We start from the raw sequence: 144,179 nt of genomic DNA, 5'->3' as shown, positions 1-144,179 counted from the left end.
GTCACCCTGCTTATTTAACTTATATGCAGAGTACATCATGAGAAACGCTGGGGTGGATGAAGCACAAGCAGGAATCAAGATTGCTGGGAGAAAAATCAATAACCTCAGATATGCAGATGACACCAACCCTATGGCAGAAAGTCAAGGGAAACTAAAAAGCCTCTTGATGAAAGTCAAAGAGGAGAGTGAAAAAGTTAGCTTGAAGCTCAACATTCAGAAAACTAAGATCATGCCATCCGGTCCCATCACTTGATGGCAAGTAGATGGGGAAACAGTGTCAGACTTTATTTTGGGGGGCTCCAAAATCACTGCAGATGGTGACTGCAGCCATGAAATTAAAAGCTGCTTACCCTTGGAAGGAAAGTTATGACCAACCTAGACAGCATATTAAAAAGCAGAGACATTACTTTGCCAACAAAGGTCCGTCTAGTCAAGGCTATGGTTTTTCCAGTAGTCATGTATGGATGTGAGAGTTGGACTGTGAAGAAGGCTGAGCGCCGAAGAATTGATGCTTTTGAACTGTGGTGTTGGAGAAGACTCTTGAGAGTCCTTTGGACTGCAAGGAGACCCAACCAGTCCATCCTAAAGGAGATCAGTCCTGGGTGTTCATTGGAAGGACTGGTGTTGAAACTGAGACTCCAATATTTTGGCCACCTGATGCGAAGAGCTGACTCATTTGAAAAGACCCTGATGTTGGGAAAGACTGAAGGCAAGAGGAGAAGGGGACGACAGAGGATGAGATGGTTGGATGGCATCACCAACTCAATGGACATGAGTTTGGGTAGACTCCGGGAGTTGGTGATGAACAGGGAGGCCTGGCACGCTGTGGTTCATGGGGTCGCAAAGAGTTGGACGCGACTGAACTGAACTGAACAGCACAGTGGTTTCCCCTACTTTCTTCAAGTCTGAATTTTGCAATAAGGAGCTCATGATCTGAGGCCAAAGAAGGGAAATACCAAACAATATTCAAACTGCCACAAAATTGCACTCATTTCACATGATAGTAAAGTAATGCTCAAAATCCTTTAAGCTAGGCTTCAACAGTATGTGGACAGAGAACTTCCAGATGTATAAGTAGATTCAGAAAAGACAGAGGAACCAGAGATCAAATAGCCAATATCTGTTGGATCATAGAAAAAGCAAGAGAATGCCAGAAAAACATCTACTTCTGCTTCACTGACTATAGCCTTTGACTGTGTGGATCACAACAAACTATAGAAAATTCTTAAAGGGATGAGAATACCATACCACCTTACCTATCTCCTGAGAAAACTTTATGCGGGTCAAGAAGCAATAGATAGAACTGGACATGGAACAACAAACTGGTTCAAAATTGGGAAAGGAGTACATCAAGGCTGTATACTGTCACCCTGCTTATTTAACTTATATGAAGAGTACAACATGTGAAATGCTGAGCTGGATGAAGAATAAGCTAGAAATCAAGATTGCTGGGAGAAATATCAACAACCTCAAATATGCAGATGACATCACCCTAATGGCAGAAAGATAAGAACTAAAGAGCCTCTTGATGAGGGTGAAAGAGGAGAGTGAAAACGCTGGCTTAAAATTCAGCATTCAAAAAACAAAGATCATGGCATCTAGTCCCATCACTTCATGACAATTAGAGGGGGAAACAATGGAAACAGTGAGAGACTTTATTTTTGGGGGGCTCCAAAATCACTGCAGATGGTGACTGCAGCCATGAAATTGAAAGACACTTGCTCCTTGGAAGGAAAGTTATGACCAACCTATATAGCATATTAAAAAGCAGAGACATGACTTTGCCAGCAAAGGTCCGTCTAGTCAAAGCTATGGTTTTTCCAGTAGTCACGTATGGATGTGAGAGATGGACCATAAAGACAGCTCAGCACCGAAGAATTGATGCTTTTGAACTGTAGTGCTGGAGAAGACTCTTGAGAGTCCTTTGGACAGCAAGGAGATCAAAACTAGTCAGTCTTAAAGGAAATCAGTCCTGAATATTCATTGGAAGGACTGATGCTGAAGCTCCAATACTTTGGCCACCTGATGCGAAGAGCCAACTTACTAGAAAAGACCCTGATGCTGGGAAATATTGAAGGCAGGAGAAGAGGGCAACAGAGGATGAGATGGTTGGATGGCCTCACCAATTCAATGGACATGAACTTGGGCAAATTCCGAGAGGTAGTGAGAGACAGGGAAGCCTGGCTTGCTGCAGTCCATGGGGTCACAAAGAGTTGGGACATGACTCTCCCTTCTCCCAAGACTCTACAGAACACAGAGGACCCTGGACAGCCTGAAAAATCCAGGTGAATGAGTGAGGCTCTCCAAGACCTGAAGCTCTTGTTCAGGAAGGATAAAAAGGGACTTCCCTGGTGGTTCAGTGGTTAAGAATTTGCCTTGCAAGGCTGGGGACACACGTTCACTCCCTGCGTGGGGAACTAAGATCCCACATGCAGCAGAGTAGCTAAAACTCAAGAGCCCATGAGCTGCAATGAAAGATTCCACATGACAGAAGGAAGATGCCACGTGCTACAATAAAGACCCTCTGAGGCCAAATATGCAAGTTAAATAATTATTTTTTTTTAAAAAAGAAAGGACAAAGAGACTTATTAGACCCAAGGCTAAGTACACATAGGCACTATCTTCCTGTCTTCCTGTACTCCAGTCCACTTACAAAACAACTGGTTCTGGTAGATTTAGATAATTATTGTCCTCCATGCTCTCACTTCCACTTTTGAAGTTTATTACGAGTGTTGCTGTAGCCCTGTACCTACACCCCAGACAGAACTCCTCTGCCCAGGAGGGGTGGCTTAATGTGACTCACCAGAAGCCTCAGGACCCCACACTTATCATGATGTGAGCTCACTACAACACTTGTTTTAATGTTCCTGCTTCCTAGTCATCATTCATGATTGGAGCTCTGATTGGTGCAACTACGAGGGTATTCATTACTTTAACTTTTTTATACTTCATCCCTTGCCCCAGAATGGACAGAAAACTCCCTGGTTCCCATTGCTCAAACTCTTGCTTCCTTCCCTCAGTTGACAGAATGCTGGATGTGCTTACCCAGAGATGAGCCCATCATTGACGACAGCAACCCCACTGTCCACCTAGTAAAGAGTTTTAACCAAGTTCCTAGGAAACTTGGAGTTGCAAAGACTGAAGGCTGAAGCCAGCCAGCCAGGGTTTTGCTCCCTTCCTGCTGCAGCAGGGTCCCAATAAGGCCTTGCCTGAATTTTCTGTCTAGCCTCTAGTCAATTTTAATTGATCAAGAAAGGCCAAGAACCCTGGTCAGAATCAGATTCATGGCACCCAATGTGGGCACTTGTCCTCTTCTTGGGAGAGGATCTGGAACTCTCCGAGACCGCCGATCACAGCTTCACCGTGGGCGACAAGTGGCCCCAACCTCTTGTTCAGTGTCACCACGTCCCCTAAATCTGCCTTCCGGGTCCTTGGCAGCCTCAGGACGCTCATTCACACAATGCCCACCCCTCCCACTTGTGCACTTCCCTCTCCTGAAATCGCTCTTCTCTTCTCTCTGTCTTCTCTATCCAAGACAGTGGACCCAGGCAGGTACAGCATCACCCCTCTCACCTTGTGAGACCTGCTCTCTGGCTGGCTCTCTGTTGCCCTTGATGGGTGACAGACAGAGAGAGGCGGGAGAGGCTCGCCTCACCTCGCACAGACCTTGGTCCAGCAGGCTCTCCTTGACCAGAGAGGTATAAGAGTGATTGATGTTCAAACTTCGTATCATGTAGAGGCTGGAAGTCCTTTGGTCTCAGTATTCTCAACTCTGTTTCCCTGCTGCCTCTTTCTTTTTCAGTCTTTTCCATCTCTCCTACCTTTACCTCTCCCCTGATCCTTATACCTGCACTCCAGTACCATTCATTCTGAAAACTTCTTCTTTGTGTCTAAGTTTGTGTCATTGGTATCCTTCTTTTACGTAGCTTTGCTTGTCCAACTGCTCATGCAAGTCTCTGCCAACACCATGGGCCTGGTGGGGCACCTACTTCTTGAAAGAGAGAGCAGCCCACATCGCCCGATACTCCAGCTTTGGGTTACTTGGTGGGATTTTAGGGAACAACAAGTAAGGACAGGAACTTGCCACTCTCCCTCCTCTGCATTTGCAGTTTAACTAACAGTCCTGACCAGAGGGTCTGCATCTCTCCTCTGCACTGTGACTATTCTGCCCAGGCTCTCAGGACCTGCCTGACTCTCTGTCTTCCCCCAGACTGAAGGGGGAGAAGGGCCATTTTATATTCAAGAGGAAAACTATGAGATCTCTGGTTCGGTCTTTTGGTAAAAAATTAACCTGTAAAAGAGCTCTATTTAACTGGCTTAAAGGAAACTGAGCACTTTATATACATTCTCAGAAATGTAAAGGAGGCTCTCCAGAATACCTTTTCCATGTGACCTGGACAATGTTTAGTATTTAATTAATGTCTGATATTAGAGTTAGCTTAAGCTTCCGGGTTTAATTAATACAGACCTGGTTTTAGAGTGATCAACATTAAGTATAACACTTTAATCCTATCTATGGTTACTGCAAGTCAGTAAGTGCATATTGTTTGTTATAAAATTTGTGAACAGGAAAACTAAGCTGATATAATTCAATCTTTAAGAAAATGTTAAGAGCTTAGAACTTTTTGGTAAATTCTATGGCAATAACTATGTTTTGGAAAAGTTCATCTAAAACACTCTCTCCGATTTTGGTAAATGGAAACTAAATTAAGTTTAATGATAGGAAATCACTGAATACCCAGGCCATTTCAATTAAGGCAAAATATTGGTACCACTAACTGTTGAACAGGTCTAAGTTTACCTATTTTGTCTTCTTGTGAAGAAAGAAACTCAAGATATTTGGTGCCATGCTCCCAACCTATAGAACGTGAATAGAGAAGACAGTTCATGGTTGCCTAAGAAAAGCAGGATGTGTGTTTTTAGAAAAGAAGATGTGAGGAATGGAACTGTCTCTTGTTAAAAGGAAAAAGAGTGATTTGCTGGTTATTTCTTAATGGAAAGAATAAGGCACAACGTATGGCTATAGAAAGCTGCATGAGGTTCGCAGAGGAGGGACATCGAGAAAAGAATTTTATAGGTGGTCAGTGTTTTCTAAGGTTGGATTGAATTGAATTAGATAAATGGATTTTATTAAGAGTAGGCTGATGCACGACTGGGTTTGGTTTCTCTCTCTCCTAAGAGAACAATGCTTTCCTGGAATACTCCTTTTGATATCAGATTGTGTGAGTTCTCATACTTTTAAATGTCTGTATTTACTTTGGAAATTTATTTTTCACTTTAGTGGAAGGAATAATTGTTTCACGGGGACCTATTATTCTATCAGAATGGGTATTTTAAAACTTCTTGACATTTTTGCCAGACTTCCCAAATATAACTAAAGTTCTTTTGACTGCCAGCTAATTTTGGGGTGCTTCAAATGGTCACTGGAGCATCCCCAAAAGATTCTAAACTAATTGGATTCACTTGATATATTGAATTATTTGGGAAACACTGTCCAAACTTGCTGTGCCTGTGTCATACAGAATCACCAGGCTCTAATTTTATCATAGCCCAAGAGATAGGGGAAGGGGTTTGGGGTTCTTCTGCTGTCTAGCCTCTCACCTTCCTCAACACCCAAAAAATCCCCTGTGGGAAAACTCACATCCCCAGACCCTCATTTTCTGACCTCCGTGGCATTTTGCACTGAGCCCAACTCCACTTCCTCTAGTTGATCCTTTTCACACTCTAGGACTCCCTTCACTCCTTCACTGGGCAGTCCCTGCACACCTACCTACTGGACTGGCCACTTCCAAGCAGTCCACATTCTATGCTTTATTCGTACTCAATCTCGAGGAATACACCCCAACACAGGGAAAACGGTTATAGGACATGAGCTTTATAGACAACAGATCTCCCTCAAGGAGAGTCCTGGCAACACACTGGCGCTGGTTCAAACATCCCCTACTTGGTACCCTCCGTGCAAGGGACTGGGTTGACCAGAGATATGAGGTTAGGAATCTATGGGAGAGTAAAGAACCCTCAAAATTCCACTAGGTAAGAAGAGAATTCAGAGCACATACTGACTCCCTTCCGTAAAAAGTCCTCAGTGAATGTCTCCTTGGACGCCGGACTTCATTTCTAGGAGCGCTCTTGGTTGCAGGTTACTCAACATGGGAGGATCCTCTTCTAAGCAGAAGAAACACCTCTGGAATATGTATCCTTAGAATCTGGATATTTAAAAAAAACAGACGAGCTGAACAGGAAAAACAAATTCTACTGTAACACTACTCGGCTTTTATATAAGTTGGGGGGATAGAGAAAAATGGCCTGAAAATGAGTCTCTAAATCGCAAAACCATCTTGCAACTGGAGCTTCACTGTTGCAAGATGGGAATGTTCAAGCCTTCATGGTTCTTTACCCAAACCCTGGTCTACTGGGCTCCTGTAATCAAAAGCCTGGGAAAAGCACTCCCAACATTTTAGATGATCCCCTTTTTAACTTTCTCCAGTTTTCAGGGTGAAAGCAAGTCTCCCCTGCTTCTCCAGAGCCAAGTTTCCTAGTTCCCTCTGACCAATCCCAAACTCACCTCCCTATGTCCCATATTCCCTTCGTCATCCCAGGAGAGAGACGAGAGCCCCAGGGTAACTGGTAGTCAGACTTCCTACCACTCAGGATCAGAGAAAATATGCCCTCAAAGGCAAGTGGCAAGTGGTGAAGGACAGTCACAGTACCCGTGCCCTTCCCTTTAACTGAGTTAGCCCAGTGCAAACAATGGGCCGGTTTATCAAAGACACTAGTAAGTTTGCTGCAGATTTTCAGGCCCTAACTCTGGCCTTTGATTTAACTTGGAAGGATGTTCAAACCGTCCTATCTATAATACTTGCTCTGGCCCTGAGAACAAAACAGAGAATTTGGGCAGCAGCCCAGGGCAACAGTGACCAGCTTGACCAAACTGAATATTTTGTTATGGGTGAAGATGCAACTCCAAGTCAGGGGCCCTGTTGGTATTATCATTCCCGAGAGGGATCAGAAGCCATGCAACACGTGATCCACTGTGTTATTAGAAGGGATGAGAAAATCTAACAAAAAGCCAGTTAACTATGAAAAGGTTAACGGAGTGACCCAAGAAGAAAGTGAAAACCCAGCCCCATTTTAGGTACATCTTGTGGAGGCTTGTAGAAAATTTACTAACGTTGAACCCTCCACTCCAGAGTGTCAATCTCTGCTGCGACAACATGTCATCAGCCAGTCTGTCCCCAATACGAGTCAGAAACTCCAAAAGTTACAATTAGGCCCACAAACCCTGATGTCCCAACTCCTAGAGGTGGCCTTTGGGGTATTTAATAACCGAGATCCAGCTGAGGAGGAAGAGAGATCCTGACATGAAAACAGGAGGCCAGGGCTCAAGCTGTGACCACGGCTGTCAGCAACGCCTTGCATCCTCAGGACAACCCCAGTGGGCCAAGGAGGCTTAACCATCGCCTGGAGGTAAAACCAGCAAGGGGGAATGCTTCAGATATAAGTCAACCGGCCCAAAAGTGCGAAAAAGAACCCTCACGTCCATGCCTAGCCTGCAAACGAACAGGTCATTGGAGATGGGGTTGCCCCCAGTCCTGAAGACAGGTGGGTTCCTGCTCCCAAGGTGGCCATGCTGGACAACTGAGGTGGCCCAGGGATTCTGGAGGCTCCCTGCATGATATCTAACTCCACCGAAGAGCCCAAGTGGTCTTTGACATGGCAGGTAAGAATATCAATTTTCAAACTGATAGAGGAGACAATCTGTCCGATCTCTCACACTGGGCCTCTTTCCTGCAAAAGCTGTACTGGGACTGGTGTCGACAGAAAGCCTCACATTGGTTTCTTCACTGGGCCTCTCACTTGCCAATCTGAACAGCATTTGACCTTACATGCCTTTTATTGTGCCTGAGGGTCCTACCCAACCACTGGGGAGAGACCGTCTGGTCTCCATGGGGCCATATTAAAGTTTGGACACCCTGAGCTGTGCCTTTTGTTGACTCTAAGACAAATCAGCTGGAAGACCAAGGGCCCTTTCCTAGCCATATTCTTCACTCAGCAAACCTGAAGTTTGGGACAATGGAACCCCTGGGAAGACTATAAATGCCCAACATGTAAAAATTAGCCGTAAGCCAGAAGTCACTTACCCTAACAAGGGACAGTATCCCATAAAGCTGGAAGCAAAAACAGGTTAAAACATGGCCTCTTAATGTCCTGCCAGTCTCCATGTAATACTACTATTCTGCCAGTTGCTAAGCCAAATGGGGATACTGAATTGTACATGGCCTTAGAGCAATAAATGACGCAGTGGTCTCTATACATTCCCCTCTTGGCCAATCCTTATAATATTGGATGGGAGATGCCAAACGGTTTACTGTGCTTGACCTCAAGGATGCTTTCTTTTGCATCTCAGTTCATCCCTTTTTTGAGTGGACTAGCCCCCACTGGGCCAAAGGTAATACTATACCTGGACAGCGCTGTCTCAGGGGTTTCAGGATAGCCCACATTTGGTCACCCAGGACCTCGGAAAGGAACTAAGAGAAATACACCTAAAGTGAGGTGCCATTCTACAATATGTAGATGACATATTAATATGCACCCTACCATGGGGGACTCAGATAAAACTACCATTTAAGTCTTTAATTTCCATGGGGCCTGGGGTTACATGATCTCCAAAGCACAGATATCAGAGCAACAAGGTAAGTATCTGAGACATACTTCCTGAAAGTACACAGTAATCTCTAAATAAAAAGTATGTTATATTAGGTGTAAGCACCCCAGAGATATTAAAAAAAAAAAAAAAAAACTTTGTATTTTCTTAGGCATGACAGGATTTTGCAGAATTTGTTTTCCAGGATTCAGACTAATGTTTAAGCTTCTATCTGAAGCCACCAAAGGCCCAGAACCAGTGCTTTGTACTGCAGAACAAGAAAAGGCTTTTAATAATATCCACCAGTCTCTCACCAGAGTTCCTACTCTGCGTGTCCCCAATTGAAAAAAAAAAAAAAAATTTACCTTGTACATAACTGAGAAACAGGAGACAGCTGTCAGGGTTCCTATTCAAAAGCTAGGAGAAGTTCCTCAGCTTACTAGTTATTTTTCCAGATAACTAGATTTCCAGGCCTGATGTGGTTCTGGCTGTTTCTGGACTGTAGCTGCCACCGCTTCCTTAGCGGAAGAAGCTAACAAGCTAAGCTTTGGACAGCCACTGGATGTCCAGACCCCTCATCAAGTACGAGGGATTCTGGGGATTAAAGGCCACTCTGGCTAACTGGAGCCCACCTTACTATGTACCAGATTTTGCTCTACCTCCCCAGAGGTAACCTCAACACCCTCAACCTGGCTACACCAATGCTCCTGAAATTTCAGAACAAACATGTTCCTGCCCTGAAACCACTGACCAAGTTTATACCTATAGGCCTGATCCAACAGACCAGGCCATAGAAAACCCTAAGGAGAATGGCTTACTGATGGTAGTAGTTTTTAAAGATGGAATCAGGAGGGCACAGGGATACTACTGTGAGCCCTCATAGTATCATAGAAGCAAAACCTTTGCCACCCAATGACTGAGCTAATAGAAATGGAGCCCCAACTTTAGGGGATGGCATCACTGACTCGATGGACATGAATTTGAGCAAGCTCTGGGAGTTGGTGATGGGCAGGGAAGCCTGGCATGCTGTAGCCCATGGGGTCACGAAGAGTCAGACACGACTGAGCAACTGAACTAAACTTTAGAGGAAGAAGTTATATATACACATCAGATCAGATCAGATCAGTCGCTCAGTCGTGTCCGACTCTTTGCGACCCCATGAATCGCAGCACGCCAGGCCTCCCTGTCCATCACCAACTCCCGGCGTTCACTGAGACTCACGTCCATCGAGTCAGTGATGCCATCCAGCCATCTCATCCTCTGTTGCCCGCTTCTCCTCTTGCCCCCAATCCCTCCCAGCATCAGAGTCTTTTCCAATGAGTCAACTCTTCGCATGAGGTGGCCAAAGTACTGGAGTTTCAGCTTTAGCATCATTCTCAAAATATGCCTTTCTTGCTTTACATGCCTACGCAGGTATCTGGAAAGAAAAAGGACTTGCCTGGTGGTCCAGTGGATGAGAATCTGCTTGCAATGCAGGGGACATGGGTTTGATCCCTGCTCCGAGAAGATCCCACATGCCCTGGCCACAACTACTGAGTCTGTGCTCTAGAGCCTGTGCTCTGCAACAAGAGAAGCCACCACGATAAGAAGCTGGAACACTGCAACTAGAAAGCAGCCCGCACTTGCTATAACTAGAGAAAGCCTGCAGGCAGCAACAAAGACCCAGCACCACCAAAAAAATAAAATAAATTTTTTTAAGTAAAAAACGTTCTCCTATAAAATATGGGGCTGAGATATTACACCTCATAGAAGTGGCTCAAAAACCAAAGCCAGTAGCAGTCATTCACTGCTGTGGGCACCAAAAGGAAATTCTCAAATTACCCCAGGGAACAACAGGGCAGATGGAGAGGCAAAAACAAACAAACAAACAAACAAAAAAAAACAGCCCTGATGCCCAGGTAGAAACCAACACTAAGAAAATTCAACAAGTCACTTGACTTCAGCAGACAGTTAACCACCAATCCTTACTATACAGTACAGGCGGGGAAATTAAAAACTGGTTTTCTAGTTGATTCTCTTGGATCCCACAAGGTATACAAACCTCTCTGGCAGGAGGTTTCTATTTTCTCATAACCCTCAATTTTTCTCAATGATACTAATTTATGCTGTATTTCATCTTGTACTCTGTTGTCTTCCCTATTATTGTAAATCTCTGACCCAGAATTTTTGGTCCAAGAAAGAGATCTGGGAATCAACAGATCCAGACCTTCTATTCAAAAAACAGAGAAACATGTTAAACTTTAATCCTGAGATTAACAAAAATAGACACACAAGCAGAATGCCTTCTTATAGCCAAGACATCACCTCCCCTGTCTGGTCCATAGGTAAGGAAGCCCCCCTCTCACCTCACCCCCCAAAGTTAACCTGGTTCCTTCCCTTTTTAGGCCTTTTCATGGCTTGTTGTTCCTTTTGGCCCTGGTTTGTTTAACATTCCGGTTAAGTTTGCGTCTTCTAGGCTCCAATAGTTTGAAGTAAGGTTCATGATGGCTCAAGGAATTCAGCCCACCCGAGTGGAGACTGGCCCAGGTCCCTACAGGTCCTTGGGACAGTCAGCTAGGGACTTACTTCTACACCTTGAGGATAGGCTAGGGTCTTCGGCCCCTGTCCAGCAGGAAGAAGTTTCAGAAGAGACCTTTGGACCATTAACCCTTAAGAATAAGGGAATAGGGACTTCCCTGGTGGTCCAATGGCTAAGACCCCACACTCCCAATGCATGGGGCCCAAGTTCAATCCCTAGTCAGGGAACTAGATGCCATATGCCACAACGAAAATCCTGTGTTCTACAACTATCAATAAGGCTTAGTGCAGCCAAATAAATAAATGTTAAAAAGAAGAAGAAGAAGGGTGTAGAGTCTCTCAGGGAGGAATGAGACAAGCTGCGACCTGGGACCCTTCCCTGCATTGCTGCAATGCTTGTACCTGGACATACCTCTCCTGTCCTTAAGCAACAAAATACAAAGAATCTGGATGGGACTAAAAATAATCACGTGTATGTACGGTTGGGGCAAATTCTGGACAAAAGTTACAAAAAAACCAGAAGAGCCCAACTGCTACTTCTGAAGTGAAAGTGCAAGTTGCTCAGTTGTGTCCGACTCTTTGCAACCCCATGGGCTGTAGTCCATGGAATTCTCCCGGCCAGAATACTGGAGTGGGGTGCCTTTCCCTTCTCCAGAGGATCTTCCCAACCCAGGGATCAAACCCAGGTCTCCTGCATTGCAGGTGGATTCTTTACCAGCTGAGCCATAAGGGAAGCCCACTTCTGAAGAGCCAGAAGCAAAAACTGGGTGTTGGGAGCAAAAGCAGGGTACTATGCATGCCCCCTGCATGCAGCACCACCACAGGGATGGGCAAACCACCTAAGCCACCCTTCTGGATCCACCCCTGGGCACATCTCTACCTCCACCCCACTCTAAGGAACGAGGTTGCTCCCACCTCAGGAAGCAAGCAAGCAGGGGAACATATTACTTGTTCTTACTATCCCATGCTGCAGCAGGGACCCCATAAAGCCTTTCCTGGAAAAAAAAAAAAAAAAAACAACCAAGAAAACAAAGACCCAAGATTCAGTTCTGGGATGTACATAGTCAAACTGTTCATTTTCCCACAGAAAAATACTCTTGTCTCTTGCCTACTTCTCCTTAGCAGCAGCAGGAGACTATGAAGTCAAAAGTGGGTTGGGGGCAGGCAGTGAAAAACTGGTATTAAGACATCCCAGCATTTTATGATGACCTCCACTCAAGCCAGAAGTCCAGTTGCCCATTTTTGTTCAACCCCTAACCCATTACCTAATGGAAGAAGGATTCATACTGAAGGAGAAATGGGCAGAACAGACATGGATGGAAGGCACTGGGTGTATGGTTGAAAAATATTTCCATAATGACAGGATTGGATGGCTAAGCTTTAAAACCTTAGGCCAGTTAGTCTATTGTGCTGACAAGGATATGACAGGTAGATAAACAACTCTGGGATACTAACTGCCTATGCAATCATTCCATACACACAGTGTATGCTGGGAACTTTGATTTCCCCTTTCTCAATCCACTCCTGAAATGAATCCAAGCACTGGGCCAGTTCATTAAAACTGTTCACTGGATTGACTTTAAACCTACCTAGAAATATCCCAGATGGAGATGCCTTCTGGTATGTATTGTTACCATGATGAAGAGTAGCTGCCCACCAACATGAGTGTGCCTTGCACACTCACCATAGCCAGCTGCTGCTGCTGCTGCTAAGTCGTTTCAGTCGTGTCCGACTCTGTGCGACCCCATAGACAGCAGCCCACCAGGCTTCCCCGTCCCTGGGACTCTCCAGGCAAGAACACTGGAGTGGGTTGCCATTTCCTTCTCCAATGCATGAAAGTGAAAAGTGAAAAGTGAAAGTGAAGTCGTTCAGTTGTGTCTGATTCTAGTGACCCCATGGACTGCAGCCTACCAGGCTCCTCCATCCATGGGATTTTCTAGGCAAAAGTACTGGAGTGGGGTGCCATTGCCTTCTCCGCACCATAGCCAGTGAGATTTCTAAATCCCTTCCTAACTTACAGAAGTCTCTAGATTCCCTGGCCAAGGTGGTACTTGACAACTGACTGGCCCTGGATTATCTACTGGCAGAACAAGGAGGAATTTGTGCAGTTGCCAATAGTTCTTGTTGCACCTACGTTAACACCTCTCCCCAGGTAGAAAGCAACACTGAAAATATTCAACAACAAATCACCTTCTCCAGCAGACAATTAACCATCAATCCTTGTTATTCAATATGGGCGAGGAAACTGAAAACTGGTTCTCTAGTTTGTTCTCTTGATCCAAGAGAAGAAGGTTTCCATTTTCCCATAACCCTCTTATCTTTTCAATCATCTTGATTTATGTTATATTTCACCTAGTTCTTTGTTGTCTTCCATACTGTTGTAAATCTATAACTAAGACCTCTACGCTCAAGAAGGAAGCCTGAGACCAACAGGTTTAGGACCCTCCATTTTATAAATAAAGAAATATGCTCAATTTTAACCCTCAGTCATGTCCTAATCTTTGCCACCCAATGGACTACAGCCCACCAGGCTCCTCTCTCCATGGGGATTCTCCAGGCAAGAATACTGGAGTAGGTTGCCACGTCCTCCTCCAGGGGATCTTCCCAATCCAAGGATTGAACCCAGGTCTCCCACATTGCAGGCAGATTCTTTACTGACTGAGCCACCAGAGAAGCCCAAGAAATAGAGAAATATGCTAAATTTTAATCCTGAAATTAACAAAAATATGCTGACCATGTATACCAGATTCTTACCCCTGCTTGAGTCTCTGATTATAATAGTCTTTTACTAGTCTTTAGCTCATGTTCCTCTAATCTACTTATTTAGTTTGTTTCCTTTAGGGCACAACAGGATAATGGTGCAGCAGGGATTCCAGCCACTCCTTGAAACAGACTCTGGAATAACAGCAGAAGTCACCCTGGGGCCCCTCAACAAGATAGGGTGAGAGTTCCATGGCTCCAACTAGGTAGGGTCTGCAAGCTCCATACTAACCTAAAGAAACTACAGAAGACAGACTTTTGCCCTTCATCATCCCAATAAAGATATCTTGACGTCCACATTGCTCAACAGGGATTTGAGACAGGAAATAGAGGGGCCCCAGGCTGAGCAGCTGAAATCTGTCCCCTGTGAACAGATACTCCAGGATAAAGATAATGGAAGGAGCAAGGAGGAACTGAGTCCTGCTTGGAGAGAAGATAAAGAGACCACATATTTCTCATTCTTGAGGTCAAAGAGACCTCCCAAACTACACAAAGACTTCTGTGAAAAAAGACTTCTCAGAGGTCAAAGAACACAGGGAGCACCAGATCATAATATGTTCTTCCCAGAAACCCTTGCACTGGAATCCATCTTGGCTAAAAGATGTGTATGCACAAGGAGACCCTGAAGTAGACCAAATATGGACTCAGAGCCAGGCAAGCGAGATGATTGGCCAAAGAACTGCCCCGTATAAGTGATGTCAACTACGCTGAGGGCATAACCCCTTCTCTGAGCCTGCCTATATATGTCCATCCACACATACTCTTTTTCCCTCTTAACAAACACTTTGCTTCACTACCTCGGTCTCTTTGTCAAAATTCCTTTCTCCAAAGGAGATGACTTGTAACTAGCCTTTGGCCCTCCTGATCTAGTGGCAAGGATTTGGTACTCTCATTTCCCTGGCCTGGCTTCAATCTCTGGTTGGGGAACTGAGATCCGGCTTGAAGCCACTGCAGGTCAAAACCACCTGAGATCATCGCCACTTTTGTTCAACATAGTTTTGGAAGTCCTAGCCACTAGGACTTTGGAAGTCCTAGTCAATCAGACAAGAAAAAAGAAATAAAAGGAATCTGAGTAGGAAAAGAAGTAAAACTGTCACTGTTTGCAGATCACATATTACACATAGAACATCTTAAAGATGCTACCAGGAAACTAGAGCTCGATGAATTCAGTTAAGCTGCAGGATACAAAATTAATGCACAAATCTCTTGCAATCCTATACACTAACAATGAAAGATCAGAAAGAGCAATTAAGGAAACAATCCTACTGACCATCACATCAAAAAGAATAAAATACTTATGAATAAACCTACTTAAGGAGGCAAAGGACCAGTACTCAGAAAACAAACAGATGGAAAGATACACCATGTTCTTGGATTATAAGAATCAATATTGTCAAGATGTCTATACTACCCAAGGCAATCTATAAATTCAGTGCAATCCCTATCAAATTAACAATGGCATTTTTCACAGAACCAAAAGAAAAATCTTTAAATTTGTATGGAGATACAAAAGACCCTGAATAGCCAAAGCAATCCAAAGAAACATGGAGCTGGAGGAAGCGTACTTCCTATTTCAGACTATACTAACAAAGCTACAGTAATCAAAATAGTATAGTACCTGGAGCCAGATATCCTGGAGTGTGAAGTTAAGTGGGCCTTAGGAAGCATTACTATGAATAAAGTTAGTGGAGGTGATGGAATTCCAGCTGAGCTATTTCAAATCCTAAAAGATGATACTGTTAAAGTACTGCACTCAATGTGCAGGAAATTTGGAAAACTCAGCAGTGGCCACAGGACTGGAAAAGATCAGTTTTTCATTTCAACCCCAAAGAAAGGCAATGCCAAAGAAGGTTCAAACTATGGCACAATTGTACTCATTTCACATGCCAGCAAAGTATTGCTCAAAATCCTTCAAGCTAAGCTTCAACAGTACATGGATCAAGAACTTCCAGATGTACAGTAGGCTGGATTTAGAAAGGGCAGAGGAAACAGAGATCAAATTGCCAACATCTACTGGATCATAGAAAAAGCGAGGGAATTCCAGAAAAGCATCTACTTCTGCTTTATTGACTATGCTAAAGCCTTTAACTGTGTGGATCACAACAAACTGTGGAAAATTCTTATAGAGATGGGAATACCAGACCTCCTTACCTGTCTCCTGAGAAACCTGTATGCAGGTCAAGAAACAACAGTTAGGACCAGACATGGAACAACAGACTGGTTCACAATTAGGAAAGGAGTATGTCAAGGCTGTATATTATTACCTTGCTTATTTAACTTCTATGCAGAGTACATCATGCAAAAGGCCAGGCTGGATGAATCATAAGCTGGAATCAAGATTGCCGGGAGAAATATCAATAACCTCAGATATGTAGATGATACCACTTTAAGGCAGAAAGTGAAGAGGAACTAAAAAACCTCTTAATGAAAGTGAAAGAGAAGAGTGAAAAAGCTGGCTTAAATCTCAACATTCAGAAAACTAAGATCATGAGATCCAGTCCCATCACTTCATGGCAAATAGATGGAGAAAAAAAACAGTGACAGACTTTCTTTTCTTGGGCTCCAAAATCACTGATGATGGTGACTGTACCCATAAAATGAAGATGCTTGCTCCTTACAAGAAAAGCTGTGACATATCTAGACAGCATATTAAAAAAGGAGAAACATCACTTTACCAACAAAGGTTCGATTAGTCAAAGCTGTGGTTTTTCCAGTAGTCAAATATGGATGTGCGAGATGGACCATAAAGAAGGCTGAGTGCTGAAAAATTGATGCTTTTGAACTGTGGTGCTGGACAAGACTCTTGAGAGTCCTTTGGACAGCAAGGAGATCAAACCAGTCAATCGTAAAGGAAATCAACCCTGAATATTCATCGGAAGGACTGATATTGAAGCTGAAACTCCAATACTTTGGCTACCTGATGCGAAGAGCTGACTCATTGAAAAAGATCCTGATGCTGGGAAAGATGGAGGGCAGGAAGAGAAGGGGACGACAGAAAATGAAATGGTTGGATGGCATCACCAACTCAATGGACATGAGTTTGAACAAATTCTGGGAGATAGTGAAGGACAGGAAAGCCTAGCGTGCTGCAGTCCATGGGGTCAAAGAGTTGGACATGAATGAGTGATTGAACAACAACAATGAACAGCAAAAACTGGCACAAAAACAGAAGTACAGATCAATGGAATAGGATACAAAACCTAGACATAAACCCCACATGCATACATGCTGCCAAGTCATGTCTGACTCTTCGTGATCCTATGGATGGTAGCCCACCAGGCTTCTCTGTCCATGGAATTTCCCAGGCAAGAATACTGGAGCGGGTTGCCATTTCCTTCTCCAGGAGATCTTCCTGACCCAGGGATCGAACTCACGTTTCCTGCATTGGCAGGCGGAATATTTACCACTGAGCCACCTGGGAAGCTGAATAAACCCCACAACCATGGTCAATTAACCTAGGACAAAGGAGCCAAGAACAGACAATGGAAAAAAAAAAAAAAAAAGACAGTCTCTTCAATAAATGATGCTGGAAACTCTGAACAGCTACATGTAAAAGAATGAAGTTAGAAAATTCTCTAACATTCTACACAAAAATCAACTCAAAATGGGTTAAAGACCTAAATGAAAAGCCAGATACTATAACCCTTGGAGGGAAATGTAGGCAGAACACTTTCTGACTTAAATCACAGGAAGATCTTTTTGGATTCATCCCCTACAGTAATAAAAATAGACAAAAATAAACAAATGGGACCTAATTAAAAGTTTTTGCACAGCAAAGGAAACCATAAATAAAATGAAAAAGACAAACCAAAGAATGGGAGAAAATATTTACAAATGAAGCAATGGACAGGGATTAACTTTCAAAATAAACTGTTCATGAGGCTTAATACCATCAAAAACAAACTATCCCATCAAAAAATGAGCAAAAGACCTAAATAGACATTTCTCCAAAGAAGACATACAGGGCCAAGAGGCACATGAAAAGATGTTCAACATCAAGAACTATTAGAGAAATGCAAAGCAAAACTACAATGAGATATCACCTCACACCAGTCAAAATTGCCATCAGCAAAATATCCACAAACAGTAAATGCTGGAGAGGATGTGGAGAACAGGGAACACTCCTTCACTCTCAGTAGGAATGTAAATTGGTACAGCTACTATGAAGAACAGTAAGGAGGTTCCTTAAAAAACTACTAATAGAGCTACCATATGACCCTGCGATCCCACTCCTGGGCATATATCCAGAGAAAAACATAGTCCAAAAGGATACATGCACCCCAGTGTTCATCGTAGCACTATTTACAATAGCTAAGACATGGAAGCAACGTAAATGTCCATCAACAGAGGAATGAATACAGAAAACATTGTATATGTACACAACAGAACATTATTCAACCATTAAAAAGAATGAAATAATGCCCCTTACAGCCCCTTACAGCAAGCAACAGGAATGGACCTAGAAATTGTTATCTGAGTGAAGACAGAGAAAGAGCAATATTGTATGACATCCCTTATATACAGAATCTAAAAAGAAATGATACAAATGAACTTATTTACAAAACAAAACCAAAATCACAGACTTAGGGAAAAAAAACAGTTTATGGTTATAGGGTGAAGGGGGAAAGGAACAGTTAGGGAGTTTGAGATCAGCATGTAGACACTGCTATATTTAAAATGGATAACCAACAAGGACCTCCTGTAGAGCACAGGGAACTCTGCTCAATGTTATGTGGCAGCCTGGATGGGAGGGGCTTTGGGGGAGAATGGATACATGTATATGTATGCCTGAGTCCCTCTACACTACACCTGAAACTATCACAACATTGTTAATTGGCTATGTTCTAATATAAAATAAAAAGCTTACCAAAAAAAAAAAAAAAAGAAAGAAACCTCTCTAATGCTATACATAAAAATAAACTCAAAATGGATTAAAGAACTAAATATAAGACCAGATACTATAAAACTTTCATAGGAAAACATAAGCAGAACACTTTGACATAAATCACAGCAATATCTTTTTGAATTCTCTTGCTAGACTAATGAAAATAAAGACAAAATAAATGAGAGCTAAACATAAAAGCTTTTGCACAACAAAGAAAACCATAACACAATGAAAAGTCAAGCCACAGATCGGGAAAAAATATTTTTAAACAAAGCCACTGATGAGGAATTAATCTCCAAAATATAAAAACAGGTTTTACAGGCTCAATATATATTAAAAAAAAAAAAAAAGAAAGAAACAAGCCTATCAAAAATGAACAGAAGATCAAAACAGACTCTTCTCCAAAGTGCACATAAAGGGAGTGTTTCCAGCTATTCCTACTCCCAGGCAGTCAGCACTTGGTGGTCAGGTTTTGCACACTGCTGGGTCGAAGGGGTGAGGGTGCCGCTAGGATGAAGCTCATGAGATTTCTGATGAAACTGAGTCGTGAAAGTGTAACCGCTGAATCAAAGAATGGAACACAGGTCCATGGAACAATCATGGGTGTAGATGTCAGCATGAATACACGCCTTAAAGCAGTGAAAATGACCCTGAAGAACAGATAACCTGTACAACTGGAAACACTGAGTATTTGAGGAAATAACATTCAATATTTTATTCTGCCAATTTACCTCCAGAATCACTACTCGTAGATGTGGCACCAAAGATGAATTCTAAGAAAATGGAAGTTGTTGCAGGAAGACTGAGGCAGAGGAAGAGGGGGTCCTAGGTGATAATGTCTCTCAAGACTACTGTTCCAAAGTAGTAGGGGTAGAAGACTGAATATATGACAGAGGAAGAATGTGAGACCAGGCAGAATGTGGGGCCCTAAGCGATAATGTTTCTGGAGGTTACTGTTTCAGAATGGTGGATGTTCAAGTTGCATTACAGGCTTTGTTTGATTGCAGCAGTTTTTATTAAACACAAGTGCATCACAGAGCTCTCTATTGACTATATCATATTGTTTTAATAGTTCATATATATATTCATGGTATCAATACAATAAGAGCTAAGCATTACTTCTAGGCAATCCCACAGTAATTCCAATCATAGATTAGGCATTTAAAAATTTTTTTTGAACTAAAATACTTCTTATATATATATATATATATATTTTAATTTATTTATTTTCAGTTCAGTCGTTCAGTCGTGTCTGACTCTTTGCAACCCCATGAACCACAGCACACCAGGCCTCCCTGTCCATCACCAACTCCCACAGTTCACCCAAACCCATGTCCATTGAGTTGGTGATGCCATCAAACCATCTCATCCTCTGCTGTCCCCTTCTCCTCCTGCCCTCAATCTTTCCCAGAATCAGGGTCTTTTCAAATGAGTAATTGGAGGCTAATTACTTTACAATATTGTAGTGGGTTTTTGCCATACATTGACATGAATCTGCCACGGGTATACATGTGTTCCCCATCCTGAACCCCCCTCCCACCTCCTTCCCCATCCCATCCCTCTGGGTCATCCCAGTGCACCAGCCCTGAGCACCGTGTCTCATGCATCGAACCTGGACTGGCAATCTCTTTCACATATGATAATATACATCTTTCAATGCTATTCTCTCAAATCATCCCACCCTCACCTTCTCCCACAGAGTCCAAAAGACTGTTCTACACATCTGTGTCTCTTTTGCTGTCTCGCATATAGGGTTATTGTTACCATCTTTCTAAATTCCATATATATGCGTTAGTATACTGTATTGGTGTTTTTCTTTCTGACTTACTTCACTCTGTATAATAGGCTCCAGTTTCATCCACCTCATTAGAACTGATTCAAATGTATTCTTTTTAATGGCTGAGTAATATTCCATCGTGTATATGTACCACAGCTTTCTTATCCATTCGTCTGCTGATGGACATCTAGGTTGCTTCCATGTCCTGGCTATTATAAACAGTGCTGCAATGAATTTCTTTTATGAATGTATATAGAATATACACCTTTTTATTTCACATGCACTGATGCATTTTATTGTTTTAACTTGACTCCATTCTACAAGTGTAGTAAGTGGAACCTTACTACAAGTGAAATAAGTTCTTTTTGGTATTTTAGATATTGAAGTCCTATGGAATGAGGTCTAAAATGGATTCTCCTTTCCTGAATTTTGTTCCATGAAAACTTACTTTCTAAGTAAAAGGTGATGTTCATCATCTAATTAAGGAATCATTGATTTTTGTTGTCATTGTTAGCTTTGGGGATTTTTTTGGTTTTGGTTTACTTTTTTTTTTTTTTGACCACTTCATGGAACATGAGATCCTAGTTCCCTGACCAGGGATCAAACCCATGCCCCCTGTATTTGAAATGCAGAGTCTTAACCACTGGACTGCCAGTGAAGTACCTATTTTACTTTGATAGGTTCTCAATATAGTTTTACATTCTCCTTAGTTGAAACTATAAACAATGTTCACTGGACTATCTGTTGTGACCAGTGGTGAAACCTGTAAATACGGAATGTACTACCATTGGCTCCTTTATCAAATACTTTAACAAGTAGTCCTTTAAGAACGAAAGGAAAAAGACCTTCTTATTTGCCAGCAAAACTGGATTCTTTCCAATCATTAGTAAGGATTTAATTGTTTTAATTGGTTAGATTTAGAGAAAATTGTTGTTTATATAGTCACTAAGTCGTGTCTCTTTTGCGACCCCATGGACGGTGGCCCACCAGGCTCCTCTGTCCATGGGATCTCCCAGCCAAGAATGCTGGAGTGGGTTGCCGTTTCCTTCTCCAGAGGATCTTTCCAACCCAGGGAACAAATCTTCATCTCCTGCACTGGCACGTGGGTTCTCTGCCACTAAGCCACATGGGGAGCCCTAGAGAAAATACCGCTCAGTATACAGTTTCTTACAAAAGTTTACTACTGTTTGTTTATAAACTAAGGAAGGAAACCTATCGGAGGATTGGAATGAACTAGATTCTGTATTTTCATTTAATCATATATGTGGGTTTGTTTGTTAATGAGAAGGAAAAGTTCTGCCAAGATTGTTATCAAAAAAGGAAGTATAGGCCTTGTAGGGAATTATGTAAATTGAGATAGCAACAGTTTTTATGTGTGGTGTGCATATATGTATCTCATTCTTTTCCATCCTCTTGGTGCTCCTAGTAACTGAATGCAAACAGAAGGTAAGGGAACCCAATGATGCATCAAGATGGAAAGATCTGATGGGGACAAACAGAAAAGAACAAGTAGTGAATAAACGTGAGAAGACTCCTGCGCTCTTGGAGCTTATAGGCTAAAAGGCAAACAGTGTTAGATACACACTGATGTATAACTGCAAATTATAAATACTTTGATAAGGACTACTTTGTATTAACTTGTCTGTTAAAAAACCAGTGGTAGCTCATTTTAAGTCAAATGCCAATAACAAAGGATTCTTAACTTGGGGGGAAAAAAACAGAAGACACACAGATGGCCAAAAAGCACATGAAAAGATTCTCAATATTGCCAATTATTAGAGAAATGCAAATCAAAACTACAATGAGTTATCACCTCAGACCAGTCAGAATTGACGTCAGAGTCTATCAACAATAAATGCTGGAGAGGGTGTGAAGAGAACCTTCCTACAATGGTGGTAGGAATGTAAATCAGTACAGCCATTATGGAGAATAGTACTGAGGTTCCTTAAAAGCTAAAAATACAATTATCATATCATTCAGCAATCCCATTCCTGGCCATATATCTGGAGAAAACCATAATTCGAAAAAATACATGCATGCCTATGTTCACAGCAGCACTATTTTCAATGGCCAAGCCATGGAAGTAACCTAAATGCCCATCAACAGAGGAATGGATAAAGGTGGCATGGTACATACATACAATCGAGTATTACCCATAAAACCATTTGCAGCAATATGAATGGACCTAGAAATAGCATATTAAATGAAGTAAATCAGATGAATATCCTATGATATCACTTCCATGTGGAATCTAAAAAAATGATACAGATGAACTTATTAACAAAACAGGAACTGACTCACAGACTTCAAAAACAAATGTATGGTTACCAAAGGCGAAAGGTGCAGGGAAGAGATAAACTAGGAGCTTGGGATTAACACATACACTGTTACACTACATATATTAAGAAAGATAACCAACAAGGACCTATTGTAGTATAGCACAGGGAACTCTACTCAATAGTCTGTAATACCTTATACGGGAAAAGAATCTAAAAAAGAATGTATATATATCTAACTGAATTACTTTGCTGTACACCTGAAACTAATACAACACTGTAAATCAACTATAGTTCAATCTAAAATTAAATTTAAAATAAAAAATGGACTAAATATCAAAATGTAAGGCCAGATACTATAAAACTCTTAGAGGAAAACGTAGGCAGAGAACACTGTGACATAACTGCAGCAATATCTTTTTGAATCCACCTTCTAAAGTAACGAAAATAAAAACAAACAAATGGAATCTAATTAAACTTAAAAGCTTTTGAACAGTAAAGGAAACCAAAACAAAATGAAAAGACAAGCCACAGAATGGGAGAAAACATTTGCAAATAGAGCAACTGACAAAGGATTAATCTCCAAAGTATACAAACAACTCATGCAGCTCAATATAAAACAAACAAACAAAAAAAAACCCAATCAGAAAATGGGCAGATCTCAATAGATGTTTCTCCAAAGAAGATATACAGATGGTTGAAAAGCACATGAAAAGATATTCAACATCAGTAATTATTAATATTAGAGAAATGCAAATCAAAACCACAACGGGGTATCATCTCACACCAGTTAGAATGACCATCATCAAAAAGTCCACAAACAATAAATGCTGGAGAGGGTGTGAAGAGAAGGGAATCCTCTTACACTGTTGGTGGGTATGTAAATTGGTACAGCTGCTATGGAGAACAGTATGGCAATTTCTTGAAAACTAAAAATAGAGCTAGCATACGATCTAGCAATCCCATTCCTGGGCATATATCTAGAGAAAACCATAATTCAAAAAGATACATACACCCCAGTGTTCATTGCAGCACTATTTACAATAACCAGGATGTGGAAGCAACCTAAATATCCATCAACAGAGGAGTGGATAAATAAGATGTGGTATGTATATACAATGGTTTATTAGTCAGCCATAAAAAGAATGAAATAACACCATTTGCAGCAACATAAATAGACCTAGAGATTGTCATCCTGAGTAAAGTTAGATGGAAAAAGACAAATATCATATGATATCACTTATATGTGGAATCTTAAAAAAAAAAAAAAAAAAAGGCTACAAATGAACTTATCTACAAAAACAGAATGAGTGTTACAGATGTAGAAAATGAGCTTATGGTTACCATGAGGGTAAAGGGTGGAGGGAGAAATTGGAAGATTGGGATTGACGTATACACACCAAATGTAAATATAGATAACTATGTAAATACTATATGTAAAATAGATAACTAATAAGGACCTATCATACAGCACAGGGGACTCTAATCAGTATTCTGTAATGGCCTATATGTAAAAAGAATCAAAAGAGAGTGGATATATGTGTACGTATAACAGATTCACTTGGCTGTACACTTGAAACCCTGTAAATAAACTATACTCCAATAAATTTTTTTTTAATTGAACAAACAAAACAGAAGCAAACTCACAGATACAGAGAACAAACTGGTGGGTGCCAGAGGGAAGTGGGTAGCTGGGATGAGGGAAATCGCTGAGACAGGTTAAGAGGTACAAACTTCCAGTACAAAATAAATGAGTCACAGTATGGGGACTACAGTCAATAAGTATAATATCTGTATGGTGATGTATCATAACTAGACTTATTAGAGTGATCGTTTTATAACGTATAAAAATATCACTATGTTATGCACCTGAAACTAATACACTATTGTTAAGCCAATTATTCTTCAATGAAAAATTTTTAAATGCTACAGCTGAACCTACAAAACAGAAACAGAATCACAGACTTGGAAAATAAACTTATGGTTACCAAAGGGGAAAGGTTGGCGGGGGGGTGTATAAATTGGGAGTTTGGGATTGATATATACATATTACTATATTTAAAATGGATGACCAACAAGGACCTACTGTATAGCAGAGGCAACTCAACTCAATATTCTGTTATAACCTAAATGGGAAAAGAATTTGAAAAAGAATACATGTATGTATAACCAAATCACTTTGCTGTACATCTGAAACTATCACAACATTATAAGTGAACTGTACTCCAAAATGAAATAAAGCTTTAAAATAAAACATTTAAAAAGTATTTGCTTTTAAGTAAAACAATGACTTTTTAAAAAATTTGAAAATGATTACACATAAAAGTGGTCTGTGTATGTGATATGTCCTATAGTTGATGATGCACTTGAACTCTTCCCTCTTTGAGAAGATGGACTCAGATCTTGTGGGCTCAGTCGGTCACCTTATAGACATTTCTGAAGGTGTCCGGCCAACTCATGGGGACTTTCACTTCTGGAGGAACTGTCTTTGATCCCCAGAGATAAGTGTTTTTAACTATAAGACACTGTCCCAAGGCCCGGGTGTCCCATTCTTCTTTGAGTTCCATTAGAAACCAGTGTATCCTTAAAATAAGTTACTAAGCCTACTTACCTTAGCTTCATTTGGATTCTATGACTTATAATCAAATGAGCCTTAATTCGTCCAGCAAGGTGAAATAATAAATTATTTTAACAGCAATAGAATTTCCCTTAGGGATGGAATTTTTTATGAACAACATTATTGTGAAATTACTCACAAAGGTAACCATTAGCAACAACCAAAACATTCATCAACAGGGACCAGTTGAATAAACTGTGATATATCCACACAAAAGTATACTATGCAATAAAAACAAGCAAATCGATTCCTACATATGAATATGACATATACAAGATGCATTAAGTGGAGAAAACAAAGTAGAGTATGTCTATTATACTTCCTCTTATGTGAGTGTATTTATATACTTTATTTATAAAGGTATATAAAATAAAACAAAAATTTTAAATTAAAATATGGTTACCCATTGTGATACAGAAACAGAAAAGAGGGGCTAGGAATGGAAGCAAGATTTTTCTGAATATATCTCATAAAAGTTTTTATTCTTGGTAATGTAATTGCTTTATTATGTTCATAAGATTAACTTAATCACTAAGAATTTTTTTAAAAAGCTAAAATAAATGAATATAACCATATATCACTCTGGTGACATAACTAAAAGAGAAAACAACTCATTTCAAATGACTTTCCAATACAATATTTTGATTTTAAATTCTCATGTGGATTACATTTTAAGGGGAAAAAAGAGCAAAAAACATATGATTCAATAGTCAATACTAGTAGAAATATTTGTACTACCACTTTGAGATTATTTCACATATACTGTAGGATATAGCAAATGGTTATATAGAATTTGATGGGAAACATGGGTAAAAGTTGCAGTTTTACAAGATGAAAAATTTTCTAGAGATGGATGATGGTGATGGTAGCATTTGTGAATGTATTTGATACCAATGAACTATACAGTTAAAAATGTACCACAACAAAAAAAAAATGGGGAAAAAGGTTAAAAAAATTGTCGAGAAACAATTTTCAGTAAAAAAGATTCAGGTATAAAATAAATAAAATATATTGAATACATTTCTTATAATTTTACAATTTAACTGGTAATATCTAGTTAAAAAGTTACATTTTCCTCGTAAATCTTTCCTAGCTTTTTCTCCTGAAAAGTCTTGGGAGCATGACAAAGGATAGAACTTTTATTGCCTAAGTAAAATACCTTGACAAGTAGCTTAGAATTTATGGTGAAATTCCTAAGGCAGAAGTTGCTGGTAGAGAACTGAATGGATCCATAAAGAACGAGCAGGAATTTGAAGGCGGAGAGCAGTTCATGTGTGTTGCTGCACCTAAGAACAGGTGGGGACATGAAGTGCAGATACCCACAAGCTCAGCCATTCAACAAAAGTGGAGGGTGCTCCAGAGGGGACCCCAAAATGCTGTATACCAGGCTCCTCTGGCCAAATCTGATGGGAATTGGAGGGATGCCGAGCTCCCACTGCACACAGTAGAGTTAAACCAGTTTTCCTTTGATTGCCAAGGTTAGGCTACTTCCGACATTGGAATTACATTATCAAGACAACCCAGAACTCCAAACATTTTAGAACACCCTCTAAGAGGGTGAAACTATGACAGCTGTCAACGAGGCATGTAGCAATAAGGGCCAGGTGTGGGTGAGTGCATGATGCATAACACAGCACAGCTGTGAGACCGCTTACCGCACTGCTCGTCTGCCCCATCCGGGCACTCCCGCTCTCTGCTGCAGAGCCAGGCCACAGGAATGTACCTCCTACCACATGCAGCTTGCCTCGTCATGTGACACCTCATTTCCTCTGCATTGGGTAATCAAGAAGCAAAGCCATTAGAGTTCCTGGTTTCCTTGGGTCCAGGAGACCTTTTTGTGATAAGCTGTAGTCAACACCCTCCTCGAAAGACTTTTCTCCAACTACTACCTAGGGGAAAGCTAGGGGGTTCAGTACCCTAAAAACCCATGAAGATTCGCCACTGATACTGGAGTTTTTGCCTTGGGGACCGTTCTTTCTGATGCTGTGGAGTTGCTACTGGAGGTCTGTCATTTACCTCCCCGTTGTCCTGTTAGAATGGCTCAGACTTGCACTTGTGCTTAGAAAGATATGACTACTCTTCCTCCAGGTCTGATTTAGTCTTAAAGACTCAGAGTAGGAAGAGTTGCAAGTTTAGAGGTCTGAGCTCAAAGCACTTGACTTCAGTTTACTTTTAGACGTGTAGATACAGCTTCAAGTGAAGTTAGGGTTTGGGGTCCTATGTGCCATCTTTATAAGAAAGCCTCTAGCAGCCTGGTTACACATAAGTTTTCAGTTCTTTGCAGGACATTGATTTACATTATCAGTTTTATTTGAATCATGAACTTGTGTTTATCAAGCCTGAATGATTAATGATCAAAAATAAGCCTGTTAAGGGTGTGGTACTCAGAGGGAAACACCAGGAAGGCTTGACTGTATTTAGTTTACTATTTCATTGCAAACTTCCAAAAAGAAAAAATCAATCCTTGGTTTTGAGAAAACAAACTGCCTGACTCATTCAGTAGAAGTCTCTACAAGATGCAGTGACGACCCAGCAGTCTTAACCTAGGGACAATGTGTACATGTGGGATGGAAAGTCCTGTGATGGGAGTTGACAATGGAAGCCCACCTTGTAGACTACACCTTCTTCAGTAACAACCAGACCTTACCTGCATAGTGCTTTTAGCAAGTTACTCAATAATTCATTTTAAAAGGCTGGCTTATAAATTGCATTATAAATGAAAGACTTGGGAGGTACTGGTTATTAATGAACAACTTTGCCAATGACACACATACCATCCAAGTGATCCCATTTAACTTGATTAAAACCCTTCAATTGAAAGCAGGCCAAGTCAACAATCCCAGGCTCAGCTGTCAGACTACTAGGTTGCAGTTTTGGTTAGACCACATACTAACATATCACCTCAGAGACTTATCGCCTCAGTTCTTATCTATAAAGTGAGGCTAGTGAATAAGTGGTTCAGGCCAGAATACTGGAGTGGGTAGCCTTTCCCTTCTCCAGGGGATCTTCCCAACCTAGGGATCGAACCCAGGTCTCCCTCATTGCAGCCAGATTCTTTACCAGCTGAGCCACCAGGGAAGCCCAAGAATACTGGAGTGGGTAGCCTATCCCTTCTCCAGCAGATCTTCCCAACCCAGAAGTCAAACCAGGATCTCCTGCATTGCAGGCAGGTTCTATAACAGCTGAGCTACCAGGGAAGCCCCAGTGAACAAGTGTTTCTAAAAGGAAAATTCAAGGATTTAATGAGTCCAGAGTCACTTAGCATAAACTCAAATAAATGCTCCTGGACTCTTTTGCCATCTTCTATCAGATCCTTCCAGAAGGAGCCCAGTGAGGCCTTCAGAGACTCGCACAGTTAGGCGAGTCCCATCTGGAACACTGTTCTGCCCTGGGGATTCTCAGTCTGGAGATCCAATGTGCACACGTATTCTACATACCATCTGTAGATGAGTCTCAAACATTAGTTTTCAGATTCAGGTACATGCTTGCTGTGACTAAATTAAAATTTTACTAACATATCTGGTGACTCAGACAGTAAAGAATCTGCCTGCAATGTGGGAGACACAGTAGACATGGGTTTGATCCCTGGGTTGGGAAGATCCCCTGGAGAAGGAAATGGCAACCCACTCCAGTACTCTTGCCTGGAAAATCCCACGAACAGAGGAGCCTGGTGGGCTCCAGTCCATGGAGTCACAAAAAGTCAGAAACGACTGAGCAGCTAACACTTTCATTTTGCATATTGCCTGGAAAATCCCATGGACGGAGGAGCCTGGTGGGCTGCAGTCCATGGGGTCACTAAGAGTCGGACACAACTGAACGACTTCACTTTCACGCATTGGAGAAGGAACTGGCAACCCACTCCAGTGTTCTTGCCTGGAGAACCCCAGGGACGGGGGAGCCTGGTGGGCTGCCGTCTATGGGGTTGCACAGAGTCGGACACGACTGAAGTGACTTAGCAGCAGCAGCTTTCTCATAGTCTGTGAATATACAAAGCATATTGTGTACAATATACAAAGCAGATCACCTGCTGTTCTACAGCAGACGTCATTAAGATGTCTTCCCATCAGAAGGCTTTGGGAAACACTGCTTAGTGAAAAAGACAAGTAACTTTAAATCCCAGGTAAGAGCTTCCTGCCAAGCAGAGATGCTCCAGCAGGTTAGGCAAAAACCCTGAGGGTTAGAATCCCTACTGGAGGACAAACAACTCAGAGATGAAGGGCCATCTCCTCCAAACGAGTTCAGAGTAGCTTGACCAAGAAAGTGTCCAAGTTAAAAAAGAAAAAAAGGATTTAAAGCCTGCCTCCATCCATGAGGGCCAACAGGAGCACCTGTCAGGAAAGACGCACTCTGGCAGGCAGGTGGTCTGACAAACGTTGGGCAGCGCCTGCACCGGCTGTCACCAGCCACCAGCCACCGACCCTACGGGAGCTGAGGGTGTCTCAGTCACCCTGGGACCTGGCACAGCTCTCTCTGCCTTGGGGTCCGCCTGCACCTGAGTGGTATTGACAGGTGCTGCTGCAACTTGCTTGCTAACCGCCCTTGGGAACAAACTCCAGGGCTGTTCTGCAGGGAAGCACCCTTTTCCAAGGTGCCAAGCCTCAGGAGAGGCCTGGTTAAACCTGGGCGGCGGGCCCATCAGTGACAAAGGCTAGAAAGCCAATCCCACTCGCGGGACCGTGGGGAATCTAGGAAGAAGCGTGTCGAGGGGGCCTTCCATTCCCATAGAGGGCCAAAAAGCAAAAGACACACAGTTTGTCCGCTGAGCCCACCCACCAGGCAGGTTTACTAAGGAGTTAAGGGCTGAGAAGTCCGGGGCCCTCCAGATGGTCCAGCCTCGCCCTTCCGGATAAAAGGTCACCGCAGAACGGGGGACACGCCGCGCACACCTAGCGAGGGCGCCCCAAGCTCTCCTCCGCCCCCGCCCCGCAGTCGGCTGATTGGGATGCAAGCCTGCCAAGGGCCTCCACTCACCGGTCTCAGAGCCCCCTGAGGACGCCCAGCGCGGCCAGCAGGGACCCCTGGAGCAGAAGAAGCGCCAGGCGTCGCATGGCCGCGAAGAGACAGCGAAGAAACCCAGGCGCGAGACGCGTGGATGCAGCCGGCAGAGCGCACTGGGCGCCCGGGCGGCTTTAACTCCTGTTCCCGCCCCGCACGGGGAACGCCGGCGCAGGTGGGCGCGGTGGGCTGCGTGCTCTGGGAGTGGGCGCCAAATGATCCCGGGAAGGAGCTGTGCTGCAGACCGGGCCTTCTGGGGGTCTGCGCCTCTTCTGGGGGTGCTCGGTGGCGACGAGAGCTTGGGACCCCCGGGGCCCTTCCTGCAATGGAGAGCAGACGCTCAGCTGAGTCAAGGCCCTTATCACACTTAAGGTCGAGTTAGGGATGGTCGGCCATACTTAAGGTTTCTCAAAGGTTTAAACAATAACAACAAAAATAATTGGTTTACAATGTTGTGCCAATGTCTGCTGAAAAGCAAAATGACTCAGTTACACACACACATATACAATCTTGTAAAAATACTCTTTTCCATTATGGTTTATCCCAGGAGATTGGATTTAGTTCCCTGTGCTATACAGTAGGACCTTGTTTAACCATACTAAATGTAATAGTTTGCTTCTATCTCTCTGCGTGTGTGCTCAGTCACGTCCCACTCTTTGCAACTCCATGGGCTGTAACCTGCCAGGATCCTCTGTCCATGGGATTTTCCAGGCAAGAATACTGGAGGGGATTATCATTTTCTCCTCCAGAGGATCTTCCCAACCCAGAGATGGAACCCAGGTCCCTTGTGTCTTCTGCAATGGCAGGCAGATTTTTTACTACTGCACCACCTGGGAAGCCCACCCCAAACTCCTGGTCAACCTCTTCCCCTCCGCCCCTCCCTCTTGGGAACCATGATGTCTGTTCACCAAGTCTGAGTCTCTTTCTGATTTATACACAGGTTCATTTGTGCCATATTTTAGATTCCACATATAAGTGATATCATATAGTACTTCTCTCTTTCTAACTTACTTCATTTAGTATGATAATCTCTAGTTGCATCCACGGTCCTGCAAATGGCATTATTTTGTTCTTTTCATGGCTGAGTAGTATTTCATTGTAAATATGTACCACATCTTCTTTATTCATTCATCTGTTGGTAGACATTTAGGTTGTTTCCGTGTCTTGGCTATTGTGAACAGTGCTGCCGTATTTCTTTTTGAATTATAGTTTTGTCTGGATATATATTGTTTTTAGCTTTTTGAGGAAAGTCCATACTGTTTTCCATAGTGGCTGTACCAACTTATATTCCCACCATTTTAATAATATTAACTCTTTCAGTCTAACAGCATGGGCTATATTTCAATTTCTTTGAATAATCTTCAATTTCCTTTATTAAAGTTTTGATAGTTCTCAGCCTATAAGTCCTTCACCTCCTTGGTCAGGTTTATTCCTAAGTATTTTATTGGTGGTGTGTGTGATTTTAAAAGGTGGTTTTTGTTTTTTTTTACATTCCCTTTCTGATATTTCATTGGTTTAAAGAAATGCTACCAATTTTATAGGCTAACCTTGTATACTGCTACCTTGCTGAATTCATTTTAAGTTCTAGTAGTTTTTGTGTGGAGTTTTTAGGATTCTATATATAGTATTATGTCATCTGCATATAATGAAAATTTTACTTCTTCCTTTCTTTGGACAGAGGTTCATGACATTGTTCAGGAGGCAGTGATCAAAACCATCCCCAAGAAAAAGAAATGCAAAAAGGCAAAATGGTTGTCTGAGGAGATCTTACAAATAACTGAGAAAAGAAGAGATGCTAAAGGCAAAGGAGAAAAGGAAAGATATAAGCATCTGAATGCAGAGTTCCAAAGAATAGCAAGAAGAGATAAGAAAGCTTTCCTCAGTGATCAGTGCAAAGAAATAGAGGAAAATAATAGAATGGGAAAGACGAGAGAGCTCTTCAAGAAAATTAGAGATACTGAGGGAACATTTCATGCAAAGATGGGCACAATAAAGGACAGAAATGGTATGGACCTAACAAAAGCAGAAGATATTAAGAACAGATGGCAAGAATACACAGAAGAACTGTACAAAAAAGATCTTCATAACCCATATAACCACAATGGTGTGATCACTGACCTAGAGCCAGACATCCTGGAATGTGAAGTCAAGTGGGCCTTAGGAAGCATCACTATGAACAAAGCTAGTGGAGGTGATGAAATTCCAGTTGAGCTATTTCAAATCCTAAAAGATGATGCTGTGAAAGTGCTGCACTCAATATGCCAGCAAATTTGGAAAACTCAGCAGTGGCCACAGGACTGGGAAAGGTCAGTTTTCATTCCAATCCCAAAGAAGGGCAATGCCAAAGAATGTTCACATTACTACACAATTGCACTCATCTCACACACTAGCAAAGTAATGCTCAAAATTCTCCAAGCCAGGCTTCAACAGTGCATGAACCATGAACTTCCAGATGTTCAAGCTAGATTTAGAAAAGGCAGAGGAACCAGAGATAAATTGCAAATATCCACTGGATCATAGAAAAGCAAGAGAATTAAAAAAAATATCTACCTTTGCTTTATTCATTACGCCAAAGCCTTTGACTGTATAGATAACAACAAACTGTGGAAAATTCTGAAAGAGATGGGAATACCAGAACACCTGACCTGCCTCCTGAGAAATCTGTATGCAGGTCAAGAAGCAACAGTTAGAACTTGACATGGAACAACAGACTGGTTCCAAATTAGGAAAGGAGTACGTCAAGCCTATATATCATCACCCTGCTTATTTAACTTATATGCAGAGTACATCATGCGAAATGCTGGACTGGATGAAGCACAAGCTGGACTCAAGATTGCTGGAGGAAATATCAATAACCTCAGATATGCAGATGACACCACCCTTATGGCAGAAAGTGATGAAGAACTAAAGAGACTGTTGATGAAAGTGAAAGAGGACAGCAAAAAAGCTGGCTTAAAATTCAACATTTAGAAAACTAAGATCATGGCATCTGATCCCATCACTCCATGGCAAATAGATGGAGAAACAATGGAAACAGTGACAGACTTTATTTTTGGGGGCTCCAAAATCACTGCATATGGTGACTGCAGCCAAGAAATTAAAAGAAACTTACTCCTTGGAATAAAAGCTATGACCAACCTAGACAGTATACTAAAAAGCAGAGACATTACTTTGCCAATGGTCTGTTTAGTCAAAGCTATGGTTTTTCCAGTAGTCATGTATGGATGTGAGAGTTGGACTATAAAGAAAGCTGAGTGCTGAAGAATTGATGCTTTTGAACTGTGGTGTTGGAGGAGACTCTTGAGAGTCCCTTGGACTGCAAGGAGATCCAACCAGTCCATCCTAAAGGAGATCGGTCCTGAATATTCACTGGAAGGACTGATGCTGAAGCTGAAACTCCAATACTTTGGCCACCTGATGTGAAGAACTGACTCATTGGAAAAGACCCTGATGCTGGGGAAGATTGAAGGCAGTAGAAGAAAGGGATGACACAGGATTAGATGGTTGGATGGCATCGCTGACTCAATGGACATGAGTGTGGGCAAGCTCTGGGAGTTGGTGATGGACAGGGAAACCTGGCCTGCTGCAGTCCATGGGGTCACAGAGTCGGACACGACTGAGTGACTGAACTGAACTGAACCTCCACTTCGGATGCCTCTTCCCAGGTGGCACAGTGGCCTCCTGCCAATGCAGGAGACATAAGAGATGCAGGTTTGATCCCTGAGTTGGGAAGATCCTTCGGAGGAGGAAATGGCAACTCATTCCTGTAATCTTGTCTGGAAAATCCCATGGACAGAGGAGCCTGGCAGGTTACAGTCCAGGGGACTGCAAAAAGGCAGACACAACTGAGCACACACACACATATATTATGTTTAGGTTTTTAGTGTATACAACTTTCACCCTTGTGCTTCCATCTCACTTCCGCACCTCCACCCCCAGCAAGCACTTAGGTACTAAGCAAGCACTAAGTTGGTCTCAGTCCAACTCAGGCCTCCTGCCCAAAGGCTGCAGTAATGACAGGCATGTTTCTGTGGCGGAATCTCAAAAGCAGCAGGCAACAATTTAATTAGCTCCAAGTCAATAAACCTCCACGAACCCCAGCAAGGCAGTAAAGCATAAGCCTCACTAGTAATTATCAGCAAAAGATTATTCATGTAGAACTATGATGCTTAACATTTGGCAGTATCTAACATAGAATATTTATAATTTTCTGACAATGACTAACAATGAAGAATGGCATCAGAATGCATTAGAATTAATTCTGCTACAATCTTGAATTTAGAAAGAAAAAAAAAAACTCCCACAAAAGGATATAACACAGGAAAACCCAAATTGGTATACAGTCAAAGGATAGACAATTTGCAACATAATTTCATGGATGCTTTTTAAAATTTTTCTCAAAGTGACTACATGAATATTTAATGTAAGAATACATTAATGTTAGTGTGAATGAACACCCTGTGTTACTCATGTATGTATTAAATATAACTACTCATCATATCATTCCCTCACTTGAATAATTTCTTATATTAAGCAGCCCTTACAATCTGCCTCCAGATCTCATTTTTGATGCTAAACACTTTTGGGGTCAAGACATGATTTGGGGCTTCAATTTGAGAATTTGTGAGCATTGCAATCAAAGCAATCTGATGAGATAAGCCAGATGAGCACGTGGACAGTCACCCAGCTTCATCTCCCTCAAGGTACACAAACCAACACCCCCTCCTTTAATCATAGTACAGTTCAAATCTGGCAAGTGTACCCCAGTTCTTTAGGGCTGACCCCCTGTCTCCCTATAGAAAGTAGAACTCAGAAATTCTCCCTACAAAGTCATAACAATAACTTCAAAATTTCAAGTGCGGTAGGCTAGTGAAATGATCCGTATCCTGCATTCTCACAGGATTGAATGTTCTCACTGCCAGATCTTAGAGTTTTCACAGCCTAGTCCTGCTGACCGTGCTAGTTGGTATGGATTAGATTTGCTGTGAGTGATGGAAAACTCAAACAGCATTTTCCTAAATAAGACAGAAGACTCCAAGTAGGTGGTAAAGGGCTGTGTGATTGTCCACAATGACTGTTGCTCTGCGGGATCTGACAGATTCAGGGCTCTGGAGAAGAGGGTGCTAGATGCTGGGGAGGGTCTACTGGAGAACATGGGAAGATTCAGGGAGAATCACATCAAGTGCTTTTTACTGGGCTTGAAGTCTACAAATAATTAATCAATATTAACTTGGTGAGAGGGCAGTGGGGGGAAGCTTCTGCAGTTCTAGAGAAACGAAAATAACCAGGGCATTCAACTCAACTCAGGGGCATTTGCTATAAAAATCCACTGTGCTCCTTCCCCAGGACTTCCCCACGCTCTGAGCACAGGCCTGGCCAGTGACAGGGACTCGGGGGTGGGAGGCAGGAGAAGCCATGACACCTAACAAGACCTCTCTAGAAAACCCTGCAGTGCTGAGGGTCAACATAAGTCATAAATAGATAGCTGCCCATCCCTGAAAGAGGACATTTCAATGGAAAATGCCTGGGTCTCCTTCAGAATCTTCCAGACCCAAGGAAAAACCAGATCTCCACTTGGGCCTTTAAAGCTGTCAAAGGCCAACATGGCATGGCTTCCTGTCCTCAGCTTCCATGAACTGCAAACATCCTGACCACTCTCCTGCGACCCCCAGTGCACCTCCAACAACTGACCTTGAGCATTTGATCCCAATAAGGGCTCCAGTAGCTTATCCACTGTGACAACAGGAACCTCCTACCACCTTAGAAATGCAAGCTTCAGGCTTCTCCAGAGCCTTCTTCCAGGCAAATCTAGGGAGACCCTGTAGGAGAAAGCCTCTTGGGGGTGGGGAGTTGGTGTTAGTTTGAACAATTTATTTATTGTCATTTCTTGGCCGAGCCACAGAGCATGTGGGATCCTAGTTTCCTAACCAGGGGTCAAACTGGTGCCCCCAGTAGTGGAAGCACAGAGTCTTAACCTCTGGACCACCAGGGAAGTCCCAGTTCTGAACAATTTAAGTGCTTCTCGGTGCAGTCAGCCTGACCTCAAAATGCTGCCTCTTTGGGCACAACCTGATACTCTCATTCAGCTCTTCTCTTTTGTTTTTCTAACCCATTTGGCGCCTTACCTTAGTTTCTACTGGTTACTTGCCCCTGGGGTTGCTGACCTAGTTTAGAATGTTGGTTTTGGCTCTTACTTGCATTCCTTCGGGGACTTGACTTTCCGTGTTTACCTGTCTGTGATTGCATCACAACTTGCCGAGACAGAGAAGCCTCATTCCTCTGCCTCATCCCTACTGAAGGACGCAGTTGAGGTATTTGCCAGCCTCGCCCTAAAGACAATTAGAGAGGAGGGTTCTGGAAGCTTGGACGTTTCATCTCCACTCCTCACCCTCCAGGGAAGAGAGGGGGCCCAGAAAAACTGGGTTAATAATCAATTACGTTTTCATGACGAAGCCTCCATAAAAATCCCTGAACTATCGTGTAGGAGGGGCTTCTCTGGTGGCTCAGATGGTAAAGAATCTACATGCAATGCAGGAGACCTGGGTTTGATCCCTGGGTGGGGAAGATCCCCTGGAGAAGGAAATGGCAACCCACTCCAGTGTTCTTGCCTGGAGAATCCCATGGACAGAGGAGACTGGTGGGTTACAGTCCATGGGGGCACGAAGAGTCAGACACAACTGAGTGACTCATACACACACACACACACACACACACACACAAGCACACCGTGTAGGAGAGCGTCATACAACCTTGTGCTTCACACACCCCAAATCCACGGGGACAGGAGCTCTTGCACTTGGGGCCCTTCTGAATCCCACCCTGTGTATCTCTTCATCTGACTGTTCATTTGTATCCTTTATCAGTTCTTTTGTTAGATAATAAACAAGTAATTGTGAGTGTTTCCATGAGTTCTGTGAGATGTTATAGCAGATTACTGAACCTGAGGAGGGGATCGTTGGAACCCCCAATTTGTAGCCAAGTTGACTAGGAGCATGAGTGACCTGGGGACTCACTACTTAAGACGAGTGTTTGAAGTAGGGTCTGTCTTGGGAGACAGGTCCCTTAACCTGTGGCTCTGACTCCAGGCAGATGGTGTCAGACCGGAATTGAATTGTAGGTCACCCAGCTGGAATCAGAGAATTGGTTGATGTGGGGGGAAAAAAAGCCACATGTCTGGTGTCAGAAGTGCTGTGAGTAGAGAGTAGAACAATAGAGTTTTTTTCTTTCATTTAGTGAATTGAAGTCATCAGGGACTTTGCCAGGTGATGTCTGGTTATATATACAAACCACATGTGGATCCCTGAGTCAGAGATGCATATGAAATTTTGTGTGGTTCTGGGGACTCTAAGGATATGGAAATATCTGTAATTAATCATTATCTGCACTTCTCACCAAAACTTTACTGAGAAAACCTACCCAGCCCCTAGAGCCCCACAGGTGTCTTTGAAATGCTCTGCCAGGTCTAGGTCATTAGTTGTAATAACTCTAGATGTTTTTATAAAGCTGATTAATAAAAGGCTTAAATAATCATATGTAACTTCCTAAAAATAGATAAGATCTGTATAACTCTTACGACATAAATGGATGTGCTGGTGCTATGGAAGCCAGCAAAGGAAAAGACCAGCTTTAGGGTTTCATCTGGTGTCCAAATGCAAGGACACTGGAACATAACTAGACTTGGAAAATTTCCATGAGCCAATGGACCATTTTCCAGTAACAGCTCAGGACTAGTGATAGTGAGTTGTGTATGAGGCCAGAGGTTTATATCAATATTAAGTTGGTATTAGTATAAATTTACAAGTTTGTTTCCATGAGATGAGCTTCAAGTGTGAGAATAAACATGTGTTGATGTAGGATGTTTATCTTTCTTCCTAGAGTGATATTACTTTTGTTATCTCAAAAAAAAATAAAAAATAAAAAAACCCAACAGATAATTTCTGGAACATTTATCTATTTATTTAGTAAAGCCAGGAAATGGATCTATTGACATTCAAAATAAGATAGTTAAAAAAAAAAAACAAAAACAATAGAAAAAATGATTCCCCAAACTGGATACCTTTCAACGTTTGTAGATTTTTGTTTAATTTGAACCTCTGACAATAGTTAGTCAAACAGCACCATACTTTTTATTTTCTGCTTAAGAAGCATAGACAGAAAGGAGCCAAAAGACCGAGAAATTGAAAACTACTATAAAACTGCCTTCATTTTTCCTAATTAAAGAGTAGGCTTGTCTGATTCAGAAAAGAGTCTGAATCAGGGAGCACTTCATAAGAAGTGTAATTTATGACAACCCTTGGCAGGGACAGGAGAATCAAATTAAAAGACTTAGAGAATATTTTTTAATTTAGTAAAATAAAGACTAATCATTTGTAACACATTGGCTTCTTCATTTTTTGATGCATTTTCTTTAGGACTTAATAGACTAAACACATACATCCCTTCTTTGATTATCGCTGACAGTGTGATCTGTCTGGAATGACACAGAATTTCAGAATAATAGAGTCTAAATTAATGAACCATCTTGACTTGGCCTTTACAATGTCAATTAGAGGTAGATCAATTGCTAGTTTGGGGGGTAACAAGTTTTTTAACATTCCCTGACAAGTTACAAAGTGAAAGTGAAAGTCGCTCAGTTGTGTCCGATTCTTTGCGACACCATGGACTATACAGTCCATGGAATTCTCCAGGCCAGAATACTGGAAAGGGTAACCTTTCCCGTCTCCAGGGGATTTTCCCAAGCCAGGGATCGAACCCAGGTCTCCCTCATTGCAGGCAAATTCTTTACCAGCTGAACCACCAGGGAAACTCAGAAAAATTATAGCTATGTGACAAAATGATTGTGCATTTCTCCTAACAGCCACCAGAGGTCTACTTACCATTGCAAATCCTCCAGGCCTTGCTACAGAAATGTCAAGCACAGACAAGCAAGGGTGGGCAGCCTCGCTGGTAAGCAATACAGAATCTCCAGCCCTCCTCCAGACCTGTTGAATCAAAGTCTGCACTGTAGGTGATTTGTACATTTGACAATCTCTATCCTAGGTTACAGGAGGAAAACATTTTATGTTCAATATATGATCAGAGATTTGAAAGCTCAGAGGATCTCACCATCCAGTGCCATGCTCAATCTCCTATCTTCCAAATGGCTGGTTTTTCGTAAAAACATTACAGCTCGAAACTTTTTTCTTTCTTAAAAACAGTTACCCTAAAGGGTTTCTCTGATGACAGGTTCTAATCCTATAAATTATCGTAGTCACAAATACATTTTATCTAATCTCTGATTATACATTTGGGGAACTGAAAGAGTTCTTAAGTATGATTTAACACGAGTCTAAATTTCCTAATTTTACAGAAAGAAACCCCCGGGCCAAGGACTTTCAGAACATGGTGATCTCAATGAGATTTCCTTACCCCCCACTCCCAAATCCAAGAACTTGCCAAGAGCCAGGACCTGTGGTGGGAGTAAATCAGGGCTTGGGCTCTCTGTGGGGACCGCTTCCTGCCCCGCTTCTTTGCAAAAGAAGTGGTACTGAGCTTGGTGAACTTGGAGAAAGAAACAGAGCTTGTCAATTAAGATGTGCAGAACTAGGACTTCCCTGGTGGTCCAGTGGCTAAGACTCCATGCGTGCTCCCAGTGCAGGGAGCTGGGTTCTAGGATCAGGGAACTAGATCCCAAGTGCTGCAACTAAGACCTGGTGAGTGCAAGTCACTCAGTTGTGTCCAGCTCTTTTCGACCCCATGGACTTTACTTATAGTCCATGGAATTCTCCAGGCCAGAATACTGGAGTGGGTAGCCTTTCCCTTCTCTAGGGGATCTTCCCAACCCAGGGATCAAACCCAGGTCTCCCTCATTGCAGGCAGATTCTTTACCAGCCGAGTCACCAGGGAAGCCCAAGAATACTGGAATGGGTAGCCTATCCCTTCTCCAGCGGATCTTCCCAACCCAGGAATCAAACCGGGGTCTCCTGCATTGCAGGCGGATCCTTTACCAACTGAGCTATCAGGTGCAGCCAAATAAATAAATTTTTTTTTTTTAAGTTGTGCGGAACCCTAAGATCTGCTCTGTCCTATTTGAGTGTGCCAGGATTCCCTAAAGGGACATAAAGGTTTGGACAAGCTTTCCCTGCCATAGGTGCTGGGAGAGCTCAGGATGATGAGAGATCAAGGATGCTTCCTCTCCATGCCTTAGAAGGGGAGCCTCTACAACAGGATCACAGGAAGGGGATCTGGAAGGATCTTGGCTCTGAAGGTGTCCAGAGGCCAAAGAGGACACACAGAAAGAACACTCAGATCTTATGCCCAGTTGAAAAGAACTGCTGCAGCAGACGAATGGATTCCTAAAACACAAAATTGAAAAGAGTACTTAAGAACAAAATTATAGGACAACAGATAAAAAAGATTTCCCAGAGCTTTAAAAATCCTTACCAATTTAAGGGATGAATAGAAAAAGTGATGGTAGCTGATCAGGACTGTATTCATGGCCTGGAAGGTTAAGGCCCATCAGCACCACAAACCACAGAGCAAAACACACAAAGAGATGGAAATCACGAGGGAAATGGAGAGAGATTTGGAAAATAGATGCTGGACATCTATCATTTGAATAATACATATTATAAAAGAAAAAGAAAGAACATAAGAAGTAGAAGAAATCATTTTAAATAACTTAGAAAATTTTCCTAAGCCAAAGAAAGACTTGAGTTTTTAGGGTTAAAAGCCTCAGAATTCTTGACTGGATTGAGGAGACACACACACACTTAGGCATAATCTGGTAAAACAAGTTTCCAGGATTTTCCTTTTTTGACTGTTTTTGGACTTCTTATCTACAACACTGCAAATCTAAATTTGTACCTTTAGATTTTGGAAGAAACTCCCAAGAATTCTATATCAGGCATTGCAGTTGCTTACCTGTTAAGGTGAAAGAAAGATATTGAGGACATGCACTAATTCAGAGAATAAATCACTGAGTTTTCCATCTTAGGTATGTAATTGAGGAAAAAGACCTTTCCAAAGACTAAATGTTATTGATATATATGCCTGCTGCTGCTGCTGCTGCTGCTAAGTTGCTTCAGTTGTGTCCGACTCTGGGCGACCCCATAGACGGCAGCCCACCAGGCTCCCCTGTCCCTGGGATTCTCTAGGCAAGAACACTGGAGTGAGTTGCCATTTCCTTCTCCAATGCATGAAAGTGAAAAGTGAAAGTGAAGTCACTCAGTCGCGACCCCATGGACCGCAGCCTACCAGGCTCCTCCATCCACGGGATTTTCCAGGCAAGAGTACTGGAGTGGGGTGCCATCGCCTACTCTGGATATACATGCCTAGCAATCATCTATCCATCTATTCATTGTTGTCGTTTAGTTGCTGAGTTGTGTCCAACTCTTTGCGATCCCATGGACTATAGCCTACCAGACTCCTCTATGCATGGGATTTCCCAGGCAATTATTCTGGAGTGGGTAGCCATTTCTTTATCCAGGAGATCTTCCTGACCCAGGGACTGAACCCACGTCTCCTGCATTGCAGGCACATTCTCTTACCGCTGAGCCACTGAAGAAGCCCAAATAGACAGGTACTGAACTCAATAAATACCAATAGGAAAGTCCCTGTCTACTTTTACTCATATGCTTATGTTGATAGACATCTAGCATTTTTAGGTAAGTTATACTTAGAGGTTTATCTGAATACCTTGTCTGCCATAGTTCCAGAAATGGAGCTGGTCTGGTCTCTGTGTTTTGTGTGTGAATGTGTGTCAGCTTGCTCAAGGAAATCTAACCCTTCACAGAGCCTTACCTTATTGCAAGAATGTTTTCAGTGTCTCAGCTGGGCCGCCTCAGTCTCACAGCCTCCCTTCTACCCTACCCCGATGCCCTGAAAGCATTCCAAAACAGATTTTTGCTTTGACTGGATTTTTGTCATATCTGGTAGCAAGAATTCAGAGGCCGTTTTCCAGTGGAAATGTAAGATGAGAATCACATGCTTCAGCGGATTCCTGGGCTACCGAATAATTTAGTAATTATGATAACTAATAAGTGCCTGCCAAATACAGAAATAAAGGCATGGAAAGAAGTCCCTAGGTCTTGTGGAACACTGCAATACTGATCATTGATGACTAATTGTGATCGGTATTATTAGATAAAGGCTTTTTTTTTAAACCTTTTTTAAATTTGTTACAATATAGCTTATGTTTTATGTTTTGGTTATTTGGCCGAGAGGCATGTGGGAATCTTAATCAGGGATCGAACCCACGCCCCCTTCTTTGAAAGACAAGTCTTAACTACTGGACCACCAGGGAAGTCCTCAGTATTAGATAACTTTATACTCTAGGTAAGGTTATTCGATGGAAACTTGAAATAGTGGAAAGTAGCTCCTGTCAGAGAAGGCAATGGCACCCCACTCCAGTACTCTTGCCTGGAAAATCCCATGGGCGGAGGAGCCTGGTAGGCTACAGTCCACGGGGTCACGAAGAGTTGGACATGACTGAGCGACTTCACTTTCACTTTTCACTTTCATGCATTGGAGAAGGAAATGGCAACCCACTCCAGTGTTCTTGCCTGGAGAATCCCAGGGATGGGGGAGCCTGGTGGGCTGCTGTCCATGGGGTCGCACAGAGTCGGACACGACTGACGTGATTTAGCCGCAGCAGCAGCTCCTTTCCAGATTAAGGAAATGTTTATCAATCCCCACAAACTCAAAGTCAATGCCAATTCCAGTATAATATCAATAGTTTCATCAGTAAAGTAGCTGTTTGAACTATACTGAAGACTTCACTCTCCTTTTCTTTTTTAATTTCCTTGCTATTTGTCCTCAGTGCTCTCATGTTCACAGTCACTTTCTGTCTGAGGCCACCTCGGAATCTTCTTTTTATCCAAATTGTGTCTGTGACTTAAAAAAAGATCATTCTACGTGTACAGCTCTGTTTTAATTTCAAGGCAACGTTCATTACATTTCCCCCACTTCCTTGAATCATGTGTTGTTATAATGCACTTGTCTTCAGATGACTTTTTCTCCCAGAAGACACACACTGATCTTCAATATCTCTCTGCTGATTCATCCGTGTTGTGTCATCTCTCACATACCTTCTATAATTAATATTCAATCTGAGGAAATTAAGGAAAGTATTTCCAGGGATTCAGTTCAGTTCAGTCGCTCAGTCATGCCCAACTCTTTGCGACTTCATGAACTGAAGCATGCCAGGCTTTCCTGTCCATCACCAACTCCCAGAGTCCACCCAAACTCATGTGCATCAAGCCGGTGATGCCATCCAGCCATCTCATCCTCTGTCGTCCACTTCTCCTCCTTCCCCCAATCCCTCCCAGCATCAGGGTCTTTTCCAATGAGTCAAATCTTCACATGAGGTGGCCAAAGTATTGGAGTTTCAGCTTCAGCATCAGTCCTTCCAATGAACACCCAGGACTCATCTCCTTTAGGATGGACTGGTTGGATCTCCTTGCAGTCCTAGGGACTCTCAAGAGTCTTCTCCAACACCACAGTTCAAAAGCATCAATTCTTCGGCACTCAGCTTTCTTCACAGTCCAACTCTCACATCCATACATGACCACTGGAAAAACCATAGCCTTGACTAGATGGACCTTTGTTGGCAAAGTGATGTCTCTGCTTTTTAATATGCTATCCAGGTTAGTCATAACTTTCCTTTCAAGGAGTAAACATCTTTTAATTTCATGGCTGTAATCACCATCTGCAGTGATTTTGGAGCCCCCCAAAATAAAGTCTGACACTGTTTCCACTGTTTCCCATCTATTTCCCATGAAGTGATGGGACCAGATGCCATGATCTTCGTTTTCTGAATATTGAGCTTTAAGCCAGCTTTTTCACTCTCCTCTTTCACTTTCATCAAGAGGCTTTTTAGTACCTCTTCACTTTCTGCCATAAGGATGGTGTCATCTGCATATCTGAGGTTATTGATATTTCTCCCAGCAATCTTGATTCCAGCTTGTGTTTCTTCCAGCCCATCGCTTGTCATGATGTACTCTGCATATAAGATTAAACTGCCTCAAATCAGATGACGATATTATTGTGGGTAGGTTTGGTTTTCCTAGCTGACATACTGGATGTGTGGCAGGGTTATTCACTGAAACATTTCAATGTGTTTCTTCTTTCGATTTGCCACAGGTATTCCTAGAAGGTGAATGCCGACGTTGCCCTCAGGCCACGTTGGGGAGAGCGGAAAGCAGGAGCTGGTTGGTGCTCACTGAAGTCAGTGTGTTCTGTGTCCCAGAGAGAGAAGAGAGAGACGCTTTCTGTTATTATTGTTTGCTCCTTCCTCCCTCCTTCCCTCTCTCCTTCTTTCCTTCCTCCCTTCTTTGCTTCCTCCCCTCTGTCCTTCCTTCTCTATTTTCCTATAGGTTGATCATCCCAAATGTCCTGGAGATCTGCACCTCTGCACCTCTGGGGGAATCTGTCTCGTGTAACTAGATGCCCCAGGCTTTGTGGCAAAAGAGGAAGGAGGTCTTCCCAGTCTGGGTGTGCGGAGCAGCTCCCTTCTAGGGACCACGGGCTCAGAGGACTATGTGACGGGACACCAGGAGGTGCTGAGAGGTCCATGTGCATCTTCTTCCTTCCAAGTACCACCCAGGCCTCCTGGGCTCTTAGTGTGTTGGCGAGGGGAGGGAGACGCTTGTATGGATAGAAGGGGAACTTTCTGCTGGTCCTCTCTGAATGGGAATCCCAAGCTTGGGGCTTCCCTGGCAGTTCAGTGGTAAAGAATCTGTCTGCAATGCAGAAGACTTGGTAGGAGCCACGGGTTTGATCCCTGGGTCAGAAAGATCCCCTGGAGAAGGAAATGGCAACCCACTCCAGCATTCTTGCCTGGAGAATCCCATGGACAGAGGACCCTGGCAGGCTACAGTCCATGGGGTCGCAAAGACTTGGACATGACTAGGGACTAAATAGCAACAAGAAAATAATAACATTTCTTGGATGTATACACAGATTAAGGTTTGCAAATGCACATTCTCCACAAATATCTATCACAGGATAGCAGTATGGTCCTGGCCCCACTGCCATGATGAAGTTTTGATTCTTGAGACTTAGATACCTAAAGATCATGTCGATTCTACCCACCTGTGAGAAAATGTATATGAAAATATGTACAAAGTGAAAGTTCTGGAAGTGATTATAATTATGAAATATGTGTCAGGTGTTGCTTAAAGGACTTAGAATGAGATTCTCTATGAAGCAGTATTTGAAAAATTGTTTTCAAGGTTTACAAAACTGGATTTTAACACAAAATATAATAGTACATCTTTAAAATAATTTCAGGGCTGCCTATAACAATGCACTCTGAATCTCAAATTTGGCAATTTTCCTGTACTTACATTTCTTTATTTGTTTGAGTTTGGTTGAACCTATGAGATGTTGCCATTTTGTAGAACAAAATGTGTGTAGAACAAAACTGTTGACTGGCAATGGTTTCATGTAGTTTATTTACCCAGATAAATGAAGGGGCTCATGGTTTCTGGTCATATATGTGAACAGCATGAAAGTCCTCACTCCTGTCTTAACAATTAAAAAAAAAAAAAAGGCTGGACAAAGTGAAGGGTCACAACTGTTCTTAGATCCATCAGAGAACTGAGGTCACAGGCCAGCTGTTGCCACTAAAACTGGAAAGACAGACAGGTGGAGATAGTAGGTCACAGCCTCCTGGAACACAAGCGAGGGAGCAGATGGCTGCAGCCAACATGAGGCAGAATGCTTGAAGGGGTAATTGACAAGTTGCTGGAGGTTCAGTGTGGGTGCCTTCTAACCCAGTGAGGCTTAGAAACTCCCAATGTCTTAATCGTAGGGAAAACCTCCCCACTTTCATGAATTTTACCTCCGGGAGCTCTGCCAGGTTCTCCTGTGAAGACTGGAGAAAAACCCCCTTGTGTTTGTGGCAGGTGGAGGGACAAATAAGCATTCTGAAAGATACCAGGACATTCTGTTCTCTTTAACAAGGACTGCCCTCAAGGGAAACTATTTTACCAAAGCCTCAATAACCAGGGCGAAGAGAAGTACCCATCTCCAGCCTCTTCTAGTCCTCAATGTGGGGGACAGGAAACACCCAAGGCAGGCTCAGTAAAAGACTGAGACCTAATTATACGACTATATAAGTGCCTCCCCTCCCCCACACCTTGTGACCACGAGATAGGGCTCCTGGGTAATAACAGGGGAATGCAGATTAAGAACTGCAAGCCTCAAGTCCTTATTTAAGGAGCCTTTGGGGAATCCAAAGACAGTAGGGAAGACAAAAACAACAGCACTGGAGGAAATTTTAGCCTTGGACACCGCAGCCATAGGAAACAGAATACAGAGCCTAACTCCTAGCTGTGCGTGGGTGTGCTCAGTCCCTTCATTCGTGTCTGACTCTGCAACCCTAGGGACTGTAGGCCACCAGGCTCCTCTGATCACAGGATTCTCCAGGCAAGAATACTTGAGTGGGTTGCCACACCCTCTTCCAGGGGATCTTCCCGACTCAGGGATCGAACTCTACTCTTCTGTGTCTCCAGCACTGCAGGCTCATTCTTTACCGCTAAGACACCCATGAAGCCCAGCTCCTAGCCATATAAACGTAAACTCTCATGCCTAGCTTCTCATCCTCAGCTCCTTCTAAGGGTTAAAGAGAGGCATAGATAGTCAGGAAGCACTCAGGGACTCTCAGAGGTGAGGGTAAGGGACAGACTGAATAATTTCCACGGGCATTTATATACAAGTTACCCCCAGGCTACAGCAGGCATCCTGTGCAACATGGCTAAAGAGTCACAAATAAGCATGAACTGATCATGAAGGATTTACAGATTACCAATGCTGAAAGGATTTGTCTAGGGCTGGCCCACGCCTTATTTCACAGATAAGAAAAAGGAGTGCCAAAAACACAATGAGGACTGCCCTGTACAATATAAATAATGCAAGAGCCACATCTGGAGCCTGGCTTTCCTCACTGCAGGAATACGTGTAAAATCAGAAAATATACTGAATAGGCAGGACTCTTGGGATGTTATCTTAGAGCTGTGTTTATTTTTTGTCTCCCACTGTTTCAGGATATTTGCTCCACAGTGGAAGTTCTTCCCTTACCTCTGAAAGAAAAATACATTTACTTTTTAATCAGCAGGTTCTTGATGTAGTAATTTGCAGGGTCCAGACCTACATAATAAGCAAAGCTTCAATCCACCTTAGAGTAAACATCTCATACCGTCTTTCCTTCCCCTCGCTCGTACACCCAGGCTGGGCCTGCTGAGGTCAGACCCCTTCAAATAGGAAAGGAGGGCGGAGTCATTTCCTCTCTTTTCTGCTCCTCCTGCAGTGGTGTCTGACCTTGCAATGCTGTGGTTTATAATACAAAATATATATTGGGTCTTCATCCCTGGTTCTCGCACAGAGCTCCTAAAACCCTTGAAATTTCCTAAATGATGAGAGTGACAAGGTGTGTTTTTGTAATGTCGATCACGTGACTTTTGGATGCAACTAAGGATGAGGGCTGGTTGCCAGGGAACCAGCCATGTGATCAGAGGATGGGCATTCACATTCCTCCCATCATACCCTACCCCAAGAAAGGAAGCGGGACTAGAGATTGAATCAATTGTCAAAAGCCAATGCTTTAATCAACCATGCCTATCTAATGAAACTTCCATAGAACCCCAAAAGAGAGAGCTTCAGGGCTGGTGAACACATAGAAATTTGGGGAGAATGGTGAACCTGGAGAGGGCATGGAGGATGCAAGTCATTTCCTCATGCCTGGTCCTGCACATCTCTCCCACCTCGCTGTTCCTGAGTTGTTTTCTTTTATGTGTGTGTGTGTTAGTTACTCGGTATTGTTTGACTCCCCGTGACCCCATGGACCTCACCCCACCAGGTTCCCCCGTCCACAGAATTCTCCAGGCAAGAATACTGGAGTGGGTTGCCATTTCCTCCTCCAGGGATATTCTTTTATAAGAAATAGGTAATCTGGTAAGTAAAATATTCCTCTGAGTTCTATAAGCTATTCTAATGAATTAACTGAACCCAAGGAGGGGGTTGTTGGAACTTTAGATCTGCAGCCGGTGGATCAGAAGCACAGGGAACAAACTGGACTTGCTGCTGGAGCCTGGGAGAGGGGGGCGGGCAGTTTTGTAGGACTGAACCCCCAGTTTATGGGATCTGCGACTGTTTCCGGGTGGATAGAGTCAGGGCTGACCTGACGGGTAGGACACCCAGCTGGCCATGGAGAATTGTCTGTGGGTCCGGAATGTGCCCCATCCCCTATTCCCTCCCACCCCACCTTGGAACTGATGATCAGAATCATGTAGACTTGGTTAAGTTGGTGCAGGGACAGCAAGGAGTAAAAGGCAGTGTAGAGTTTTTACTTGAACCGTAACATTTTAAGGTGGTGTCACGCTCTCTGAGTTCCCTCTTTCCCTCCTGAGGCACTTCTGAGAGTTTCTGAGACTCTTTCCCAGGGTTCAGCAAACATGTTCTGTAAAAGGCCAGGTAGCATTAATAAGCGTATGAGGCTTTGCAGGCCCTAGGGTCTCTGTCGCAACTGACCTGCATTATAACTCATCAAAGAGCGGTGCGCCATGCTCCATAGACCTGAACTGCAGGCTGCAGGCCTGGCCTCACTTTGCCAGTCCCTCATCTCCCCAGCCTTGGGCTGCCCTTGACCATGGCAAAAGGACTTCATTTTGTGGCTGTTCATGCCCCTCTCAGGCCTTTGGAAAGAGCAGAGCCCCTCAACATCTCCTCTTCTGAAGCCCAGGGCTTTCCTAGAGGCCGTCTGAACTGGTCCTAAGGAAAGCTTTCATTCCTTCTTTTGCTCTAGGTGCACCAGGTCAGGCCCGCGAACACACTCACAAATCAATCCACACTCCGCACCCCAACTGAGCAGCCAGCCCTCATCCTGGCAATCTCTGTGCACACCGCCATCCATACAGCTGGCCAGGCAGTTCTGGACCTTAGATTCCTCAGCCATGAGTCAAATCCAAGCCCACTCTGTCCAGCTAGATGTGGGGGACAGGTGTTCTGAGTGGTCCTTCAAACGCCCTCTTCCCTTCCACCGCTTGAGGTAAAAGGCGTGGGTAGAGCTTGTAACACGCTGATAGCCATCTCCAAACAAATCATCTCTACAAACGCCATCCATCTCCAACAAAGCGACCTCCCTGACCTTTAGTAGATGAATCATCTGACATGCTTTCCCATTTCCACAGGAGAGTCAGTCTCACAACGCACCGGGAACAAGGCATCTTACCATTTTCACATCTCAGACTAACCAAGACAGGAGATGTCCATTTCACCTCGTGGGAATAAAGCGCCATCCCAGGACCACGCTCAGTGGTGTCAGCCCCTGTGCTTCTCTTCCTTCTCTCTGAGCTCCCCTGTGTGCCTCAAAATGGGGTCATCTGGCTCTCTCACATAAACTTAAATTTTTATTGTGATGAGACTCTACAAGGTGTGATGAATACACGCCACAAATGAACGAGTGAGGGCTCACAATCTCCCTTTCTCTTCTACAGCACGTGTGAAATGTCGAGGAGGCACTGCTGGGAAGAAAGAGGACAGATTCGAGGGGAGGAGGAGGAGGAAGAGTGAGGAAGAGTCATGAGAAAGTCAGGTGGAGGGGGTGAGAGTGCAGAGCGGGGGACAGGGAGCCTGCGGTAGCGGAGACCCTGGGGCGAAGGATGGGGAGGAAGGATTTTAGGATGCATGGCTGTGTGTGTGATGCACTCATTTAAAACACTGAACCCTTCTCCCAGGAAAAGCCACAAGAAATCTCTCTATGACTGTTTCATTTTCTGGCCCTTAACTGTTATTTCCAGAGGGGCTCCCACCAGGCAACGTGGGAAACTCTGCACGGTCACTACTCTGTCTCCCCTTTCTACCTCCTTCTTTCGGTCAAAACAAAGCTTCCATCACATTCCTTTGTACACACAGATACTTGGTGAGGGACATGCAGATTTTCATAGAAGTATTCAAAACCCAGCCCCATCCTGTAAGGACTTGCTAATAAGTAGAATTGTTTGATAACAGAACAATGTGCCTGGTTAGGTCATGATTTGCCCATAATACTGGCAATATTCAAAGAGTAACTGCATCTGGATCATTTCCAGGTTATTATAGGCGTCCCTTCACTGCATGAGAATTTAGAGGTCAAGCTTGCTTGCTGGCTTGCTTGCTTTGCTTCAGCCTTGTCCAGTGCTTTGTGACCCTATGGACTGTAGCCTGCCAGGCTCCTATGTCCATGGGATTTCCAGGCAAGAATACTGGAGTGGGTTGCCATTTCCTTCTCCAGGGGATCTTCCTGACTCAGGGATCGAACCCACATCTCTTGTGTCTCCTGCATTGGCAGGCAAGTTCTTAACCACTAGGGCCACCTGGGAGGCCCAGATGTCAAGGCCATCAGGGTATCTGCAATTCTGGGTTTGCTATTCTAAGATTGTTGCTTACTGCCCATCTACACACTTAGAGATGTGAAAAGAATTCTTTGGGGGGGGAACTAATCACAGTACATTGATTAGACCATGTTATTTATAAACTAGACAAAGAGAGTGCATGAAAGATGTCAAAGCAGGAAATTGCCCTGTGGTCCAGTGGTTAGGACTTTGCACTTTCACTGCTGAGGGCCCAAATTCAATCCCTGGTAGGGGAACTAAGATCCCACAAGTCACAGGCAATAAAGATATCTTAAAAAAAGATATCTAAGCAGAGCTACTCTTTTGGCTTACATGATTATTCTCCTCTCTTAAATAATATTTTGGTTTGAGACAAGACATTCATTTTGGACTCTTTATACTCTTGGCTTATATACTTAGACCTGAATGTCAAACCTTTTGATATCCACATTTAATAACAGAGCAGAGGCTGTCCCAGGGCCGTGGGGGTGATGAATGGACCCTGTCCTGGTGCTGTGGCGTGGGGGACAAGGTGCCCTGTGTGCCATCACTCAATGCCCTACTTCCCCTTCAAGGAGATGAGGCTGGCAGGTTTTTTATCACTTCCTGGCTTCCCGTCACATAGTATTCATCAGGGCAGGATAATTGACAGGATGTATACCAAGTTATGAGTAATACTTTTTCCCTAACAGCACCTAATCTTTTATTTGGTTGCTGTTACCCTATCATTAGCATTTCTTACCAGGACAAGAGGTCTGCCTAGTGAAAGAGCTGACATATTTGTGAGAAAATAAAGTTGCAACCAGGGTAACTAATATCATTTGCAGAAAATTTAGGACTTAGAAGAAGCAAAAAACAAAAAAACAAGACAGTCTAAATAGTTTTTAAAAGCTTAGTTACACTCTCACATTTAAAAATACAATGTTACATAAGCTATGCATATGCAAACCATATGTGATTTCCAAATCCATTCCCTCCTCTGTAAATGAAGCAGGGTGTACAACCTCTGTGCTCTCTCTCCACCTAACAATTTGATATGAACCCACGCATTATGAACACAGAAACAATTAATTCTAGAAAATGTAACCATCAATCACTGGCATTTAAATGTGTTTATGTATACATATATTTGCATTTTACCCTGCAAAAGCAATAAGTCAAATATTAAAAAGCACATTTGAAGCAAATATTAAAAACACATGGAAATAAATTGGGAAAGTGACTTTGCCTCTGCTGGTTCACAGTGACATGAAAACCCTTCCAGTTGAGCCAGGTCTAGTCAACTAGCCTTCTGTTGCTAATGGTGCTCTGTCTTCCTGAACATTCCCGATCACACTCTCCCATTTCCCTCTTTGTTTCTAAGCCTTCTTCTTCAGTTTGTAACTTCATGGGGACACAGTCTGGAATCGTGCAGCTCTTTATACAGTTTTATTATCTCTTGGGAGAAAAGCAACTTTAAAAAGAGAGATGAAACCATACCCTGTAACTTACAAGGCACATTAGGCAGAAACAAAACAATTAACTGAAACCCTCAAACCTGCCTCCAAGAGTACCAGGGAAAGCACAGGAGTGCAAGCAACTTGCTAAACACCCTTTCAACTGAGCATGATGCAGGCACATTGAGGGACCAGAATAACCTATAGTGAACTTTGGATGTCACAGGCTGAAAATCCATAGCATGGAACACATGGAACACCCTCACCCCCACCCCCAAATTGCAAAGACAGTCACACCTGCACAGACAACTCTTTTTTCCACCATGCCCACCCTCCTTGCTCCCTATGACCACAATACCCCACGCAAAATCTGATCAGGGAGATAGATCTGAGCATTGCCCCCATATCCTAGCTTGGCTGCCCTGCAAAACAGCCTTTTCTCTCTCTGAGAATGGTCTTACTGTTGCCTTGGTGCCTGGTCTTCATGCAACCAGCAATGAGCCCACTTGGTCCACTATAGCGAGACAGAGGTATTCCCCCTCATTCTGTTTATCTTTATTACCAGGGACCTCTTTCTCCTCTATTTCTCTAACCTTGTTGTCTCTTTAAAACTGTTAAAACAATTTTATTAAGTCTAAATACATGAAAAAATGCATCTTTTGGTTTACTACTTATGCAAAAATATTTAATCATTAGTCAACGGGTAGGATTGAGACTGATAAATATTATCCTGTATTTTTTCCTCCTCTGTTGTGCAAGTCCCTGCTACCATTTGGGTACAACACAGGGTACAGCATAGAGCACTAGAATGGGTCTTAGAAGACCAAATTTGGGATTCCTGTTGAGCTCCTATTAACTCATTCACTTGTGCTATGCAAATTTAAGATAGATGCAAATAAACCTATGTATGCACACGTACATGGCTATACACACACAAACTTTTATGTGATCATGTAATCATTACAAATTTCATCCTCTCTTTTTGCTTTATTCAGCATAAATTGATAAAGACTTGTCTTGCCAAAACTTTTACACAAGGCAAGTTGATTTTTTGAGGGTATAGTAACACTGTTTTTCATTTGGCTTTCAAATAATCAATATTAGGAATCAGGGGTGTAGGATATGTGTAATGATGTGCTGTCTGCAGGGGATGTCAGACATATGCTAACCCTCTGCTGTGTAAAGAGATCATCTCTAAATCCCCCTGAGTGACTGTTTAGCTCAAGTTTAGAGTCTCTTAAGCTTATATTTGATGCTAAACCAAATAGGCCCTTAGGGAAGAATTAAGAACAAGCCAGACAGTGTAAAACTCTTATTTTGTTAAAGTTGGATAGTATTTGTTGCATTAGGTATAACCAGGCTGATTACTCTGAATAATCTCTGCACACATAGCCCCTGAAACAAAGTGAAGCAGGTACCCAGGTGGACTACTGAGATTAAATGCTTTTGTCTTATTATTTGCCATTCAGAGGGCTGCCCTTTCAGAAACCAGAATATCATTCAAATTAATAGATAAGGTCATGCCTCTAAGACCACAGTGAATCAAAATCGGGGGTCAGGGGGAGAGGTGAGGAGCAAATCTTGACCCAAATGCCATGAACTTTCTTTTTGTATTTTCGAGTTTTGGATTTTATCCACAGAAACACTACTATTATTCAAACAATAGGAAATAGAAAAGAGGCATCAGTATTTACAAAACTTTAAGGAAACCAACAACAGCAAGCATTCCTAAGAAACATTGTTTAAACACTAACTCTTTTTTAGGTTGGTATCATGATGACCTAAAATATGTTTCTTCATTTTAGGGAAGCTATTATTTGCGAATATTTTTTTTCTGTTAAAACACAGATTTTGCCTAAATTCTAAGTTGCATGTGCATGCTCAATTGCGTTGGATTCTTTGTGGCCCCAGGGACTGTATTCTGCCAGGCCCTTCTGTCCATGGAGATTCTCCAGACAAGAATACTGGAGTGGTTTGCTGTGCCCTCCTCCAGGGGATCTTGCTGACCCAGGGATCGAAACTGCAACTCTTGTGTCTTCTGCATTGGCAGGCAGATTCTTTACCAACTGCACCACCTGGGAAGCCCTAAGTTAAATTCTAAGTTAACAATGCAAATACTTCTCCATAAGGCTAATTGATTTTTTTTTTTAATTAGAGGTTACAAATTCAGTAATCACTTGTACTTATTGCTTTTGTCACTTTTTTTTTTTCAGGGACTCCTTGGAGTTTGTTCTTATAATACTTGGGCTTCCCAGGCAGCACAATGGTAAAGAATTCACCTGCCAATGCAGGAGCCGCAGAGACACAGTTTCAATCCCTGGGTTGGGAAGATCCTCTGGAGGAGGGCATAGCAACCCACTCCAGTACTCTTGCCTGGAGAATCCCCATGGACAGAGGACCCTGGTGGGCTACAGTCCATGGGGTTGCAAAGAGTGAGACATGACTAAGTGACAAGCACTTCACTTCTGTTTGGACATAGCTCTGCTGGATGCTTCAGTAATTGCCAGGTCTCACCACTGGTTTCAGCTACCACAGTGAGTTTTGTTTGGTAGAGTGCCTGATGAACTATGGATGGAGGTTCATGACATTGTACAGGAGACAGGGATCAAGACCATCCCCATGGAAAAGAAATGCAAAAAAGCAAAATAGCTGTCTGAGGAGGCCTAACAAATAGCTGTGAAAAGAAGAGAAGTGAAAAGCAAAGGAGAAAAGGAAAGATATAAGCATCTGAATGCAGAGTTCCAAAGAATGGCAAGGAGAAATAAGAAAGTCTTCCTCAGGATCAATGCAAGGAAATAGAGGAAAACAACAGAATGGGAAAGACTAGAGATCTCTTCAAGAAAATTAGAGATACCAAGGGGACATTTCATGCAAAGATTGGCTCGATAAAGGACAGAAATTGTATGGACCTAACAGAGGCAGAAGATATTAAGAAGAGGTGGCAAGAATACACAGAAGAACTGTACAAAAACGACCTTCATGACCCAGATAATCACGATGGTGTGATCACTCATCTAGAGCCAGACATCCTGGAATGTGAAGTCAAGTGGGCCTTAGAAAGAATCACTACGAACAAAGCTAGTGGAGATGATGGAATTCCAGTTGAGCTATTTCAAATCCTGAAAGATGATGCTGTGAAAGTGCTTTACTCAATATGCCAGCAAATTTGGAAAACTCAGCAGTGCCCACAGGACTGGAAAAGGTCAGTTTTTATTCAATCTCAAAGAAAGGCAATGCCAAAGAATGCTCAAACTACTGCACAATTGCACTCATCTCACACACTAGTAAAGTAATGCTCAAAATTCTCCAAGCCAGGCTTCAGCAATACATGAACCATGAACTGCCAGATGTTCAAGCTGGTTTTAGAAAAGGCAGAGGAACCAAAGATCAAATTGCCAACATCCACTGGATCATGGAAAAAGCAAGAGAGTTCCAGAAAAACATCTATTTCTGCTTTATTGACTATGCCAAAGCCTTTGACTGTGTGGATCACAATAAACTGTGGAAAATTCTGAAAGAGATGGGAATACCAGACCACCTGACCTGCCTCTTGAGAAACCTATATGCAGGTCAGGAAGCAACAGTTAGAAGTGGACATGGAACAACAGACTGGTTCCAAATAGGAAAAGGAGTACATCAAGGCTGCATATTGTCACCCTGCTTATTTAACTTCTATGAAGAGTACATCCTGAGAAACACTGGGCTGGAAGAAGCACAAGCTGGAATCAAGATTGCCAGGAGAAATATCAGTAACCTCAGATATGCAGATGACACCACCCTTATGGCACAAAGTGAAGAGGAACTAAAAAGCCTCTTGATGAAAGTGAAAAAGGAGAGTGAAAATGTTGGCTTAAAGCTCAACATTCAGAAAACAAAGATCATGGTATCTAGTCCCATCACTTCATGGGAAATAGATGGGGAAACAGTGGAAACAGTGCCAGACTTTATTTTTGGGGGCTCCAAAATTACTGCAGATGGTGACTGCAGCCATGAAATTAAAAGATGCATACTCCTTGGAAGGAAAGTTATGACCAACCTAGATAGCATATTGAAGAGCAGAGACATTACTTTGCCAACAAATGTCCATCTAATCAAGGCTATGGTTTTTCCAGTGGTCATGTATGGATGTGAGATTTGAACTGTGAAGAAAGCTGAGTGCTGAAGAATTGATACTTTTGAGCTGTGGTGTTGGAGAAGACTCTTGCGAGTCCCTTGGACTGCAAGGAGGTCCAACCAGCCCATCCTAAAGGAGATCAGTCCTGGGTGTTCATTGGAAGGACTGATGCTAAAGCTGAAACTCCAATACATTGGCCACCTCATGTGAAGAGTTGACTCATTGGAAAAGACCCTGATGTTGGGAGGGATTGCGGGCAGGAGGAGAAGGGGACGACAGAGGATGAGATGGCTGGATGGCATCACCGACTTGATGCACATGAGTCTGGGTGAACTCCAGGAGTTGGTGATGGACAGGGAGGCCTGGCGTGCTGCAATTCATGGGGTCGCAAAGCGTCAGACATGACTGAGGGACTGAACTGAGGGTCCTGGTTGGGACCTGCTGCCTCCCCTGGGTGCCATGCTGTGTGCACTGGGCACCTGGCCACACTCCTGCTGAGCACGCCAAGCTGCAGCTGCTGTTGTCCTGGCCGTGCCCTTGTTCCTGCCAAGCCATGGTTTCCCACTGTCCACTTCTACCTCCTCCACCCAAGACACTCTGTGTCCACGAGTTCTGCAACCATGGGTCAAAATATTACCAAAAATTTTTTTCAAAAATTTCCAAAAAGCAAAACTTGAATTTGCCCCACACCTCATAGCAACTATATATTTACATAGCATTTCCATTGTATTGGGTATTATAAGTAATGGAAAGATGATTTAAATATATGGGAGGAGGTATATAGATCATATGCAAATACCACATCATTTTATATAAAGGACTTGTGCACCCATGGATTTTGGTATCCAAGGGGTGTTCTGGAACCAGTCTGCTGTGGGCACCAAGGATACTGATCAGTGACTGCACTTCAGGCTTAAACTGGCACCTGCTCTGTAGAATGCAGCCTTCCCTAGTGAGAGCAGGAAGAGCATGAGGGGAGAATTTTCCCAAACCTCTTAAACTTACTCATTGTGAACTTCTGTTATAATATATGCAGACTGTTCATTTTTATCCATTGCATGTATCCATTCTTTACTTCTTCACTTCCTTTACTTCTCTGTGCTTCAGTCTCCCCATGTGTGAAATGGGGATAATAATAGTATTCAATGCATAGGGTTTCTCTGAGGTTTAAATGAGTTAATAACTGTTTCATGCTTAAGAAAGGGCTTACATAGAGTGACTGCTATTTAAGTGTTGGCTGTGATTATCTTCTTAGCTTATTGTAATTCATTTGGTCATATCCTGTATTTCATTAGCTAACTGAATGGTTTTCACAGGTGACCTAAGTTTGTTTTTCCCTTTCTCTTTTTTATTTTTGTCTCCCTACTTCCTATGTGAGGATTTTCCTTTGAAACATCCTTCCTGCTTTTGTTTAGCGCTTTTGCTAGGATTCCTTATGTGGCCGATTTCCCATTCACTTAGAGGCTAATGTCATTCAGCTTTTCCTTCCCTTCCTAGGCAAAAATGAAAGAGTAGGCGATGCTTAAGAGTCAAATCAAGGATAAGCCGGATTTGTGACAAGTGAGGCAGGATCCAGAAGACAGGACGTAAGAATAAATTATCCCAGAGGTGGAGAGGAGGTGGCGGGGTGATGAGAGGACCGGTATCCTGTGCTCCCCACAGCCTCCTTCCAATTCAGGAACTGTATGAGCCTTTCATGACTTGATGGCGAGTCAGGAAGTGAAGTCCCAGCCCTATTGCTACTCACCGGGTCCCCCGTCATTTCAGCCAGCTCAGAGCACCCTCAGCTGCTATCACTCTCCAAACGTGACATGCTTCTCAAATCCAGGCCTTTGTGCATCCCTTCCTTCTTCCCCAAATGAGAACCACGTCCCTCTTTGGAAAAACCATCCTCTAGCTCCCAAACACAGCTCACAGTGTGGTTCTAACTAGCCTCTGAGAAGCCTCCCCTCCACCTCGTCTCCCTCACTGGGGCCCTGTCTGTCTATCCCCACTTTTCCTTCCTGTCACCACCAGCACAGAACTTACTAGGGTCTTCTTCATGAACTGGGCTTATTTCTCCAATTCAAATACGAGCCCTTGGAAGCCCTGGGACTTTGTATCCACAAGCCTGCTCAAGGGCCTGGCACCTGGCAACCAAATAGTGATTGGTAACCAAACCAATGGTGATTCCATGACAGACTGAATGACAGCACAGAGGAGAGAAAAGTTGATAAGAGGTGAGATTGTCCACATGTAAAGAGTGAGGGGCTGTCGGAAGTAAAGCTCCTTGTAAGCCTAGGACAGTAAAATGCTGCCACATTGTAAGAAGTTAGGGAGCACAGCGGGAACAAGAAATTGTTAGGAAGGATTCAACGTCCACCTCCTGTGAATGAGCCACTTGACGGGGCTGCACCCCAAACCCCCGTCTATCTAGCTGGTTCAACTAGGGCTGCTACACCTCACCGTCATGACTGGACAGGTCTGAGGTCAGGTTCACGGCTCCCCGTTCACCCTTCCTGACTATGCAACTGGCCGTTCCCAGGAGGGTGAGGGGTGCTGAGAATGGGGCAGGCTGCAAGCATATCAAGTGCTGTGGGCAGGAAGAGCCAGTTAACCTTGCTTCATTCTGAGGGCTTCTTTCTCCGTCTCTGGACTCTGTCCTTCACGTGCTGCCTACTCTCAGCAGTGGCTTCAGAGCCTTCAGACCCGGGGGCCCAAAGCTCAATGCTCCTTCCTGTGGAGTGCTCCTACAGAAGCTCAGTGCTCCTACCTGTGGAATGCTCCTACCTATGGAGTGCTCCTACCAAAGCTCAGTGCTCCTACCTGTGGAGTGATCCTACCGAAGTGGAGTGCTCCTACCGAAGCTCAGTGCTCCTACCTGTGGAGTACTCCTACCTGCCCCAGCTCCAGGCCTCAAGTCCATGCGGCCCGTCAGTCTCAGTAGGGCCTGTGGAAGCTACTTGATTTACAGTCACAGACTGTGCTCCACAGTTAGACTTCCTCTGCAGCCCTCTCCCAGTTGTCAGATCCCGTCTTTGGAAGTGCTGAGCCCTTGGGTACCTTTTCCAAGTCAGTGAATTACTTGCCCTGAGTTCCACATTCACTCTGTTGAGAAAATGGGACCCTGTAACTGCTTAAGGCGGGGAGACTTCTAGAAAGTGGTGCAAGGGCAGACCTCCCACTTTTTGGCCCAGGGAGGAAACGTGGATGATGGCCTACTATGTGCTGGGACAAGGCACAGCCCCGCCCTGTCCTCAACAGAAAGATCTCTTCCTTCCTCGCGGAGGTGGCTGGAGGAGGCGAGTGGCTTTCTTCCACTCATTCCGAAGGGCCCCAGAAGGGCAAACCCATCCAAGGAGCAAGCCAATGTTCCATTTGTTCCAGAAGAGAATGCATGGGACTCGGTGGATGAAACCTGCGCTCAGGGCCGCGCCCCCGCCCCGACCCCCCCGGGCACCGGGTGCAGGTGGAGGGCTTGCTCTGTTTCCTCCTTCCCTTGGCCCTGGGCAGCAGACTGGCTCACGTCTTCAGTCTCAGGGTCAGGATCCCTCTGACTCACCTCCTGCTCTGCCCTGGAGGGTGTTACCAGAGCATTCCACCAGCCTGACCTCAGCAGCCACCCGGGACCCGCCCGCTGCCCGGGCACCAGGCACGGCTTCCCGAGCCTCCCACCTGCCTCCCCGCCCGCCCCCCTTGCTCTGAGTAGGCACCTTTCCTGGGAGCTGGCCCGTCGCACCTTCCTGGAGGCCTCGCCCCTTCCACACGGAGGAGGGGAGGAGGCGAGACTTTGTGCAGAGCCGTGGAGCGATCATTTGTGGAGCAAGAGGACTCCTTCTGGGTCCCAGGGCAGCCGCTGGCGCAGAGGCTGCCATGGGACCCTTCTCTTCGGCCAGGCTGGGAAAGACACTGGAAAGCCAAGGGCACCGTGGGGAAGAGGGTGGGGGTGGGGCAGTGGGGTGTGGGTGCTGTGAATGTTTCTTCTCCATCTTCAGGGGTCCTTGTGGAAAATTCCAGTTCAGGTGTGAAAAAGAAAAAAAGAAAAAAAAAAAAGAGCCCTCAGCGGGGGAGCCACAGAAAAGAGTAGATTGGCCCCAAAGACATAATGAGAGCTCCTGGTTCAGATGAAACTCTCAAAGAAAGCCGAAGATTTAGGCCTCTGCTGAGTCCACTGTAACCAGGTGATGTGGTGACTTTGAGGCCCTTCAGCTTTCCTCTTTAAAAAAAAATTTTGTTTAAATTATTTTTTTAACTCTTGGCTTTGCCGTGCACCTGTGGGATCTTAGTTTCCCTACCAGGGATTCAACCTACACCCCCTTTGTTGGAAGTTTGGAGTCTTAACCACTGGACTGCCAGGGAGGTCCCTCCTTTTTTAAAATGGAGTTAATGGTATCTCCTGCCATCACTCATAAGACCATAAAGGAACATAAGCATTTAGATGGTGGTGGCATTATAATAAAAAAAAAAATCACTAGAGCTCAGTTATCCCAAAGTAGGGCATGGTGTACCTGGAAAAGACCAGGCGTGGGGCCCAAGTGGAGAAATTCCTATCTGGGTTTTAACTACTGGGTTAGAGTTTCAGGTCTGAGCTCTGCTTGGTAGACAGACTCAGAAAGGAATTAAATGGTGTCCCCTGCGGGCTGACCACCTCAACAGTGGGCGTAGATCAGCTGGGAGATTCTTTCAGATGGGGGACCTCTCAGGGCAGTATTTTAACAAGTGGCAATGTCTCCCCACTCACGGAAGGTGAAAATCAAGAGAAAGCCAAAGAGGCTAAGCGAGAAAGGTAACGTGAGGAGAGGAACTAAGAAAGACCTGATGTCGAGTGCAGAGGGACTCAGCGTGAGGAGAAAATGAATGTTAAGTGTCCAATGAGTCTCTCCCTTCAGCCATCTTGAGAAAGCCTTAAACTCTTAGAAAAATACCTCAGCTAAACACAAAGACTGTAGATAAATATTCCAAGGAATGACGGTGAGAAAGAGAACAGGATACAGGCTCTGATTTCGTGACAAGCTGCCAGTAGTGGCTGTAGAGGATCTTACTCATTCATACATTTTAATAACTCTAATCATGAGTTAAAAGAATGATTGTATCCGGTCATTAACGGCTTATCATGAACCGTCTCATAGCTCCCAAGACAAGGCCCTCAGAGCACCTACAAGGCACAGATAAAGCCGACTCAAATGTTACCCCAGGACCATGAACTGCAGGGAGGGCTCCAGCCCAAAACAGCCAGATTCTGATTTCCCATCAGTGTCCCTCTGATGAGAGTGGTTCAGGAAGCCAGGAAGGCTTGTCCTTTGCATAGTCCTCAGCTGAGTTTGGCTGGTATTTAAAGACAGTAGTCATGTCCAGTCCCTTTTCCGGTTGAGTGAGCCAGTTGTCCAAGAGACATACCCCAACATACTATTGGACTGTCTAAAGGAAGAATCATGGTTAAAATTTGACAGGAAAAATAAATTGGTGAATTCCCAGGCTAAATGTCCAGGTACCGTGCTGGGCCTGCACTAATAATACAGTTCCTAACATCTATGAAAGGACAGAAACCTTGACTGCTTACCAAACAGACGAGGCTATCATTTGTTTATTTAAGGGGAAATAGCCTCCGGAGAACCAGAAAACTGGAAAAGACATCACAGATCATCTTCTAAGGTAACCTGTGGACTAAATTTTTCCCCGAAAGATTTTAAATGGATTGATTACTAAAAAATACATATATTTGTAAGTGATTACTAATAGTGAGGTGGGGCTTGAGAAACAGAGAAAGAAAAATTGTAGTTAAAAAAAATTTTTTTTGGTATGCACCATTTTTAGTCTTTATTGAATTTGTCACAGTATTTTTTTTCTGTTCTATGTTTTGGGGGATCTTAGTTCCCCCGCCAGGGATCCAACCTGTACCCCCTGCATTGGAAGGTGAAATCTTCAAAACTGGACCACCAGGGAAGTCCCCCGAAAGCTGTAGTTTTAACCAGGCTTTAAGAAACTGCAAATATAAAGAGAGAAAGTAGATTTGGAGTTACCCAGCCCTGGGTGGAACAAGGGCTTCAGAAGTGATGGCTAACATGGGAATATCTTTGAAAGTGAAAGTGGCTCAGTCATGTTTGACTCGTTGCAACCCCATGGACTACACACTCCATGGAATTCTCCAGGCCAGAACCCTGGAGTGGGTAGCCTTTCCCTTCTCCAGGGGATCTTTCCAACCCAGGGACAGAACCCAGGTCTCCCACATTGCAGGCAGATTCTTTACCAGCTGAGCTAACAGGGAAGCCCTATAGGAGTATCTTTATGGAATAATAAAAACGTTGTAAAATTGATTTGGTGATGGCTGCAAAATTATGAATTTACTAAAAGTTACCCAGGTGGCGCTAGTGGTAAAGAACCCGCCTGCAGAGCAGCAGACTTAAGAGACGGGTTCGATGCCTGGGTCGGGAAGATCCCCTGGAGGAGGGAATGGCAACCCACTCCAGTATTATTGCCTGGGAAATCCCATGGACAGAGGAGCCTGGCAGGCTACAGTCCATGGGGGCTGCAAACAGTCGGACATGACTGAAGCAACTTAGCACGCACGCACATTGAACTGAACACTATACGTGGGTGAATAGCACGGTATGTGAATTATATTTTAATAAAGTTTTTTTAAAAAAGTAAAACATTCGTATGATAATTATTTTGCTTCAAGACTGGGGATCTAAAGGGCTAAAAGGAGCGCAGCAGCACTTCCCAAACTTTAACGCACAGATGATGTAGGAATCTTGTTAAAATGCAGTATCTGATTCAGTAGGTTCTGGGTGGAGCATGAGATTCTGCATTTGTAGCAAATTCCCAGGAATGCAGATGCTGCTGCCCTGTGAGTCACGTTTTGAAGGATATAAGAAATGTAGTGATGTAGGAGACTCGGGCTCCTTCCCTGAATCAGGAAGATCCTCTGGAGGAGGGAATGGCAACATACTCCAGTATTCTTGCCTGGGCAATCCCATGGGCAGAGAAGCCTGGTGGGCTACAGTCCATGGGTCGAAAAGAGTGGGACATGACTGAGCATATACACATGCACAAAAGATGTAGAGGACAAAGTCATTCTCCTTGAAGAATCTGAACAAGAAGAGGCAAGACAAGGTGCCTAGAAAACTACTGATTTTAAAAAGATGTGTTTGAAAGAGGTATGCGAACTTTAAATGCTATATTTTTTATATACACAATTATCCAAGTTCCAGCCCTTTGAATGCTCTAAGAAAATGACCATAACTTTTTTCAAGCCCTGACTCAGTACTAACTTATTTTGCCATCATTGCCTGATCATCCCTGTCCTAAGCCCATAATCCTTTCTTGGCTTCTATCAGTCTCAGGGATAAAAGTCATAGGACATGGTAGCGTCTTTGAACTCTGTTTCCCACTGCGTCCTCCCCCCAGCCCCAAATGGCTACCCTGTTCCTTATAAGAATGCTGGATAGGTGAGTGGGCATCTCACCTGGATTTAAAAGTGACTTTGGGGAACTTTCTGAGATTATCATAGATTTCAGTAGCTGAATAGTGCCATACATTTTTATCAATCAAAAAAGCAATGACTTGAGGACATTACTTAGGCTCAGGGCATCCAATGGGGATCCCATTACAGCTCAGTGATTGACAGAGAGAAAAAGTGACTTCCCACCCAGGACTGTGGCAGGTAGGTCTCGTGCTTCATTGACTTTTTTTGAGGGGGTCACTTTGCACAGCATGCCAGATCTTAGTTCCCCAGCCAGGGATCGGAGCCATGTCCCCTGCAGTGGAAGCAAAGAGTCCTAACCACTGAACTGCCAGGGAAGTTCCTCATTGACTTTTTTTTTTTTTTTTGCATTTAACTCTTGATTTTAATTTGAATGTGCCTGTAATCTGTCCACAGAACTCCTGAAACAGACCATTTGGTATCCTATGATATGTGATCCCTTTTCTTTTTTTTTTCTTCTTTTTTTTTAAATTTTATTTTTAAACTTTACAATATTGTATTAGTTTTGCCAAATATCAAAATGAATCCGCCACAGGTATACCTGTGTTCCCCATCCTGAACCCTCTTCCCTCCTCCCTCCGCATACCCTCCCTCTGGGTTGTCCCAGTGCACCAGCCCCAAGCATCCAGTATCGTGCATTGAACCTGGACTGGCGACTCATTTCATACATGATATTTTACATGTTTCAATGCCATTCTCCCAAATCTCCCCACCCTCTCCCTCTCCCACAGAGTCCATAAGACTGATCTATACATCAGTGTCTCTTTTGCTGTCTCGTACACAGGTTTATTGTTACCATCTTTCTAAATTCCATATATATACATTAGTATACTGTATTTGGTGTTTTTCTTTCTGGCTTACTTCACTCTGTATAATGGGCTCCAGTTTCATCCACCTCATTAGAACTGATTCAAATGTATTCTTTTTAATGGCTGAGTAATACTCCATTGTGTATATGTACCACTGCTTTCTTATCCATTCATCTGCTGATGGGCATCTAGGTTGCTTCCATGTCTTGGCTATTATAAACAGTGCTGCGATGAACATTGGGGTACATGTGTCTCTTTCCCTTCTGGTTTCCTCAGTGTGTATGCTCAGCAGTGGGATTGCTGGATCATAAGGCAGTTCTATTTCCAGTTTTTTAAGGAATCTCCACACTGTTCTCCATAGTGGCTGTACTAGTTTGCATTCCCACCAACAGTGTAAGAGGGTTCCCTTTTCTCCACACCCTCTCCAGCATTTATTGCTTGTAGACTTTTGGATTGCAGCCATTCTGACTGGCGTGAAATGGTACCTCATAGTGGTTTTGATTTGCATTTCTCTGATAATGAGTGATGTTGAGCATCTTTTCATGTGTTTGTTAGCCATCTGTATGTCTTCCTTGGAGAAATGTCTATTTAGTTCTTTGGCCCATTTTTGGATTGGGTCATTTATTTTTCTGGAGTTGAGCTGTAGGATTTGCTTGTATATTTTTGAGATTAGTTGTTTGTCAGTTGCTTCATTTGCTATTATTTTCTCCCATTCTGAAGGCTGCCTTTTCACCTTGCTAATAGTTTCCTTTGATGTGCAGAAGCTTTTAAGGTTAATTAGGTCCCATTTGTTTATTTTTGCTTTTATTTCCAATATTCTGGGGGGTGGGTCATAGAGGATCCTGCTGTGATGTATGTCAGAGAGTGTTTTGCCTATGTTCTCCTCTAGCAGTTGTTAATGCAGAAGAATTTTCTGAGGAGATCTATGGATGCAAGGGTGAGTTAAATAGGAGATGGATGTGTTTCTACCTCTTGTGCATTCTTATATATATACATATATATGTGTATATATATAATTTTATTTATTTATTTTTGGCTGTGCTGGGTCTCCTTTGCTTCATAGGCTTTTCTCTAGTTGCCACAAGTGGGGGCTACTCTTTGTTGCAGGATGTGGGCTTCTCTTATTGCAGAGCACAGGCTCTGGGGCATGCAGGCTTCGGTAGTTACAGCTTGTGGACTCAGTGGGTATGGTTCCAAGGCTCCAGAGCACAGGCTCAATAGTTGTGGCACATGGGCTTAGTTGCTCTGTGGCATCTGGGATCTTCCCAGATCAGGGCTCGAACCCAGGTCTCCTGCATTGGCAGGTGGATTCTTTACCACTAAGCCAAAAGGGAAGCCCCTATGTGTTCTTTGAAAAAAGAAAAAAAATCTAATTTTAGCATCCTGCAAAATCCTAGATTTTGCCAAGAGCTGGACATTATCAACTCAGAGGTTTTATGATCTTTAAAATGGCACACCCGGGAGCCTCTGCCCACTTTGGAGATCTTCAGTTCTTCTTAGGTCCTTTGTATTGTCTTAACTTCCTCTGACCTTTCTGGATGAGGGGAGCTGGGGAAAGGCATGGCACCCACAATCCGCTTAGCTACAGCCAGAAAGAGTGTCTTGCAGTCAGCCCCTGACTCCGGATGCAGAGAAGATAGTCATTCTCAGCCAAAGCAAACACTTCCCCATCTGGGAGACCCACCGAGTGACAAGCAGCGTCTGATGTAGACATCACTCCCCCATACCTCCTCCCTGAGAGATATTTGTCTGGAGGCTTTGGGGGGAGAGGAAAGAAGCCTGGCTGCCAAGATGTCATGCTATCACATTTTCGCTTCCTGCAATGTGATCCTCATGGGTTTGGGTAGAAGCGATTACCCTGGCACTTTCAAAGGAAAGTTGCTTCTGAAACCAGATTCTTCCTGCCAGAGCCCTGACATGCCCTTATTAAGACCGATGAAATAATCTGCTGAGAATTGAACTCACAGACCTTTCTGACCAGAAATGAACAGAAACCCAGGCAGAGATCGGAACTGGACTGAGCTTAGCTGTCAGGGATGCCAGGCAAGGTTTGTGAACCGGCTAGGTTCATGAGGTTTATGGAGTCTTTTTCCCAGAAAGACTGAGAAATTGTTTTGGAAAACTGAATTCCTGTTCTAAGAACATCACACTGAGAAGCAACTCAAAAGGAAGGCAGCCTTGGGCCGTTGCCAAGAAATAGAGTATGTCTTAAAGCTGGTCCAACTTTGGGGAAACCTGAACAGAACACTACATCAAGGAAATTTTTGCTCAAGTGTATTCCTTAAAAAAAAAAATCACTGATAAACTTTTTTTTAAACTGGAGTATGGCTGTTCTCTGGGGATCCCCAAGTGACTGTAGTGGTAAAGAACCTCTCTGCAATGGAGAGATGCAAAGGAGGTGTGGGTTCAATCCCTGGATCAGGAAGATCCCCTGGGGAAGGAAATGGCAACCCACTCCAGTATTCTTGCCTGGAGAATCTCACAGACAGAAGAGCCTGGCAAGCTACAGTCCATACGGTTGCAAAGAGTCGAACACAACCGAAGTGACCTAGCACACATGCATGCATACATAATTGATTTACAGCTGTGTTCCTGCTGTATAGCAAAGTGAATCAGCTATATGTATACAGACATCCCCTCTTCCTTGCTTTTCCTTACCATTTAGGTCACTACAGAGCATTGCGTAGAGTTCCCTGGGTAATACAGTAGGTTCTCATTAGTCAGCCCTGGCTATACAGTAGGTTCTCATTAGCTATTTGTTTTATACATAGTAGTGTATATATGCCAATCCAATCGCCCAGTCCATCCTACCTCTTTCCCCTCTTGGAATCCATAAATTTGTTCAACCACTCTGGAAAACAGTATGGAAGTTCCTTTAAGAACTAAAAGTAGAACTACCACAAACAAATGATTTGTAAACTTATGTACACTTACGAATTCAGGTGGTTCTTATTAAATTTCATCCTACATTTTCCCTAAGCATTGAAGAACAGTGCACTCCACACCCAAGTCCCATGAAATTCTTTATTGCAAGGAACTCGGTGAATGCACTGCCTGGAGTCCTGCTACGATGCCATGTGTCCAGCCTTGCAGCCCTGACTCAGCTAGGCTGAGTCCCATTTCAGAGGTTCGGTGCCAGGCATATTGGGACAGCTACGTTAGACACTTTCCGTGCCATCAAGCTGGCATCTCAGTGACATTCAGACTCAGCCTTGAACTCTCTTAATGCAGGGTGAACAATAAGCAGCTTGAGCAGTGTGATGCTCGTGCTTCCTTTCTGCCCATGGAGCCTTGGTTCAGGGCACGAGATAGAATTTGGTGTTTGGAGCCTTCTCGCTGAGAAACCACACTGCTCTCTCTGACCAGTTGTCCTGCCTGGGGCTGGGTGCCAGGCTGACAAGCCCGAGGGAGGAAGACACCTCAGGAGAGGGACTGTGAAGTCACAGTCATTTCAATGTGAGTATCTGCCTGGGACATTCCCCATGTCACCCCCTCTCCCCATCCCCCTCCCCAGCCTCAGTGCAGGGGAGGGGTTGGAGGGTGGCAACCTCAAGGCTGAGCAGAAGGTCGAGGAGACAGAATGCTCTTCCTCTGGGGGTGCTGTCATTCTGGGAGTGCATCTAAGGTAATTCAATGGAGAACGGTGCTCACAAAACTCATGTGCATCTGTTACAGCCCACCGCATTCCTACACATTTTAGAGAGAGATAGTGTTGGCGTGACGTGCCTGAGAAACTGTAAAATGTTGCTCTGAATTCAACTTTGGATATTAGTTGTGGAGCTCACTATAGGCACTGTTGAAGTGGAAAAACAGAAAGACCTTTAGGTGTAAAAGGCAGAGGATTTGGGGGTCCCTGTGTGAATTGGGGTGTGCTATTTTTCAGGAACGTGGGTGAGAGAATGCTGGGTTTGACCACAGAAGACGTGGCTCCAGCCTGGGTGCTGTCATTCCCCAGCCATAAGTACTCTCCAGCAGGTCACTTAGTCTCTCTAAACTCTCTGTGCTTTGACCTTGGAGATCCTGAACCACTGGTGAGCGCTGGCATGCAACAAGGCTTGTGAAGGTGCTTTGCCAGCTGTACGGCCTTGGATGATGAGTGGGGCATCTTTTCTCATAAGCAGCAGTCCCAATCATCCACTGTAAACCATGCATTGTCCTCAATACCATCAACACATTGGTTAAGCATCGACTGTGTACAATACAAAGGACTGGGGTCATTTGAGACACGGTTGATGTACTCAGGGGGCTCAGGGTCTACTTAGTGCCAATGAATACACTCCATCATCATTCTTATTACAGTGAGGGAAAAATAGGACCCGCCTCTCCAAGAGGGAGCCAGGAATGAGTCAAGAATACTGGGTCAACGGTGACCTCCAGATGGAGTGAGGGCAGAGGTGAGACGGAAGCTAGCTTTCATGGGTGGGATAAGGCTTGAGCTGAATGTTGAAGGACAACCAGGGTGCTGATGGGTCCCCAGGAAATTTGTGACCACACAATGATGCTTGGTGGAGATGGAAGTTATGCAGTCTAGATCCCAGTCCTGCTTTACATTTCACCTATCAATTCACCTTTCCAGACCTTCACTTCAGTTCAGTTCAGTTGCTCAGTTGTGTCCTACTCTTTGCGACCCCACAGACTCCAGCACACCACGCTTCCCTGTCCATCACCAACTCCCAGAGCTGACTCAAACTCATGTTCATTGAGTCGGTGACGCCAAAATGATCCAATCATTTCATCCTCTGTTGTCCCCTTCTCCCTGCGCCTTGAGTCATTCCCAGCATCAGGGTCTTTTCAAATGAATCAGTTCTTCACATCAGGTGGGCAAAGTATGAAGTTTCAGTTTCGGCATCAGTCCTTCCAATGAATATTCAGGACTGATTTCCTTTAGGATGGACTAGTTGGATCTCATTGCAGTCCAAGAGACTCTCAAGAGTTTTCTCCAACACTACAATTCAAAAACATCAGTTCTTTGGTGCTCAGCTTTCTTTATAGTCCAACTCTCACATCCATACGTGACTACTGGGAAAACCAAAGCTTTGACTAGACAGACCTTTGTTGGCAAATTAATGTCTCTGCTTTTTAATATACTGTCTAGGTTGATCATAGCTTTTCTTCCAAGGAGCAAGCATCTTTTAATTTCATGGCTGCAGTCACCATCTGCAGTGAATTCCCCAAAAATAAAGTCTCTCACTGTTTCCATTGTTTCCCCATCTATTTGTCATGAAGTGATGGGACAAGATGGAATGCAGAGTTCCAAAGAATAGCAAGGAGAGATAAAAAAGCCTTCCTCAGTGATCAATGCAAAGAAATAAAGGAAAACAATAGAATGGGAAAGACTAGAGATCTCTTGCAGACCTTGATCCCCTCTTAATATGTAGATTTCCTGTCTTGATTCCTACATATATCAGATGAGTGTTGTACCAAAGCAAAATGATATTTCAAACACAAAGACTTGAAGCCCTTTGGAAGAGTGAAATGAGGTAAACAAAGAGACTATTATTATGTCACTCATACTTTTCCAATATTTTCATTAGACAGCAAACTAGAGACTTCTGTTTATACAACCCAGGGAGTCCTCGAGTGAAAGGTTGCCTGGATGAAGGCATTCCTTTCTCAGTGCTCAGACCACAGAGGTGTGTGACTGAAAGCTGGACAAAGAACCTGGATTACTTGCCCAGTTTCTGTTCACTAAGCCTCATGGTGTCCACTTACAGACACACTGATAGCAAACAGAGCCTCGGGGTAGCGTTCCCAGGGCTTGTGGTCTGCTCTTCACAGCATCACTTAAGCGTCGCTTTTCTTCAGCCTTGCTTTCCCTTCATGGTGGTGTTGGAGGTACTACAGAAGAGAAATTTCAGACCTTCCAGGGTTTGTCCCCTAGAAGGTGATAATCCCTACTCTCCAGCAAACTGCTCCCAGAGAGGAACTCCTAGAGAAAGCCCTTTTGTGCGAGCGCTTGTGAGCTGGATTTGCTCAGCAATGCTTATCCTACCCAAGGGGTAGCAGCCTCCACGTCACAATGCCCTTGGTTTTCTTTATTCCAATGCTTTCTCTGATGGTCTGTTGCCTTTTCAGAGTTGAAAAGAGGGGGTGCTGCCCAGCGATCAGGGATTAGGCAGAGCCCAGCAGCTGGCTTGGGGCCTTCTGCAGGATGAGGGCTGCAAACAAACAGGTGATTCATAGCTGAGGGGAGGCTGCCAGCTCCAGCTGCCAGGGTATGATTGGCACTGGTCGAGAAGGTGCTCTCTACTCTGTGCCCTTGTGTGTTTTCTGCGCTGGAAACACAGCTCCCCACCCCCAGCTTCTCTCTCCGATTTCTTGTCTCCACGTGGAGCTGTTCGACTGGATGGAACAGCCAGCAAAACCCTTCATTCTGTCCATATTCAATCAGGTACTTGAAACGACTCATGCTGAACTCAGTCAAGACCAATAGTATCAGGCTCCTTTTGTTGAAGGGTTAACTCTAAGTTCTACAAACAATTTCCACAAGTGGAGTTCTTGTTGTTTACATGGCACTGTCTACTGTCAGGGAAAAGCCACGGAAAGGCCAAGCCACAGAGCAGCACCATCTTTTCCCTCCTTGAACACTCTTTCTGGAAGATAATCCCGGGAGTGTTCTCCTCTGAGACCTGGCTATAGTCAGGTAAGGGCTCAAGGCAGAGCTTATCAAAGAAGCGTTGGGTTCTAAGTGCAAGAACCAGCAAGTACCACTCCACAGAGGAGTGAGGGTGAAGGATAAAATTCACCATTAAACTTAGGGGTCTGCTGACTGCAGGTGGTTTGGGGCAAACCTCAGGATTTCTATCTGGGACTAAAAACAGTTCATATCTCGCCATGGAAATGAAATCGGTTGAACTGAGGAGCTATAGTCCTAAGAGATCATTAAAACTTTGGGGGATGAACACTCTTCTAGCTGTGCAAATGATGCTTTTAAATACCTGGGTAGAAGGTGATGAAACCCTGTGAATTCTCTGAGTCGAGTGAGAGATCAAGTTGCCTCCCCACTTTAAGAAAGCTTCTGGGGGGCTTCCCGGTGGCTCAAGGGTAAAGAATCTGCCTGCCAAGCAGGAGATGCAAGTTCAGTCCCTGGGTTGGAAGATCCCCTGGAGAGGGAAATGGCAAACCACTCTAGTATTCTTGCCTGGGAAATCCCATGGACAGAGGAGCCTGGTGAGCTACCATCCATAAGGTCACAAAAGAGTCAGACAGGACTTAGCGACTGAACGACGATAATGAAGCCGAAGACTGGGAATCCTTGAAAGACCCTAAGATGTTTCTATCAGTCTGGGAACACAAGTGTTACCTACAGTGTGAAGACATAAACATCTGTTGAATATGTGTCTGTAAATATCATGATTAGTAAAACTTCAAACATTTTCATAAAACAAAGCAAGCTTCTGTAAACACACTGCTAAGAGAAAAGCAAAGTAGTCTTTTATCGCCAGTCTAATAACTTATGTGTGAGACAAAAGAAATATATTTGCCTCTGCGCATCTGTGTTCATGGCGCACAGGAAGGATAAAGAAGAAATCATCGAGTTTGGGGACTGCAACAGATGGGTGGGAGCAGGTTAGAAAGGATGGAGAGACTGTGACAGGGGCTGGAGTGGGGGAGTGATACTTCTCTGAGTATCTCTTTTTGAATAGTTTGGGCTTTTGGTGCCATGTCATGGTTTACATTTCCCAGATAAATAAAACCAGTAAGACTGAGGGGTAGGGGAGAAGGCAAGCTCAGCTACTGCTTTGTACTTAGTTGCCCAGTTGTGTCAGATTCTTTGCGACCCCATGGACTGTAGCCCTCCAGGCTCCTCTGTCCATGGGGATTCTCCAGGCAAGAATACTGGAGTGGGTTGCCATGCCCTCCTCCAGGGGATCTTCCCGACCCAGGGATTGAACCCAGGTCTCTGCTTTGCAGGTGGATTCTTGACCATCTGAGCCACCAGGGAAGGCCCCTAGGAAAGCTGAAAAATCATACTAGTGATGGGATAGTCAATAAAGAAAGGTCATACATAAAGGGCACAATTCTTAGTCTTTCAGATTTTTTTTTAAAGGAATTTGCTATAAACTCAGAAGTTGAAATCTACACAACCTGAAGTTCTACAGCTTCTGCATAGCTGGAGCTCTTTGAGGACATAGTAGTGACTGTATGACCCCAGTAAAGGTCTGACAAGTGATGCCCTAGACTGAATGTTTGTGTACCTCCCACTGCCCCTCCCCCAAATCCATACATTGAAACTCAATCCCCAATGTGATGGTAATACTAGGTGGGGTGTTTGGGAGGTGCTAAGGTCATGAGGTTGGGGTCCTCATGAATGGGACTAGTGGTCTGTTTTTTATAAAAGAGACCCCAGAGAGCTCCCTTGCCCTTTCTGCCATGTGAGGATACAATGAAAATATGGCCATCTGTGAACTAGGGAGTGTGCTCTCATCAGAAGTGAATCTGCCAAGCACCATGATCTTGGACTCACCAGCTTCTGTAACTGTGAGAAACAAATTTCTGTTGTCATAACCCACTCAGTTTATGGTATTTTGCCAGCAGCCCTGTTGGACTATGACACAAGAATATCTTTTGGGGGGTTGTGGGAAGTCCTCGGGGCTGGATCCACGCAAGTGGGAAAACAGATGGTTTGTTTCTGAATCTTGCCTTCTCATTTCCTGCCTTCTCTTCCACCCTTAGAAGAGTTCAGTTCCCATGCTCAGCTCCCTTAACCTGTCTCTGTGCCTGATTATCCCTGATAAGGTACTAAGGCGGGAGCCTGAAGGATGACCTTTAGGTCCTAATACTGTACATAAACATTTTGGTCATCTAATCACATCCGGTGTTCAGGACAGCATTTTTGTAGGAAATAGCTGTAATCATTTCTGGTAAAGGGTCTGGAAAGATTTGAATCCCGCCTTCAGGATATGTGAAAAGTGTACATGTTCAAATCCCACTGGGATACTTCAATACAAAGCTGCCTGGCTGGCATGCAGAAAGACCCCAAGTGAACTTGACTTCGCTTCCCTGACTCCAGAAAAGAAGACTGAGTACCCAAGATCAAGTAAGTTTCCAAAGTGACCATGACCCCAGATCCTCCTCAATCAATGATACTGTGTTTGGGTTAATCTGGATGCTTTACCTGAAGATGACCTCCTTTCCAGGGCATAGGTCCTCCAAAGGCATCTCTGACCTGGAGTAGGTCTCCTGGAGTGTCGTTAACTGTGTTAATTAGCATTGGAAAAAAGGAAGAAAGAGTAATTTGTCAAGACTTTCATCCCATAGAACTGGCCCCAGATGTTTTATTCTTGCCTTTTATTTTTAGCAAATGACAGCAATTGCTTTAAATTTTGGTTTCTAATAAATCAATTCCATTTACCTCACCCTCTATTAAACATGCCAAGCAGATTTTACATTATAAATCTACTACTTTAATGGGACTTAATAAGCTTACTCTTAGATCTTCAAAGACTTATAGACACTCATCAGAGTGGGAAAGGGCTGCTGCCTTGACTGGCGGTATATTAAAAGAACACATTTCAGAGAAGTCATTAAAGGAATATGTGTCTTCCCTCTTCAAAATCTTCGTCATTGTTCTGTGTACACGTGTGCCTCACAAGAGGGCTTTCTCCAGCCCCAAGCCTTTGGAAACCAGGATGCCTCACACGGAGTGTTAACTACAGCTCCCCAGAGCCCCATCTTTTTAGAGCTGAGCCATGTGCTACCATAAATAAATCCTCTCTGAAGTACTTATCTTGCTTCCAGCAAGGATACAATAATTTAGACACCTGCCTTCTAACACCTGCATAAAAGAATTTAGGAGAAGAAAATGATTCTACATCTGGGCATGGGAAAGGGAAAAGCCCGTTAACAACCCAAAGTATAATGTGGAAAGGCTATGTGGGCAACTTGATTCAGAGTTGGAGGGAAAAGAACCTAGAGGTTTAAATACTAGTAGTTGGGTCTAAAGCCGAGAAGAAAGGAGAGGAGATGAACTCACAGATAACAGGACTATTAGATAGCCAGATGTTCCAAGACTGTCATCATACAAAGGTTGCTGCCTCTTTCTGAACCTTGGTCCCCTGTGGAAGAAACTTTGTTTCTGGATTTAAATTTATTTGGTGCTTGATGTTTCTGTGAAGTAAAGTCATGCATCCCAGGTATATGTTGGGGCAAAAAAAAAAAAACCTATATTTGGAATTCTGTGTGCCTGAAGCTGTTTGCCAAACCTAATATTTGTAGCCGCGTGACTTGCTGTTCATGGAAAAGGCTGATTCGTGGAGTTGAGTGAGTGGCAAGGGCCCTGCAGAATCATCTCAATTAAACTAGACCTGAATGTTCATCTGTGAATTTCAGCAATGGTGGATATAAGGAATTGCCCTATCTAAAAAAATGTCTTTTTCATTTGTGTGTGTGTGCTGTTGGGAACATTATTTAATGCCTTTAAATAAGGAAATCCTTGACAAAATCCCTTCAAAATCAAGCATCAGGAAAAGGCTTGTTCCTGACGATGAACTGTCTCCTGAAATTACCCAAAGAATTACCCAAAAATGGAGAACACCCGGCTGTTCTCTACTTTTCTTAGGTTGGTGGACCTAAGCTCAGAAGTAAGTCTTATGTTTGATCACTACCATTCTTCTTAATTAGAATTTACTGCTACAGTTCCTTCTCTTTCCACCTTTACTTTGGGGTTCATTTTAGTTCTGAAAATCTTTTCTACCATCTCAGTGTTGTTGTTTTTTTTCCCCTGAAGTGGGTGGCATATAAAAAAGGTGCAATTAATTCAGAGGTTTAAAATGTGCCTCTTGTGACGGTTATTTCCAAATAGCGCTGCATTCCCCCTGGCAGAATATTTGCTTCCTCCCTCTCCATTGTTTATTTATTTGATGTGAGAAAGAACAAGAAAGCAAAGACAGCAAACTGAGGGTGGAGGGTTTGCCTGGAAAATTCCCAGGAAGAAACGACTGACAAAATAATACCCTCTGAAACAGATGGGTCCTACGGAGAATTATGATTTCCATGTTCAAAACTCTTTCTCTGTACAAAGCTGGTTTTAGCCGGTTTTTCCCTCAATGCTCAAGCAACCGCTGAAGCGACATATGTGCCTCGAAGGCCCAGGGTTCACCTTAGATGCTTGGAAGTGTGGCTGTGTTTACTTGGAGTCCCAGGCTGCAATGGCTGCAAAAAGAGTGAAATTAATACGCAGAAGGAGCACTTGCCGGTAGCTCAGTGGTGAAGAATCCTCCGGCCAATGCAAGAGGCAGGGGTTCGATCCCTGGTCCGGGAGGGTCCCTCATGCCACAGAGGAACTAAGCCCGTGCGTCACAACTACTGAGCCTGTGCTCTAGAGCCCAGAAGCTGCAACCACTGAGCCCATGCACCCTAGAGCCCAAGCTCTGCAACAAGGGAAGTCACAATGAGAAGCCCACACACTGCAACTTGAGAGTAGCCCCTATTCATCACAACTAGAGAAATGCCCTCGTGGCAATGAAGACCCAGCACAGCCAATAATAAATCAATAAAATTATTTTAAAAATATGTAGAAGGGGACCTGGGAGATTTTGCCATCCTGGTTGCTGGCCACTTTCCTAGATTCCTAGGACATCCATTAAGATCTTGGAATTTATTTTAAACTTGTCCATTGTTATTAACAAGGTTTGAGAAATTCGTTCACAACTTCAAAGATTACCCTTTAGGTAGCAATACAAGGCTCTTGGGCTATTTCCCTTCAAATGGGTGTTTATTGATTTTTTTCTGTGTCTAGTTTTGAGGAAGAAAGATCTGGTGCTTCTGAATTTTCTCTGAAGCACTTTTTAAAGGCATGGTAACAAATGCTGACTCTAGCAGGTGCCAATAAATGTGTCAACTGAATGAGTTTAAAAAAAATGGAAACCCAAAGGAGCTTTGAACAGCAGGTGGGTGAGTGGTCTGAAAGTGGAAACACTTTTGAGTTCTTGCACTGCCCTTATCTAGGACAGCATTAACAGCGGGCTGTTCCCCACCCAGCACTCCACCCTTTCTTCCCAATCCTGCCAGGGAAGTCAGTCTTGCTGGCTGTATTACCCAGGCCCCCTTGCTCTCTGGCGTCTCACTGGTCTTGGCCTGGGGATGACAGGTGGGGAACAGATTGAGTGAACCCTCCCCACTCCAGCCCTTGCTTTTTGTCTCACCATCCGTTGTTTTTCTCTTAATCCTGCCCGCAACCCTGTAAGTGGTCCCCTGCTAAGTTCTCGTCATTTGAACCATCTGGGGTGGCTTCTGCTTTCAGCCAGGCTTCTGATACAAATGATAACCAGCTTTAGCAAACTGGAAATGGATTTTGAGCAGTGGGATTAAATTCTGAAACTCTGGGATCACACCAGCTGTGTCTGGCTTCTTTCTAAGAGGCTGTTAGGTTGAGAGAGAGGAAGGGAAGATGAACTGGTCCCCACATGCCTGGGCTCTTGTGGCCTGATGCTCTTTCTGACGAGAAGTAGAAGAACAGGGACAGTTCAAGTGGTCTTGAAGCCACCGTTTCAAGGGCTTAAAACGATTTTACCCACCAAAGGTATTAACGCGCTTGGAGATGAAAGAGCTTTGCTCAGGACTCAACCAGCAATTTTAATTAAAAATGGAGGGTTCTTTTTGTTTTTGTTTTTTTTAAATAGCCACTTGACAAGAAGGTAAAGAGACCGCCTAATGGGGTAGTGAGACCAGAGTCCAGGCTTCATTTGGCGGGCGGCACTGTCCTCAGGACCTTGCAAGAAGCTAGAAATGTACATAATTGCAGAGCAAATTGCAAGACTACAGGAGAAAAGGAGGCTAGACCACGGTGGGCAATGACATCCACAATCTTTCATATTTATATCTTATATATATATATATATATTACATCCAAGTACGACAGTCATTTGTACCATTTCCCAAGAGACACGGATGTTTCCCAGGCAAGGCAGGGCACGGGGAAGGGGGTAGGATGGGGGGTCCGGCCCAGAGGAGGGGGCTGGGAGCTGCCTCACAGAAGCTGTAGGAGCTTCAGTGATTGTAAGAGGGCTGCAGGCTCAGCCGACGCCAGATACTGGCAGCAGAGCCAGTCCTCCAGCTCCACCCCGCGCCGGCGGTCCACCGCCTTCTCGGCGAACTTCATCATCATCAGGGCTCGCTTCATGTCGATCCAGTTGTGGAGCGTGGCGCACAGCGCCTCCTCCGAGGTGCCGGGCGGCTCCACCAGCTCGCGCCGGGGCCCCCACAGCAGGCACTGCAGCACGCGCTTGGCCTCGCCGATGCGGATGCGCTTGATGGGGTCGGCCTCCAGCAGCAGGTGGGCGAGCCGCTGCAGGCCCGGCGAGTAGAGGGACAGCGCGGGCAGCGGGGGCAAGTCCTCCTGCCGGTAGTCCTGCTCCCGGAGCTGCGCCCGCACCTCGAACGGGTTGGGCTGGTGGAGCAGCTCGTAGATGAGGATGCCCGTTTGGAATTCGTCGAACTTGCGGTACTGGGAGGCAGACACGATCTCGGGGGCCAGGCGTGCCTGGCTCTTCTTCTGCTGCAGGTTGGTGGTACCACCTGGCTTCTGCTTGGCCTTCAAGAAGTTGCTGATGATAAGCCGGGGCAAGTGTTTCTCACTGGACCCTCCTTGAAAGGCGGGGGCGGCTGGAGGGGTGGGGGTGACGCTGGTAGGGACGGTGGCTGAGGGGCCAGAGGAGGGGGTAGCCGCAGGGGCGGGGGATGTGGTGGTGGGAGGGACGGAGGCAGCGGCGGAGGGCTCGGGGGAGGCCTGGGGGGCGCAGCGCACCAGCAGCAGGTTCTCCAGGCACAGGTCCCGGTGGATGACCCCATGCTCCTTCAGGTGCTCCAGCCCGTTGCAGAGCTGCAGGAGCAGGAAGCACACCCGCCGCTCGTAAACCTCCGGCTCAGACTGGTGGCTGGCGGCCAAGTCCCGCACAAAGTCCGAGGCGGTTTGGTGGGGCACCTCCCGAGTGATGACCACCACGCAGTCCTGCTCCTGGGCGGGGGCATGTGAGGGCAGGGCAGACAGAGGGTCCTTGTGTGCGTCGGGAGAGGTGAGCATGCTGGAGGGCACGGAGGCGACAAAGTGGCCACAGTCCTGCTGGATATTGAAGTGCACGGGCACTGAAGGGCTGCAGTAGGAGGCTGCTTTGGGCTCGGGGGTCTTGCAGATCTGTGGGGGAAAGCGGAAGTGAGGTCAAAAGCCAGAGCCATCGTTCTGTTCAGTGAATAGTGCTGGGACATTTAGACATCCGCACGCAAATGGTGAACTTACACCCCTACTGCCCACTGGCACACACCATTTAACTCAAAATGGGTCACAGAGACCTAGGTCACAATGGAGAGGCTTAGGTGTGACAGCCAAAACATATATACTTTTGAAGAACACACAGGGCAGACTCTTTGAGGCCTTAGGCTAAGCCAAGATTTCTCAGTGACTACACCAGAACCATGGTCCAGAAGAGAAAAAGGCAGACAAACTTGACCTTATCAAATCTTAAACTTGTGGAGTTCAAAAAGTATTAAGAAAATTGGGAAGACAAGTATCAGAATGGGAGGAAATATTTGCAAAACACATATCCATCCAGAATGTACCCAGAATTATTGCAAAGCTGTCGTGAGATAAATTATCCAATCAAAAAGTCAGCAAAAGATATTCACAGGCATTTCACCCAAGAACTATGTAAATGGCCATAAGCACATGAAAAGATATTCAACATCATGAGTCATAAGGGAAAGGCAAGTCAAAAACACAATGAGAACCCAGGTGATGCCCACCAGAATGGCTGTAATAAAATGATAATACCAAGCGTCTATGAGGATGTGCAGAAATGGGAAGTCTCAGATACAGCTGCTGCTAAGTCGCTTCAGTTGTGTCCGACTCTGTGCGACCCCATAGATGGCAGCCCACCAGGCTCTGCCATCCCTGGGATTCTCCAGGCAAGAATACTGGAGTGGGTTGTCATTTCCTTCTCCACAGATACAGCTAGTGGGATGTAAAATGGTACCACCCCTTTGGATACAGATGCTCAATTTCTTAAAAAGTTAAACCTAAAATGATCATCCAATCCAGCCAGAATGAGTTCCCTTGATAGGAAGACATCTCTTTGCCCACAACGTGGACTGGACAAATTCTCAGGAAGCCAGAAAAGAGCTTCCTCAGGCAATCAGCCTCACTCCCCAGCCACTGCACCTGACTTGGCAGCTACCTGACAGCAGATATGTTTGATCGCTCAGATGTTCCCTTCTTGGGGAATCTCAGGGGCAGAGATGCAGGCCCTACACCTCTAGGACTTGGTCAAATTCTCTTAGGCTGCCCTGGTTTCTAGATCCAGGTTAATATGCCACGCCTACCAACTGGCACAATCCATGGGGCTGATTTTAGTGGAGCTGCTAAGTGTAAGCCACTCTTCCAAGGGTGAGTCATAGCAACTGAAAGAAAACAGAAAGCTCTCCAGGGAATAGGGAAGCCCAAGGGCCCAAAGGCACCCTCTGAAGATGGAAATAAACAAGCAGAGGATCTCAAGTTCTCTGGGGAATTCCTACTCTGTGTCTTTCCCGCCTCTTCTACATCTTTTTGTACTAATGACAGCGTCAGCTACCTAAGGATCCTGAGCAACAAGAATCTTCATCTGGTGGCCGCACAACTGGGAGTCTTGAGTCACACACAATGGCCTCCCATCAGGCCTGATCCCCTCTAATTAATTATACTGAAAGAGACTGCAGATGGTCTGTGGGCACTCCCCTGCAAAGGGGATGGTGCAGCCCCAGCCGTGCTGTGTAGAAGGGTAAGGATCAGTATGTAATCCTGAGAAGAAAGGCATCTGGCCTTTCTACAAAATATCACCCAGCAACAATCTCAAAATAACCCTTCCGGCTGCTGCATGGCTATACTCGAATGATCACGGCGGTGTTTATGGAGTGCCACAATGCTTACAGGTGACGTTTTTAGAAGTTCTGTTGCAAGCACCTTTTCAAAGAGATTTATTTATATTGCAGCTCTACAAACCTCAGCATGAAACCTGGCATAAAGGAGCTCAGCTACTAAGAAAACTTTTTAAAAGATAATTGGAGGGTTGGGGGGTTGAGGGGAGGGAGCACATTAATTTAGTGATCTCTCTTATTAGAAAAGTAGAATAGAAATAAAAGGGAAGCTCATTCTATCCCAGACAGTGTTTCCTCTTCCATTAACAAAAGTGGTTTCAGGATACATGTCGAAAAGGCACTGCTGTAGGTTCTTTCTTATCTGAGCCCAGCCAGCTATATTTGGTTTTTAAATGGCAGTTTTCTGGAACATTGTCGGCTGGGGTGGTCCTCAAAAAACAGTCTAGTGTATAAATACCAACAACCACTGTGTATGGACCTGTTTGTAGTGCCATCTATGGATACAAGTGAGAGCTTCTCAACTACAACATACCCAGATAACACTCACATGGTGCCTATAAAGCACATTTCCTGTAGTGTCTCTTTAAATCTCATTGAACAACTCGATGAGATAGATGTTACTACAGAGCAGGAAGCTGAGACTTCAAAATGTTATTTGCCCAAGATTATACAGCTGAGAAGTGTTCTGGAGGTGAAGAGTATGAGCTTTAGGGTGAAAAGGACCTTAGTTTAAATACAAACTCTGCAAACATTGGCAAGTTGCCCTTGATTCTTGTTCTTTTCAGTTGGTCGTTATGTTCTATTAAGTAGTCACAGACACTGAACGCATGAATGCTGAACCACTGCTCCTGGGGAAACACAACGTGAAGCTCTTACAAATCTCTGGTCACAAGATGTTCATCAGCTGGCCAATGTATAACCCTGCTGTATGTGTATGGAGAAGGCAATGGCACCCTACTCCAGTACTCTCGCCTGGAAAATCCCATGGACGGAGGAGCCTGGTAGGCTGCAGTCCATGGGGTCACTAAGAGTTGGACACGACTGAGTGACTTCAATTTCACTTTTCACTTTCATGTATTGGAGAAGGAAATGGCAACCCACTCCAGTGTTCTTGCCTGGAGAATCCCAGGGACTGGGGAGCCTGGTGGGCTGTCATCTCTGGGGTCGCACAGAGTCGGACATGACTGAAGCGACTTAGCAGCAGCAGCAGCTGTATGTGTGTTTCTGTTTAAAGACGCCTTATTCATAGATACTGTTGAGTACCTCAACTATGCTAACAGTGACTCATGGCTGAAGCAGTGTAGCTCATGCCTGAAAAGAAGCTGATCTAACACCCTCTCAAAACTGCATCACAGTCTTCCTGACCTTAGGATCATGAGATAGGACTTCATTGCTTGGCATGGCTGTTTTAAAAGGTGAAATCACCCTTTAAAAAAAAAAGTGTGACGATGAAGCATTTGTTTACAGTATGAGAGCTGAGAAAGAAGGTGGAGCGTCCCCGTGTAGCACCTCAGCTAGGGATTTGCGTGTTGACTACCTCGGATCTCCCCAACTCCGCACATGGCCAGAACAGATGCACAATGCACAATGACCACTAAAGCACCCCAAGTATTTATTATTTGGGGTTACAAAAAAATTTCAGCACCAAATTCACAAATATGAAATCCCCAAATATTGAGAATTGACTGTATTTATCTCAAAGTCTGTTTCTTCTCTGTATCTCAAGGGCAGTGTCCCTCCTCACAGGGCCACTGGGAACATTAAAAGATACAACACAGACGTAGCTTTCAACACAAAGCCTAGCCCAGGTGAGCACCCACCGGGAAAGGTTGCTATGGTGACTGCTCTTGTGGTCTGGCGGTAACCTGGTGGTGGAGCCAGGCAACCAGAGGTGGCTGGCAGGTAATTATACAAACCCAGAGGGCGCAGCTGCCGGGCCTGGGATGCGTTTCCAAGGATCCTTTTCTCCAGGGTATCAAAGGCTTGAGCCCACCAAAAACTCTCCTCCGGAGTCCGGGCAGTTTGCACAGAGATGTAAATGAAGGAGCAGAGTAAATGACAACTGGCCTGGATGGGATTCAAAATCAGTGAGCTGGTCCTCTGGCAAGACCTCACTGCCTCAAACAAAAGACAGGGTGCATGTTAACCAGTGGGGGAGCCCTGGGCAGGGCCCCTCAAGATCATTCTACAGTGTCAAATTAGGTGTGAAGGTAGAGGAGGTGGGTGAAAGGCTTCTCTTCCACCCCCACCTCCCCTCACCATCCCGCAAGATCATTTTCAGGGGTCTGCGCTCAGGTTTTGGCTCAAGACCTTCACACAGACTGGTTCAGCTCCAATTTCAAAGGTTTCATTGAGCCAAGTCTCGCTTTAAACTTTGGTGCCTTGGCCTGCTTCGTGGTTGAAAATCTGGGCTAAGTCACGTCTGTGAAATAAAAAAGGCCCAGCCAACTTAACACGGGTCCCTAATTACTGGAGTTCTGGCTGACTGAGGCATGAAACAGCTTCAACAGCACACGTAACAAAGGCTTTTTTTCCTACCCTGTATTCGAGGAGCAGGGCTACGTGAGCTGGCTTCATTCTCTCACTGCCACAGGAGGCAAAGCCCACAAACAGAGGAACCAACGTGAGCCTGAGCAGGTGCGAACCTGCAACCGAAGCTCCTGCATCCCAGACACGGATGAGCTCGGCTGCAGACAGGCAGCTCGGGAAGGGGCCTGCTCCCCCTCCTGGGGACCCAGAGGATTCAGATGACTATTCCATCCAGAACCAGCACTAATGAAGTGGAACGGTGGCGCATGCAGGAGGATGCTCTGCACCCCGCCTCCACCCCATCATCAGGCCAGGCACATCTGCAAATTGATGCTGCTGTTCCCTAGACTCTGAATACTTGAAATTCTTCAAATTTCCTTTTCATAAAATATTGAGCTCCAATATAAAAAAAAGTTAAAAAAATTTAAAAAGAAATTTCCTTTTCACACGCTACGGAGATACTCCCTGATCTGCCAAGGCTCCAGCAGAATCACAGAGAACACTGGGACTCTCTTCCTTAACAGGCTCAAGGTCTATCTGCTGGTTTCCTTATTATTTTTTGATATGGACCATTTTTAAAGGTTTTACTGATTTGGTTTCAATATTGTTTCTGTTTTGGGTTTTTTGGTTGGGAGGCACGTGGGACCTCAGCTTCCTGACCAGGGATCAAACCAGCATCCCCTGCATTGGAAGATGAAGCCTTAACCACTGGACTGCCAGGGAAGTCCCTCCTTATGGTTTAGATTTCAGATGAAATGAACAACACTGCCTTCTAATGTTCTCTGGGAATGCGAATTTTCTGCACTGTTCTTCAGAATTGGCTAACTCTACATTATTACAGGAGGTCTTAGAATCCAAGCTGCATATCACAATCATGAATCTAAAAAACCAAACCCCTTGATCCAGAAGTTCTGATCCAGTAGCAGACCTGGCACCAAGTGGCCCCCTTGGGCCACATCACTTTCTACCCCATGGGCAAGAAGGATTAAAAGCCTGTCCCACCAGGCTTGTTCCTCCTCAAAATGGAGAGGTCAGCTGTCTCTTGACAGTGAAGGAGCCCCCAGGTCCAGCCCCAGGAGGCAGGGGACAGTAACTGATGCACTTGAACACAAGAAAATGTTCAGGGTGGAAGCAGAGCGGTGATTCAAAGATCATTTTCTCAGGTCCACTGGGTCAGCAGAAGCAAAGAACTTCCTAAAAGCACCTCCACCCCCTTGACTTTCAAGGAGTTCAAATTTACATCCCTTCATTGGATGGGTACAGATCCCGGGCTCTGGGCTGCCTGTGATGACCAGGCTGACCACATTCAGCTCACTCTTTCCTCCACTGAACACGTGCATACAACTCACACTGTCCTGGGCCAGGAAGAGTGAACTCACTGAGCATTTCCAGGAAATGACCCTCCTCTGGGAGGTGGCCGAGGGGACAAGACTTCTCAAGCCACAGGGCTGCCAGTCAGGACCGCCAGCTGCATGGCGGGGGAGTGGGAGGCGGGGGGTGAGACCTACCTTCACAGCGTAGGTGCTGCCGGGGTCCTCGGAGCAGGTGGCACAATAGTAAATGGCATCCCCCGAGTCACAGCAGGGCTTGTTACAGGTCAGCTTGAACAGGGACCAGTTATTCTCGCTGAAGTGCAGCTCCTTCTTCTGGCCACCCATGAAGAGGTCCTCGCATCTGGCCACAAGGCGGACCAGGGACTGGGCGTAGAGCCCCCCCAGCTTGGCGTAGGTGCCCTCTTTGCTGCTGATGCTGTTCAGGAGGCTGTGGAGCTGCAGCTGAGTGCTGCCCGCTGAGGCCTGGCTGGACACGCTCAGCTGGGAGGATGAGGCGGAGGAGACCCCTTTGCCCTGCAGGCCTTTGCTGCCCCCCAGCCCCAGCGCAGGGCTGCGGTGGCCACTGCCTTTGGAAGTTTTCTCCAGTGGCTCGGAAGCAGAGAAGACGTGCTGGTGGCGGCCGCCAGGGCCTGAGGCGTAGCTGAAGTGGGAGTCCTCATGAGCACAGACGTTAGTCTCCGAGTGGCTGAGGTTCAGCTTGGGACTTGCTGTTCTGGGCTTGGGAGAGCCCTGGGTCCAGAAGAAGCCATCGGGGGAAGAGGCCGCCCGACTCACGAGCTTCTTCTGGGGAAGAGGCGGGGGCTGCAGGGGGTCACCGGGAGACACATCCTCGGTGGAGCCTGAAGGGAAGGGGACGGGGGCAAAGAGCTTCTTCCTGCTGTTGGTGGGCGAGTGAGCTGGCTCAGATGACGGACCTGAGAGAGAGAAACAGAAATTCTCAGGCTAGAAATCCATGCTGCTCAGTTCCAGGGTCCTGTTGGCTTTTTTTTCCCATCAAAGTAATTTATTTTATATTGTTTTTATCTATTTCTTGAAGAGACAACATATGCATATGAACAAATTAAAGTGCAAAAAAGGTATACAATGCCAATGAGTCTTCCTCCTATCCGGTCCCTCAGCATCCAGTCCCTCTAATCAAAAGGACACCACTGCTGGCAATTTCTCACGCATCCTTCTGCAGATCCGCCAAACAACCAAAACACACACACACGCAACATACACACGTTTACACAAAGGAGAGCAAACGGTGCCCACTGATCCCAATATTCCTTTTCTTCATTTGCCACTATGGATTGGAGATAGTCCACATCAGATGATGTTCAGGTGTATTTCATTCTTTTTAACAGGTGCCCCATAGCTTAAAGCTCAACATTCAGAAAATGAAGATCATGGCATCCGGTCCCATCACTTCATGGGAAATAGATGGGGAAACAGTGGAAACAGTGTCAGACTTTATTTTTCTGGGCTCCAAAATCACTACAGATGATGACTGCAGCCATGAAATTAAAAGACGCTTACTCCTTGGAAGGAAAGTTATGACCAACCTAGATAGCATATGCAAAAGCAGAGACATTACTTTGCCAACAAAGGTCCGTCTAGTCAAGGCTATGGCTTTTCCTGTGGTCATGTATGGATGTGAGACTTGGACTGTGAAGAAGGCTGAGCGCTGAAGAATTGATGCTTTTGAACTGTGGTGTTGGAGAAGACTCTTGAGAGTCCCTTGGACTGCAAGGGGATCCAACCAGTCCATTCTGAAAGAGATCAGCCCTGGGATTTCTTTGGAAGGAATGATGCTAAAGCTGAAACTCCAGTACTTTGGCCACCTCATGTGAAGAGTTGACTCATTGGAAAAGACTCTGATGCTGGGAGAGATTGGGGGCAGGAGGAGAAGGGGACAACAGAGGATGAAATGGCTGGATGGCATCACTGACTTGATGGACATGAGTCTCAGTGAACTCCGGGAGTTGGTGATGGACAGGGAGGCCTGGTGTGCTGCGATTCATGGGGTCGCAAAGAGTCAGACACAACTGAGCGATTGATCTGATCAAACTATATCATTTTATGCAAGTATCATAATTTATTTAACCAGCTCCTGCTGGATGGCTACTTAGGTTGCTTCTAATATGTGGCAAACAATGTTGCAACAGAAACAACAAACGTGAACATGTGTGGCTTGGCTGGATTTTTTCAAAAAGTCAGTTTATAGAGGGTAGTGTTTAGCTGCAATATAATGCCTCCTTTTTAGTGTGTAATTCTATGAGTTTTGACAAACTGATGGCCTGGGGGACAGGGCAGGCCCACAGACATTTTAGAAGGCAAACAATGGTGGTGGTGGTGTAGTCATTAAGCTATGTGCATCTCTTACGACCCCATGGACTGTAGCCCACCAGGCTCCTCTGTCCATGGAATTTTCCACGCAAGAATGCTGGAGTGGGTTGCCATTTTCTTCTCTGGGGATCTTCCCAACCCAGGGATTGAACACGAGTCTCCCCCATTGTGGGCAGATTTTTTTTTTTTTAACCTCTGAGCCACCAGGGAAGCCCAGAGGGCAAAGGAAGGTGATTTTATAAAAGAAGCAGCAGAAAAGTGAGTGGTTCCTAGGCCCCTGAGTTCCCAGAGTGGTGCACATGGATACTGATATGATTCTGGGAAAGTTCCGTCACTGCCCCAGGTCTCCACAGAGCACAGGTACATCCAGAAACATCACAGAAGGTGAGATGGATGGCCAGGCTAGACAGAGCGAAGACTGGACTTCATCTTTGTATCACTGCATGAAATGGAGAGCTCACAATGAAACAAGAGTTCAAGTAAAAAAACATTTAAGAAAAGGTACTGACATTGGAGACAAGGAAGTGCCAACTGAAATAATACTCATTTATTTCACTCTAAGAACTGATTCAAAGATGTACCCACTATTTTAATAAAAGCTTTTAGGGGGATTAAAAGAAACCCATTAACTTTATCCATATGTGGTAAAATGCATGCTATTCTCCTGAAGGTTAAAATGTGAAAGAAACAGGGGTCTCAGATTTAAGGAAATGGACAGTTATGATGTGCACCCATCATTTTCAGGGGGCCCCCAACCTCCAGGATCTAATGGCTGATGACCTGAGGTGAAGCTGATGTAATAATAATAAAGTGCACAATAACTGTAATTTGCTTGAATCATCCCCAAACCATCTCACCCCCTGCCACCCACAGTCTGTGGAAAAACTGTCCTGCAGGAAACCAGTCCCTGGTGCCAGAAAAGTTGTGCATGTCCCCTCCTAAGGGCAGGGCACGCAGTACCTCTCTGAGCCCCTCTCCTCTCAGCAGGACGACTAGCATGAAAGATGCACAACAAACCCAGAGGCCTGAGACACGTGGAGACCTGTGTCAGTTCTGTGTACTTCACTCAAGGCCTTTGTAGGGCTGCTTGCGCATATGTGATAGCTGTTCATGCCTGAGTCTCTCTCTGCTTTCTCCAGCCGAAGTTGGACAGAAGTGGCCGGCACCAAGCCTCTCATATCCACATGGGGCAGGGCGTGGGGTGGGGGGTGGTTTCCTTACTTAACATGCTTCTCCATAGGCAAGAGAGAGCAAGGTGGACGACCACGTCGTCATGCGTTGATATCCGTGCCCCAGCCTCACTGACCAGCATCAGTGAGCGACAGCAGAGCAAGCCCAGTGCGAAGCCCCCAGAAGGACAGAGGTAGTACACACAGCTCGCTGCACCCAGGAGCTGGGAACCAGGTTCAGGCAAAGAGATGTATTATCAACACTCAGAAGATAAGGGTGGGGGAGGAGTGGAGTGTGATCAGAATTCCGGTCAATCAGCCCTGATGTTCACTGGAAGGATGAATGCTGAGGCTGAAACTCTAATACTTTGGCCACCTGATGCGAAGAAGAGCCAACTCACTGGAAAAGACCCCAGTGCTGGGAAAGATTGAGGACAGGAGAAGAAAGGGATGACAGAGGATGAGATAGTTGGATGGCATCACTGACTCAGTGGACATGAGTTTGAGCAAACTCTGGGAGATGGTGAAGGACAGGGAAGCCTGGCATGCTGCAGTCAGTCCATGGGGTCACAAAGAGTCGGACACGACTGAGCGACTGGACAACAACAACCAGTAACAGGGACACCCTGCCTATGACTCCTGCTCCCCAGTTCAACTGGCCGGGGAGGTCGGTGACCAATCAGCTTGTGGACTAGTCCCCTCTAGCCTCATGCTTATACCCACCCCCTTATTTGGTGTGCTTTTCTTGCCTTCCTTGTACGGCTCTCACCACATCCCTTTCTGCCTCTACCCTGACCTGAGGGTGCACAGAGAGATGTCAGCTGTCAATCTTACTCAGCTGAGTTTCCTCATTTAAAACTGACCAGACTGCATCCCCACAAAGGCCCCTTCCAAAACTAATAGTCTACAATTTCAGCCACTCTTTCCATTTTCAACAGCTCCTCATGTGTATTCTGACTCAAAGCTGCCCCTGAAAGAAAATACCTCTATACTGATGGTTATCTGGCTTCCTCTGTTCCTCTAGCTCTAGCTCTCATATGCTGTGGCTGGAAAACTTTTCAGTCTTTAAGAATAGCAGGAATCTTAAAAAAAAAAAAATATATATATATATATATATATATATATGTGTGTGTGTGTGTATATATATATATAAAATCAGCGACACTTCTTACCCTGGATTACCAAAGAAAACCAAGAGGTTGTGCTTTAGCACAAAAAATAACAGTTGGAAGGAAGTGATTTTTTTCTCCTTTGCTCTGTAGGTGTTCCCTTGCTTTCTTGTGGGAACTGTGAGTCAGTGGCTTTGATGAGATCTATATCCTGCAACCTCTGAACTAAGTCCAGCCAGGAGTACTGGATATTAGGAGGAGGCGTGGCTTCAAGGATTAGTGTGTAGGCTGGTTCCTTTTTCTTTATTTCTTAGACGTTAAGTGTTTGTCACCCAACAAGCACCGCCTAAAGCACCGAGCAGTCAGATGATGGCACCGCGCAGGAAGGCTCCCAGCCAGGCGCTTGCCTGGTGGATGGACAGGACTACATGACACAGACCTCATCCAGTGAAGTGAGGCTCACTGGAAATGTGCCCTTTCCCTGTTTAACTGGGCATTACATGTGTGTGTGTGTGTGTGTGTGTGTGTGTGCATGCTAACTCGCTTCAGGCATGTCCGACTCTTTGTGACTCTATGGTCTGTAGCCTGCCAGGCTCCTCCATCCACGAGATTCTCCAGGAAAGAATATTGGAGTGGGTTGCCATGCCCTCCTCCTGGGGATCTTCCCGACCCAGGGATCAAAACTGTGTCTCTTACATCTCCTACACTGTCAGGTGGGTTCTTTATCACCACCTCCACCTGGGAAGCTGTTTACATACACATTTGGTAGTTTGGTAACAGGTACCCCACCTTCTGTCCTAAGGCATTCTTAATCCACGCTTCAGACATGGATCCATGACTGATGAGAAGACAGTAATTCTCTCTGATGGCTCCCAGGTACCACGGGACTGAATAAATAACATCTCAGCTGTTAATATTCTTAGGGCTTCTCAGAAAGAGATGTCCATGTGTGACCCTTCTCAATGAAACTGTGATTTCTCCACCTCAAGGTAGACAGTAGCCGTCTTCTATGGAATCAGAGGGAGCCCCCGAAAGCCCACTCTGGCTCTGTCATGCTCTTGACTCTTGCGTGGGGCACCTCCTCAGAAACATGGCTGTGACCTTGCAGAGGCTAGACGTGTAGCAGCTGCCACTCTCTGCATTTGGAAGAGCCAGAAAGAAGAGGGCAAACATGCCTAAATAGTCTCCAAACTCCCAGGCAAGCCACTGGTTTAGAAAAATGTGCCTAAAAAAATCATGAAACACTTTGGCCAACAGCCCATATTCTCAGGACTTGGATCCAAGAGTGCACGAGACAGAGTCAAATATATCCTGGGGTTCTAGGCCGGTGTTAGGTCATTCTGTTTCCAAATTCTGGCTTACAATTAAGGGTATAAAAAGGGTAAGAATGGAAAATACTTTCCTGGGAAGCCTGCCTACATCACAGTTACATCATTGGTAGTTTTTTAAAAATATGACTTTGTGTACTAATAGGGCCAGAGAGCTATAATCCCCATTTCCTAAGTTTTTCCTTTCAATTTTCAATTCTGCATATGAAGCCGGTAGCTAGACATACAGCAGAACAGATCCGCATCTCTTTAGTGCCTGTGCTTCAGAGAAAAGTGTTTCCTCGGACGAAACTAACTATCACACGGTACGCGGGGTGGGATCTTAGAACAACCGACGGGAAGGTGAACTCGTTTGGTGCCATACTACTGAGAAAGCAGAGAAGAGCAACCAGGATTTCAACGGTCCGGAAAAAGAGCTTAACTCCTATGCAGAAACGCAAGCCAAAAGTTCAACCCCAGCACTGTGAGGTTTTCTTATTATAGAGTCCTCTCTTCTGGCTGGGTTTTAATAGGTACTTTCATTGTTCTCTACAGCCAAAATGAGAGCTGGGCTTCAGGAGGAAGTGGTCAGTCCAATTTTGAAACGTATAAATAAGCCCATGTGGCTCCCTCGGCGCCTGGCTCTGCCCTCTGACGGCGGATGTAAAGGGCTGAATGACACAGACCTTGACAGCAGAGAGGCCACAGCAAATGTGGGGACGAAGGGCAGGGTCCCAGCTAAGAGCCCCCCAGCCCAGCTCCAAACTTTAGCTTTGGCATCTGACTGTTCTCCACCTTGTAAAGGAAAGTAAATGGAATTTTCTTTTGTTCGAAACACTGAGGGTTTTGTGGATCCTTTTTTAAAATGAGGGTAAGAGGAAATGACTGGCTGGCTGGAAATGACTGTATAGATTAATCCATTCATTCACTCAGTATTTCCTGAGTACCTACTACAGGCAAGGCAGAGGGAACAAAGTAGATGGAGAAACCTCGTCCGCACCATGGCCTGCTTCAATCCCTACATGTTCAAGGTGAGAAAACTGAAGCCATCGGTGGAGGCCAGCATCACACAGGAAGTGCTAGTCTTGCAGATTTTGGCCAAAACCCCTTCCCCCCACCCCCAGAAGATGTTAAGGGTCGGGGTGGAGGGTATGTTTTAGACTCACAGAGAGTAATTTTTTCCTCCAAAGGAAAACTGTACAAGCTCTTGTTTGGTTCCACAATCAAAACAGACTAAGCTCTATTTTTGTTGTTGTTGTTGTTGTTAAAGGAAGGCATATGGCATTCCTTCAAGAGGAATGCTTACTTTTTCAAGAAGGCAAACGTGGTCTGAAAATGGAAACACATTATTAGCATTTTACAGTTGTATGGAAAATGTGGCATTTGTGAGATGTCTCTCCGGACTGCTTAAGCATCCCAAGAAACAGTGATCAACCGTGATCACTGTGATCAGTAGTTATCAACTGTCAGTAGGCCACTGACACACAAAATGGGGAAGCACCGTCTGTCTGGAAAACAGGCTCATGCAAACTATTTCATGTCTACAGCCCGTGTGTGCTTCCAGAATCAGGATTCTTCCCATTATAACACAATCATTAAGGGTTTGCTTCCAAATTAACAGTAAAATTAAATGTTCACGGTACTTTTGCATGCTGCTGATGGAAGCATAAATTGACATTTTTAGAGGTTAATTTGGTAACATCTATTTTAAAATGCATATATGTTTTGACATATCAATTCCACTTCTAAGACGTTATCTTACAGATAGGCTCACCAAATTATCTCAGTGTATGTCCCAGAATGCTACTGTAGACTTGTAATGAAAGGAACCTACATATGCATCGACAGGAGGAGGGTTTAACTCATTCAGACAATGAAAAAATATGCACCATGAAAAGAAAATGAGGTTGACCTAGAGGTTCTGATTTGAAGGAGTTCAAGGTACAGTAAGTACAAAAGTGTGTAGAACTGAAGCTTATGATATTTGGAATATGGATACAAATTTGTGGGATGATATAGAAAAAATGTTCCAAGTGGGGGTGGGAGCTGGGATGGGAGTGTCTGAAGACTGGCTTTTCATTTTATATCTTTCTCCACTGTTTAGATTTGTATCATAGACATGTATGGACTTTACTGAAATAATAACATGTTTTTAAATTTAGTTTAAAGGGAATAGCTCAACCTAAGATGAAGCTTTAAGTGTGGTGATATTGTGAGGGCTCAGGCCACACTTACACTTAAAAATGAGTTATCTTTTCTTTAGGATAAGTTCTCCAACCTTTAGTAATAGATCTTTCAGAACAGAACCCATGATTCAGTCTATCTCCATGGAGGGCTGGAAGGAGAGATACACTGTTAGAGCAAAACACGGATGGAATATAGACTGAACCCATCCATTTAGGATCAAGCATTCTAACAAGCCTGCTTAATTAACAGAAAACACACTATTTTTGGCTCAGAAGTTTTAGATATCTTTTTCAGGACCACCATTTTTTTTTTTTTTTTTTTTTGCTTGCTTCATGTAGCTTGCAGGATCTCAGTTCCCTGAAACAGGGATTAAACCCAGGCCACAGCAAAGCCCAGAATCCTAACTACTACACCACCAGGGAACTCCCAGGACTACCTTTTTGAAAATACTGTTTCTTCTTACAGAGGCTCAGGTAATAGCCTGAGTGGGTGAGCAAGGGCTCAGTGAGGGCCAGGCTGATGTCTGCTCTTGGTGGGCTTACTGTCTCCTCTTGACAGGTGTGTCCCACCCCCTTCCTGGCTGACTTTTCCCTGTAGCACTTACTGCCGTCTGACATACTGGCTACCTGAGTTCTTATCCTCCTCTCTGTCCATGTCTCCTCACTACAACGTGAGCTCTATGGAAGAAGGGACGTGGCACTTCTGTCCCTGCTGTGTCTTCAACATCTAAAATTGTACTCAATCCATAGTTTGTGTGGGATTTCCCAGGTGGCTCAGTGGTAAAGAATCTGCCTGCCAATGCATGAGACGCAGGAGACCCAGGTTAGATCCCTGGGTCAGGAAGATCTCCTGGGGAAAGAAATGGCAACTCCCTCCAGTATTCTTGCCTGGGAAATCCCATGGACAGAGGAGCTGGGCAGTCTACAGTCCATGGGGTCACAGAGTCCGACACAACTGAGCAACTAAGCACATTGTGACTGCGTTAATGTCTGTATTTTTTAAATCCTCTTGGCATTATTATTGAGAAATACAAGCCCACTACTGTCAAGATAGTTAATGAACTTTCTGTGCCTCTGGTTTGCCAGCGACAAAAATCATAACAGAAACACTGCCTGGGTATATTTCTTCATGGGAGTTTATAGTCACTACTCTCTGGTTACTTAGACCTCTCATCTATCCCTTGTGACCACATTTTCAGTTCAATGGGAGATGGGAGCCTGGCATCCATGATGTTTGTTTAACTGTGGAACTCTTAATTGAAATGTTCTCCTACATCAAAAGGGAAAATGATCTTAATGCAATTAAGAGGTTTGCAATATTTAAAAGTAACCATTTAAAAGCACATGAGTTTCCTGATGACCATTCCTCCCACCCCCATGCATCCATTCACTCCAGATGACCTTCCCCTTGGCAGCGTTCATAGATCTGTCCTTACACATGCAGTTTGTCCCTCCCTAACCAAGCATAAACCTGACAACTGCTTAGATGGATTTTTCCTTTCACCACGTTGACCCACTGTTCACTGGAACTGCCCACATGGACAAATGGGATAACAGATGTGCTCAGAGGAGTAAGAAATGCGACATAAGCACAAAGAGCTGAATTAACATTGATACAAAAATATTTTGTCAAGTTTAGACAAACTCACTTTTTAAAAATGCAACAAAGTTACCGCTTGCAATTATGTTTATTTTTCTTATAAAATTAAAAACTTTTGCAGGGGGTGGGGCACAAAACCTGGATTGAAGAAAACTAACTTTCACCAGAACCCAGGTGAGTTTCCAGGAGGTTTCTAAAAACTGCTACTATGCTACATGCCCTGGAATGACTTTGTCCTCAACTCACTCAGGCTTGCTCATACCAAAGACTCAGAATCCACAAAATGCGTCATTTTCATGAGTGAATTCTTACTGACAAAAATCAATAATCGAATGGTCTCTTTTGATTTTATATATAATATTAAAGAGGTCGATGCTACATTCTTGAATTAATTCTACCTCTCCTGTCTTGGTTCCCTGTTTCAGCTTCAACACTAGATGCCAAATAGTAACAAAAGGCACGATGGGTAAGTATTTCTGCTCCAAGGTAAAAATGAGTAAGGATCCATGGGACGAAAAGCTCACCGTTCAACAACAGATTGAAGCCAGCTGCCTTGGCTAATGATGAGTGGCTAAATGAAGGGTTTCTTACATTTCATGACTGGCGGTTCTGGATAGTCTCCAGATTAATGTTTAAAAGACATTAAAAAGGAGAAAAGAGAGAGAGAATTCCTGTGGTCTCTTGCCAGTTTCAAAGCAGGGTTCTGGGTACAGAGCCATACGTAGGAGCAGCAGATAGAAACTGGTTTGCTCTGATGAGCCACAGTCTGGTTAAGAAGCTATTGGGTTGGCCAAAAAGTTTATTTAGGTTTTTCCATAACGTGTTACAGAAAAACTTGAACGAACTTTTTGGCCAATGCAATATATACATTTTTGTTATTCCAGGAATCTAGATTTTGAGGGACATTTCCATTGACTAGCTCACAGTAAAAGGATAACCAGGAAAATGTATCCTTTTTAAAAAATCAAAGCATAGCTGGTTTACAATGTCATCTCAGTGTCAGATGGACAAGTGTTCATTTTAATTCTGAAAGTCTGAGTTAGGTGTCACCAACATACTCATAAACCCTCAAGTGGCTCCCTATTTCCAAACTCCACAGACTGGTTTGGAGAGCTTTGCACCAGCCAGCCCCCGGCCTCCCACCACCTCGTAGACGAGTGCCCCTCTTTCGCTTCCACTGAAGTGTGTCAGGCTGGTCTCACCCTCTTGCCCTGTGCATCGCCAACCTTGTGCCTTTTTTTCCTCCTGAATTGATTCCTTAACCTGCACTTCCTTAACCCCCTCTTCCTCCCATTACCTCCTCAAGTTTAACCATTCTTGACACAAGAGCTGAAGTCCCATCTCCTCAGGAAGCCTTCTCTGAACCCTCCACCAGCCCTCACTGATTCCTCTCTCTCTGGACGCTTTCATAAGCACTCTTGCTCTGAGCAGCCCAATTTGCTTGCTTACTCCATCCACCCACGGGTCAGGAATTTTAATCTTACCTTCCTGGGTAGACGGTAAGAGCCCGAGAGCAAACGTCGTGATTTGCTGGTTCTGAGAACAAAAGTGCTGGAGCAGTTTAGTCCAGTTCTCACCAACACGAGCTGGTGGGTGGCAGATGGAAGACCCTCCCACAGAATCGCTTACAATCCCAAAAGAGCAGGTCCCTGAGGACCAGCACAGGGTCTAATGGATCACGTGCCCAGCCCAGCCCTTCACAAAATAATGTGCTTTGTAGAAATTTCTGCACAATTGAAGGGGGAAAGGAAAAAGACAGACGCCCAGGATAACCTGCAGAGAAAGAAAATGTTCTTTTGCCACTTCCTACCCAAATCAAGGCTAAGATATTTCCTGTTTTTAAGTCAGAGCTATCGGAAGTTTCCCATCAGAACACACCACAGACTGACTTCTATGCTTCTGTCTGAGTGGCACTAATCTTTTAGATAGAAAAATGTTGGTGACAATAAATTCACACTGGAACTTTCTACTCTAAAAATGCCTACGGAGAAGAAATATTTCCTTAGGACTGAGAGGGTCATGATAGCACACGTTCAAACCTATCGTGCTAGGGCAAGTCGATGAGAAATACAGGAGTCAACACACACACACACTCACACAAATGTTAAAGGCTGAAGGTTCTAATACTACCCATCAAAACTACAGGAAAGTTTTAGGAACACAGTCATCCCTCGTTTTCCCTGGGGGAACTGGTTCCAGGAATCCCCTGGGATACCATAGATGTTCAAGTGTCTTATACAAAACAGCAGCAGAGTACCGTCAGCCTGCTGTATCTGCAGGTTCGGCATCCATTGATTTCACCAAAGATTTAACCTTGGGAACCTGTTCGAATCTGTGAATTCAGAGCCTGCAGATATGGGGGCGGGGAGGGGGGTAGGGGGGTGGGGAGGCAACTGTATACTCAATCAGGACATGTGTATATGTGTGATAAATTGCTTCTAACTCTTTGCGACCCTATGGACTGCAGCCCGCCAGGCTCCTCTGTCCATGAGATTCTCCAGGCAAGAACACTGGAGTGGGTTGCTGTGCCCTCCTCCAAGGGATCTTCCCAACCTAGGGATTGAACCCACATCTCTTGCTTCTCTTGCACTGGCAGGTGGGTTCTTTACCACTAGTGCCACCTGGGAAGCCCAATCAGGACATACCCACATATGAAGCCTTAGAGCTTTATCCAGAAGCTCTGGGATTGGTGGTGGTCTAATGAAGCCTCCATGCTTTAATTCAACAAACACCTGCTGTGTATCCAAGTAAGTGTGTGCATATGTGTGTATGCATGTCTGTGAAAGAAAAGGAGAGACAGAGGGTGGAGGGAGAGGGAACTTGGGATTGCCATTGTGAACCAATCCTGAGGATAGAAATCAAGCGCAGACCTATATATATAATGACTCATTACCCAGGAGTCCGGAGTCTTTCGACATGCTTCCGACCTCCCACCGTATTGCCGTGTGGATGTACTATGTGTGATTGGAGAGGGAGGTATGGGGTGAAGCACCTTGCCATAAATTCAACAGGGAATAAGAATTTCTCTGGTGGTCCAGTGGTTAAGACGCCACCTTCCAATGTAGGGGTGTGGGTTCCATTTCTGGTTGAGGAATTAAGATCCCACATGCCATGCAGTGGGCTTCCCTGGTAGCTCAGCTGGTAAAGAATCCACCGGCAATGCAAGAGACCCCAGTTCAATTCCTGGATCAGGCTACCCACTCCAGTATTTTTGGACTTCCCTGGTGGCTCAGACAGTAAAGAATCCACCTGCAATGTGGGAGACATAGGTTTGATCCCTGGGTTGGGAAAATCCCCTGGAGGGCATGGCAACCCACTGCAGTATTCTTGCCTGGAGAATCCCCATGGACAGAGGAGCCTGGTTGACTACAGTCCATGGGGTTGCAAAGAGTTGGACATGACTGAGTGACTAAGCACAGCATAGCATATGCTGTGCAGTGCAGCCAAACAAATAAATAAATAAAAATAAAGAGAACTCTTATAGAAAAAATAAAAATAAAAAAACTCCTCGGTAGAGAGTCTATTTTGTGGGGAAAGTGGGACTGAGACAGTAGGTCTAGCTCAATGCTTCTAAATCTTGGCAATTCACCCAGGCCTGGCCCTCCAGGCTCAGGAGAACCTATGTCTCTCCATCAGGGTCAAGTGTGTTACCTCCATCGCTGCAGGTCCTGGAGTCGGAGGCCAGGCTGTCCGTGGAGCCCGTGGTGAAGCTGACATGGACGCCCCTGAAGGACGGGCTGAGGCTCTCGGCAGAGCCCTGGCTCACCTTCTCCAAGTCAGAGCTGCTCTTGTTCATTTTTAAAAGGTGCCTGGAAAATGTAGAAACAAACGATAAAAGTAATTAATGTTGTCTCTGTTCAAAAAAACCAGCCAATGGAGTATGAACCTACTATGCTCTTGAAGCCTGACCAGTGCCGGCAAGTTCTGAAAAAATGATTTGGGGGAAGACAGAACAGGGCTCTTCTGAAACCTTATACACATGAATGGCAGGTGATTTCTTGAGTGTGATTAAAGACAAGTGAGTCTATTAAATTTGGGAAAGCCCCCAAACCATGATTTGGGAGGAACTGCCTTCATACTCTGGCCCTCTCTGCCAAAACATGTATTTCAGCTACTATACCACGTGTCATCTCTACAAAGAAAAATTGAAGATTATCATATAAGCCAACGTACAGAGATATACAGAGATTGGGGAGGTTTTGCAAGATCACAGGACAAGTGAACTGTGGACCAAAAACAAAAGATTTCTCCTGTGCCTGGTACTCTCTTGATATAGCTTCAAAGGGTCTAGCTTGTTCTATGGAGTTAAAGGAAACATTATTTCAATTTTAACTAGATTTGTAGTGCAATGCTTAGATAGAACCATATTAAACCTTATACCAAAACTATGGAATGCATCTGCCCTTAGGCTTTCTATGAAATCTTTGATTGTGTCTCTAAGATAGAATGACTGACGCATTGGGGACAGGAATATCAAGTTCAAGAAAAGAACCTCACCTTGGAGAAAACGGTTCCCTTATTAAGTAGAAGGTTTAGCTGATTGATTTCCCTCTTTCCAAGGACTACATGAATATTCACTCTGACCTGACATTTTCCCCACACAGTGGGACAGACCACAATCAATCCAGCTCTTTCCCTGTTGGTGGTAACCTAGATTTGTCTGGACTGGTATCTCCTGATGACACTCTCTCCCACCATGGTGGATCTATATCTCAATATCTGCTGTAGGAAATACACAAAACAGTATTGATTTGGTATCAGAACTGCCTTATTTAATGCATATGACCTTACAGCCAAGAATGTATTGATTGTTCTTTGTGTTCAGCATCGCCCAGCCCTGTATGGTCCTTACAGGCAGTGGAAACTCTTGTTCATTAACAGAAAAGTTTAGAGGAAGTTTGCTCCCATGAAACATGTTCTCCAGAAATATGTGTCTCTCCCCACCTCCCACCTCTAGGACTGCACTTTTAAAAGTTTTAAATCTATTACAACTAAATATGACAGCGATGGCAATGTTACAAGTAATAATATTCTTCACATCCCAAAGGCACTCTAGGGGCCTTGGGGATATCAAATCTTAGAAAGTGCTATGGTAGTCGATTGTCTTTATTTTACCCTCTGGCAAAATATCGTCAGAGAAAGTTTCATAAAATATTTTTATCCATCCTCATCAGATCCAACAACAACGGTTTTGCAGATGAGGCCAAGACATGAAGTTGTGAATAACGACAAGTCCTCAGTCTAGCGGAAAAAAAAAGCTAGGTCTCTCTGGCAATCCAACCACATCAGAGTGGCCCTGCAGTCTCCTGGTCTACAGGCTCAGAAAATTGTCATGGGAGAAATTCCAGCACCACAGCTGCTGAGCTGATGCAGAAAAACACCAGAAGAAATGTATATCAATAGAGAAAACAAAACAAAAAGTAAATGCGGTACGTGTGAGAACATACACACGATTATTTAGCATAAAGTGAAGCATTAAAAGAAAGAAAAGTGTTCAGTTGCCAGATGCAAAGGGAACAAAGATATTAAATGACTGGTAATGAATGAATGGCCAGCTCAATTTTGTGAATCAAGGCAGTTTAACAGACCAGGAAAAAAAAGAAAGAAAATGAAAAGAGTAAGTATTTGTGAAACTTTTGTTTCAGGTGTGTGTGTGTGTCTGTGTGTGTGTATTGGATCACACTATTAAATATAATTCTTAAAATATATTTTAAAAACTTAGTTTTAAAAAGGTTAAAAGTCATCGCTCTAGAATAGGGATAGACAGACCTTTCCTTAAAGGCCCGATGGTAAATATTTTAGCCTCACGGATCATATAGTCTCTGTTGCAAGTATCAGCTCTGCTTTTGTAGCGGGGAAGGAGCCACTGACAATGCGTAAACAAATGGGCATGTTTTCTAGTAAAACTTTATTTACAACACAGATGGCTGACCTGTGGGTGGTTGATGATGACTCCCGATCTAGAACAGTCTTGTTCAATAGAAACATAATGCAAGTTATGTACATATATATAAAATTTAAAAAAAAATTAGTATCCAAATTAAAGGTAAAATTAATTTTAACAATGTATTTTACTTCACAAAATACATAAAATATTGTCATTTCACTATGTGACAAATATAAAATTAATGAGATATTTTATAGTTTTTTTATTCTAAGTCTTCAAAATCTGGTTTGTATTTTATATTTATAGCACATTGCAATTTAGGCTCCCATATTTTAGCTAGTGGCTACTGCACTGTATAGGGCAGATTTAGAAAAACTCATACATGGGGAAGACTGTTCACAGTGTTACTAACAGCAGAAACAAAATCATAGCCAGTCCAATGGCCATCAGTAAAGGAATGGATACACTGTGGTATAGTCTTGTATCAGAGCACCATATAGCATTCAAAAAATAAATAAACTTGATTTAAATGTATTAGTATGAAAAGAATTCTTAAAACACTGACTATTAAAAGTAGCTTGCAAAAGGCTCAAGTGTGACACCATTTATATACAATTTTAAAACACATTATGATTCTATGTATGTTTTACACATTTTACCACATTTACGTGGTAAAATGGAAATGACACTCAACTTCAAGACAGTGATGACTCTGGGTAGCAAGGGGAAATTGAAATGGAAATTGTATAGGGAGGGATATTCCACTGTATCTGTAATATTTCCTTTAAAAAAAAAACCCAGAGAACAAAATGGTAACTATTTGAAAAACCCTGGACACGTGCGTGTGTGAAAGTTACTCAGTTGTGTCCGACTCTGCAACCCCATGGACTATACAGTCCATGGAATACTCCAGGCCAAAATACTGGAGTGGGAAGCCTTTCCCTTGTTCCAGGGGATCTTCCCAAGCCAGGGATCGAACTCAGGTGTCCCTCATTGGACGTGGATTCTTTACCAGCTGAGCCACAAGGGAAGCCCCTGGACACATGAAAGTGAGTTTAATCATTCTTTGAACTTCACTGCATGCTTGAAAAACTTAGAAATGAACATTCTTAGAAAGAAAGAAATCACTAGGGTCTGACTAAGCCCAGGGATGGCCACTTCTATTGACCTGCTGCTGAGCCTCTGAAGGGCAAGGAACACAGATGACCCCGTGAGATTTCAATCAGTCCTCGTGGGACAGACAGGCTCTCTGAGGGTTGATTTCACCACAGAAAAGCCTCATGGATGAAAGTTATTTTTCAGTCCTAACAACTCATCTGAGACTGTGAGGGTTAATTTTTCTACATCTACTTAATATGAGAAGTCACAGTTTTAAAGCCCCACCAAGTGAACGCAGACAAAATCAGACTATTCTAGTGGCTGTAGGATAAATTCTGTGTGTGTGTGTGTAGGGAAGTGGGAAGCCTCCAAATGTAGACTTTGGTAAATCTTAGTATCCAAGCCACAAGTGCAATTTTCAAGGCTTCTGGGGATTTTACTACTGTTTCTCTACCAAAAAACCCTCAAGAAGTCCAGGTTCCCGACCAGTAACTAAAACCCCACAGGCAGTTGGGATGCTTAGATGTAAATAAGGAGGAAAGGGGTAGCCCTTTTTTAAAATTTTTCATATGAACTGCATCAAATATCATCCACCTTGGAAACCTGTATGATCTGTTGTCTTAGAGAACGGCCACTTCAATTATCGAAGAAACACAACCACACCAGACTTGAAAATGCAAAGGGGGAAGCTGGCCATCAAAGCGGGGACAGACAATCCATCGTTTTTGTGTCTCCAGTCTGTGTGTGCAATAGATTTCTCAAGAATCCTTGCAAAAGGCTTAAGATTCCAAAGGTAACTTTTCTGGGCCCTAATAGCCTGTTCTATCAGATGCAAGGCTGGATGAGAATCCGAAGGCACTCAGCAATACTCAGCCAGACTATACTTATTCTCTTTAAAGGCTCTTTTCCTTCATTAATGATAGTTTGACTTGTCTTTCATAAAACTGGTGCACACCGTCTCTGCGATGAACTCTGATGTCATGTGATTTAAGGAAGTGGCTTCATGAGGCCAAAGCCACATGCTCTAGTCTTTCCTCTCCGGGTGGCGAATAACACTCTTATCAGCTGCAGTGAGAGCACTGTCTGCACAGATGTCATTGCTCTGCGCTGTGATAAATGACTTGTTCTTGCTCAGACTTCCTTCCCTACCTCCCCCCGTGATTAGACACGGTCACAGGAGAGCAGTGTGAGATACGCAGCCAGTGGCACAGCGTCCTTAGAGATCTGAGCCCTGCAGCAGCTGCCCAGTGTTTGCAGAATGGCTTTTCCCCTCATTGTCCTTAGAGAAAGAAGCCTTGCCAGAGTTTTCTCCCTACCGTATTGGTAGAAAGCTGCAAAAAATACTAATAATCCAGCCGGAAGAGCCATCTGCCAGACTTCCTCATTCATAGGAAAAAAAAAAAACCAAGTCTAAAAATACTCCCGAGTTTTCAGAATGCCCCAAATTCTGAACAGATACCAGACCCCAGTGGGGACAGAGACTGTCTCTCAGACACGGCGGCTAGAATCCTCATACGCAGCACAACTGAAAGTGTGACCGAGGCAAACGTTCATTCTCACAGCTCTGAGTCTGGGTTAGTTCACATTGGTTTGGTTGAGAAACTTTTGCCTCTGGAGCAGAAGGTAAGAAAAGTCGCACAGCACCAGGCTGCAGTTTTACACTAGTTCTCCAGACCCCTGTACACAGTTATACCACCCAGTCTTCAGATGAATCAAGTCACTGCTATGTCTAATGTTTTGGGGAAGCCCTTTCAGGTAGCTCAGAAAGCACGAACATGTTCGAAAAACTCGATACCTTGTTTAAGTTACCAAGAAGGGAAAACAAACTGGCTTAGATGCAACTAAATCAAGTCATGCCTTAATCAAAGAATGAGAGCCTCTTACCATCCCAGACTCCAGCCCTCGGTGCTGTGATCACCCGCATGACCTCCCAGAGCCCAGGGATGGGCTGGGCTGGTGACGGCAGGGTCCCGCGGAGCAGCCCTGAGGATGAAGGGTCAGCTTCAAAGGCGGCCAAGTGTGCCCTGTCAGCCTGCTGTGAATTCACCAGCTCAGAGCTCTCCGTTTCCCCTCAGTTCCTCTCTGACTTTTCTATAAAATGCACTTCCTGTGAAAGCACAGGAAAATAGGGACGGCTCTGCCTCTGCGACCTGCGGCTTTCAATCTCCAATTGTCCTGTTGGGCTGCATCATCAGAAGCCATTCAAACACCCTCTCAAATACACTCAATTTCACCCTATTTCATTCTCTACTATTTGGCCAGATCCTAAAGTCAAAATCATTCAATGACTGGAGCTGAAACACTGGGTTAGCTTCGTGAATACAAGCACCCCATTTTTATTTATCTTATGCCTGTATGACCAGCAGTGCATTCCCCAATCCTGTCCTTTTTGAATACCATTCTCAGATTTTCCAGTAAATAAATACTGACTGCCTGCTCTGTGCCAGGTTTTGTGGATACAACAGCGAGGAGAGGTGGCACCATCCTTGCTTCAACAACCTGGTAGAAAATATCGATCAATCTCCTCTAAAAAAGTATGCAGAGGCCTCGAGCCATGGTCGTCAGAAAACATCTGCAGCCTTGGTCATTCTGACTCAAAATCTCTCCAAAATCCTTCTCTCATAATGCTGGTCAACCTTCAAGAACCCTATGCAGAGCTTGTGCAAGTATTCTTGACCTCTGCCGCCATACCGAATCAGCTCTGGTCTCGCATGGTTACAGAAACACACCTCCAGATTGTCTTTGATTTCAAATATCCCCCTCACCCCATCCCCGCACCGTGTATACATTAGAACACATGCCTAGCATTCTGTTTGGAAAAAAAAAATTATCACCATTTTGGTTAATCAATATCCACTACTTCTGCTCATATATACTCTGCTCTGGTGGGGCGAGTCTCTCATTGTCCCCAAAGCACCCTGCATTCCTGTCCCTGCCCCATCTTGGCAGAGAGGGAAACATTCTTTCTCCCTTTCAAACCTTTTCCATACCCAAGACCTAGCAGCAGCAGCATCACTTACCTACAAACCCTTCCCAAGCCATCTCAGTCTCCTCTGACTGGTCTGTGCCCTCTGGAACTCATACCAAACTGAGTCTGATTCACATCACTGAGCATTTGGTTATAATCCTGGTTGGATGATTCTGTTTCATGTGAAACAGGCTTGTTACCACCACAATTATAAACTGTTTTGAGGAGCTGTGTCCTAGTCAGGACATGCTGGAACACAGAGTCATTATTAAATACTTCTTGATTAAGTTTATCTGCCTCTGTTTCAATAACTGGGAGGCATCTAGGAGGATAAATGTTTCCTTTAAGAAAGGAATCACACTTGCCCAGCTACACTTGCCCAGCAAAACTTGCAAAAGGCAGGAACGCTGAGTAAACAACAGCCCTCCAGAAAGCTGGAGTCAACAGCTGAGGCTTTTTCATATCTACCATAAAATACCACAGTTCCCAAATATCCTGAATTTATACAATCTAACAGTATTATAGTTTAAAAAATATTTTTTTTTCCAAGAGATGGGATGAGAAAGTTAGATAGCTAAGCTGGAAAGGTTTTTATTGTTTTTATCCTTAGTGCTCTTTGATGAAGATGCTATGGGAGTTATTCTGCAAAGTGTCTAAGTGCCAAATGAAGGAACTAATGGATCCAGTCTGCTCTGGCGGCAGGCTTCCCCGCTGACTTATTAGCACATATAAAGATAGGAAATCAGTTTCATTTTGGGTCAGATGACCTTTACGGTCCCCACTGTGCAGGCTTTTTAATTTGCATTTGCAGTTAATGCACTGGTGACTGCTGGGGCACCTCAAGTTGAAAAAAGCCTTTGGTTTAACCCCAAAATGAAAGCACTTTGCATTCAGTGGAAACCATTTAAAAACAGGAATAAAGCCATGCTTATTTTTAAAGACAGCGGTATGCGCATGCATGACTGCTCACCTGCACCTATATACACATCTTTAGGTTACTAGTTAGCTGGTATAAAAATGGAAAAAAACGCTTCAATCGGTCAATTGGAAATTTGCAGCCATTTGTCCTAACTATACACAGATATACTTTGGCACTGAGAGATACAAATGGCTTTAAAAGATGACCTTTCCTGTCTCAGAAAATCAAAGTCTCTTATTTGTGGCCCCCAGTCTGCATGGCTATGTCCTTTCCCAAAGAATTTCTGATGCAGGAGAGAGGAAGGCAGCAACTCCCTAGCGTGGGAAGGTTTACGCCCAGGCTGAGGACAGGAGACCAGCTATGGAAGCAGGTAAGAGGGTGCAGAAGGACTCAGCGGCTGGACCCCATCACCTGGTCCACTACACTTGCATCTCCAATCTCATCACCTAAGAACAATGAGTCTCCAACTCCTGGCCTGTTAAGGAAGAAACGCTACATGTTCAAGAGCTTGATCATCTGTTCACACAGGGGCAGATGGGAAGAGGTGAAAAGAAGGCCATGAATGACCAATGGAAAGTAAAGACTGCTGCTGCTGCTGCTAAGTCGCTTCAGTCATGTTCGACTCTGTGCAACCCCATAGACGGCAGCCTGCTAGGCTGCCCCGTCCCTGGGATTCTCCAGGCAAGAACACTGGAGTGGGTTGCCATTTCCTTCTCCAATGCATGAAAGTGAAAAGTGAAAGTGAAGTCACTCAGTTGTGTCCGACTCTTAGCGACCACATGAACTGCAGCCCACCAGGCTCCTCCATCCATGGGATTTTCCAGGCAAGAGTACTGGAGAGGGGTGCCATTGCCTTCTCCGAAAGTCAAGACTGAACAACTACAATCCACAGACGGGCCCTCCCACCAGCTGCCCTGCCCACAGGTCAGCACAGTGTGGAAGAAATCTCCGGAACCTTTGGGAACAACAGCAATGAAAACATTTGAAAAGCTTCCCAGATGAGTTTCACTCTTAAGAGCATGGGCCCTGGGGCATCCCATGCACAAAATGGAGATAATACTACTACTTACCTCATTGGGGGGAGGAGGGGGTGGTGGTTAGGAGGAGTTGATGACTTAATATTTAATAAGTGCTAAAAACAGCACCAGGTACAAAGAAAGTACTAGTTATACAGAAAGATGGGAGGATGGATGGATGGATAGATGGGGACAGACAGACAGACAGAAGACTTCAGCAGCCTCCAGCAAATCCAGTATCTTGCTACCTGGATAGAAAATACCTAGATATTTTCTAATAGATAGGCTAGAGATTTCACTTTCATATTTTAAAGAGACCCAAAGATGAAACAAACATCTCCCATCTGACTCCTGCACGAGGTAGCCCAGTGCTTCTCTAGGAAAGCACACAACCATGCCGACTGGTACCACAATGAACTCAAACTTCCTGACAGCTAGCCCTTGTGGCTCCCAGGCCATCCTTTCATGGGACCTCCCATTCTCCAAAGCAGCTGTTCTAACCTTTCATCCCATTATTTGCTTTTCTTAGCCACTATCTTCACCTCTCTCAAGTAAGCCTGGGTTTGCTCCAACTTCCAGCTACTACAAACAATATTGTACTGATCTTCACTGAGTTTTACTTGAAGGCATCATTCAGGGATGGAGAGGGCCCAGGGTATTCTTATATTTTATTTTCCTGGGTAATTCATTTTAGCTCCCCTTACACCTAGATCTCAACAATTAATGATTAAATGACTATCACAAGCAGGAGGAAAGGCAGATCAACACTGAAGGAGGCAAAGAAAAAGGATTGAGGGGCTGGATTTAGGATTTACTATTCACTGTGCAGACAATTCCCTGTGTCAAGCTCTGGAGAAGACACAAATATCAAGGAGGTATTTTGAAAGATCTAAAGGGAAGTCACCAAGTAAATATAACAGATCAGCAAATATTCCTGTCTGGGTTTTCTTCTACTTTCTCCTAGGGAGACGTGTTCTATCCTCATGTTGAATATTTTCATGAAAAAAGATGACCTCACTTACCACCAGTCAAAAAGACTTGGAAAAATTATATGTAAGTAATTATGAAAACAATAGTTTTCAATTTCTAAAATATAAATTTATATCATAATATTTAATATTAATTTATATAAATATAAATATTATATTTTTAATATTCAGATCAGATCAGATCAGTTGCTCAGTCGTGTCCGACTCTTTGTGACCCCATGAATCGCAGTACGCCAGGCCTCCCTGTCCATTACCAACTCCCGGAGTTCACTCAGACTCACGTCCATCGAGTCAGTGATGCCATCCAGCCATCTCATCCTCTGTTGTCCCCTTCTCCTCCTGCCCCCAATCCCTCCCAGCATCAGAGTCTTTTCCAATGAGTCAACTCTTCACATGAGGTGGCCAAAGGACTGGAGTTTCAGCTTCAGCATCTCTCCTTCCAAAGAAATCCCAGGGCTGATCTCCTTCAGAATGGACTGGTTGGATCTCCTTGCAGTCCAAGGGACTCTCAAGAGTCTTCTCCAACACCACAGTTCAAAAGCATCAATTCTTCAGCGCTCAGCCTTCTTCACAGTTCAACTCTCACATCCATACATGACCACAGGAAAAAGCATAGCCTTGACTAGACAAACATATTTAATATTTCCAATTTCAAACTCCTCCAAAAGATTCTGACATATACCTCCTGCCTCGACTCCCTTACCCCAACCACCTGGGGCACAGAAAGTCAGTGCTAAAAGTTAAAAGAGGGTGAGGCTAACATGTCTTGTTTAACATGATTTAAGGAATGAAAACATAAATGCAAGGTCTTTAAAGAGAAAAAATACACTATATATTGGATACTAGAATTAATGGTAACTGTTGTTTACTAAAATACAAACTTCCAAAAATTCATGGAATATTCATAATCACTCATTATAATTCACAAAATATTCATAGTCACTCATTAAAAGTCAGAAAATATTCATAATCACTCATTAAGAGGAAATAAAACATTTGGCACAAAATGGAAGTTGTAATCAGAAGACCTTCTTCTGCAAACACTTCGCTTAGGGCTACAATGGGCTAGACAGACCACAGATCCTCTCCCAGGTGTGGGACTTTCAAATTAGTACAGTGAAGTGTTAAGTTGCTCAGTCATGTCCGACTCTTTGTGACCCCATGGATTGTAGCCCGCCAGGCCCCTCTGTCCATGGGATTTCCCAGGCAAGAATATTAGAGCAAGTTGCCATTTCCTTCTCCAGGGGATCTTCCCAACCCAGGTATCAAACCTGGGTCTCCTGCATTGTAGGCAGATTCTTTACCATCTGATAGGAAACAGTTATTGATCCCCAATGATTTTGCAATTACTGATGGTAAATTTTGGATTCTTAAGCTGGACTGGCAAACAGCTGGCACCTGTGGCTGTATACTGCTCCCCCCTCCCATAACCTGCAGAGAGTATTGAGGGAGTATGCCAAGCTCTCTCAGTTTTCCATGTGAAACTCCAGAATGCTACTCCAACTGATTGTAGCTGGTGTAGAGGATGCAACCTAATTGCCCTGGTGTTGCAAGAACATGCAGTCACAAAACCCTCCTTTTGATCACACATTCATAAGGATTATTTTAAGTGACCTCCCCACTATGACTGATTTTAAAATTCCAAAGATTCTTCTTCCCTTTCTTCCTAATCTTCAAAGTCTTATTACTACTTAATGTGTCAATTTATTTCAACTATTCTTGTCTTTATCCAGGGTATCTGAATTTTCACTCATTTTGACTGTCTACGGAGCTCCTGGAATCAGGAGCCATTGTGAAGGGACATACAGTGGAAACACTGCCAATCATTTGCCTAAAAGACAAGTTTTAAACTTTGGGAAAATTTTTTATAGCACATGTATAAATGGGCATGAAATGGCTAAAACCAAACTGCCAGGAAGTCACGGGGATCATCTGGTAGAGATAGACACTAAAATTAACTGGAGAGTAAAATATCTGAGTAAGAAGGGAAGGGTTTTTTTTTTAAGCAGTCTTTAATCTGCTTTAAAGAAGTTCCCCTTTTCCCCCAGCGAAGGACACTTGTTTACATAAGTCTGCCTCTTAGAAAAGTACAGAGAATAAATGTCCAGAGAACCAGACAAAAGCTGATGGAAGCGGAGGGCTATATGGGGACAGAACAGACACCCTTAATGTCCACATTTTTAGGGATCTTGCCCAAAAGCCAGTAGAAAGAAACAAGTGAGCGATTTTAGCACAGAGGCTGAAGACACTGCTCTTAAAGGGAAAATTATTAGTTGGAGAAATGGTTGCTAATGATTCTTTGAAGTTGGTCTATCTACCCTGGTAAAGGGAAATGCAAGTCTTCTTGTGGGCACATCGATGATAATCAAACAGCAAATTTCCTGCACCACAAATAGAGAAAATGTCTCAGCAATTGGTGAGTTCCACACCTCAAACGTAGGCTGCCTATTCTAGGAACAAAGTGCTTTTGATTACGTGATGGAAGAGGGGGCTTGATCATGCGGCCCATGCCTGTATCTCCCAACCCATTTCAGAAATCATGGAAAATCTATTCTCAGAAAAATGAAACCACACCCTAGAATTCCTTGCAATTTATGGGTGGGGAAAAAAGTCCTTAGGTGATTACTGCCTGAAAAGAACATTCTTGTGGCAAGAGAGGGCTGGGCTCCAAACACCTGCTCGGCTTTAAAAAAAAAAAAAAAGCAAATGTACAATCGTTGGAGAGTAATTAATCCATGAAAGGGTGCATTGTGCTCTCATAGTGTTTGCCCACCTTGAAGCATTAATAGCATTAATAATTATTAACTTCAGTTTCTTTAACTCAAGCCACAGAATTATAATGGGGTGTCCAGTGGAAAATAAGGCCAAGATTTGTAGTTCCTTCTGGCCTTTATTCCCCTCTAATTCAATAATCTTTTATTGAATACCTACTGTCTTAAGGCATACTATGGAAAAGTCAAAGAAAGTATATAAAATGTTTCCTGTAGTCTCAAGAGTTTACAAGCTCTTAGAAAGATATGACTTATGAATGGAGTTTAATTAAAAACACTGTGTTAACTGCCAAAAGAGAGGCAAGAACAGAGCACGGGGGCAATCTGAAACTTGGGTATCAGAAAGACACTTTGATATAAGTATTTAATGATGCTACTTGCTCCTTTCTCAGTATTTCTTCATGTGTAAAACATAGAGTTAGGTGCTTCTGGCCAAAATGAAATGAATAGGGGATGGCCTCTGGCTACTACTGTCAACTGAATAAAAGTTTCTTGAGCATCTACATATGCCAGGCATTAAACAGGATATTCTGAAATTATAGATGGCTAAGCATGTCTTTTACCTTCAAGGAACATCTTTTTTTTTTTTTTTTTTTTAATAGATGGGTATCTACATGCCTGTATTAAGTGTGATTTGTATTAGGTCAAAAGACCTTAAAGGAAGGATTGGTATTTCACTACTCCTGGACACCAAGCTGAGCTTACCTTGGCTTTACTGGGCAGAACAAGAAATTCAGTGAGAATCCAGATGCTGTGATAACCAGTCTCAACAAAAGCAATCAAAGCAGGAGTGAACTTTTGGTCGTCCTTTTGCACATCTGCTGATTTAATTCCTACCAAGTCAACCCTCAGGGGCCTTAAGGGGTGGGACTCCAGTAACTGGTTTTTTTTAGCACCTTGCACGGAAAGTAGGCAATTAGTAGATATCTGATGAAAAGAATCTCTAATCCCTAAGCCTTCACCATGGATGCCTTCTCAAAAATGGAGAGAATGCTGTAAATATTTTATATATGCTACTGTTCCACTTAGTGATTAAAAAAAAAACAAAAACTACAGACTAAGATAGGAATCAATGTTAGTTCTCCCTGCTTCAGTATCACTAGATGTCCCACGTCAGATTCTATCCACAAACTCATGGGAAGAGGCCAACTATACATTTCCTGGCACGGAGCAGGATATAAAACTGTACTGTTGATGTGTGTGCTTTGTTTGCCAAACTGTGTGTGTGTATGTGGCGGAGGGTGGGGGGGCCGTGGTTTCTCCCCTGAAGTATGCCCGGTATTCAGTCTTTACCGAACCAACTCGATCTCCAGCAGACTTATTTCAGTTTTGTCAAAAAGGTAAACATAGAGAAGATTCCTGAAGCGTGTATAATGCTTTCTGATACAAACTGTGATTTTCAAAACGCCACTGAGAAAAGCATGTTTTACATGAACATTGTGGGATTTCCTGGTCAATTGTTGCCATCCAATCACAATCCATTACAGTATGAGGTGCCTCAAGAATAAAGCATTTGAAAGTTTTTTTTTTTTGATGCGGCCCATTTTTAAAGTCTTTATTGAGTTTGTTACAGTATTGCTTCTGTTTAATGTTTTGGCTTTTTGGCCACAAGGCATATGGGATCTTAGCGCCCTGACCAGGGATCGAACCTGCACCCCCTGCTTTGGAAGGGGAAATCTTAACCACTGGACTGCCAGGGAAGCCCCTAGAGATTTAATCAGATTGGATATAGGATCTAGAGACAGTGATCCATTTCACTCATCCAATTCCAATCCTCAAAGTCATGCTAAGAGAGCGTGTGATTGAGAGATTATACAATGAAGTTCTTTTGGTTCCTCTGGGGAGCAATGGGGCCACTTTTGTGTGCAGAAAAGACCTCCATCTCTGACACTATCACCACCTGTCTGCTGAGAAGCCATGTGAGAAGGATGAGAATTAAGAATGAACAAAAGCTTAGGACAGACTCAATCTCTGCTCCCCAGAATCCTTGCAGAGGAGGAGGAGAACTTAGTATAAGTATTGGGTTAAAATTATAAGCATGAGTGATAACTTTAAAACAAAGTCATCCCTCACTTTCTTGGGGAAATGTTTCTTTCTTTTTGATTAGTCTCATCTGGGGCCAGATCATCTGGAAACTAAAACCATATAAACCTGTCTTATTTCTCATTCACCTGTTGTCTTCTAATTCTACCTCTGAGTTCAGGTCTACCAGCCTAATTCCTATTTTGGGGTTTCTTTGTGAAATGCCTGTTTGGCACTAATCAAATGATTTTCCCTTAACTGACCTTGTCACTGAAAAGCCATAAGTCATTTAAAACCAGGTTTGCATCTGTGAGGAAATAAAAGGCAGAAATAAATTTGATTTTATTACTCCCCCAGGCACTGTCTGCTCTCATTGAACTGCCTTGTCTCGCACGTGACATTTAAACTAAGACGTGCACACCTCTTTCCTGTGGGTTTTTGTTTTCTAACCAGCAGTATTTGTTGCTCCTTACCTTATAAGCCTGCCCTAAATTGGAGCAGGGGTGATCTAGAGACTCAGTGGCATTGGTCAGGTTGAGCAGGTGTGAGCTTACACAGGTAGAAGGCTGCCTTGGCAGCAGCAGGTAAAGGACCCAGACCTCCACACCTGCCTGGGAGGAAGGCTGAACATGTACTTGAACACCTCTACATGGCTTTCAGGCATTAAATGAGTATCGAGAATCTTCATCCTACATGGTATTACAGCAAGAGTTTTCTCAGGAACCCTGATGGGAGCTTGCAGAGGACAGTATCTCAGAAAACAGAAAAGCTACTGCCAAACATTCAAAACACGACCACAGGAAAGCCAGGTCACTCTCAACATCTACTTTTTTCCCCCTCCAAGTTGGTCAGTTTTGTCAAATGGGACCATAGGAAAGCCAGCATATGATTTCTTTGTTCTATAGTGGCCCGAGAAAGCACTTACTTACCTGCTTAAGTGTCTGTTAGTAAAAAATAACACTACTCTGTATGGAACAGCCCCTCTCTCTGGAGTCCTGAGTGGACCTCATACCCATCATGACAGTTGTTATCTTTGTTCATAGGTGAGGTTGAGCCGTAGAAATAAAACCCATTGAACAGATGACCCATGTGAAGAAGTTAACCTTGGATGTTGCTCAAAGACCTTCCAACATTTTACCATCTTGGAAAACTGACATCAGCCTGCCACAGCCACCAGTCGTGCTGGATCAACCCTGGGCTATACTCTGGTCAATACTCTGGTTTGCCATCACCCAGACTGACTAGGTTTGAAGGCTGTGGGTTCCTGGCACCCACCTCAGTAAGTACAGTGCCAAGTTCCAGAATCAAAAGTCAGTCTATGGTCAGTTTATGGTATGTCAGTTTATGGTATGGATGTGAGAGTTGGACTACAAAGAAAGCTGAGCGATGAAGAATTGATGCTTTTGAACTGTGGTGTTGGAGAAGACTCTTGAGAGTCCCTTGGACTGCAAGGAGATCCAACCAGTCCATTCTAAAGGAAATCAGTCCTGAATATTCATTGGAAGGACTGATGCTGAAGCTGAAACTCCAATACTTTTGGCCACCTGATGCGAACAGCTAACTCATTTGAAAAGACCCTGATGTTGGGAAAGATTGAACGCAGGAGGAGAAGGGGACAACAGAGGATGAAATGGTTGGATGGCATCACCGACTCAATGGGCATGAGCTTGAGTAAACTCCAGGAGTTGGTGACGGACAGGGAGGCCTGGCATGCTGCAGTCCATGGGGTCGCAAAGAGTTGGATACAACTGAGTGACTGAACTGAACTTATGGTCCTGGGCCTGCCCTCTTATATTCTCATGGGAGATGTGCGATGATTCAAAAGAGAATGCTGGTAATGCTTGAAAAATCTCCCCCAAATGAATATATACATATACACTAGTGCAATTTATTTTAAATAGTACCAGATGCTCTTTCCTTTTTTCCTGTGTTCTCTTAAGCTAGTTAATTTTATTTCTTAGATTTTTCTCCCCAAAGTTCTGAAAATAAAAACTTTTCTTTTTTTTTTTTTAAAGAGCTGGCACCTAGAACCTCTGAGATTCCCACCTGGTGTGAATTGTATATAATCCAATGGTTTTGTTTTTTAACAAACTGGCCTCCAAAACTCTGATCTCACCCTAGATGCTAACGAAGGATTCTACTTGACTCACATTGCTATGGTGACTGGTGTTATTCCAAACCCTGTGATTCTTACCCAAGAAAGTTTTAGTTCCTTCTCCAAGGCTCAGGTGGCGTTCCTCGGATCAGGCCAGTCCCACTTCTATAAGGTGGGGGTACCCCTGCTACTGTTGACAGCTCGGGGTGGCTTTTGCCTACAGAATTAATCTCTGCATTAGATTCTGTTCATCCATTTGAGCCTTTCAACAACAGGGTGTTACAAATATATTGTTATTATTAGCCCATTTTGGAGAGGAACTTGAAGCTGCTCTATCACAGTGAGTGGCTTACTCGAGATCACTTAACATGTAGATGAGACAGACGCAACATGAACTCAGTTTTCTGGCTCCAAAGCCCGTGCTTCCCACTAAGCCCTCCAGGCCTGAGGCAGACAGACATGATGCCCATGTTTTATTTGAATGCCCTGCCCACTCCTCCATACACTGATGTGTCTAAGGTGTTTGGAAGCACATAATATGGAGGCAGCCTGCCAAGTATGCCGTGTGACCCTGGCACAGGTTACTCAGCTCTCTCTCTGTTTTGTCATCTGTAATTGGGGATGGTAATTCCTACTTCCTAGATCTGCTCTGAGCATAAAATGAGTTCATATGTCTAAGTCCCTTAGCTCCATGCCTGGCCCATAGTAAGTGCCGTATAAAGTGGGAGCTCTTCTGAGCTGAGGAACCCCCCATTCAGTCAGTGAGCAAAAACTGTAGCCCAAAGTCTGTGCTCCTCCAAAGATCTGGAGGATGGCTATCTACTACGCATGGCAGGAGGCCAACTCAACACCAGAACAAAGCAGTGGTCCCAGAAAAAGCCCACGTTAGGACACATCGCAGCCCGAGACACCTTGATGTTCAAAGTCAAGAGTCACAGCTGCTTCCCTCTGTGGTCAATCCCCTGCTTCTGACATCAACCTGGAGGCACATGAGCTGAAACAGAACCACTGGAGAGGACACGACTAAACAAAGTGTTCGGAAGGGCTGTCATCTTTTGAAAAACAGCAGGCTGTTCCTTTCCCTGAGAGGAATCGGTTTTGCTCTAATTGAGGGCCATCCCCCACCTTCCCCCTCCCCACCTCAGAATCTGAATTCCATGCACAACTCAATACTTCAAAAAAAAAAAAAGGATTTATTTTTCTCAGGCCTTTGAGAGGAACTTTAAACTGGCAGGAGAAAACAGTGAGAAAGCTGTGAGTTTCAGCGTGCTCCCGTGAAACTATATATATATTTTTTTCTTTAAAAACCCACATCTGAGAGTTCGAAAACATGTGCAGTGTCTCCTACAACCTGCTTTTGCCCCCAAAGTCTAATCACCATCATGGTTACAATTTATGGAGCACACTGGCATTGCTCCTTTGCCTGCCCATCTCTTTGCCTCACAAGATTCTGCAGCATAGCCTCCTGGAGCCTTCTTCTGCATGTTTAAATAAATCAGGAACTTCAGGATTTGGGTGGGGGGAAGCCTGCTGAAGACACTTGAGAGAAATGGAGAAAACAAGGACACCCAATGATAAGAGGATGGGTACCAGCCAAGAGTGACAGCCTCTCAGTGCTTCTCAGAAAGACGCCTTCCCAACAGCCAATCCCAAGCAGGGCACTGCTTCTAGGTTTGTGTGCTGAGCACCGAGGAGAAATTCACACTAAGGCACACATGCCTACAGGCCCCAAACCTTGGCCCGATGTCTTGGTGCAGGCAGCAAAGACCTTGGTTTCTGGAAGACGCCTCCATCTTGCTGGACAAACACCCACTCCAGACCCACCCCGACACCAAGCTGCACACACACAGTCGTACTTACCGTGACTTTGGAGGTGGCGGGGGAGGAGAGAACGCCTCAATCCCACTTCTGTCCTTGGGGAACTCAAAGGCAAATGAGGCCGACTTGCTCATCCCAGTCCCAGCTTTGCTGTTCTGCCCAGAGGAGCTGTCTGTGGGGCGAAGACGGTGCCAGGCGGAGGAGCTGGCTGGGTCCAAGGGGCCATTTTCCACCTCTCTCCCCCAACTTTGACTCAGCAAGTCCTGCTCCACCTCATCCTCCTCCTCAATCCGGCACTGGCGACTCCAGGCACCGGCCTGGGGCCGGGGCCGCCTCTGCTCCAAGGCTGACATGCTGGTGGCAGGCGGGGGGCTCCTGGCAGAGTCGCTGGCGGGGATGCCATTGGTCCGGCAGAAAGAAGCAGGGTCAGCAGGGCCCTTAGATAGAGGCTGGGGCCCAGGGACGCCTGAGTTCCCTTCACTGAGGTCGGACAGTGGGGAGGCGGAGGGGGATACCGGGGACCCTCCAGGGCTGCTCCTGGACATCTTGGGGGGGATGGCAGGTCTCCCCTTGGCCGTGGTCTCGCTGGCACCGCGATGCCGGCTCTCCCTGGAGCCGAGCCCCTGCCCAGCTGAAGGCTCCTCTCCGCCTGCCTCAGGAGCCTGCTGGCTCGGGGGCCCACGTGGCCACTGCACCCCCACCGAGGAGTCTGGGCTGCTCAGGTAGATGGTCCGGTGGTCCTCTTCTGGGTGCGCCGCCATGACTGTGATGGTGGCTGCCGTCTGGGGGGCCACATCCGGGCCTTGCCTGTCCTGGCCCCAACCAGATGCCACTTTCTGAGCCCAGGTGTTAACCGTCCGCACCTGGGCCTGGCCCTGAGTGCCTGCCCCCTGTTCTGCCTTGGCCTGCGGCCTGGAAGGCACTGGAACGGCCTTCTTCCTCTTGGTACTCTCAGCATAGATGGGTTCTGACTGTGCAGCCTCCCTGGAGTGGGCTGGGGGCTGGGTCTCCCCAGTCTGCCCAAGGCACCTGCTGGAGGCCACTCCGTGGCAGCCGGAGTCCTGCTGCTTCCCCGGCCCAGGCTCCTTCCTGAGGGAGCAGTAATCGCTCTCAGGATGGGGGGCCAGGGGGCTGCTGGCGGGGCTGCTGGCGCGGCTGTTGGCGCTCCCACAGGAGAGGCCATCCGAAGAGCTGGCAGCCTCTGAAGCGAGGGACTGCTTTTTGGGGCCCAGGCGGGGCGGGCTCTCGGTCGGGCCCTGGCTGCAGCAGTCCCTGGGAAAACTCAAAGCCCGCTTCTCCTCCTCAGGTGGCCTGGCACACACCCGCGGCTCCCAGCAGGCTGCCGAGCAGTCCCTGCCGCCCTGTCTGTGTCGGGAACCGCCGGCCCGGGCGGCGTCCTCCGCGCCTGGGCTCCCGGGGCAGCAATCCAGGATGGAGCAGTATTCTCCCCCTTCGCTGTCCCCCGAGGGTGAGCACCTTTGATCGCTGTCATCTTCCGAGGGCAGGGACTCCCGCAGGGGCTGAGCAGACGCGTAGGGCCCCAGGCCCTTGGGGCAGCCGGAAGTCATCCCGGAGAAGGCGGCCAGCTTCTGCCTGAAGCTCTCCTGCGGGGAGTTTAGCTCTTGGTAGGGGATCACTGGTTTATCGTCTCGTCCAAGCTTCTCGTCGGGGAAGCTCACAGGGTGGAAGGCGGCACTCCGGTCCCCCCGGGGCTCTAGGCTGTGCAGGCCGACCATGGCATAGGCAGGGGGGCTGCGGGGGTGACCCCCGTCTGTGGGACCCGAGGGCCCGGCAGGCTTCTGGACGCCTCGGAAGCTGCCCAGATAAACTATTGGCCCGTCTTCCTGCTTCGGGAGGGGTAGCTTGCCGGGGGCTCGTCTCCAGATGACCTACACAGCCCCAAGGTTAAAAGACTTACATTAGACCTTGCTAGAGAAAAAAGGAAGAGAGAGAAAGTGAGAGGGCAGGGCCATGACACTGGAAACCGTCTTCCGAGCCACAGTTAAGGAGCCAGGCTGCCTGCCTACCCTCTGATCTCCCCACGGCCTTCTCATCATCGCAGGGCTCCCCTGGAGCCCGCCCTCTTCCCAGACACTGCACTTCCCGCCCATGTCTGTTACTCTTTTGGCTGAGGGGAAAAACGCTAAAGAATATTTTGCCTTTTCCCTTGAAACTGCTAGATGAGATGAATTCTCCCATGGGCTTTGAAAATAAGAGTTTGGAGTTTTAATTTTTGCTTAGTGTTCATTAGTCTTTTGATAACGGTTTCACGGCAGGAAGAAAACAAAGTCATAAGGCTTTTAAAAACACCTTGGGTTGGTGGTGGGGTTAGAGGGCAGGAGGGTGAGGGGTGCCTTCTGAGCTGGGCCCTGGTTCCCTTGCATCACTCACTCTGAGCCACAATCCGTCTCCCAGTGACAGGCAGTGACATCAGCCCAAACCTGCATAAGTGGCTGGACTAGTTGAGCCTGAGACAGTGATATAGGCTAGTCATTCCCATCACTGAAATCACAGTCCCCTCCTCCTTCCCTTCTAAAATCTCCCCTACCCTGACTTTCAAAGAAGCCTCAAGGCAGGGCCGGCCTCTGGCTCCTTTCCAAGATGATCCAAACTAGAAAGAGTTCCTGGTTTACATCTGTGAAGGTTGAAGGTGCCGAGAAACGCCTGGGGAATGACTGTAGCCAGCTTCTGGAAAATGGAGCAGCTTTGCAGGGGACTTGAAGCTGAGAGCAACCCCAGGAGGTGGCTTGCTTCATTCAAGCCTCCCTTGATTTAAAACTGACTTTTGATTTCACATAAGCTCACAAAGCCTTCCTGACCTACTCACCGTGATAGTTTAAGAAAACTAGAACAGGTAAAGAGGTTACAAGAAGTCCTAAGAATACGTTTTAGACATGCAGCTTCTTAGAAGACATGTCTAGGGGCAGCAGGCTTCACCCTCTAAATAATTAGACCTTGGTCAGGGTCAACAGCGGGGTAGGGGGTGGGGGAGTTGGGTGGGGGATGAGCAGAATGGTCTACTCTCTAAGGATGTAATTGTCTTTAGTAATCCCAGATCAAAGGTGGAAAAATCCAAGCTTCCAAATTGGAAATATGAACACTAGCTGGGAATTGGATGATATCATGGAACTACTGCTGACATTTTTAAGTGTGATAATGATATTTTGTATAAAGACTTCATTTTTTAAGGAGGTACAATCATGATGCAATATCTGGGGTTTGCTTTAGGGGAAAGGAAGGGAAGGGAGAGTAGGGGCAGGGATAAAGATGGAAGGAGAGTGATTATGAATTGATGACTATTCAAGCTCTTGAGGCAGGGTGGTGGATGCATGCAGTTTGTTAAGCAATTCTTGCTAGTTTTGTATATATTTAAGATGATCTCTAAATAAACATTTTTTTTAAACTTTTTAGAAAAATGCTTCATTTTAGTGGCTGTGTCCTGATACAATCTCCAAATAAACTCGGAGGGACTGCATTCATGGTTCTTGGCCTGAAGGGACCGAGAGAAAGGATGGCAGAGAGAGAAGAGAGGGCAGCAGTCAGGAAGGAGCAGTCTAGGGCGAGCTGCCCGGGAAGCCATCCCGCAGGAGTCCTGCCGGGACAGCTCGCCCTGGCTGCCCGCCAGTCACCGCGGCCTTACAACAGGAGCAGCCCCTGTAAAAATACCATGGGGCTGAGTCAGCCTCACCTGTGCGACGTCGGCAGTCACGCCGGCCTCTGTCCACCCATCGGAGGCCTCAGAGTTCATCATGGTGGGCTTCACGGCGATGGTGGGCTTGGAGTAGGGTGAGCCGCTCAGGCCGTCATCTTCCGGGCGGCCGCTCTCCGGCCTGGGGTGCAGGCGAGGCGGAGGGGGCAGGCAGCCAACTCGGGGCTGGGGGCAGCCAGGCACCAGCTGATGGTCGCTGCGCAGGCAGAAGCAGTTTTTGCAGGACCCGGGCTTCCAGATGTGCTCCACAAAGTCACTGCACGCAGACATCTTTGGGCTCTCGGGGTTCAGTGGAATGGTCTCGAGCATCTTGAGCAGCAGACGGGGTGCTGGTTCATCTTGCACTCGGCTTGCTGGTGTGGTCTCCAGGAAGGTGGAAGGGGCTCACTGAGCAGCTTCCTAGAAAAGCAGAACACTTGCCTGGTCAGAGATCTCCCCTGCCAGAGGATCCCTTAGTGTATGCTCAGTCCTGTCCAACTCTTTGCGACCCCATAAACTGTAGCCTGCAAGGCTCCTCTGTCCATGGGATTTTTCAGGCAAGAATACTGGGGTGGGTTGCCACTTCCTATTCCAGGGGATCTTCTCCACCCAGGGATCAAATGCCCATCTCTTGGGTCTCCTGCATTGCAGGTGGATTCTTCAACCACTGAGCCCCTGGGGAAGATGGAGCATGATCAATCAGAGTCTGATGATATGACTGCAGAGCAGAAGGGGAAGAAGAAAAGAGGTGAAGATGGCTATTCTATTTATTCCAAGGCCCTCACCCACTTGTCATGAGGCTTTCTAGTGGGGTGGCCTTAAAAAGCTGTAAAATCTAAACACAGCTGTGTGTGTGTGTGTATGAGTTGCTCAGCTGTGTCTAACTCTTTGTGACTCCATGGACTGTAGCCCACCAGGCTCCTCTATCCATGGGATTCTTTAGACAAGAATACTAGAGTGGAGTGCCATTTTCTTCTCCAGGGGATCTTCCTGACCCAGGGATTGAATCTGGGTCTCCCACATTGCAGGAAGATTCAATACCACTTAATCCACCAGGGAAGCCCCTGGTGCATGAGTATAGAGTGTAAAATATACTTCAGTCCCCTAAAATCCTGAGCACCTGGAAGTTCTGGGGGCAGTTCACGGGAAGAAATCACACAGGGCTGGAGATGAGAAGCTTGTGACTGATCTGTGCATCCCCTGCTGCTATGGGGTCTAGAGCCTGGGACTTGACCCCAGAGAAATGAGAACTTCCAAACAGGACAGCAGGTAGAAATCGTGGCTTCTGGAAAATAAGCCACAATTTTTAACCGAGAATGATATGAGAGGGGAGGCAAGCCTGGGCTCTGAGATCAACACTGCAACACATACTTGTGAGGAGGTGGAGACAGAAGGGGTGAGAAAGTGGAGAGGTGTGGTCCCAGCTGCTCCCCTGGGGGTCCTGGTTGGGAGGTCTGGCATCTTGGGAATTCTCCAACCCCTCTACTTAATATGCCTTATTCAGCCCAGGGCTTAGTGAGATCAGTAGACCTAGAGCTTCAGGCCTGGGGGAAACAGAAAGAGAGATTCATGGTCATGTCAGCCCTGTGGTCTAGGTCTGGATAAACTTACTAGAAGTAGTTGTACAGTAGACTGTACTAGAAGAGTCATTGCTCACAATGATTTTCCCTATGAGAACCCTAAGGAATCCTAAAGGAAATCAGTCCTGAATATTCATTGGATGGGCTGATGCTGAAGCTGAAGCTCCAATACTTGGGCTACCTGATACAAAGAGCCGACTCACTGGAAAAGACCCTGATGCTGGGAAATATTGAAGGCAGGAAGAGAAGGGGATGACAGAGGATGAGATGGTTGGATGGCATCACCTCACCAACTCAATGGACCTGAGTTTGAGCAAATTCCGGGAGTTGGTGATGGACAGGGAAGTCTGGTGTGCTGCAGTCCATGGGGTCGCAAAGAGTAGGACACGACTGAACAACAACACGACTGAGAACCCTGGAGGGGAGGCAGTCAGCTTGCTGAAAGAGTTTAATTCCTCTGAGAGTAAAACTGAAGGCGGAAAGTCTGCACCACAGAATTCACTCAGTAAATTCACCACTGAGGGGAGAAAACTCGAAGGATTGCAGACTTTAACCAGTTCACCCGAATAAGACCCGTCAGGTAGCTGTCACGTCCATTTTACAGATGGGAAAACAAACCCAAGAACATAAACTGAGGCATGTCCACAGGCGCAGAGTGCTCAGGGGTTCCTCAGAGAGAAGCCAACTTTGCTGTCAGCCCCTCATGTCATCACCTCACACGTTACACTGAGTCGCTTGCCATTATCCGTTTGCTGCCTTTTCCTCTTCTTTCCTCACTTAAATGAACTGACTTCCTCAGAAGGACAGTGTTCAGGAGAAAATCATCCTGAACAATCTACAGTGAACAGACTCATTAAATAGAGAGGGTTTGGCCCCAGGGTCTGCTTTCTGCTTTCCTCCTGTGAGAACTGGCTCTGAGGTTGCTGCTCTTTCTACCATCAACAGGACTAACCAGGTAGAATGAGCCAGGAGCCCCAAAGATCATTCCAGAATCTCTATGGGAAGAGCTCTCTTTCTGGTCTCCCACATTCGCAGACTGGGGTGTCTATTCAATGAGAGCTGAAGCTACATTGGGCCTCTTTTTCCCTCCAAAACTAACCAGGAAGCCCACTGTATCTTTAAGCTAAATGAACTCTCTGAAATAAAAACAAGTATCTGTCTTTTGTGACCATTGTTAGGATCTTCTGCATCAAGATGATTACAAGTTGGGTTCTTCTCTCCTATAAATATACCCAAGTGGCAGGTTTGTACCTTGCCAAGTTCCCCAGAAGAGGTCACTAAGCTTCAACAAGCAGAGGATGAAAGCAAGGGTCTTTCTTTCTCTCACAATCCCACACCAGGGAGGATTTTGGAAAGAGGAAAAAGTAGAGGAGGTATTTTGTTGTTCAATAAGGCAAAGCTCCATACCCTTTCCCTGAAGTGGGGAGAGGTCCTTTCCTGGGAATCCTGGCCCCATCTACTGCAGGCAGAGGCTTCTGTACGCCAGACAGGATGGAGGGAGAGAGCTTGGGAATCGGGTCTGAGTGGGCTCACCTCCTTCCTGCAACTCCTCACAGGGCTGGGCTGCCTGAGGAGTGAGGCATCCACAGAGGGGGGGCAAAGAAAGCCACGTGGGGTGGCCATACATCATTTCCTGCTCAGATAACCGTTGCTTGGTGCCAAAGGTCCCCTCCTGTGAGCAGATGGCCCACTCCAGCCCTGGGACATCTGGTTGGATTACCAACATTCAGGAAGCTTCCTTCAGAACCCCTCACCAGTTCCTGAACACCCTCCTCACTCCCATCCTCAGCTCTGAAATTCTCCGACAGTGGGTACAACTTTCACCACGCCAACCGCTCAGAGACTGGAAAACGTTTTTCAGGGAAAAAGAATGAAGATGGTACAGAATGAAATGAAGCCTTGGGCTCCTTACCATCACTGACTCACTACACATCCTGTTAAAACTGGTTCCTCAGTCACAGCAAACAGAATTTATCACTACATCAAGCCAGAAAAGATTTTCTCTGTCTGGAGAGGTTCTGGGCTTGGAACTATCTATTTATTTTAAGTCAAAAGACAGTGGAAAAACTCAAGTGGCGCTCACCAAGCATGAGCGTTGCCTGCCTCGCGGTGCCAGCTCTCCACTGCCTGGGAATGGCACCTTCCCAGCCCACATTCCTTACCTCCAAGGGCAGGCAGCCCTCAGAATTATGCAAATTCCCCCATTTCAGTGGGAGGCAGCAGTGTAAGATTAGAAAAAGATCTCAGCATTCTTTCTGATCCAAGTCATGATAAAATATCTTTGCCTCTGCAAACTTCTGCATCAAAGTCGTGGCTAAAACCTGCAAGACCGAAGCTGTCAGATACACCCCCACATCACAGGAAAAAGAATCCAAACAATGGAGACCAGATCCACAAAATCAAATCTCTGGGCTCCAAATGCCCTTCACACTTGCACTGAAAGTTGCTCATGCCTTACCCTGAAGTGAGAGAATTCCAGAAAACAGTCATCTAAAAAAATTTATATATTTTTTACATTTAAATACAATTAAATGAATGCAAAAGAGGTATATTTATGGAACTTTGTCTGGATTTCAACACTCCATTGACAGGGGTTGCCCAGGCACAAAGGAGTAAGTAACGGCCTTACCTCCTGCCTCCCCCCACCACCCACACGCACCATGCTACTCACCCAACTTTTTATTTTCTTTTTTCCTTCTCCAGAGCTATGTAATCTAATCTCAGCAGCAGAAATGTGGTTTTTGTGGGTTAGACCCACTACAATCTAAACCAGTAAGGAAGATACCCGCATTCCACAAGACCCCAAGATAGCGAAATAACCGCAGAATTCCCCAGTGCTTCCTGTCAAATTTCCGGCTCAAAAGGGGAAGGGGTTTTTCAGGCCAGTGATCAATAGCGCCTTCCCAACCTGACTCTGGGCTGGACGCCCTGCAAAACTCCTCCCTCCTAGACCTTTGGGCTTTGCTGTGGGCTCTGCAAAGCCATGTGCTCGCTGGCTGAGCTTCACCTGAGAGAAATACACAGTCAGCCGGCCCTGCCTCCTCGCGTTCTCACTGAGGACCGGAAAGTGGACAGATTCCGTTTTCTCTGTGTGTGCGTGTGCGTGTGCGTGTGTGTGTGTGTGTGTGTGTGAGTGATTCTATTTTGTGTGTCTGTGGCGGGGGAGGAGGAGGCAACACAAGCAAAGGTTAACAACGTGCCCACGGTAGCCTCTCAGAGGGCTCCGCCACCGCTCAGGAAGAAGGTATCGTCTAGTTCCCCCTGGAGACCCCCAGGCTGGCATCCAACTGCGGGCTGCCTAAGAGGCAGCTACTAACCTGGCGTCCCAAAGCATCACGCCCGGGGCCCCGATCCGAGCCGCCGAGCGGTCTCTCCCTCTCTGTTCCTATGACAATCCTGCAGCCGCGGAACGGCAGTCTCCACAATAGCAATCCCCAAAGCGCTCCGGTCTCCTGCCCCAAGTCCAGCAGCCAGACCAGCGAGACCAGAGCAGTCGGTTCCGCTGCCGGAACTCGAGGAAAGTTTCCCCTTCCGAAAGAGCGCGATTCTCGAATGAATCGAAAACATACCTCTGGCTCCCCGGTCCTTCCCCCCCACCCCTCCACCCCCCAGCGCGGGCTCGGCGCTTCCACCTCGGGCGCAACCCGAGGCGCACGCGGTCCGAACGCTCCACCCTCCTCCAGCGACCGCCTGTCACCCCCGGGGGACGCCGACGGGGGTCGCCTGCTCCACAATCGCCGCGCTCCCCCGGAGCTCCCCTCTGCGGCCACGTTTGCCAGACAAAAAAAGAGGCCGACTTGGGAGAAGGCGCCGCGGGCTCACCTCGGGGCCGCGCTCCCCCGGCCTCGCCGCGGGTCTCCGAGCCGCCAGCCGCCCTGCTGGGCGCCTCGGAGCATTGTTTGGAGAGTGTGCGCGCGGTGCGTGCCCGGCCGCGGGCGGCGTCTTCTGCCCGGGCCCGGCGGCCGGGTGGCAGCTGCGAGCGCGGCTCCGCCCCCTCCCGCCTCCGGTGGCGCCGCCCGCCGGGCCCCGCCGCACCTCCGCGGTCCGGGCCGCCGCCCGGCGCCCCCAGCCGGCGGGCTCGCTCCCCGGCCCCCGACGCCTCCTGGCGACCCCCGCCCCGCCCCTCCCTCCGGCTCCCGACGGAGGCTCCGCCCCCAGCCCGAGACTTGGCGCCGTCCGACCCGGGAGCGAGCGCCCCTTTGCACCCTTCTCCAAGTATGGCCCCGCGGGGCTCTCAGGGACGAGTTTCGGTGTCTGCAGCCTTCCCTTTCCCATAACGTATGCGTAGGTATGTAGGTGTCCTGCATCCCTTCGTCCAGCCTGCTCTGCGAGACCCGGAGAGGACGAGAGAGAGGCGGTGGAGGGTACAGCCCCAGATCTGGGGGTGCGCAGGGGAATGATGAAATCAGGAACCCAGACGCGTCCCGAAAGTTGCGTGGGCCCCGAAATTGTCAATGACTTGTTGCGGGTAGAAGGAGGCTGACGCACCACCCAGCCTGACTGGGAGTCCTCAGTCCCTCGACTGAGGCCTCAGGCACCTGGTGTAACCCCTTGAACTTCAGTTTTCTGGAAGTGGAAGGCAAGGGTTGTTGTAGGAAGAGCTGGTCTTCCTCCAAGCTCAGAGAGCCAGGGCTTCTTAGGCCAGTATTAACACCTGTGTTTACACCGTTTCCGGTTAAGTGACTCATTCACCGGGATAGAATAAGTTCGAGATAGTCCCAGGGCTAGAAATCCTTCAACAGAGAGTATGACAGCCTATGACACAGTCAGTCCTCTCCCTTCCTCCTGCCGCCTGCAACAGGCTTGAACCTTGACCTGGGTGTTTCTTCAGGGAACCGGCATCCAGGTCACCACCTTGTGCCTGCCTGGTAGGGAGAAATTGGGGAATGGAATAGGAAGAAAAGACCTCGAAGAACACCTGTGGCTTTCTGGGTGCTCCTTCCTCCTCCCCAGAGAGGCAGTGAGTCCAGTAACTCCAGCAGGTCCTCCTCCTCCAGGGAGCCCATCAGGATTCGCTTGTGAGCCTCCACCCAGCCCAGATGAGGAGGCTGGTTCTCCTTGAGATTCCTGGGCTTACCTAGTGATCTGGCATTGACATGGCAGGGCAGGTGGGGTGAGGGTGGAGAGAAGACATGTATTTGAGATTTGGCTTCTGTGTAAGAAATGGAGAATGTTAGCAGGGATATTAAAAAATAAATAAAACCTTTCTTTGCTCCAATGTCACTAATTTCTCCTGAGTATGAATAGAACTGGGGGGTTAAGGTTTAGTGAAGTAGAACCAACATTTGTCAAATACCCACCCTATGCCAAGCAACCCCATGAGAGGGACATCATCCCCATTTCACAGAGAGGACTAAGGTGCACAGGACCACATGATTTGCCAGGACCCATGGGCTGACATGCCTTGGTCCTGGGATTGGAACCAAGGCAGTCTGGCTCCTCGGATGGGCAGTTCCACTCTGCCACACTACCCTCCCCTAGTACTGGTCATCCAGCTCTGTTTTTCTTTCTTCTCAAAATGATGGGAAACCATTTGAACAAACATGGAAAACTCAGTTTAGGCTCCATCAGCAGCCAGCAAAATTGAAGGGTCAGTCCCACTCATTTACAGAGAAACCAGGAGGGGAAGGTGTTGAAAAGCAGATAGGGACAAAGTGGTCGTCGCTGGAGAAATATAAAAATGACATCAGAAGGTGCTTGCAGTTCTGTTAGAAGGTGTGCGTGTGTGTGCTCAGTCGTGTCCGACTCTGTAACCCCCTGGACTACAGCCCACCAGGCTCCTCAGTCCATGGGATTTCCCAGACAAGAATACTGAAGTGGGTTGCCATTTTCTACTCCAGGGGACCTTCCCCACCCAGCGATCGAACTCGCATCTCTTGAATCTCCTGCATTGGCAGGTGGATTCTTTACCACTGTGCCATCTGGGAAGCTTCCATTCCGTTAAAATGGAAGAGGGAAAACCCCTGTGTTTGAGACGTTCCTAGTCCCCACGGTTCAGGTTGGATATTTCCGCTGTAATGTAAAGGTTTTACATTCTTCCTCTGTAAAGCCCCATTGAGGACACCCACCCCAAGAAGAGAGCACACAGGAGGACCTCTTGTTCCCACTTTTTTCCTTCATTTTACTTAATTTGTCTCTAGTATATTAACAGGTTAAAATACGTAATTATAAGAAGTAAAGGTTTCCCTGATAGCTCAGTTGGTAAAGAATCCGCCAGCAATGCAGGAGACCCCGGTTTGATTCCTGGACCAGGAAGATCTGTTGGAGAAGGGATAGGCTACACACTCCCATATTCTTGGGCTTCCCTTATGGCTCAGCTGGCAGAGAATTTGCCTGCAATGTGGGAAACCTGGGTTTGATCCCTGGGTTGGGAAGATCCCCTGGAGAAGGAAACGGCTACCCACTCCAGTATTCTGACCTGCAAAATTCCATGGACTGTATAGTCCATGGGGTTGCAAAGAGTTGGACATGACTGAGCGACTTTCACTTCACTGCAATGGCTATATAGTATGGCAGAATTGGCAGTTCTGTGGCATGAGACAGCAATTGAAGGATTAATTCAGTCTCTCTGCAAAATAAACTGTTTTCAAGCCTCTTGCTGTGCTCACACAAAGTAAATGCTGTAGTTGCTGACGTTAATGTGCATCTTTTAATGCCAGTGACATGGCCTTAAAGCTGGCTTCTTCTAGCCTAATGAAAAGAATTTAAAAAAATACTTCAAGAGTTGCTTAGATCCACACAAAATACCCATTCTCTTATGCAGTGCTCCACCAGTAACTGTTAAGTATGTTATCTCCTCCTTGGTGAAGCTATGGAAGCTCATGCATTTTAATAAACAATTCTTCCTTGAACTTCCAAACTGCGCTCTGCACTGCAGTGGAATTTGTGTATACTCAGCATTTTGCTTCTAGCTACTTATCAGTTCATTTTCACGACATTTTTAACTGCAGGGTTTGGCTTCCCTGATACACATCAGACCTCAAAGAAGAGCGATTCCCTTCAGGGCTTTCATCCTGGAGCACCAGTCTGCATAAGAGAGCAGTTAAATTTGGGGAAATTAGGACAAAGGCTGGGGCAGGTGGTGTGCTTTGGGGTGGATAAGGTGAAGTAATTTGGAATTAGAAAGGTGAAAAGGTAAGATGAGGAAGTGCACATCATTAAGTTATACACAGAAAAAACGCTAGCAGGGGTACTGGAGGGGTTAGTGTCAAGATTGGACCAAAGTAATCCAAACCTGTATCTCCCCAACCGGAGAAGTGACCTCAAATAATAGAAACATTTACTGAGTGTCTTCTCCTTATGTAGCACAGGATGAGGGCATATAGGGTAAGAAAGAAAGATGAAAGAGAGGCAAATATAAGCTCTGTGAGAGGAAGATAAACTAGGGGCAGTGAGAATTCAAAGGAAGAAAAGACAAAAACACAAAGTGGCTTCATGGAGGAAGAGGCTTTGCAGGATAAGGATTCCAATTTGTGAACAGTGGGGACTTTCCAGACCAAGAGAATGGCATCTACCAAGGAATGGACGTGGGCGAGGCAGAAGACTTTGAGAGATTTCTTATCCAATCTGACTGGAACATAATTATTGGAGACAAGCCTGAAGATGGCGTGGGGCACTGGACAGGAAAGACTCGCTTTTCAAGTAAACCAGTGGGAGAGGATTGACATTTCTGAACAGCTGAATGACGCTCTCCAAGTTAATTTTTCATTAGCTCTATCTGGATCTTGTATCTCAAGTGGATCAGAGAGTGGAAGAAGAAATTGGAGACAAGGAGACAGGCTTAGAGTGTCTAACCCTGGTCCAGGTGGGAGGTCAGGACTTGATAAGGGATGTGGCAGGAGGAATGGAAAGTGTGGATGTTGGATGGATGCTTTGGAAAGACATCGAGAGGGAGATATGGGGCCTGGATGCTTCCTGATTAGTGCTGTGGCTGAGGGAGAGGAGGAAAATCAAAGAAAACCAACAAAACTTCTGCCTCAAGAGACTGGTAGAAGGTTGGTGTTATTAGTACCAATAAGGAAGTCATAGGACTTCATTTGTGGTCTCTGGAGTCTGAAGCATGGGATAGCCATCTGGTGAATGAAGTTCTCCCGGTAGAGTCGTTTCTGGAGCCACAAGAGAAATGAAAGAACTTGGAGGGGCATGGCGAGGAAGGAGCAAACACGAGACAAAGAGGGGAAAGATTGGAAACATGGTGGTCTAGGGGAGGCCATGAAACAGAGGAACTCTCTTCCAGACCATGTGTAACCCAGAGCCATGTGAAAAGGGGTCTTTTAGAGGGAAGGGAGAAGGATTATCAAGAGAATTCCAGGTTTCTGCTAATTCCACATGGGGGGGTATTGCACGTGGGGCTTTGCATTGCGTATTTGAGACCAGCTTAAACTCTTGGTTACTTTTCTTCTAACAGCAGAGGTTTACAGCAGACCCCATGGAAGAAGTAAAGCAAATGGGAGCACAGATGGAGTGGGAAAGATAGGCTTGACAGGGGTGCAGGGAGGGAAAAGGCAAATTTAGAAGGGGGAGAAGGGTGATGGCCAGTGAGACAGGATGAAATTCCTGAAAGCCATGGGCTGTGCTGGGTCTGCCTGGGAGGCAGCTGGAGTCCCCAAGCCCTCATGGAGGGGACTGTGAGTGTAAGGAGAGAAGGGAAAAAGGTCTTTTGAAAATCTGCTGTGAGGAGCCCCTCTGGATTCTCTCTGTCCCTCTGCTAGAAGTTGATACTCTCTGCAAGCCAGTTAAAGTTCACTCTGGCAAGGGAACATGGCCCCACACCTGTCTCTCTTTCCTCCTGAGTGATAATCAGGTCTTTCAATTGCCAACCTGAAATTCTCTCTTCCTTCTCGAAGGTGTGGAAATTCAAGTAATCTGATGGGTTAATCCCCGTCCTATGATTATGGAATCACATCCTTGTGTCCCAACTTTTTAAAAAACCATTCCCTACATCCCATTCTTCCCTGCCTTTAGTCCTAGGAAGCACTATTCAGGATAAACCATGTTAAATAATTTACAGTACTTTATCCCAAGCACTGAATAGATCCTCTCCCTCCCCAGACTGAAGGCAGTTGTTTAAATGACTGCAGATGTCAGAATCTCAACCCACATGGGTCTGAGAGTCAAGGGCTCAGGATTGTTATGTTTCTTTGTGCTCAAGTGCTATAGAACTCAGATGTCAGGTGTTGAAGAAGGAAAACACTTTTCCCTTCTTTTATAATATAATTACAGTTAGATGTGCATTCAGTGACAGATACCTTATTGTAAATCTCATTTTTCCCCAATTGTTACTGTTATGAGTTGAACTTGTTCCCATACTGCCCACTCCCCCAAAAGATATGTTGAAATCTTAACCCCCAGGACTTCAGATGTGACCTTATTTGGAAGTAGGATCTTTACAGACGTGACCAAATTTAAATGAAGTCATTAGGGTGGGTCCTGATGGCATCACTGACTCAATGGACATCAGTTTGCGCAAGCCCTGGGAGATGGTGAAGGACAGGGAAGCCTGGTTGGTGCAACTGCAGTCCATGGGGTTGCAAAGAGTCGAACACGACTGCACGACTGAACAACAACCACCACCCAAGATGACTGGTGTCCTTATAAAAAGGGGAAATTTGGATCAAAAGACAGATACACAGAGGGATGACAGTGTGAAGACACGATGGGAGAAAGGCCATGTAAGTCAAGTGATGCATTTACTAGTCAAGGAAGGCCAAGGATTGCCAGTGCATGCCAGGAGTTGGAAGACAGGAGGAAAGATCCTTCCCTGGAGCTGTCAGAGAGAGCATGTTCCCTGCAATGCCTGATTTGGGGCTTACAGCCTCCAGCACTGTGAGACGATAAATTTCTGTTGTTTTAAGCTACCCAGTTTTTGGTACAGCCAGCCTTCTGTTTCCAAGACTTTCTATCGGCAGTTTGGTTAAATCCAAGGATGTGAAACCTAGGGATACAGAGGGCCAAATGTATTTGTTGAACTATATCATTTTATAAGGGACTTGAACATCCATGGGTTTGAGTATGTGGGGCAGTCCTGGAACCCAGCCCCCCTAAGAATGACTGTACTTTATTAGAGCAGCCCTAGGAAATTAATACAGTTCCTAAGATAAACATGTTTCAATGAGTAATATATGCTACCACTTCCAGACAGATGATCAAGATTTTTAAAAATCAACTCAAAAGAAACATGACCTCAGAGGCATGTTAATTAATGTCCACCATGCATGTTATGCCAGGCAGTTCACTGGAATAAGAAAGTCATAGTGTCGCTTCACGGAGAAGGCAATGGCACCCCACTCCAGTGCTCTTGCCTGGAAAATCCCATGGACAGAGGAGCCTGGTAGGCTGCAGTCCATGGGGTCGCTAAGAGTCAGACACGACTGAGCGACTTCCCTTTCACTTTTCACTTTCACGCATTGGAGAAGGAAATGGCAACCCACTCCAGTGTTCTTGCCTGGAGAATCCCAGGGACAGAGAACCTGGTGGGCTGCAGTCCATGGGGTCACTAAGAGTCGGACATGACTCAGCAACTTCTTCACTTTCACTCTTCACTTTCATGCATTGGAGAAGGAAATGGCAACCCACTCCAGTGTTCTTGCCTGGAGAACCCCAGGGACAGGGAAGTTGGTGGGCTGCCGTCTATGGGGTCGCACAGAGTCGGACACGACTCGAGTGACTTAGCAGTAGCAGCAGCAGTGTCGCTTCATTCAGCTCGCCTTAGGAAGAGAAAGGGTCATTCTTTCATCTGTTGCTCCCTGTTTCTCCAGTTTTAGGGTCCACATTTAGGGGAAAGTCCCAGTTCCCTGAGTTTGCATATGCACGGTTGAGAAACTCTTCACCTCCACACCCAGGCAGTGTAAACTAAGTATCTCAAAGCCAACAAAGGATTGTTGTGGGTCCATAGATGCCATTAATGGACATTAGAAGTCACCTTGGTCTCATCTTCTCTGACAAGTGGGACCCTGAGGCCCTAAATTACCAACATAACTTGCCAGAGGTCTCATAGAAGGTTTTACAACACTTCTTGTGAGCTTTAAAGGTTGTTCAGTTTTAATGTGAACTCAGCTGTGAGTTAAGGATGTGAAAATGAGAACTATTTGAAGAATTAATTCATCCTGCCCACTGCTTGACTTTCTGACTGAGCTGGGGTCAGAGTTGAAAAGCAGCAGAATATTTTACATTGGGAAGGGTCACAAAATAAAAACAAACCCATTGGAAAGATCTGTTTAGTTACCTGAAAGAAAACCTCCTAATGGCACATCCACTTTGGAAGACAGTAGGCAATTTCTTAAAATGTTAACTGTAAATTTATCATAAGGCCCAGCAAATCCATTTCCAGATATCTACCCAAGAGAAATGAAGGTATGTCCATACAACAACTTGCACACCAATATTCATACAACATTATTCGTAATAGTTAAAAGGTGGAAACAACCCAAATATCCATTAGCAGGTCAATGGATAAACAATAGGTGACATATCCATACAATGGAATACTATTCAGTAATAAAAAAGTGAAATACCGATACATATGGCAACATGGATGGACTTCAGAAACATTATGCAAAGTGCTAAGTGAAAGAAACCAGACACAAAAGAAGACTAAATGTATGATTCCAGATACATGAAATGTCCAGAGAAGTCAACTTTTCAGAGACAGAAAGTAGTGGTTGCCTATGGTGGAAAGTGGAAAAAGATTTAGAGTGACAATGAACTGTACATGGGCAGGGAGGTGATCTTACTGAGATGATGAAAATGTTCTAAAACCAGATTGTGATAATGATTGGACAACTTGATAAATTTACTAAAAAATACTGAATCACATGCTAAAAATGGTTGAAATTTATGCTCAGTAAATTATGCTTAGTAAAGCTGTTTATAAAAAGAGAAAGATGAAATAATATTTAGTCTTTAAAGGGAAAGAAATTCTGATACATGCTACCTCAAGGGTATTATGCCAAGTAAAGTAAGCCCGTCAATAAAGGACAATTGCTGTATGATTTCACCTACACGAGGTACCTAGAGTAGTCAGATTCCTAGGGACAGAAAGGAGAATGGTGGTTGCCAGGGCCTTTGGGAAGGGGCAGTGGGGAATTATTGTTTAATGGGTACAGTTTCAGTTTGGGAAGATGAAGAAGTTCTGGAGATGAATGGTGATGGTGGTTGTACAGCAATGTGAATGTGCTTAAGGCCACAGAATTGCACACTGAAAAAAAGTTAAAACAGTCCATTTTATGTTATATATATTTTATCACACATAGAGAGAGATCACCTGTGTCACTCTGAGAGACCTGCCAGTGTCTGAAAGATGCAGCAGGTCTGAGAAATCTCATGTATCTTTAGGTCAATGAGCTTAGTCATTCAAAAGGCCATCGGTTTTTAAACTCCCATAGGAGATAGATGGATCCATAATTCTATAACATCACAGAAACTCCAGGCTGTTTGCTGCCAGATAAATCAGGGTTGAGAAAACATCGCATGCTTTACCGTGGTTCAATAGCCCCATCACTGAGACTTTCCCCTTGTCTTCCCCAAGGCAGCTTCGGTTTCGGTTTTACTAGGTCAGTAGGCTTCTGAGTGTCAGACCTCTGTGTTGTTAACTTTTACAGAAAGCTTTCTGTGGAACGTTACCTCTGAGATCAGTTGCCAAAACCCAACCATAAGGATGTCATCCCATGGACCATATCTTAGAGGTTTTTACTTAAGGTAAGCCAGTGCTCTAAATCAAGTTTTCCTGAGTACTTTTCAATGATGGGGGAAGAAAAGGTGGGGAGGGTTTTTTCCATTTATTTAAAAAGAACATGACATTTGCCATCTAAACCTGTTGAAAAAGTGTTTCCTTTGCATATTCACCCCTCAAGTGAGGTGGACTTATCCCTTGTCCCTTTTCCCTTTTTTTTTTTCTTTCATTTTTCTTAGATTCTCATAGGAAATATATCACAAAAGGATCTCAGGACAATTTTTTGGGCACAGAGCATTTTACCAATAACCAGCTTTGGCACTTTGCAGGAGTAAAATCCTGTTTTGATACAATACAAGGGACTCGGAGGGGAGGCCTTATTTCTCTCCTTGGTATACCACATGGTGAAACTGAAAAAAAAACACAACTAACCTTCTTCCTCCTTTCAGGTTTCTGAGTGCAAGCACTGAGTCAAGAGACAGATGTTGCTTGATTTCTGCATGGGGTGGGGTGCAGTCATGTTGGGGAGCAAAATAAACCTTCCCATCTAGGGCCTTCAGGTTGTGTGCAGCCTCCTTTTATTTCAGGTCCAGAGTACGTAATTGACACAGGATATCTGTCTATGCCAACCCTGCACCTTCTACAAACACTGACTCTTAGTAGTAAATTACTTCTTCCCAGGTCATAATGTCACAGAATGAACTTTCTCATTTTGCATCAAGTAGTGGGGGAAAGACTTGCCTAGGCAGACCAGTTAATAATCAAGTATAGAAGACTGGAGGGGAAAACAACAACAACAACGACTTATTTGTCTTCCGTATCCTTGGTACTAAAACTACCAGTTAGCATCACACACAGTGTCACCCGTGCTTCACTTTGTGGAGTCAGGATGATCTGCATGTGAATTTACATTCCTGACTGGGGCTGGCATATAAGAGTGGTGGCCGTGAGGCTCCTGGAAGGACGCTGGTGGAGTGCCCAGGGACCACAGAATGTAGCAAAGTCAACAAGCTTTGCAGTGACTAGTGACTGAGGGAAGGGGGACCCCATGGCTAGAAGAGGCAGCAGAGTAAAAGCTTGAGCTAGTTTTCTAGAAAGCCCCAGGCCTTGTTAAGGAATCTTTAAGATAATAACTCTTTTGACTGGCCATTGGTTTTTTTCCCCTTTTAGAAGTAGCAGTGGTGGTTGGCTGGGAGAGATGTGGAGAGAGCAGGGTAGGAAGGGGGTCAGGAGACACGTGACGGCGCTGATTACAAGTGGGCTTTGTGAGCCGTGGCCAGGGGACACCTGCAGTCTCCCAGACAGGCCTGCCCAGTAGGGGTGGTTTGAATGAGAAAACAGCTTCCAAAAAGATGTAACACAAGAGCATAAAAGGAAAAGAAAACGGTGCATTTGTGAGATGAGGGAATTGTAGAGTTTTATCTCTGATTCTCCTTTAAATAAACCTTTTATTATCTCATATTCTCACCCATAGGTCAGGGCTCACCAGATGACGAGAGAGAGAGGACTCATTACCAGGGCTCCAAGCTGGTGTTTTGCTCAAAAAGGAATTTGCTTTCAAACAGACATGTATTCACTAATCTCTTTTCTTTAAAAAAATAAATAAATAAACACAAAATCTCTTCCAACTCAGCTGACTAAGTCTGAGTGGGGATGACAGCAGCATTCACTGGCGTGATCCCGCAGAGCAAGCGTCCAGAATGAAAATAAATGTGACTTTTCATATCAGGGCATAGTGTTGCTTTGTTCGTAATTCAATTAAAGAACAGGCATTACAATGCTCTTGTATGACAGAGGAGATAATAAAGAGATTCCACATCTTCCAGGCTGAAATTCAGCTAAATCTGTGCTTGACAGGTTGCAACCAGTTATCTTAAGAGAGCCAGAGCGGACAGTCCTTGGTGTCCAAAGAGCTATACTTTGGGGAGTGAGGAGAAGCAAAAGAAAAAAATCCCCATGCCTTATATGGTCAACCAGGTTCCTGCTGCTGCTGCTGCTAAGTTGCTTCAGCCGTGTCCGACTCTGTGCGACCCCATAGACGGCAGCCCACCAGGCTCCCCCGTCCTTGGGATTCTCCAGGCAAGAACACTGGAGTGGGTTGCCATTTCCTTCTCCAAATGCATGAAAGTGAAAAGTGAAAGTGAAGTTGCTCATTCGTGTCCAACTCTTAGCAACCCCATGGACTGCAGCCCACCAGGCTCCTCCGTCCATGGAATTTTCCAGGCAAGAGTATTGGAGTAGGGTGCCATTGCCTTCTCCGGGTCAACCAGCTTAGCCCAGATGTATTCCAGATGGTTGTTTCTCATATTTGTTGACATTTTTCATAGCTAATCAAGCCTTGATAAATACCAATAGTGTGATCATATATGTAAGATATCACTCATCTGTCAATCTATCTATCTGTCTCTCCCTATTAAAATGCTCAGTCACCCAATAAGGTCATCCACTTAAAACTGATTTTAGCAGGACCTGGAAGGAATTAAGTGAGGTGTCATCATCGTCACTTTTGGAAGACCTTCCCTGACTGTGGAAGCTGAGTTGGATGTCCCTTCTTGGCTTCAATTTCCTTGTCTGTAAAACACAATTAGTGATATCTTCCCCGAAAGGTTGTTTTGAAAATTAAATAAGCTAAGTTATGTGAAATGCCTAGTTGAGAACCTGGTGTCTCAGTCCATTCAGGTTGCTATCACAAAGTACCATAGACCAGTGACTTGTAAATATTTCTCACTGTTCTGAAGACTGGGAAATCCATGATCAAGACACCAGCAGATCCATGGTCTGGTGAGAGCCCACTTCCTGGGTCATAGAAGGCTGTCTCTTTGCTGTAGCCCCACATGGTGGAAGGGGTAAAGGAGCTCTCTGGGGTTCTGTTTTATAAAGGCAATAATTCCTGCTCATGAGGGCTCCACTTTCATGACCTAATCATCCCCTCAAAGCCCGCATCTCCTAGTACTATCACTTTGTGGGTTAGGTTTTAATACATGAATTTTGGGGGGACCCAAACAATCAACCTATAGCACCTGGCATACACTCTCAGTAACTGATGGTAATATTAGAGCATGTACGTGCGTGTGTGTGAAGTCACTTCAGTTATATCCGACTCTTTGCAACCCTATGGACCATAGCCCACCAGGCTCCTCTGTCCATGGGTTTCTCCAGTCAAGGATACTGGAGTGGGTTGCCATGCCCTTCTCCAGAGGATCTTCCCAACCCAGGGATCGAACCTGCGTCTCTTATGTCTCCGACATTGGCAGGCAGGTTCTTTACCACTAGCGCCACCTGGGAAGTCCATCAGAAGCTACATCCATTCATTTATCCATTTGGCACTTTGTTTGAGGACACCCCCTATGCTAAACTCTAAGCAAGGCCTTGATGATGCAGCACTGAGCCAAACAGACCTGCTTCCTGACTCTCTGAATCAGACAGTATAAATGGAGGGGAGGAGGGTAGGTGATGACAGAGCGAAACAGGATCATGTACTTATATTGTGACAGGTACTCCAAAGGGACCATGCTTTGTAAGTTCCCAGTGCAGGAAAATGCTATCATCTAGTAAGTAAAACAAGTCTTCCTTTTGAATTGACATTGTTGCTGAGTTTGCAAAGATAAATGTGGATGTGGGAGGTGGGACATGAGACAGAAGCAGGATGTGGGAAAGGATGTCTGTTCTGTTGTGGTTTAATTTCATACTCTTGGAGGAGCAGGAGATGTGCTGGTGTGAACTTAGCGGAGTAAGTTCCTCCAGTGCCTTTTCTGGCATCAGTTGCCATCCTCTGGTGTCTCAGGGATGGATATGGAAGGAACACAGACAATGCAAGGGAGAGATGGTTTAGGGGTCTGTGCGGAAGCCACGTGGGTGGGGATTATGGAGGCAAACAGGAAGGATCCAAGGCGATCATGGAGTTAACACAAAGAGCTGCAGACTGAGGGGCAGTGGAGCTACGTCTTGGCCCTAGCTAGCAGTCCTGGTTTACAGATGAGAAAACTGGACTTCAAGAAGATTGTGTATTTACCCAGGAAATAACACCTGGTAGGTGGTAAACTGAAGTGAAAGTTTCTCAGTCACGTCCAGCTCTATGCAACCCCATGGACTGGAGCCCATCAGGCTCCTCTGTCCCGTGGTTTTCCAGGCAAGAGTACTGGAGTGGATAGCCATTCCCTTCTCCAGATCTTCCCAACCCAGGGATCGAACCCTGGTCTCCCACACTGCAGGAAGATTCTTTACTGTCTGAGCCACTAAGACTTAGACTAAAATCCAGACCTTTTTATTCCAGGTCTCTTGCCTATACCACAAATGGAAGGATTTGAGAAAATAATTGCTGAGGTCCCTTCTGTATCTTAATTTCACTATTATGAATGATCTTCACAGTACCTCTTTAATAATAAAAAGGAAAAGAAAGAAAAGAAGGAAAGGTAAGGTAAATAAGGATGGAAGGAAGGAAAGAGAGAGAGAAGCAATAAAGACACACAGAGATAGAAAGAAAAAAGAAAAAGAGAGAGGATAAAAGAAAAAGAAAGAGGATAAGAGAAAAGAAAAAGAGAGAGGACCAGAGAAAAGAAAAAAAAATCATAAATTTTATCTGTGACTTTTCTACTTTGGAGCATGTCCAACTTAATCATTTACAGAGCCGTTAAAATCCACATCAGAGTGCTCACCAGTTGAATATTCCAGCCCTCTGTCAGGGTGCTCACTAGAAGAGAAGCTAGACGTCCCTGCTGTATTATCATAATGGTTATTCCAGCCAGTGCTTGGTTATTGGTGCCAAATGTGGGGCAAGCCGTGGAGGCACGAACCCCTGAGAGAGTTCATCACGGTTCTGAGTCATTACCTCCAATATCCTCGAAGCTCCAAAAGCAGCCAGGGTGGAGGTTTCTGCTGTGTTTCATTTCGTTAACCGCTTCTGCGCTGTTGTGTTGAGCCTGTAGGTTCAGAAAGGAAACAACACATGGCAAAGAAACAGTTTACTTTGCACTGGGGCAGACAGCAAGTTAATCACCTGGCCAGTATTAGTGTCTTGAGTGTAGGTGATGCCTTGTCCTTTTATTTTTTTTAATTGGAGGATAATTACTTTATGTTGGGATGGTTTCTGCCGTACATCAGTGTGAATCGGTCATAGGCATCCATGTCCTATGTTGTTTATTTCTGTTTCTCTGTTAGAAGAAAGGAATCATGATAAAAATTGTGCTTTATGGTTCTAATGGAATTTAAGTATTTTTTAAAATGTTATGCCAGTTATTATATACACGTCCATAGGTATACATGTATCCCCTCCATTCTGAACACCCCTCCCACATCCATCCCCACCCTCTTTGTCCTTTTATTTTTGGCAGCAAACCTCCTTTTGGCCAGTCTTGGTAGAAGGCAAATATGCTTCTCCTCAAAACCTTTTCGGCATTTCCCTTTTCCCGAAGCCACGGCGACCAGACACTGCTCTTCAGGCCAATGTCTGCCTCACTGCCCTCCCCTGTCACCCACACACACACTTATTCGTTTATACTTTTGTAAAAAATTTGGATGCATTGCCTGTTAAATACAAAATCAAGGGCCCCAAGTTGTTTATTTCTGTTTCTCTGTTAGAAGAAAGGAGTCATGATAAAAATTGTGCTTTGCGGTTGTAATGGAATTTAAATATTTTTTTGAATGCTATGCCAGCTATTCTATTCTGTTTATTATTTGTTTTTCAGCCGTGCTGTGCGACACTTGGGGTCTTAGTTTTCCAACCAGGGGCTGAACCCATTCCCCTGCAGTGGAAGCGTGGCATCTGGACTGTCAGGGAAGTCTGAATTTAAATATTTTTTAAACAAAATGTTGATAAGAGGCATCTATCTCTTCCTCACACACACACACACACAAAACCCTCATTTTATAAAACAAATGTTTAAAAAAGTTGAATCTTCCCCCTCCCCGCCCCGGGTATGGAGACTCAGGAATGACATTGAAACTTGTTGTTTGTAATACATAGCAACAGCTCCCAGGCTCTCTGTGATGTAGAAAGAGCAAGCTAATAACTAAAATTGAGATATTCTGACGTGATACTACATACAAAAATAAATTGTCTCTAAAAACAGCATGTTAATAGTGCACTTATTTTTAACCAAAGTTACACTAAAACAGAAGGATCTTCTCAACACTTATCCCAAATTCCATCATTTAAGTATTTCCAAGTGCTGGAGGAATATCTAGAAATGTACAGATCAGAAAATATAGTGTATTTATAAAATAGTTAAGAGAGAAAACAAGGTCAGTTCTTACTAGAATACAAACTACTTCAAAGGAAACTGAACACCTTTTAAGGAGGAGGATACTGTCTTTCGGGTACTGGGTTATCAGAATATGGTTCTATTCAGAAATGTTATCTGTGTGTTATGGAATCCCCAGTCTAAGATATGACTCAAGACTGGGTACATTGGGTCATGTCGGTTATGTTGGGGGGGAGTAACCTCCTTTACCTTAGAAAAGATACTATTTTAAGAAGAGGCATTATTGCCATTTGTGATGCTAACCCCTTGTTCAGAATACAGACATATCCCTAGTTCCTCTTAATAACCTATGATGTGTGTATAGACTGTGCATTTATATTCACATTTTTGAATACACACACACACACACACAGTCTGTATCCTTCAAGGTTAGCAAATTCTGTACAGTTTCCAACTACTTTGCAAAGTAAAATTTTATTTTACTTTCTCCAAATGCCGTCATTTTCTGCCTCCAAAGCGTGACCCTAGGTCCCCTTTGGGCTTCAGGGAAGCTATTCATATTCTTTCACTACTCTTGGAAGTTTTCCTTAAATGTCTATCTCCCCCTAAGATTCAGTACACAAATTTATCTTAGACACACTCCCTTAAATCTGTCATCATTGACGGAATGTGTTTACCCTTCCAATGAATTTTTCCTTCCATATTTTCTTTTCTAATCAGTTCTACCTATAAAGCTCTTTCTCACCCCATCCCCACTATCTACATTCTATTCATTCTCCAAGTTAATTTTTAGGTCATTCCCCCACTCCCCCCACCATGCCCTTTCTCTCTTAATCCAGTCTACTTGCAACTCCTATACCATTCCTATTGGTCCCCTTTCATGCTCCTTCATTGTTCTTAATTATTTTAGAGTTTTCTCTCTTGCTCTTGCCTCAACAGTGAGAGATTAAAACCCAGATACCCTGATTTACACTTCTCTGTACCCTCTCTTAACCTGTATGAGTGAGCTTTGCATCTAAGAAGAGCCATAAACCATATTTTAGAGTCTTTGATGGTTTCCTTGTCAATGTTTGTCAAAAAAATATTTAGTCTGTCTGTCCTCTTACCTAGTTTATTCTCCACCTGGATCACTTTTGTTACATCTATACACACAAGGGCGCCTATGATAACCATGGACACTGGTTATCTCAATACGGAAAAGTGGAAACGGAATTCAGAGGATTCAGTGGATTATCATGCTGGCGGATGAAGAACTTGCAGCATCTACGGACTTCATGCAGGTGTTTGACTAAAAATATTATGGTAATTTTGGGTGAAAGGGAAGTAAGTTGTGTTGAGTCTGAGCCATATCTGGATCCTAGAAGCGGTTGTTACTCATTCTGAATTAACTCACTGGCCTTCTGGATTCTATATACTATATACTCGCTGAGCGACTGATCTGATCTGATCTGATCCAGTCTCACAAGCTTGTCCTGTCACAAGCAACAGGATTGATCTTCACGGTGCTGATGCAGTCTGAGTTCTCTGCCCTGGTCAAACCCTCCATGCATACCCAGGTCTCATCACCACTTTTCTGAGCCAGGGACCTCATCTTTTCCTTATGTGATTTCTATCATTACAAGCTGAAGGGAAGCCTTGTTATGTGTTATGGTAACACATAACAAGGTGATGTGTTACCAAAAAAAGTCAGTACAATCTTAGCCTCATTGCAACTTCAGGTGGTGGCATGCTGGGCAGAGCTAAGTTCTAGCAGAGCCAAGAGCCTGGACACTGTTGATAAGAAACAGCTTAAAAGACTGGAAACTGTATCACCCAGAAAAGAGGATGTGATGCAGAGAGGGAGCAATAGGATTCTATTTTTATCTATACAAGTTGGGAGATGATGTGGAAGTGGGGCTTTGCTTATATGAAAGCTATGACTAGTGAGGTTAACTTATAGGGAGGCTCTCTACATTTAAAAATGGAAGGAACTGCTTTGTAACTGGTGAGCACACTCTTAACACTTGTCAGATTTAAGGACTTGTGTTCAGATGATTAATCGAGTTATAATGAAAGAGATGCCTGCATTACATGAAGCTAGAGACACACAAATCAATTGCAAATCCAGCCTTCTTTTAATCTATGATGGTTTCCAATTTACTTAAGCCTTTCAAGAGATACAGCACCTAGAAAACAAGAGTCTGGTTTCATCTGTACAGATGAAAAGCTTTTATGCCAGCTTTTGGGAAGGGGAGAATGGAAAGGGGGAAGGTTTGTCCAGTATCAATCTGGATGGTTTCGTTTTAGTAGGTCCATCTTGAAAACAACTGTCTTTCACAAGGCAGTATGAATTTGGTTCCCTCCTTCACAACTGGTACATAACTCAGCACAGTCCCCCTTCACTATTCGTGGGGGATTGGTTCCAGGACCCCCACAGATATGAAAATCCATAGATGCTCAAGTCTTCTATGTAAAACCCAGTAGTACTGTTAGCCTTCTGTATCCATGCGTCCTGCATTTGTGAATTCAGCCAACCTTGGTGGAATTTTGACTATAAGTACACCAGGATTTCAGGCATTCTAAAACCTTCAAAAGTTTGAAAAATAATGTTTGGTTGCTTTTTCATGTTAATTGACAGTGACTTGGAATACCAAATAATTATTGTCTCTAGCCTTATCTGAAAAATGAGAGTGCTAATAGTACCTTCCTCATAGAGCTGTTTTTAACAGAAAATGAAATAATACTTGGACAGCACCTAGCACAGTGTGGACGTGGGAAGTTTCAGCCATTGTAAGCAATACACAGTTGGCCCTTGAATGTACAGGTTTAAACAGCACTGGTCCACATTTATGTGAACTTTTTTCCATAAATATATTGGAAAAATTTTTGGAGATTTGCAACAATTTGAAAAAACTTAGAGATGAACCATGTAGCCCAGTGAAATAAAGAAAAGAAAGTGAAGTTGCTCAGTCATGTCTGACTCTAGCAACCCTCATGGACTGTAGGCTACCAGGCTCCTCAGTCCATGGAAATTTTCCAGGCAAGAGTAGGTTGCCATTTCCTTCTCCAGGGATCTTCCCAACCCAGGAATTGAACCTGGGTCTCCTGCATTGCAGGCAGATGCTTTACCGTCTGAGCCACCAGGGAAGCACTATGTAGCCTAGAAATATCAATAAATATGATACAGTATTGTAAATACTGTGTGTAAATACTCTTCCTTATGAGGGATTTTCTTAACATTTCAAGATGTAATAGTTCTATCACTCCCAAAAGTTCCCTCATGCCCGTTTGTGACCATTCTGGCATCTCTCAGTTCAGTTCAGTCACTCAGTGATGTCCGACTCTTTGTGATTACATGAATTGCAGCACGCCAGGCCTCCCTGTCCATCACCAGCTCCCAGAGTTCACCCAAACTCATGTCCATCGAGTTGGTGATGCCATCCAGCCATCTCATCCTCTGTCGTCCCATTTTCCTCCTGCCCCCAATCCCTCCCAGCATATCAGAGTCTTTTCCAATGAGTCAACTCTTCACATGAGGTGGCCAAAGTATTGGAGTTTCAGCTTTAGCATCAGTCCTTCCAATGAACACCCAGGACTGATCTCCTTTAGAATGGACTGCTTAGATCTCTTTGCAATCCAAGGGACTCGCAAGAGTCTTCTCCAACACCACAGTTCAAAAGCATCAATTTTTCGGCGCTCAGCTTTCTTCACAGTCCAACTCTCACATACATACATGACCACTGGAAAAACCATAGTCTTGACTAGACGGACTTTGTTGATAAAATAATATCTCTTCTTTTCAATATGCTATCTAGGTTGGTCATAACTTTCCTTCCAAGGAGTAAGCATCTTTTCATTTCATGGCTGCAATCACCATCTGCAGTGATTTTGCTGCCCAGAAAAATAAAATCTGACACTGTTTCCACTGTTTCCCCATCTATTTCCCATGAAGTGATGGGACCAGATGCCATGATCTTCGTTTTCTGAATGTTGAGCTTTAAGCCAACTTTTTCACTCTCCTCTTTCACTTTCATCAAGAGGCTTTTTAGTTCCTCTTCACTTTCTGCCATAAGTGTGGTGTCATCTGCATATCTGAGGTTATTGATATTTCTCCTGGCAATCTTGATTCCAGCTTGTGCTTCTTCCAGCCCAGCGTTTCTCATGATGTACTCTGCATAGAAGTTAAATAAGCAGGGTGACAATATACAGCCTTGACGTACTCCTTTTCTTATTTGGACCCAGTCTGCTGTTCCATGTCCAGTTCTAACTGTTGCTTCCTGATCTGCATATAGGTTTCTCAAGAGGCAGGTCAGGTGGTCTGGTATTCCCATCTCTTCCAGAATTTTCCACAGTTTATTGTGATCCACACAGTCAAAGGCTTTGGCATAGTCAATAAAGCAGAAATAGATGTTTTTCTGGAACTCTCTT

The 144,179-nt window shown here is 44.8% G+C and overlaps 2 protein-coding genes, 1 long non-coding RNA gene and 1 other non-coding gene across 5 annotated transcripts; 1 reads left to right on the top strand and 3 right to left on the bottom strand.

Annotated features, from left to right (window-relative positions):
- Window positions 1-25,542: 25,542 nt before the first annotated feature.
- LOC129644386 (uncharacterized) lies at window positions 25,543-49,015 on the bottom strand. The gene is made up of 5 exons (XM_055570047.1): window positions 48,982-49,015; window positions 47,556-47,601; window positions 30,448-30,791; window positions 27,132-27,245; window positions 25,543-26,762 (listed from the first exon to the last, which is right to left on the bottom strand). The coding sequence occupies exons 1-5, from the start codon at window positions 49,013-49,015 to the stop codon at window positions 26,656-26,658; spliced, it is 645 nt and encodes a 214-aa protein (XP_055426022.1). The 3' UTR covers window positions 25,543-26,655.
- Window positions 49,016-77,179: 28,164 nt separating this feature from the next.
- Window positions 77,180-125,489, bottom strand: PRAG1 (PEAK1 related, kinase-activating pseudokinase 1). 2 transcript variants are annotated; one of them, XM_055567223.1, is made up of 6 exons: window positions 125,391-125,489; window positions 119,323-119,742; window positions 115,677-117,523; window positions 97,703-97,860; window positions 84,527-85,266; window positions 77,180-78,777 (listed from the first exon to the last, which is right to left on the bottom strand). In XM_055567223.1, the coding sequence occupies exons 2-6, from the start codon at window positions 119,650-119,652 to the stop codon at window positions 77,614-77,616; spliced, it is 4,239 nt and encodes a 1,412-aa protein (XP_055423198.1). In that variant the 5' UTR covers window positions 119,653-119,742; window positions 125,391-125,489; the 3' UTR covers window positions 77,180-77,613. The 2 variants fall into 2 exon arrangements, with proteins under 2 accessions (XP_055423198.1, XP_055423197.1); XM_055567222.1 differs by lacking the exon at window positions 125,391-125,489 and adding an exon at window positions 124,725-124,861.
- Window positions 125,490-130,141: 4,652 nt separating this feature from the next.
- LOC129644631 (uncharacterized) lies at window positions 130,142-135,218 on the top strand. The gene is made up of 3 exons (XR_008710897.1): window positions 130,142-130,573; window positions 133,502-133,598; window positions 135,047-135,218. It is a non-coding gene; the product is annotated as an uncharacterized LOC129644631 (long non-coding RNA).
- Window positions 135,219-142,826: 7,608 nt separating this feature from the next.
- Window positions 142,827-142,898, bottom strand: TRNAC-GCA (transfer RNA cysteine (anticodon GCA)). The gene has a single exon. It is a non-coding gene; the product is annotated as a tRNA-Cys (tRNA).
- Between the last annotated feature and the right edge of the window lie 1,281 nt (window positions 142,899-144,179).

Source organism: Bubalus kerabau, chromosome 2, assembly GCF_029407905.1.
Source record: "Bubalus kerabau isolate K-KA32 ecotype Philippines breed swamp buffalo chromosome 2, PCC_UOA_SB_1v2, whole genome shotgun sequence".
Classification (NCBI taxonomy): domain Eukaryota; kingdom Metazoa; phylum Chordata; class Mammalia; order Artiodactyla; family Bovidae; genus Bubalus; species Bubalus kerabau.
The sequence above is the reverse complement of the archived record's forward strand: the minus strand, read 5'-3'. Positions and strand labels throughout refer to the sequence as shown.

Excerpts from the sequence above, each read along its gene's own strand:
- LOC129644386 (XM_055570047.1), bottom strand. The coding sequence starts at position 49,015 with ATGGCGCACCGCTCTTTGATGAGTTATAATGCAG. Across the intron at positions 27,246-30,447 it reads CTCAGGGGGCTCTGAGACCG|AGGAAATGAGGTGTCACATG; the intron begins GTGAGTGGAGGC and ends TACCCAATGCAG. Across the intron at positions 26,763-27,131 it reads TGGGGCAGACGAGCAGTGCG|GTGCAGCAACACACATGAAC; the intron begins GTAAGCGGTCTC and ends ACCTGTTCTTAG.
- PRAG1 (XM_055567223.1), bottom strand. The coding sequence starts at position 119,652 with ATGCTCGAGACCATTCCACTGAACCCCGAGAGCCCAAAGATGTCTGCG. Across the intron at positions 97,861-115,676 it reads CCGCCACCTCCAAAGTCACG|GCACCTTTTAAAAATGAACA; the intron begins GTAAGTACGACT and ends TACATTTTCCAG. Across the intron at positions 85,267-97,702 it reads CAGGACCTGCAGCGATGGAG|GTCCGTCATCTGAGCCAGCT; the intron begins GTAACACACTTG and ends TCTCTCTCTCAG.